This window comes from Cetorhinus maximus, chromosome 20, assembly GCF_964194155.1.
Source record: "Cetorhinus maximus chromosome 20, sCetMax3.hap1.1, whole genome shotgun sequence".
Classification (NCBI taxonomy): domain Eukaryota; kingdom Metazoa; phylum Chordata; class Chondrichthyes; order Lamniformes; family Cetorhinidae; genus Cetorhinus; species Cetorhinus maximus.
The window spans coordinates 42,284,721-42,428,899 of record NC_135898.1 but is presented as its reverse complement, the minus strand read 5'-3'; the positions used below and the strand labels follow the sequence as shown (position 1 = coordinate 42,428,899).

General features: G+C 41.3%; 1 protein-coding gene across 13 annotated transcripts; it reads left to right on the top strand.

Moving 5' to 3' along the window:
* Positions 1 to 23,058: 23,058 nt before the first annotated feature.
* On the top strand, positions 23,059 to 142,768 carry sgms1b (sphingomyelin synthase 1b). Of its 13 annotated transcripts, none has more exons than XM_078565929.1 (8): positions 23,059 to 23,162; positions 49,918 to 50,009; positions 71,221 to 71,292; positions 96,184 to 97,088; positions 102,370 to 102,487; positions 133,977 to 134,130; positions 138,121 to 138,287; positions 141,136 to 142,768. In XM_078565929.1, the coding sequence occupies exons 4-8, from the start codon at positions 96,466 to 96,468 to the stop codon at positions 141,319 to 141,321; spliced, it is 1,248 nt and encodes a 415-aa protein (XP_078422055.1). In that variant the 5' UTR covers positions 23,059 to 23,162; positions 49,918 to 50,009; positions 71,221 to 71,292; positions 96,184 to 96,465; the 3' UTR covers positions 141,322 to 142,768. The 13 variants fall into 13 exon arrangements, 12 of the variants coding, with proteins under 12 accessions (XP_078422055.1, XP_078422064.1, XP_078422061.1 ...); XM_078565933.1 differs by having other exon boundaries at positions 23,134 to 23,172; XM_078565932.1 differs by lacking the exon at positions 23,059 to 23,162 and adding an exon at positions 23,437 to 24,239.
* Positions 142,769 to 144,179: the final 1,411 nt, after the last annotated feature.

The following is a 144,179-nucleotide window of genomic DNA, read 5'->3' as shown; positions in this document are numbered from 1 at the left end:
GTTGAGGAACTAACTAGCGAGCAAGCTATCCCAGACTGGGTATTGTGCAATGAGAATGGATTAATTAACAATCTTGCTGTGCGGTGTCCCTTGGGGAAGAGCGACCATAAAATGATAGAATTGTTCACTAAGATGGAGAGTGAAGAAGTCGAATCTGAAACTAGGGTCCCTGAATCTAAATAAAGGGAACTATGAGGGTATGAGGCGCGATTAGCAATGATGGATTGGGAAACTTTACTAAAAGGGTTGACGGTAGATAGGTAATGGCTAATATTTAAAGAACGTATGCATGGATTACAACAATTATTCATTCCTGTCCATAGCAAAAATAAAACAGGAAAGGTGGCTCCACCATGAGTTACAAAAGAAATTAGGGATTGTATTAGATCTAAAGAGGAGACATACAAAATTGCCAGGAAAAGCAGCAAGCCTGAGGATTGGGAACAGTTTAGAATTCAGCAAAAGTGGACAAAAAGATTGATCAAGAAGTGGAAAATGGAGTATGAGGGTCAACTTGTAGGGAACATAAAAGCTGTCTGTAAAAGCTTCTATAAATATGTGAAGAGAAAAAGATTAGCAAAGCCAAATGTAGGTCCCTTACAGTCAGAAACAGGAGAAATTATAATGGGGAACAAAGAAATGGCAGAAGAATTGAACACATTTTGGTTCTGTCTTCACAAAAGAGGGCACAAATAATTTCCCAGAAATGTTAGGGAACTAAGGGTCTTGTGAGAGGGAGGAATTGAAGATAATCAGTATTAGTAAAAAAATGATGCTAGAGAAATTAATGAGGTTAAAGGCTGAAAAATCCCCAGGGCCTGATAACCTACAGAGTATGAAAGGACGTGGCCCTGGAAATATTGGATGCATTCGTGGTCATCTTCCAAAATTCTATAGACTCTGGAGCAGTTCCTACTGATTGGAGGGTGGCAAGTATAACCCCGCTATTTAAAAAGGGAGGGAGAGAAAAAAACAGAGAATTACAGTCCAATTAGCCTAACATCAGTAGTGGGGAAAATGCTAGTCTATTATAAAAGACATGGTAACAGAACACTTGGAAAGCGTTAACGGGATTAGACAAAGTCAGCCTGGGTTTATGAAAGGGAAATCATGCTTAACTAATCTCCTGGAGTTTTTTGAAGATGCAACTAGTAGAATAGGTAAGGGAGAACCAGTGGATGTGGGGTATTTGGATTTCACAAAGGCTTTTGATAAGGTCCCACATAAGAGGCTAGTGGGCAAAGTTAAAGCACATGGAATTAGGGGTAATATACTGGCATGGATTGAGAATTGGTTGACAGGCCAGAAACAGAGAATGGGAATAAGTGGGTCTTTTTCCAGATGGCAGGTGGTGACTCGTGTTGTACTGCAGGGATCAGTGCTTGGGCCCCAGCTATTCATGATATTTATAAATGACTTGGATGAGGAAACCAAATGCAATATTTCCAAGTTTGCTGACGGCACAAAACTGGGCGGAGTTGTGAGGAGGATGCAAGGAGGCTTCAGGGCGATTTAGACAAGTTGTGTGTGTGGGCAAACACGTATTTGTATAACGTGGATAAATATGAAGTTATACACTTCGGTGTGAAAAACAGAAAGGTAGAGTATTATTTAAGTGGTGATATATTGGGAAATGTGGATGTACAAAGGGATCTGGGTGTCCTTGTACACCAGTCAATGAAAGTAAACAGGGAGGTGCAGCAAGCAATTAGGAAGGCAAATGGTATGTTGGCCTTCATTGCAAGAGGATTTGAGTTCAGAAGTAGGAATGTCTTACTGCAGTTATACAGGGCCTAGGTGAGACCACACCTGGAGTATTGCATGCAGTTTTGGTTTCCCTACCTAAGAAAGGATATCCTTGCCATAGAGGGAGTGCAGCAAAGCTTCACTAGGCTGATACTGGGGATGGTAGGACTGTTGTATGAGGAGAGATTGGTTCGACGGGGCCTGTATTCACTAGAGTTTAGAAGAATGAGAGGGGATCTGATTGAAATATATAAAATTCTAACAGGGCTAGATGGACTAGATGCAGGGAGGATGTTTCCCCTGGTTGGGAAGTCTAGAACCAGGGACCACAGTCTCAGGGTACGGGGCAGGCCATTTAGGACTGAGATGAGGAAAAATTTCTTCACTCAGAGGGTGGTCAACCTGTGGAATTCTCTACCACAGAGGGCTGTGGAGGCCATTTCACTGAGTATATTTAAGAAAGAAATTGATAATTTTTTGGACATTAGGGGCATCAAGGGGTATGGAGAGAAAGTGGGAATATGGGGTTGAGATAGAGGATCAGCCATGATCTTATCAAATGGCGGAGCAGGCTAGAAGGGCTGAATGGCCTGCTCCTGCTCCTAGTTTCTATGGGCAGAATTTTCTGCCTACCGGGCTGCAGGCCTGACCCAATCTCCGGCGGGCGGGGGGCTGATGGCCCTGCCGGAGAAGCGGGCTCCGCCGCCATTTTACATGGGCGGGCCAATTAAGACCCGCCCAGCGTGACGTCCACTGGGAAGCACACATGCTCATGAGAGAGCACACATCTCCCTGAGGCTAAGTGCTGCCTCAGGGAGATCGCTGACAGTTTTAAAAACGTTAAAAATAGAGAAAAAAAAATCCTTAACATGTCCCCCTCATGTGTGTCACATGAGATGGAACATGTTCATAAATTACACTAAAATTTTATTAAACTTTTTAAATCCCTACGTGGAACCTCATCCCGCCGGTGGATGAGGTTTAATGTTTTTTCTAATTCCCGCCGGGGCTCCTGGCCTGCCCACCAACCTTAAGGTTGGACGGGCAGGTCCTTTAATTGTTTCAATGATCCTGTCAATGGCCTCAATTGGCCATTGACAGGTCGGCGGGCGGACAGCTGATTTTGCTGTGCCCCCGCCTTCCCAAAAATTTAAATGGGGCGGGATTATGTGGGGGGTTTCCCCCGACGTCATCCCGCGTCATTTTACACATCGGCAAGCAGGCCCCGCCCCCTGCTCACTGATAGCAAAATTCAGCCCTATGTTTCTATGCGTCTTACACCCTTCCCTCTCTGCACTCCTTCCTCCCCCGGACTCCGTCACCTCTCCGCACTCCTTTTCCCCACTGGACTCCTTCCCCTCTCCGCACTCCTTCCTCCCCCTGGACTCCCTCCCCTTCTCCACATTCCAACCCCCCTCCAAACGCCTTCCCTGACAACTTCCACCTGCCTTACACCTACCTCGCCAGTTGCCATTTCCTCCCCTGTTAACCCCTCCTCCCCCATACTCCTTCCTCCCCAACCTCACCCCCCACCACCATCATTCCCCCCTCCCAAACTCACTCACCGCCACCTTCATTCCCCCTAGCCTCACCCACCGACACCTTCATTCCCCCACTCTCAACCTCACTGCCCCAACGCCTTCATTCCCCCCCTCCCAACCTCACACACCGCCGACACCTCTTCCTCTCCCAGTCAATCCTAGACCTTCCTCTCCCACCCCCTCAACCATCATGGTTTTTGAGCATCAACAGTGACTATCCAAATTCTGTGAGCTGCTTCAATCCACCCAGCGTGCCATGGATGTTCTTCCAGGATCCCGTTGCCATCGGGCTCCGGCATCTTCTGCTCCACGGATGTCTGCCATGTGAGTAAGGCCCTGGCGGTAAGTCCCAACTTCTGCAGGTCACACTTGTCAAGACGAGTTTTGCACCAGCGTGTTTTCCCGCTGATGTGGGCAGACGATCCATTGAGGAGAATGAGTCCAACAGGCTGGCCTTATGATGATATGCTGATGTCTTACAATGAGGTTCCTGATGTCCGATGGTGGGTAATGTGGCCCACCACCGGTGGGCGGAGCAGACAATCGCAAACTGGTTTCACGACATTGTGAAACCAATTTTTGGCCTTCTTGGCATATTGTCAGCTCACGGCACTGAACATGCCCAACGCCACCAGGCCGGGGCCTATGTGTTTTTGAAACCAGCCCCAAGTTTTAATACATCATACACAGAATGAAAACAATGCTATTGACTTAATTATAACAAGTACAAAACCACAGGAGACAGAATTTCAAACTTAAATCCATCCAGTTTACATCTCCAAACTTGGAATTGCTGTTTACTAATGCAATTTGAACCATCTGAAGTCGCTAATAGTGCATTCACACAGCACCCTTGGTGCTGCTGTATTTCCATTTTGCAGTGACACTCAGGGCAATGGGGGTGAAATTAGTCTACATTAGTACCATGAAGCAGGGTTGGGGCAAATCGGCAGACCATTTTACACCACCCTCCATCTTGTTTCAATTGATTTAAATAGAGAAGTAAATCAAGCATGGTGTAAAAGAGCGGCCAATTCTTTATGACACCCTTTAATGCTGCCAGCATGGACTGATTTCATCCCCATTGTGTAACCAGGGTCAGTGGCAGATCAAGTAATCTTGACACCTGACTGTCTAATTCTGGAACTTGATGGTTTCAGACCAGAACTGCAGATAATGAACCCAGAATAAACACAGTGGTGTAAAGATTTTACTTTGGTTGCAGTCAGCGATTCCATCAGTGCTAGAGTGATGAATTTTACATCCCTGATGTGGGTATCACATTTCAGATTTGCAAATGAAAAATGAGCAATCGTTACTGTCGTTGAGCATGAGATCTCAAAACTCACATTTGCATGATGTCTGCATGTGGACTTTGACCTTTTTCTGCATTTGTTTGTAAAGTGGTAAGACAAAAAAGCATTTGTGAATCTCTTTTAATTGTAGTGTGTGCACTAACTTCCTCAGTTACTGCTTAATGTTTGTGTGCTAAAAAGGTGCCGAATATGGGTAAAAATGCACCTTGGAAACCTGAGTAACATTGCTTAGGGTGGGGGTCTATCATAGTGGTGACTTCCATCAATTGAGACAATCTCACCAGGCCAGGAGAAGAAAGCAAGTTGAGTCAAAGCAATGAGCATCTCCAACAGTGCAAGTCATTGGTAAGGCAAAGCAACAACAAGTCACATTCTAGATCGAGAGCAAGATTGTATCTCACTGATCTTGGTGTGTGAGTCAATATTCTCAGCAATCACTCTGATAAAATGAAAGTGCTGCACGTAACTGCCAGACAAAAACCTAGAAGCTGCTTGAAGATGGGGTGTGTCTGATAAATTTATGCCAGAACCCTAAACTTGGGGGGAAAGGGAAAGACTACAAAGTTTCACATTAAATGGTGATAGATGTTTGTAAATAAAATGTCCATTCAGTACATGAATGTATACTGGGCTGAATTTAATGCCCCTTGAAGCGGGTTTGGGGAGTGGGAGAGTGTGGAGTGGAGATCCTGTCACTTTCCCATCTCCCCCGATTAATCCAAGGTAGGAAGGCTTGTGGTGGCCTCCCAACCTGTAGGCCAATTGAAGCCTTTAAGTGGAGACTTAATGGTCACTAACAGCCTCATCCAGCCACCACTCATATTCCACCAGCAGTGGGCAGGGGACTAGCCATGCAGGGATGTTAAAGTCATTGTTCATACATTGAAGAAAGGATGAATCTCTATTCACAAGACTACGGATTACAGGCACAGACTCCTTTGTTCCTCCCCCACACCCAGTGTGAACTGCCATAATTCCCTAATCTTTCTCCAATTGGTGGTATCTGTTCTCAATTACAAACATAAAACATGAACTGCATTGCAGCATGCTTCCAACATTAACAGGGAGACCACCCAACGAATCCTGTTGCATTATCCCACACCCTTCTGTGGGGGGATGGGTGGATCCCTCGTTCAAAGGTACTCTGCCCAATCAAGAGACCTGATATCAGGAAGTGCCGGTGGTAGAGAAGAGAAGGGTGCGGGTGTGGGGTGTTCCCGCAGGAAGCCATTACCCTGCTCTTGCTGTTGGCACCTCTCCCCCCCATTACAGTTCGGTGCCCCCCCTTCCTTGGGATCCCCATCCCGCCCCTGTCCTGTCCCCAGAGGATGCATTGCCAATCCTCAAGGTAGGCTGCCATCCCCACTACTAAAGAGGCCGACAGCTCTCTATCCATCCCACAGTAGGTGTGTAGTGATTTTATGAACCCAGAAGAGCTGGGAATCCCAGCGGCAGAGCCCCCATGGCTAATTAGGTCCATCGGAAGTCCTGGACATCAAGTTGGCAGGCATGCCACCGGATTTTGCTGTTGAAAATGGGCCCCCTGCTTCCCACATTAAATTCTGCCCTTTGTGTGTAAGTCACTTTGTGCAAAAATTAATGGATGTGGCTGAGCAATGTCTTATAGCTAGCCAACATTTTACATTGGGCAACATTGTTTTAGCTGTGTAATGACCTTATCAGTGATATGTTCTGTCTAAACCATTTTTAATGGTCTGCACTGAGTGCTGTCTTGGGCTGCATTTGAGTGCTTCAGTTGGAATTAATTGGGTGAGGGAGTTTTAAGGGTTAATGTAATTTAAGGGCTAATTTCTATCTACAATCTAGTCTTTCTTTAATTAAGCAATTGACTAAAAGTTGCTCTTTTGGTTGGGAGAAGGTGAGCTAGTACTGGTTTAAACTAGAGTGGCAGGGGATGGGAACCTGAGTGGGGAGACACAAGAGAGGGAAACAAAGATAGAAATGAAAGGCAGGAAAGTAAAAAGCAAAAGTGGAAGGCAGAGGAAACAGGGGCTGTCAGCAAATAGGGCCATAGTACAAAAAAAATGTGTAAAAATGTTAAAAAGACATGTCTTAAAGGCACTGTATCTGAATGCATGGGTCATTCACAATAAGGTAGATGAATTAACAGCACAAATAGATGCAAACAGGTACAATATGATTGCAATTGCAGAGACATGGCCGCAGGGTGACCAAGGCTAGGAACTGAATATCCAAGAGTATTCGATATTTAGGAAGGACAGGCAAAAAGGAAATGGATATGGGGTGGAGTTGTTAGTTAAGGATGAAACCAGTGGAATTGTGAGAGAGGATATTGGCTCAGAAAATCTAGATGTAGAATCAGTCTGGTTGGAGCTAAGGAGCAACAAGGGGCAGAAAACATTAATCGGAGTTGTCCGTAGGCCTCCAAACAGTAGGGATAAGGTAGGGGACAGTATTAAACAGGAAATTAGAGATGAATGTAACAAGGGCGCTAAAGTAATCATGGGTGGCTTTAATCTACATATAGACTGGTTAAACCAAATTAACAATAAAACTGTGGCGGATGAATCCCTGGCAGTATGAGAGTTAACTTGCAAGGAACACCGAAGAGGACTTTAAAAGCTTCTATAAGTATGTAAGAAGAAAAATATTAGTGAAGACAAATGTAGGTCCCTTACAGTCCGAAACAGGAGAATTTACAATAGAGAACAAGGAAATGGCAGAGCAATTAAACAACTACTTTAGTTCTGTCTTCACAGAGGAAGACCCAAATAACTTCCCAGAAATGCTAGGGAACCAAGGGTCTAGTAAGAAGGAGGAATTGAAGGAAATTAGTATTACTAAAAAAACAGTGCTGGAGAAATTAATGGGACTGAAAGCCGATAAATCCCCAGGGCCTGATAACCTACATCCCAGGGTACTAAAGGAGGTGGCCATGGAAATAGTGGATGCATTGGTTGTCATCTTCCAAAATTCTGTAGATTCTGGAACAGTCCTGCAGATTGGAGGGTAGCAAATGTAACCCCACTATTTACAAAAGGAGGGAGGGAGAAAACAATGAATTATAGACCAGTTAGCCCAACATCTTAGGAAATATCAGTGGGATTAGACAATGTCAACATTGATTTATGAAAGGGAAATCATGTTTGACAAATCTACTGGAATTTTTTGAGGATGTAACTAACAGAATATATAAGGGCAAACCAGTGGATGTGGTGTATTTAGATTTTCTGAAAGCTTTTGATGAGGTACCTCATAAATTAAAGCACATGGGATTGGGAGCAATATATTGGCATGGGTTGAGAATTGGTTAGCAGACAGAAAACAGAGAGTAGGAATAAATGGGTCTTTTTCAGAATGGCAGGCAGAGACTAGTGGGGTATTGCAGGGATCAGTGCTTGAGCCCCAGCTATTCACAATATATATCAATGATTAAGAAAGGATATGCTTGCCTTAGAGGGAGTGCAGCGAAGGTTCACTGGACTGATTCCTGGGATGGCTGGATTGTCGTATGAGGAGAGATTGGGCCGACTAGGCCTGTATTCACTGGAGTTTAGAAGAATGAGAGGGGGTCTCATTGAAACATATAAAATTCTGACAGGGCTGGACAGACTGGATGCAGGGATGCTGTTTCCTCTGGCTGGGGATCTAGAACAAGGGGTCACAATCTCAGAATACAGGGTAGACCATTTAGGACTGAGATGAAGAGAACCTGTAGAACTCTCGACCACAGAGGGCTGTGGAGGCCAAGTCACTGAATGTATATAAGAAGGAAATAGATTTCTAGACTCTAAAGGCATCAAAGGGTATGGGGAGAGAGCGGAAGTATGGCATTGCGGTAGAGGATCAGCCATGACCATATTGAATGGTGGAGCAGGCTTGAAGGGCCGAATGACTTACTCCTGCTTCTATTTTCTATGTTTCTCCGTTTAAGTCAACAAAATGTAATAAAAATGAATTCAGATTGAACATTTGTGTCCAAGGTTTTACTTGTGATCTCAAAAAATGCTGACTTCTTTCCAACATTCTTTCCTTATATAAGTAATTTGATAACAGTTTATTGTAGTTGAACATCTTCATTGTGAATATTCCTGTCTTTTATTCTCTACTGCACTATATTCATATATTGAACCCTCTTGCTGTAGAAGCAGCCCCTTTGAAGACTGCCTTAATGCTTCTGTAAAGCAGCTTGGGACATTTTATTACTTTAAAGGTGCTATATCAGTACAAGTTGTTGTTGTTGCACTAAGTTAGCATCGACCAGGTTTAATAATTAATGTTAATCACAATAAAATGCTTATTAGAGAACATATGGCATGCCCACTGTATCTCCTGCCTATTTGGACAATAGAAAATATTATATTGTTGGACGAATTTATGAAGGATAAACAATTGTTTAGCATTTCTTTCCATAGAAAATAACTCTCAATGCAAACACTTGTGTTGTACTGCATAATCAATAATTTACTTTACGTAAAACTGAGTTTACTGTTCAAAAAGATTATGTAGTTCTTCCAGTTTCTCTTGGAAGATTCTTGAAAAGTCAATGTCTAGAGGAACATAGATGAGTGCTCCGAACAAAATTCTGTCACCCTCCAACACATGTTGCAGTCAGCAAACAGAACTAATGAATGGCTATAACGCCTGGCGTTTATTTATTGGATAAAAACATGTAAGGACTCCATCCCATTCTCTCAGTTCCTTCGCCTCCATCGCATCTGTTCTGATGACGCTACCTTCAAAAACAGTTCCTCTGACATGTCCTCCTTCTTCCTTAACCGAAGTTTTCCACCCACGGTCATTGACAGGGCCCTCAACCGTGTCCGGCCCATCTCCCGCGCATCCACCCTCACGCCTTCTCCTCCCTCCCAGAAACATGATAGGGTCCCCCTTGTCCTCACTTATCACCCCACCAGCCTCCGCATTCAAAGGACCATCCTCCGCCATTTCCGCCAACTCCAGCATGATGCCACCACCAAACACATCTTCCCTTCACCCCGCCTGGCGGCATTCCGTAGGGATCGTTGCCTCCGGGACACCCTGGTCCACTCCTCCATCACCCCCTACTCCTCAACCCCCACCTATGGCACCTCCCCATGCCCACGCAGAAGATGCAACACCTGCCCCTTCACTTCCTCTCTCCTCACCGTCCAAGGGCCCAAACACTCCTTTCAAGTGAAGCAGCATTTCACTTGCATTTCCCCTAACTTAGTCTACTGCATTCGTCGCTCCCAATGTGGTCTCCTCTACATTGGAGAGACCAAACGCAAACTGGGCGACCGCTTTGCAGAACACCTGCGGTCTGTCCGCAAGAAAGACCCAAACCTCCCTGTCGCTTGCCATTGTAACACTCCATCCTGCCCTCTTGCCCACATGTCTGTCCTTGGCTTGCTGCATTGTTCCAGTGAAGCCCAACGTAAACTGGAGGAACAGCACCTCATCTTCCGACTAGGCACTTTACAGCCTTCCGGACTGAATATTGAATTCAACAACTTTAGATCTTAAACTCCTTCCCCCCATCCCCACTCCGTTTCTTCCCCCTCCCTTTTGTTTTTTCCAATAATTTATATAGATTTTTCTTTTCCCACCTATTTCCATTATTTTTAAATCTACAACTAATACCTTGTCAGTCTTTCCACCCCACCCCCACTAGAGCTGTACCTTTAGTGTCCTGCCATCCATTCTTAATTAGCACATTTTCTTAGATAATATCACCACCTTCAACACCTCTTTGATCCTTTTGTCTGTGACATCTTTTGATTATCTGCTCCTATCACTGCTTGCTTGTCCCTATAACCACCCCCTCCTCAACTTCTCTCCCGCCCCCCCCCCCCCCCACCTTAAACCAGCTTATATTTCACCCCTCTCTTAACTATACTCAGTTCTGCTGAAGGGTCATGAGGACTCGAAACGTCAACTCTTTTCTTCTCCGCCGATGCTGCCAGACCTGCTGAGTTTTTCCAGGTAATTCTGTTTTTGTTTATTTATTGGATCCTGTTGCAATAGAAATAGCCCCTTTGAAGATTGCCTTTAGCAAGCAGCACCTGAGGAGACTAATATCTCTCTAAACAATAGATGCTGCCAATATCTCCTTTCAATGCCACTCACATGTTTCAACTTGTCTGATTTTAAAATCTGACAACAGTTGGAAATTAGATTTGTAGACTGATGAGTTCACATAAAATCACCTTGTCGAGGATCCTATGGTAACAAACAATGTGCTGTGCTTTGGCAGCCAGACAGGGATATAAAACAGTGAAAATACATTTGATTAGACACCCGCAATGAATCAGTTGACAAGGTGACTGTTGAATTCAATAGACAAGTGGCTCAAATGGATATTTAATCAACCTAACAGTGATGAGGTTATTCATGTAGTGGATTGGTCATTCGTGGGCTATCTTTGCGACTCATATGGACCCATCTGGCTGATACAATTTTCAATATGAAACTGGTCTAACTTCTTAAAAGCATAGAAAGAATCACTATTTCGTCACAATGCCTGCATAAACTGACTCCATTAAAAAGAACTACAATGCACCATCAGTATGGATTTGATAGAACATTGTTTAAAGTACCGCTTGACTTGTCATTCACCTTCAAGCTTAAGAACTGATTATTTTATCCCATGATTTCAGCACAGTCAATGATAATTTGATGGTCAAAGTAATCTTCACAAACAGAACAATAATTTGGTTTCAGAATTCCAACAGCGTGGCTAATTGGGTTCAACTCAATACTTTAACATTTCAGTGCAGCATTACAATGTCACCATTTAGCTGGTGTCAACATTTTTACCACATAACTGTAAAATTCAGTATGTGTTTCTCAAAGTTAGCCCTTAGCAGTTTACATCTCAAGGAAACAACCAACGATATAACAGAAAGCAATCATACCAGCCTGTTGAAAATAGTCGCCTTCCTGCTATTGGTATGATGGATGTGGACTCTTATCAGATAACAGTTAATCTGCTATATTTAAACAGTTCTGTCTTCCTTTGCAAGCCATTAGTTTCACTATTTGGTTAAGTCTTCAGGATATCATCTGCAGTCAGCCCTTTCATGGTTCAATGGCAATTTGCTTGTTCTCACTTCTGGCTATCACCTTGCATGTATTGTTACTGTGACATTACAAACTAGAAATTACTGGCAGGTGAACACTTCACACATTCACATGACATTTCTCTTCTAATTAGCTCCTTTAATAGAAACATTAACCCATTTATTTAAACAGGTTAAAACCTCCATTAGCATAGAGGACACGGTAATATTATTGTGTTAAAGTGTTCGTACACTAAAATGACAGTCAATTTTCAGTTTATTTTTCAACAGCCTTATGGTACTTGTTGATAATTCTGCATTTTATTAAAATGTTCTTCATACTTTCCAAATCCATGTACTTACATTGTAAAAAAATCTAAATGAAAATCCTTCCATTTAAATGCTGTAATTTATCAGGATTAAAGGATTACTTCAGGCAATCTGACCAGTCAACCTCACTCCATCAAGGTTAGAATTTCAATTACTACATATTAGTGGATTTGAACACAGCTAATTTTGTTGGTATAAAATCTTGAAACGGTGGTGCGAAGTTTATTTTTATATTGTTAAAACTCATTTTTACGTGTGGCATTTTCAATCAACATGTCCTTCAGTGATACTAGGGGAGTTTTATTTAGAATTGTTGGCTATGTGCAACTTCCATTTGTTGCTCCAGGCTATGGGACCTAGTTCCTGACACTCCCTGCTTTAAAGGTTAATGAAAACCACCAATAATATCGGGATAACTATTGTGATTTAGTGCTCCAAGTCTAGAGTTTTGCATAAAATGAGCGCATATTTGGAATTCAAGCACCAAGATTAGGGTGGCTGATTTGTGGTCCATGCAATTTTCCGTTATTTAAAATGAATGAAATCGTAGGATGTGATCATCAAAGCATAAATCCTGCAATACCATGTATAAACATGGAATTTTACTTATTCAATTTGTTTGAAGTTCACTGTTTAAATTTCCTGTGAGAAAAACAAGTTGTTGAACACAAAATAACCAGTGATGTTACATCCAATAATGAGTTTCATTCACTGGTACTTTAAACAACAAATTCTTTGTTCAGTTTTAGCTACTGCACCTCAGGAAGCATATGTTGGGCTTGGCAAGGATGCAGTGCAGATTCACCAGAATGTAACCACAGCTTGGAGGGTTAAATTATTAGGGCAGGTTGCATCACCTTAGCTTGTATTCCCCTCAGTAGAGAAGATTTGAGGGTGATGTGATTGACGTGTTTAAAATGTTAAAAGGATTTGATAAGATAGATACAGAGAAATTATTTCCTCTCATGGGGTTTCAACAATAAGGGGAAAATTAGAACCAAGCCAATAGGAGTGAAATCAATAAGAAGTTTTTCACACAAGGGTGGTAGAAATTTAGAACTCTCTCCTCTAAAATGTCTGTGGATGCTGGGGAACAATTGAAGTTATAAAAATTGAGATCGACAGGCTTTTTGTCAGTTAAGACTATCAAAGGAACAAAGAAGGAAAATGGAGTTGAGGTACTGATCAGCCATGATCTAATTGAATGGTGGATTTGGAGGCACTGATATCAGATGTGTCGAAGATGGAGAAACTGGAAAAGTAGAACTGAATCCTTACAGGGTGTAGGGTATGAGGAAGTGTAATTGAGGTAACTGTGCGAGTCAGTGGCTTATAATGAATATACATTGATTGTCGAAGAAGGGGAGTAAAGAGTCAGAGATAGACTCTGTGAAGATGAGAGAAGGATGGACATTGGAAGCAAAGTTGATGAAGTTAGCCAATTCAGGGTGAAATTAAAGGGCTGAATGGCCTTTTCCAATGTTCTTGGTTGCTTTAAGCCTATGAGTTTTTCAACAGAATAATAAGTCTACAATTCACACAAACTTAGTGACAACTTTATTACACTCAGTTTTTGAATTCCCCCATTTAACCCTAAACACTAGTTTATCTAGTTGCTGCTTAAAATCTAGATAAAAAGTCGTGAGAATTTTTTAATTGGAAGCTATTTAAGATCTAAAAGTTTAACAATGTAGACAGAATAGCTAGAAATACAGCTTAGAAGTATTTTTACATTGGACTGCATCAACTTGGCATTGAATGATACTGCTATGGTTTGTTAAAAGTTAAACCCAGCGAACATCTTTGACCTGCAATTTCCTCCAAGTAAACATTGGGAAGACCAAAGCATTGGCCCAGAATTTGCAGTTACGTGAAGGTAAAACTGTCAGCGTTTGCTCTCACTGAAGCGTAGATTTGACAGCAGCTTCTGGCATCTGCATTTTCACAGTTAAACTCACAAATCCAAAACTTACTGTCAATGATACCCTGCTCCTCCATGGGGTTCACTGTTTAGCCTTCGCAGATGACACAGAATCAGTGATTTGACGTGACCTTCAAACTTTTACTATTACACGATTCTCACTGTAAAGACCATTAAGTCTTGTTGAATAAGGTGGAACTGAGTTTTTATTCATATGGTGATGGTTTGCTATGGTTCACTCAAGGAATCTGAGGTTCTGTGGCAGCATGCAGTTCTACATGTTGTAGTGTGGGGCTATGGATAGTGATGGTAGGGGCTCCAACACTCTTTCCATCACATGGCTGAACAGAAATTTCTCCCACCCTTACCCCCTGCTGTTAGTGTGTGTTGGAAGGATTTGTCAGGTGATACTCAACCTTTTTGGCCACATTATGAATGCACATTCCTTAGCCATCAAGCCCTGGAGTGGGACTTAAACCCAGAGCTTTTGGCTTAGAGGCAGAGATGTTATCCTTTGCACCAAAAGGTCTGCTTTTAATGGTGTAATAAGTCATAATTTCTGATGATCAACCTCTCTGACCCTGAAAATACTAATTTTAGAAGTCTGGAATGTCATTCCCTCCATTCCATGATAAAATCCTATAGATTTTTAAAAAAATATTAATTATTATTTTTGAGAAAATATATTTATGATATTTCACTTCCACCTTAGTCCCAAGTATATCCCAATCTTTATTTCGTTCCCTGTGAAATGATTAAAATGTGAATGATAATCAGTGCTTTTTGCGTAATATGAGAATTCTTCAAAAATGAAAACAGAAAATGCTGGAAATACTCAGCAGGTCTTGCAGCATCTGTGCAAAGAGAAACAGAGTTAATGTTTCAGGTTGTGGTCTTCCATCAGAGCTGGGAAATGTTAAAAATGTAATAGTTTTTAAGGAGGTGAAATGGGGGAGGGTGGAAACAAAAACAAAAGGGAAGGGCTGTGATAGGGTGGAAGATGAGGGTCATTAAATGACAAAAGAGTTGGTTGTGCAGGCCCAAAGGGAGTAGTAATGGGACAAGTAAGGAAACAAATGATGGGTCCAGAGGAGGTATAAATAACAGGGTAATGAACAGCTGCCATCCAAAAGCAAAAAGAAAAAGGGTTAAGACTGAAACCTGCAAAGAAAAGGAGACAAAATGAAGACAGAGATTATGGTCTGAAATCATTGAACTCAGTTGTTGAACAGAGATTGTAAAGTGCCTAATCGAAAGATGAGGTTTGGTTCCTCTAGCTCATGTTGAGATTCACTGGAACACTGCAGTAGGCTGAGGAAAGAGATGTCAGCATGAGAGCAAGGTGGAGAATTAAACTGGCAAGCTATTGGAAACTCCGGTTCATGTTTGCGGACTCAACGGTGTTGCTCTGCAAAGCAGCCACCCGATCTGTGTTTGGTCTCCCCGATGTGAAAAATACCACATTGTGAGCAGCGAATACAATATATTAAATTGAAAAAAGTACATATGAATTGCTGCTTCACCTGGAAGGGTGGGGCTTTGGATGGCGAGAAGAATGGAGGTAAAAGGGCAGGTATTACATCTCCAGTGCCTACATGTAAGGGGGGGGGATATGAAGTGTTGGGGGTGATAGAGGAATGGACCAGGGTGATGCGGAAGGAACGGTCCCTTTGGAATGCTGAAAAGGGAGAGGAAAAGAAGATGTGTTTGGTGGTGGCATCACGCTGGAGGTGTTGGAAATGGTGGAGGATGATCTGTTGAATACAGAGGCTGGTGGGGGGGAAGGTGAGAACAAGGGAAATCTTATTGTCGTTCTGGGAGGGAAGGGAAGGTATGGGAGAGAAATGCAGGAAATATGTTGGACATGGTCATAGGTGTTAACCGTGTTGGGGGAAGGGGATCCTCAGTTGAGGAAAAAGGAAGACATATCAGAGGTGCTTATGTGGAAGATTGCATTATCAGATGTGTCGAAGATGGAGAAACTGGAAGAATAGAACTGAATCCTTACAGGGTGTAGGGTATGAGGAAGTGTAGTCGAGGTAACTGTACGAGTCAGTGGCTTATAATGAATATATGTTGATAGTCGAAGAAGGGAAGTAAAAAGTCAGAGATAGACCCTGTGAGGATGAGAGAAGGATGAACATTGGAAGCAAAGTTGATGAAGTTTGCCAATTCAGGGTGAGAGCAGGAAACGGCATTGATACATCAATGTACCGGAAAGAGAGTTCTCCTAAAGATTTTAGTTATCTATCCTCATAGTCTTTGGTTCAATGTTAATTTTTTTATCTTGATTTTCTCCAGTAAAGGTGCTACACAAATGCAAATGTTAATGTTGTAATGCTGTACTGTTGTCTTTCCAAAAGTGAATGATTTTTTCTTATGATGATTACTTGTACAATTACTATTCTCCTTGTTTTGAGAAGGGGCAAAATAAAGATTGCTTTAGTTCCAGTCTCAAATGTACTGCTTAGATACAAATGCAGAGTGGACTCGTAAAAATGCGGGTCTAATAATTTGCCATTGAGCTTCAACAAAGCACCTAGGTTGATACAAATAATTTCCACATAGCTTAAATAAAATTACAACTGAGTGATTTTAGTAAGGATGATTTGCACAGAGTAACAATATTATTTAAGCATCCCTTTATGTTTAAAGCTCGGCTGATCAACCCACTTCAGTTTCATTTAAGAGTTGTTTTATGCTACGTAAATCAATTAAGCAATGCCTGTTCAAATCATCAAATGATCGGTGGGATCTATGTATAGTTTACAGTTATCCTATATTACCTTTTAACATGAATAACCGGAGAATTAAGGCAATCTTCTGAGTATGTTATTTCATGGGAGCAGGATCCACACTGGTTGGATCACACAACAACAACTTGCATTTGTATATTGGTGATCATATGGGAGAGTCACTCAGGGCAGGTAACTATGAGAAAAAATGTAGGAGATAGGAGAAATTTGGGGCACCAAAAGCACAGTATTTTTTAAGGCTTTTCAGTATAACAGCATGATTTGAAAGAGTGGGATATAAGAGCTGAAAGATCATCCACTGAAGGACTGTGAGAGAGTGGGGAACGAATGGGAAACCAAGTGTTGGGACATTACAAAGATGCTTCAAACACAGAGAGGTGCAGCGGCGACAATGAAGACAAGGTCCCAGAAATCTGGGGGACAGGGAGTCAATGGAACTTCATTGTTGGAAATGGAAAGGGAAGGTACAATGTAATGTGGGAGAGGAAATGAGCCATAGCATTTGAGTTGGAGTTTGTAATGGACAGAAGAGAGGAAGCCAGTAAGGTGGACTTTCCAGAAGCTGATAACCATTAGGATGAAAGCACGGATTGTGGTACAGCAGCATACAAAGAGAGGTGAAGACATGAAGAGGCCTTGTTCCAGAGATTATCCATTTTCTAATTTGAGTCAAAACTATGGTGTCAGATTTTCCACATCCTTTCCTGTAACACAGCCATTTGTAGACTAATTTTATTCCTTCCATACGGGAGATGGTAGAGGCAAGACCTCCCTAACAACAGGCCTGGGTTTGGATCTCACTCCATAGAATCTTAGAATCGCAGAATGATGCAGCATAGAAGGAGGTTATTCTGCCCATCTTATCTATGCCAGTTTTTTGAAGGAGCTATCCAATTAACCACACTACCCTGTTCTTCCCTGCAAAACTTTCCCGCTCAAGTATTTATCCAATTTCCTTTCGAAAGTTATTATTGAGTTGTTTCTACTACCTTTTCAGGTAGCATATTGCAGATCATAACAACTCCCTGCAAAATGTTGTTTCCCCAAGTTATCTCTGGCTGTTTTGCCAATTACCTTAAATCTGTATACTCTAGTTACCAACTGGTTCAAGGAAACAATCTCATATAAGCACAAGGGCAAAGTACTGCGGATAATGAAAAACAGAAAGTGCTGGAAAAACTCAGCAGGTCTGGCAACATAAAGAAAAGAAGAAAAACTTGCATTTATATAGTGCCTTTCATGACCACAGGGCATCCCAAAGTGCTCTACAGCCAATTAAGTACTTTTTTGAAGTGTAGCCACTATTGTATGTAGGAAATGTGGCAACAATTTATGCACAGCAAGGCTCCACAAACAGCAATGAGATGATGACCATATAGGCCGGGATTTTTGGCGCCGTTGCGGGAGGCACCCACTGTGGGTGAGGCGGCGCTCCAGCCAGAAGTCCATTGACTTGCGGCGGGACTGGAAGATTGTGGCGGCGGGCAGGTCTGGAAAATCCCGCCCATAATCTGTTTTTAGTGATGTTGATTGAGGGATAAATGTTGACTAGGGGAAATTCCCTGCACTTCAAATAGTGCCAGAAGGCCGATTACATCCTCTTAAGAGGGCTTTATTTTATCGTCTCATCTGAAACATAGCATCTCTGACAGGACTGCATCCGACAGTCAAAATTGATCTTGTGTTCAGTTCTCTGGAGTGAAACTTGAGCCTACAGCCTTCTGACTCAGTGGCATGAATGCTACCAACTGAGCCATGGCTGACATAGGTTACTGAGGCCTCATTTTGCTGTTTCATGCAGCCAAAATTATTTTGGATTTTATAGCCTAGACTACATTGGTGAGAGATGCCAAAATAGAATGCAAGAATTCTGTATTTTTAACTTGCAAGGTTCACCACAACTGTTTAGTGTGCCTAAGTTATTGGCATTTACATTACATAAATTTAAAAAAGACTGACATTTCCATCATCTGTTGGCTTCTGCTTCAGGATCTCCTGCAACTCTTGAATCTGAAAGCCTGAGTTTTTACTTCCATGATGCTGCCACCATTGGTCCACAGGTGCCATTAGATCTGAATTGTGTAATTCTATCAACCGTTAATTGTTCCAAAATATTTCAGTTCTGATGCACAAGTTCCAGTATTCTGAGTGAATTATAGTTAACTCCATTAGTAGAAACAATAATCTGTTCACACAGAGCTTCATAAAGTTTCTGCTCAAAACATAAGTGCTTGCATGTTCCGTTAAAGCTAAAATAGGATTAAATCGAGTGGTAATTTCGTACTACACTCTTCTGGTCTGAATGATATAAGAGAGAAATAAATCCAAACTTTGCAACAAATTTATGGAATAAATTAAGTTAATTCATCCTTTAGATTCAAAATAAGGTCCTGGTTTATTCATGTTAATATATTGGTACATCATAGATTTATGGATGTGTACAACAGCAAAACTAGGTTTGTTGTCAACAGGTGCAATACAATGGTTTGGGACTGTATTTTACCCATAATCATTCTTAAATTCCCCAGTAAAGGGAGATTCAAGACAGCCACCACTGTTGAACAGGGTGTGTTACTGCCACACATACCATTGTTCGTCTACCCATACCTCTTAACCTGTCAGCGCTAAGTGCCTGTGAAGCTGGCATTGTCTGTTACTGCATTGGCTAACCCCGTTTGGCCGATTACTTTATTGGTGTTAGACATATTCTCAGAAAGATTTTATGCAGTTAGACCTCAGCCAATTCTGCTGCTGTTTAACATGAATATAAGCAAACCAAGCTGGGGACTTGCATGATACTAACAAATCCTGATTTGAGTACGTGCACACATTGATAGGTTGAATCCATGGACATACATACGAACATACGAATTAGGAGCAGGAGTAGGTCACTCAGCCCTTCGGGCCAGCTCCACCAGTCAATAAGATCATGGCTGATCTGAATGTAACCTCAACCCCACATTCCTGCTTACCCCCTGATTACCTTTCACTCCCTTGCTTATCAAGAATCTATCTAGCTCTGCCTTAAAGATATCCAAAGACTCTGCTCCCACCACCTTTTGAGGAAGAGAGTTCCAAAAACTCACAACACTCTGAGAGAAAAAGATTCTCCTCATCTCTGTCTTAAATGAGTGACCCTTTACTTTTAAACAGTGACCCCTAGTTCCAGATTCTCCCACAAAAGGAAAATCCTTTCCACATCCATCCTGTCAAGACCCCTCAGGATCTTAAAGTTTACAATTAAGTTGCCTCTTGCTCTTCTAAATTCCAGTGGATACAAGCCTAACCTGTCCACCCTTTCCTCATAAGACAACCCGCCCATTCCTGGTATTAGCTTAGTAAACCTTTTCTCAACTGGTTTTTACACATTTACATCTTTCTTTAAATAAGGATATCAGTACTGTACACAAAACTCCAGATGTGGTCTCACCAATGCCCTGTACAACTGAAGCATAACCTCCACACTTTTGTATTCAATTCCCCTCACAATAAATGATAACATTCTAATAGCTTTCCTAGTTACCTGCTGTACCTGTATGCTAACCTTTTGTGATTCATACACCAGGGCACCCAGATCCCTCTGAAGCTCAGAACTCTGCAATCTCTCACCATTTAGATAATAAGCTTCTTTTATATTCTTCCTGCCAAAATGAACAATTTCACATATGCCCACATTATACTCCATTTGCCAGATCTTTGCCCACTCACTTACCCTATCTATGTCACTTTGTAGCCTCCTTACATCCTCTTCAAGATTTATTTTCCTATGTATCTTTGTATCATCAGCAAATTTAGCAACCATTCCTTTGACCCCATCATCCAAGTCATTTACATAAATTGTAAAAAGTTGAGGCCCCAGCACTGATCCCTGTGGCACACCAGTTTTCACATCCTGCCAATCAGAAAAATACCCATTTATGCCTACTTTCTGCTTCCTGTTAGCTAGCCAATCTTCTATCCATGCCAATATGTTACCCCCTACGCCACGAGCTTTTATTTTCTGCAATAACCTTTGATGTGGCACTTTATCAAATGCCTTCTGGAAATCCAAGTACAGTACATCCACCAGTTCCCTTTTATCCACAGCACATGTGACTCCTTCAAAGAACACCAATAAATTGGTTAAACATGATTTCCCTTTTACAAAACCATGTTGACTCTGCCTGATTGCCTTGAATTTTTCTAACTGCCCTGCTATAACATCTTTAATAATAGCTTCTAACATTTTCCATATGACAGATATTAGGCTAACTAGCCTACAGTTTCCTGCTTTCTGTCTCCCTCCCTTTTTGAATAAAGGAGTTATATTTGCTATTTTCCAATCTAATACAACCTCCCCCGAATCTAGGGAATTTTGGAAAATTAAATCTAGTGCATCAACTATCTCACTAGTCAAATTTTTCAAGACCTTAGGGTGAAGTCCATCCAGACCCGAGGATTTGTCAGCCTGGAGCTCCAACAATTTGCTCAATACCACTTCCCTGGTGATTGTAATTTTCCCGAGTTCTTGCCTCCCTCCCATTTCCTGATTTACAGCTATTTCCGGGATGTTACTTGTGTCCTCTATAGTGAAGACCAAAGCAAAATACCTGTTTAATTTATCCACCATCTCGCTACTTTCCGTTATCAATTCCCCAGATGCACTCTCTACAGGACCAACGCTCACTTTGTTAACTCTTTTCTTATTTAAGTATCTATAGAAACTGTTACTATCCACCTTTATTTTACTGGCAAGTTTAGGGATCTGATGAGCTAATCGGGTCAAGTTTGGGAGCTACATGGTGCTTATAGGTAGGAGAGATTTTCTTAGATTGCTTGAGCACAGCAAATATTGGAAAATTGTGCAGGAAAATTGGCCACATGCATGTAAAGGAACTCAACTGATTTTCCTTCCATTAAAGAAAAGGAAGCCCAAAAGCACCTTTCACTATATAATCACAAAAACTGTACCCAGGCTGAAGATGACATCCACCAGGACCCTTGGATGTCCATGTGAATCAGCAATAGCTGTAACAATAGCAATAGCTCTGCTCTTTGATCAATCAATACTTTTGAGTTATACAACGTAAGTGTTCTATTTCCATGTTTATTTCTGGTTTCAGCTACTATGCAAGTGGCATTCATGTCCTGGAGTCAGTGTCAGCAACTTAGCATGGCACTGCAATGTGTGTCACCAGTTGGCCTCTGCCATTTGATGTCTCATGTTACACGTGTTCCTGGGATCAGTCATTCCATTTAGTGTGTCAGTGGAATCAGCCAGTGGAACCATGTCACTGGAACCAGCCTATGCCAATTGAGGTGCCAATGCCACAGGTGTATGCTAAAAGCTTTCCTTGGCAGTCCACGATGTTGTCCATCTCCACTGAGCTGGCATTTGCTACATTTGGATGGCTTGCATTTTGGTGGTCCAACAGTTGATTCTGCCAATGAAGGATCCATATGCTCATTGAATCGACACCCAGGCATATGTCCATAGCCAGGCACAATTGTTCACTGTGTCAGTGCCACGTGTCCCGAGATTAAGATACAGATGTTCAGTGTGTCAGTGCCACGTGTCCCTGGATTAAGATACAGATGTCCAATGTGTCAGTGCACTGTGTCCCTAGAGTGAGATACAGATGTTCAGTATGTCGGTGTCACATGTCCCAAGAGTAAGATACAGATGTTGTGTCAGTGCCATGTCTCCCTAGAGTAAGATACAGATGTTCAATGTGTCAGTGCCACATGTCCCTAGAGTAAGATACAGATGTTCAGTGTGTCAGTGTCACCTGTCCCTAGAGTAAGATACAGATGTTCAGTGTGTCAGTGCCACGTGTCCCTAGAGTAAGATGCAGGTGTTCAGTGTGTCAGTGCCACGTGTCCCTAGAGTAAGATGCAGGTGTTCAGTGTGTCAGTTACATGCCTGCATCTAGAGCTGGACTAAGCTGTTTGGTGTGTTAGTGACATGTATGCCCACAGAATCGCGACAACTACTCAATATGTTTATGCAACTATGCCCCCATTCATTGCAGGCATGTTCCTCGGATTGGTCACAGTTGTTTGGTTTACCAGCGCAGGGTTACAGGGAACCAGGCACAATTAAATCAATGTGGTGATGCTGTTTGGCTTGCCATATTCTTTGTATTTGGTAAAGGCACTTGCTATTGTGTCAGTGCCCGATAACCTTGTGTACTTGGCAGCTGCCAGCCGACTTGGTCCTGAGCGGATTGTGGGAAACAAGGAGGCAGGAAATCAGTGCCCAGAGCCAGAGCGATGGGCAGGAGGTCCTGGCAGTGTCTAAAGGTGGGTGGTATGACGTGGCGGCAACCAGAGGCGACAGGGCAGTAGGTAGGACCCTGTGGCGCCCAGAAGCAGGGAGGGAGAGCGGTGGGACCCTGCGCCCCAGGGGCGGGCGGTAGGACCCGGTGGCCCAGAGGCGGAGAGATGGGCGGGCGGTAGGACCCGGTGGCCCAGAGTTGGAGAGGAGGCAGCGCGCGGCCACCGACACAGTGTTCCAGCGCCGGCCCTGAGGCGGCGGCGGCGACTCTGAGGTGAGAGAATGTGTGTGTGAGGGAGGGGAGTCAGTCAGAGAGGGTCCACCTCACCGCTAATTGGCGCCCTACCCCCCTCACGCCCTCCGGGTTTCATCACCGGTTCGGTTACCCGCTCAGACCTGGATAGGCTGCGCAACAGGGTGAGTGGGGGAGGGGAATTCTGCCCCCAGCCCGGAGCCCGGCTTCAGACGGCGGAGAGATAAATCAATGCCAGCTCCCCGGCACGGCAGGCCCCGGGATGGCCGCCTGGCCTCGGCTGGGTGGGGGGAGAGGAGTGAGGGGGCCCGGGCTCCCGGCTCGGGCGGTGCCGCTGACAGGCAGGTGGGCGCGGCTACTCCCGGTCCCGTTACCGGCAGCCGGAAAGTTTGGGCCCCGCTCGGTGCCTTCGCCTCCAGCCCGGTTTTGATAGGCCCCTGGGGAGGTAACTGTTCCTCCAACTGTGGGAATGGCTGGAGGAGGGTCGGGGGAGAATTGGGGTAAAACCCTGGCGACAATGGAATGGCAGCAGCCCCCCCTCCTCCTCCCTCCCCGGGGCTAAGTTTCTGCGAAAGCTTTAACTTCGAGTTTCTCTTTCGGATCAAATCCTCGGCTGCTGCCTCGGAAAGAAGGCTTTTTCCAAGTGACAGACGCACTGAATCAAAGTAGAGGAGGGGCTGTGAACACAGTTAATTCACAACTAGAAGTGTTTGTGTGCGTGTGGATTTATTACAAGAGATCGTTCAAACTCAGCTGATCATATTCATCATCCCGGGAAGGTGTCTTTCTGGATGGGATCTTGCTGTGTGTGTGCAACGAGTTTGAGAGCTGCTCGCGCTCACTGAGAAAGAAGTCAGCTACCATACGCGTGTCTGCCTCTGACAGTCCACATCTCAATGTTATCACGAGTCAGAAGAGATGCACTGCTTAGAAATTAATTGGAAGATCAAGACCTTCATTTAAAAGTCGGGATGTATGTTAACTCGTGGATTTGAGAGTGTCGGTGTCAGCAGCTCTGATGCAATGCTTTGATTGTGCAACTGAAGATTTCTGCCAATGATATCAACTTTAACCGAGTCAAGACCCAGATACCACAGGGTACACTCTAATTAGTGAAGAGTGGTGTAGGCACAAATGTTGTGGTCAATTGATTTGTCGGTGTAATCATGCTGTGACTTTGGTCAGTGTATGCACGGTTTACATGACGAAAATGCTTGGATGCGTTGGCACTTTTGCTTCTTGCAGGTTATATTTTCTGCTCGTTGTAAACGAGGTATGTTTGCTTGTGCGGAAACAGGAGTTGCTGTTATAATGTGAACCATGACTGGGTGTGGTTCATTAAGGTTTTCTTATGGGCCCAACAGCTATTCATTTGGCCGTACTCTTACTATTACTCTATTACTCTTGAAATAGGCTGAGACTAGGGCTGCTTAAGAGAAATGCAGAAGAGATTAATATACAAACATGGAAGCTTTAAGTGTTAAGTTTCAAGTCTCATTCTGCACATGTTAAACTTTTAAAATTATTTCACAGTTTGATTGCCAGCTGTGGTTTGCCTTGCCACTTAACAGTGAAAATGGACAGTATTTTGGACTGTATGAAAAATATTTGGTTTTCATGCTTTAATTATGGTCACATAATCGGTTTCCTCTTTGTGGATGGGTCTTTTTGGATGGTGGTTATGATGGATGTAAGTTCCCTTTTTGAGGTCACTGCCTCCTGCCACCTTTACATGCATTGTGTTTCTGTGGGTGAAAGAAGGTGAAAGCTTGAAGACATCTGGAAGATTGTCAGCACTGGCAGTTTTGCTAGCCTGGCAGTGGAAACAGAAACAGGTTACTTGGTGACTAGAAAGTGTGAGGAGAAAATGGATTAAAAATGGATTAACAGAGGCTCAGTGCTGTAACATTTGATGATAAACTATGCAACCAGTGGCTAACCTGGTGTTCCTTGAGGAAGAATATGCATTTGACTAACAAGAAGTCACTGGTGGAATTATTTTTTTTCGTGTGATTTCATACAAAATTGATAGACTCTGCTTTGAAATTATGTTGCCCAATACACTATCTTTCTTGTGACTTTGTAATCGGAAATGTTATTGCACCATACATGTATGTTTGTGAGTGAAGCACTCCAGAAGTTCTGCGTGACTTCGACCCTTAGAAGCAGGTTTCATTGTAAGATTTTAGTCTTTCTTATCTGTAATGTGTACCTGTAACTGTTGAGTTTTCCAAAGATTTTTCTTCAGATGCAGTTTGCTTCTCAATTGAGTGTGTCATTTTTAGCATATCTCAGAAATGTTTGTGAAGCTATATTCTGTTAAACCTCTATTCACAGGACTGTCCGGCAGTTATGCAAAGATAAAAATGACAAGGGCTTCTGGTGGGGCGTCAGCTTTGCACAAAGTGTACAATTTCGGCATTATTTACATTTGGAAACTACAGGCTGATTGGAGCTTTTCACCCTCTCTGTGGCATGTGAAACATACTTCAACTTGTGCTTGAAGCCAATAAATTTGGGAAAAAAATTAAATAATGGCATAAGATCTGAGTACTTCACCCTCCTCATGCATTATAATGGACAGTTTAAGTACACTGTAGAAGCTGTGACTGTTAGCTAAGCTTATTTACTGTACACTTTTAGAAGTGTCTTTATATCCTGTTGCATTGTTGGTTGCTTTTGATGGGTTGCTAGGTCTCTACTAATACTGTTTGAGCGAAGTGTGTGCATGACTTGCATTGATGCCAGCATGCGATTATTTTCCCTCTTGCTCATTCTCCTCTCTAGCTGTAAACTGCCTGCAAGTTGGTACCAGTTAAGTAATTTTATAATCAGATTTCCATCCTATCCTCACATTTCTTTATCCTCTATAAACTTCAGCTCATCCAAATCTCAGATGCCTATGTCGATCCTACATCAAGTCCTACTCTCTCATTATCTCTATGTTCCCTTATTGGTGATTAGTCCGCCACACCTTTTATTTAAAATTCTCATACCCCTGTTCAAATATCTTCTTGGCCTTGTCCCTCCCTATCTCTAACTTTGTCCAGCTTTGAGACTGCCTCAGAACTGTGTTCCTCCAACTCTGGTTTCTTAGGCACCCCTACAGCCTTTGCCTTTAGATTGATGACTATGCCATCTGGATTTTAAATTCTGAAATTCATCCCTAAATTTTCCACTTCTTTCATTTACGATTTTCCAGAAAACCTGCTTCTGAACAGGCATTTAGTCACCCCTCTTAATATTTCCTCCTTTGTCTGAGTGACAATTTTTTGTTCCATTACACTTTTGTGAAGTACATTTGGGACATTTTTCTGTGTTAAAGGCACTATAAAAGTGCAAGCTATTGTGGTTTCGAGCAGGAAAATGGAGATATTACCATAATGAAGTCATATTTTGCTTTTATAATGCCCCAGTGAAGTGTCTTGGGATGTTTCAATATGTTAAATGCATTATTTAAATGCAAGTTGTTGTTGAATAACTTGTGAATCTAACCTGTGGTTATGAAACCATTGTAATAATTCTCAACCACCATTCTATAACCACCCTCTCTCCTTGCCTATTTGTCTTTGGCTGAACCAGACTGTTCAGGACTTGGCTTCCTGTTTGACCTTGAAGTGAGCTACTAACCCCATATCCTCCATACACGGCTGTCTACTTCCATCTCTGTAACATCGCCTGTCACCACCCCTACCTCAGCTCATCTGTTGTTGAAGCATAATCCATGCCTCTGTTTACTGTGACCATTCCAACGCTCTGCTGGCTGGCCTGCCACCTTGCACCCTCCATAAACTTGAGCTTGTCTAAAATGCAGCTGCCTGTATCCTAACTTTTACTAAGTCCTGTTTTACCCGTTGCTCTTTGCTTGCTGATTTATGCTGGTTACTGGTCTGGAAATGCCTGAATTTTTAAAAAATCATCTCTTCAACCTTGTTTTCTAGTTTTTCTATGGTCTCACCCCTCCCTATATCTGTAACCTCTGTCAACCCTACACCCTCCAAGATTTCGGCATTTTTCCAATTCTGGCTTCCTGCACATCTGGATTTTCATTGCGCCATCATTGGCTTAGGCACTAAACACTGGAATAACTCTGTAAACATCTCTGCCTCTCTTCTCCTTTAACTTAATACTTAAAACCTACCTCTTTGTCCTGTGCTAATAACGTCTTGTGGCCTGTGTCAGAATAACGCTGCTGTGAAGTGCCTTGATATCTTAGTATGTTAAATGTAAGTTGTTGTGATTCCTTAATGCTCAAACCTCAGACCCCAACATTCCTTTATTTAGCGAGCAATAATTTCAATAAGAAACCCTCAACTGCTTGTAAGACGGAGCTAATTATATATGTAATTTTTCTTTGCGTTGGAAGTAGTAGCTGTAGAATGTGGCACTGATAAGCCAAGTAAAAGTGCTTACAAATAGAAAGTAGGGCCATTTAATAGAGTTGTCGTTACTTTTCTCTGAAAGGTTGTCAGCTTCAGCTACCTTTTGTAACTTGTTACTCTGAAATGTTTAAATATAACCAGAGTCAATATTACGTTTTAAAATCTGAAATAAAACTTGGGTGAATGTCCTTAAAGTCTTTGACAGGAGATGTTTTATAGGAAGGTAGATTAAACACGGAAATAATAATCCCCTGCTTGTCTGGGATGAGGATCAGCCTTATCATTCTGTCCTTGGGACAGCATAACACTCATTTTAAACTCAGCCTATAATCTGGCCTCAGCAATTGAATCTGTTTGAGTGGAGTTTATTATACTGTTGGCTCTACTAATAGTGTTAGTTTCTTTTTTCTTAATGAACTGATTCATACAGAATACATTTAATAACTACTTGTGTGGATGTGGAATATTTTTAAAAAACTGAAATGGCAGTCAGAATCAACAGACAATATGGGAGTGACAACTGAGAGGATAGAACAGTAGCAACCCAGAAGATGAATGCACTGAATCATAGAAGGTGGGGATTTGGGTCACGAATTCACCAAATTAGCACAGCATGGCACCTATTATCCACAGTGGGCATTCCTCATGGTGCTTATAGTAATCCTACAGTGTTGTGGTTGGATTTCAGCTGAACTTGTCTTTCATTTGCCATAATTTTCATTTGTCTGCATGGATCAAAGTTTGATTATATATAGGAAAATTCTAATAAAAGTAGAAATTCAGTGGCCCTACTCAAATTGCTCTGTTTGTGCTAATAATTTGATGTGTTCCTGGAATAGGTAGAATTTGATTCAAAATTGCTTGGTTTTATTTTTGTATCTCTGCTGCATGACAATCCCTTAAATTAATCTGTGACCCAGTTGGAGCATTGTCTTTATTACTTACGCCTTAGCTTGGTTCTGTGCCATGTCAGTGTCAATAAAATATTCATGGTGGATAGTCCTGGCACTATAAATGCAAATCACAACTGGATGTTGATCTTCCTGTTAGTCCTCTGACCTTTCTGCTTGTGGACAATGATGTTGTGCACAGTTCGTTTATAAAATGTTCTTTTTGTAGTGGATATGTCTATAGAATTTTAATGTTCTCTCATGCCTGTAAACATAGCCCAGATTGTCCAGAAATTGAGATTCATTTCCACACCTTCCAGATAGCTTGTGTCTAATAGGCACCTAATATCTGAACAATGAATGAATTAATCCAAGCTAAGAGATTACTGTCAATAGAGGTTGGTGTCTCAGGCTGGGATTTAACTAGTGTGTCCACAGCAAGGTAGTTGGGAAATGACTTGAAACTGGTTTCACACTCCAGCTATGCTGTGAAGTTGAATTCCCAATTCGATTCTGAGTTATACTGCTACTTCTGCATTACATATAGCAGGTGTGTTGCTGTGGTGGGGTTGGTGGGATCACCACTTCAGAATTCTTTGGCTGCCAACTAAACAGGATTACGAAAACATATAGATATTAAACTCCTGAGAATTGATTTCAGAATGTTTGAACTAAAAATATACCTCCAAAAACATGAACATTTTTGAACAAATGGAAAGGCACTTTGATAGTTTTCAAGAAACAAATCACTTGAAGCCATGCTAAAATGATCAGATCTGCATTTATCAGCATTTTAATATAAACCCTTTACCCTGAACTGGGAATATGTATGCCAATATTTATTTATTTATTTTTTATTCATTAATGGGATGTGGGCATTTAAGAGTCAACCATATTGCTGTTGGTCTGGAGTCACAAGTAGGCCAGACTAGGTAAGGGCAGCAGATTTCCTTCCCTAAAGGACGTTAATGAACCAGATGAGTTACTACAATCAGCAATGGTTTCGTGGTCATCAGACTTTTAATTCCAGATTTTTATTGATTTCAAATTTCACATCTGCTGTTCACTTAATTTATGGACGACATTTATATAGCAGTTTATGTAATAAACTATCCTAAGGTGCTTTAAGGAATATAGTGGACATTGAACCGGTAGTAGTGGAGAAGCTGGTTTGGGTGACTTACGCCATGGTGATAGAAGTAAACTTCGGTTTGGGGAGAGCAAACTTTTGACAGGGAAAGGTTGTGAAGTGAAGAGGTTTGAGAATTCTTGAATGTTGGAAAGTTTCTTTTCTAATAGCGCAGCAAAAGAAGTGGGATCTACAGTCGCAATCAATCTATTCCTGCTCTGTCCAGAATGCGATTAAATGCTGCTTGTACTTTGCCTATTGGAGCTGCTCATTGTTGGTTATTTCGACTGGCTTGGAGCTGCTGCCTATTTGGACAAGCTCGCCATGATGACGGCTCTACCTTTCACACAATGTTAATAAATTTAAATATGTTTCAACCTTTGCCAAGATGTGGGTGAAGGAGGGGGAGTGGTACCCAGAAAAATATTGAAATCCAATGTAAATGTACAACAAGTCTGTGGGTAAGTGATGGATCCATAATTTACCTATCCCCCAGTTTGATGACTGGCAAAATCGAAATCCTGCTGCATAACGATACAGGGAGGGCTCCCTTTTTAATGCAATAGAACATTTTGACTCCATGCTCTTGGCACAGCTGCTAAGCCTTGTACCCCTGAGGATACTTGCATTCAGGAAGAGTCCTGTGCCGCCTTGGGACAGTACTTTTCCACAGGGAAAGTGAACACATTCTGGTTTGCAAACAGGTTCTGTTTTCTTCCTTTAAATGGGACTTGATTTGTGTTACCAGCATTGACTTGGAAGCATCTGTTGATGACCTCTGACTGCAACCTCCTATTGGTGAACCAGGCCATCCTTGTCCTTGATCCAGTTCTGTGTAACTTGTATTTGCATGGTTCTGCTCCTACCTGTCTCACTGCAACTAGAGCATCCCAAAGGTGGTTATGCTTTCCTTTTACATGCATTCACTGCTGAGGATTCATCCATGGCTTCATCTACATGCTACATCCCAAGGGATCTCATGCAGGTACAGAATAGTTTCCACCTGTAAGAGTGACAGCACTCCGATCTTCATACGTAATACTTCCCTTGATCCCAAACTCATCGCACAAACATTTCTGGGCACAATACCTTGAGAATTATATTGGCCTTGGAGGGGTTACATTGTAGATTTACCAGAATGACACCTGAACTCCAAGGGTTAAATTGTGAAGAGGGATTGCAAAGATTTTGGTTGTATTCCCTGGAATTTAGATGGTCAAAGGTGATTTGGTTAAAACTTTCAGTATATTAAGGGGAGTAGATTGAGAGAAACTAATTCCACTCATTGGGGAGTCTAGGACTCGGGCATAACCTATAAATTAGAGCAAGACCTATCGGAGTGAAATTAGGAAATTCTGTTATGCACAAAGGGTGGTACAAGTTTGGAATTCTCTTCCACAAACAGCAGTTGACGCTAGATTAATAGTTAATCTTAAATATGATAATAGAGATTTGTTAACCAGAGGTATTAAGGGATGTGGGGCAAAGCTGGGTATGTGGCGTTAGATTGCAGACGAACAATGATTTTGTTGGCTCTAAGCAGTGGCAATGACGAGTGGACTGCCGCTGTACTCGGATTTCCCCAACTCAATGCTGCTGCGCACTCCTTCTGGGGTCTTCTGATTCCGGCTGTCTCAGAAATGCGCAGCGCGGCATCCATCGGGGAACACTTTCGGAAGACAGGATGAGCCATCTTTTTTATATATGGCACCTAGCTGCTGTATACTAGGTTTAAAGGTCCAGTCTTTGAATGTTAGTGAATGAGTGAGTGCATAGCGTGGGTGGGTTGGGTGGATGGCTAGGTAATCGTGTGTTGAGGAGTAGTTGGATCTGGTCAGCGAGGTAGTTGGGTCAGATTGGGTGGTGGTCAGGATGGGGTGGGGCGGGGGAGGTAATCGGGTCTGGTCAGGGGGTGGGGGTAGTCAGGTCAGATCGGTGAGGGTGGTGGTAGTCCAGTCAGGTGGTGGTTTGGAGGGTTGAATGGGGAGTTGGTTGTGGAAGTACCCATGTGTGAGATGAGGTTTTAATCTGTCTAACGTTTCTTGGGTAACTGTCCGAAGCCCCTGACTCTAGCTCAGACTCAGAGACATTTGTGGAGGGACCCAGGGAACAGGGGAATTGCCTGTCAGAAATTTAAGCTTCCCTGGGCAATTCCCACATAAGTCCATAGGTTGAGACTTCCACGGGGTCCTGACACATGTCTTCAGTGCTATGTCTGGTCTCTGACGGTCCGGAGACGGAAGATTTGGCCCATTGAATGGTTAGACTTGTTCGATAGGCTGAATGGCCTACTTCTGTTTTTGTGCTTGTTGGTTTCATCGATTGAACATCAGGAAAACAGATGCCAAAATATTCAGACCTGCTATGAGCTCTACACATCACTTACTTAAACCTCCAACCACATGCTCAGGCTATGCTAAACTTTGGTGTTCTATTCAACCCAGCTCTGAAGCTCAAACCCCATGACCTGACGATGATCAAGATTGTTTTCTCTGATCTGCATAACATTGACTACTTGAGTCCCTACCTCAGCCCTGCCACTGCCAAAATTTTAATTTCTAGTTACCTTTAGGCTCACTTTCTCAACTGCTTTTCTTGGTCTTCTATTCTCCAATAAGCATCAGCTTGTCCAGAATACAGAAATGCGTGAATTGTCCTGCTATTCAAGTAATCATTTCTTGTTGATCAACAGCTTCTTGTCCCTCAGCACACTATATTCAAAACCCTTATCCTCACATGCCCCAACAATATTGCTCCAAGCTACTACTCCTACTTCAAATTCTGGCCTTCTGTGCATTCCTCCCTTTTGCTGTTATTGGTTGCATTGCCTTTAGCCAACTCAGACTTTCCTGGATCCCTCTCACCACCCTGCTTTTTTTCTCCATCTTTAAAATTCTGCTTAAACATCTTTTGGTCACTTCTGACAGAAAAAAGCATTTCTATTAAAAGCTTAGTTTTGTTGCTGGCTTTTTTAATTCTGTAATTGTACATAAGGATTAAGTCCCTGTTCACCATAGAAAAAACATTCCAGCTAATTTTTATTGCAGTTACTTTTTCCTGGAAATAAAAGCCAACTGAGATTGGGCCTGGCCACTTGCAAACATTTGTGTGATTTGCTAAAAGCTATGTTTAGTTGGTTTCTTTTGAATTTAATATCTTCTAAAAAAAAAGAGCAAGGTTCTGTGTGCCAGGATATTGTTTAGCCTGTTTTTTTTTAAACATTTGTCAAGGTATGAGATAGAACAACCAGTTGCTGAGATGATCTGAAGTTTCTTGAATCTGTAGTTTCCTGGGATACTATAAATCTTATCTACGTAACGTTGCAAATGTGCATTCTGTGGGACGTGGGGAACTGGTCAGCCTACAAGACTAGTCAGAAACATTGGAAGCCAAAATCAATTTGAGAAAAAGAGCAAAAGAAATTCAAGAATGTAACAATCTCTTGCAATTGTATTACTGTGTGTATTTTCTATTCTTTTAAATTTGTTACTCTTATGTCTTCTAAGAGTGTTTTTCCACCTTTTAAAGGTGTACATAAATACATCTTGTTAATTCTGAAGTAATCAAACGGTTAATTATGGCTCATATGCCCAGTCTGAATCTGTAATACATACATGTTTGAAGGAATCCTGGTCGACCAATGGAATGCAGGGATGGTGGCCAGAGAATGGAGAGAAAACCCATGCCATCTGTTTGACCTCTTGAACATTCCTTCTGTTCTCTGATCAGACTGGCAGCAGGTTGCAGGTTGTGGAGTTGGCTGGTTCAGGCTACTTAAAGTGTGCAGCTGAAGAATTTTGTGTTACAGTACAGCAGGGATACATAAATGTAAACTTGAAAAGTTAAAATTGAAGTTGTTTATGCAGTGTTGTCACGTGTGAACCTGTTTCCTTTGTAAGATTTATTTTCCTGCCCTGCTCTATTTCCATTGGAAACAAATACATGAACTGCAACAAAGGTGAGCGCAGCCTCTGACTTTGGTAAATTTGTTTCTTCATGGAAGATCTATTAATCTGCTTGTCAACATACCACAGGGTTTTATCGTAGTGAATTTGGAAGATACTTTGGGTAGAAAAACAAAGTATTACAGGGGTAATCTGAACTGATCCAAGACACTTAAGCACGAGTTGTTCATTAAAGCTGCAGTAATCTACTTCCTTTGTTGCAGACAATGATCCACTTAGAGCTTAATGAATCCAGCATACATCTGTTGCTATTAAACAAAGAGCAACCAACAAACTAAATGGAAATCCTTTGACAAATAAGAGTTGTGTAATGGAAAACAATTCAGTCGTGCTCTGCCTCACTTTCAATAAGAAACCAGAAATGTGAAAACTTAGGTGGTGCAAAGCTGTCAGCCAATGTATCTTGGATAAAAGCAAAAAACTGCAGATGCTGGAAATCTAAAACAAAAACAAAAATACCTGGAAAAGCTCAGCAGGTCTGGCAGCATCTGCGGAGAGGAGCGCAGTTAACGTTTCGAGTCCGAATGACCCTTCAACAGAACTAAGTAAAAATAGAAGAGAGGTGAAATATAAACTGGTTTAAGGAGGGGGTGGGACAAGTAGAGCTGGATAGAGGGCCAGTGATAGCTGGAGATAACCAAAAGATGTCAGACAAAAGGACAAAGAGGTGTTGAAGGTGGTGATATTATCTAAGGAATGTGCTAATTAAGGGTAGAAAGCAGGACAAGCAAGGTACAGATAGCCCTAGTGGGGGTGGGGTGGGTGAAGGAATCAAAAAAGGCTAAAAGGTAGAGATAAAACAATGGATGGAAATACATTTAAAAATAATGGAAGTAGGTGGGAAAAGAACAATCTATATAAATTATTGGAAAAAAAAGGGGGGGTGGGAATCGGAAAGGGGGTGGGGATGGAGGAGAGAGAGTTCATGAACTAAAATTGTTGAACTCAATATTCAGTCCAGAAGGCTGTAAAGTGCCTAGTTGGAACATGAGGTGCTGTTCCTCCAGTTTGCGTTGAGCTTCACTGGAACAATGCAGCAAGCCCTATGTTCCAATACTTGGAGTGGGAAAGGAAGGAAGGTAGGAGTGATGGAAGGAAAAGTTGTCCACTGAAGTAGTGGAAGGGGAAAAATGCTGACTTTTATTTACACCAGGTATTTTATTCACAGGTGAAATATAACAGAGTTGATGGGCAGATAAATACTAGCTGGCCCACCAAGTTTGCTACAAACTGGTGGATGGCTGGCGCATCGTAACTGGACACTGCCCTAATCCCTGTAGCCGTGTAATGTCTTTAAAACAATTTTCACATTAAAGAAAAAGGGAAAAATCTGGGGCTAAAAAGGGAAGAGTATTCTGGAAAATACTTCACTGATTTTCCTCCCTCTGCACTCTCCCCTGCCTCCCAACCCGACACTCGAAGCGAATCCAAGAGATTGCCTGGACAGTGTGTTTCTTTGAAAGCCACTTTACAAAAGGTGAAATAGAAAGGTGTAAGCAGGTGTTGCATTTGGACCAATGGTGGGATTCTTTCCACTGATTCAGAAGGTTATAGATTCCAATCCTACTTCAGATACTTGAATTTGGAATGCAGACTGACTCTGCAGTGCGATACTGAAGGACTGCTGCATTGTCAGAGGTGCCATCTTTCAGATGCAATATTAAAATGAAGCCCTGCTGATTAACATGAAACATCTGTGGATGCTATTTGATGAAGAGCAGGCAAATTCTCCGGGTGCCCTGCGAGTGTTTATCCCTCTACCAACATCTCTAAAATAGATTATCTGATCATAGATAAATAGATTATCTGGTTTCTTCCTGAAACAGGAACATAAGAAATAGGAGCAGGAGTAAGCCACTCATTCTTGAAACCTGCTCTGCCATTTAATAATGGCTGATCTGATTGTGGCATTAATTACTCTTTCCTGCCTACCCCCAAATCCCTTGACTCCTTTGTCAATCAGAAATCTGTCTAATTCGGCCTTGAACACATTCAGTGACTCAGCCGCCTCTGCTTGTTGGGGAAGGGAATTCCAAACAATAAGGATCCTCTGAGGGAAGAAATTCCTCTTCCTCTTCCTCTTAAATGGGAGACTCCTAAACTGTGCCCCCTTGTTCCAGATTCCCTCAGAAGAGGAAATATCCTTTCAGCATCTACCCTGTCAACCCCCCCTCAGAATTTTGTATATTTAATACAATCTTCTCTTATTCTTGTAAGCACCAATGAATATAGGCCCAACCTGCTTAAACTCTCCTCGTAAGACAAAGCCTTCATCCCAGGAATCAGTCTAGTGAACCTTCTCTGAACTGCTTCCAATGCAAGTATGTCTTCCTTAAATAAGGTGACCAAAACTGTACACAGTACTCTAGGTGTGATCTCACCAGTGCCTTGCACAATTTTAACAAGACATGCCTACTTTTATAAAAGCAAAATACAACGGATGCTGGAAATCTAGAACAAAAACAAAAGTACCTGGAAAAACTCAGCAGGTCTGACAGCATCTGCAGAGAGGAATACAGTTAACATTTCGAGTCCGAATGACTCTTCATCAGACTCAAAACATTAACTGTATTCCTCTCCGCAGATGCTGTCAGACCTGCTGAGTTTTTCCAGGTATTTATGCCTATTTTTATAATCCATCCCCCTTGCAATAAAGGCCAAAATTTGCCTTCCTAATTACTTGTTGTACCTGCATGCTGCTTTTTTATGATCATACCTATGGATAGTTCTCCAAATTGTGGCAAAAGTCCCAGATGTTAGTGAGGAAAACTTGAGTGTCAGCTGGACTGGGTGTCCAAATACAATGTCTAGTGTGATGCCGGGTGGTATATCTGGTTTTATTCTTCTACTTTTTAATAGCGGTTTAATACAACTGAATGGCTTGTTAGGCTATTTCAGAGGACAGTTAAGAGTCAACCTTATTGCTATGGGTTGCAGACAGCAAGTTTCTATATTCTGAAATTCCAATTTCTATTGTCCTTCTGGATCTTGTTGACAAGTCCTGGGTTGGGAGAGGATCATGTGAGAAATTGGAAAATTACTAAACAAATGAGACGGATGGGGTAATGCTAGGAAGAAAAGGAGCATTTATCTTTCAATTGATTGGGACTATGCAAGGAAAATAACAAAATATATATTGTAGCAAAGGGTAATTACTGAAATTCTGACTAAATTTTGCCCGATAGTCTCAGAGAATGACATAGACTCTGAAGTACAAATGTATTGAGTGGGGAAGAAGGGGACATGTAGGAACAGGAGTTGACCATTTAGCCCCTTGAGCCTGTTTGCCATTCATTGTGATCATGGCTAATATGTGACCTAACTCCTTATCGATCTTTCCAAACCCCCTTGGACAGCACCTTCCAAACCTGTGACCTCTACTACCTAGAAAGACAAACGCCATCACCTGCAGGTTCCTCTCCAATTCACGCATCATCCTGACTTGGAACTGTATCGCCATTACTTCACTGTTGCTGGGTCAGAATCCTGGAACTTCTTTGCAAACAGCAATGTGAATGTACTTACACCACATGGACTGCAGCTGTTCAAGAACATGGTTCACCACCACCTTCAGTTTGGGATGGGTAACAAATGCTGGCCTTGCCTTGTCTTCTGACACGTTCATTGATTATTTCCAGCATTTTCCCTTTTTATATTGAATGTTGGTGTTCAAAGGAATTTGGATGTCCTTGTACAGGAAACAAAGAAAATCATATTGCTGTCCTTTGATTGTCGTAGGGTTAAATTCCTAGAACTTAATACCTGGTTCAAGCAGGCAGCTCACCACTACCTTCTTGAGAGCAATTAGGGATGGGCAGTAAATTCTGGCTTTGCTTGCAACGGCCGCATCCTGTGGAAAAATAAATTTCAAAAACAGAACAAAGTTAGCATGCAGGTACAGTAAGCAATCAGGAAGGCAAAAGGTATGTCAACCTTGATTGCAAGGGGTTTGTAGTGTAAGAGTAAGGAAGTCTTCAATCGTAGACGGATTTGGTGAGTCCACACCTGGAGTACTGTGTATGGGTTTGGTCTCTTACCTAAGGAAGGATGTAATTGCTTTGAGAGGTTGGGGTTGAAGGAGAGTGCAATGAAAGTTCACTAGATAGATTCCTGGGATAAAAAATGACGTGATCTCATTGAAGCATACAATAAGAACTTGGGCAGGGCAGATGCTGCAAAGCTGTTTTTCCTGGCTAGGGAGTCTAGAATTAGAGGCTATAGTCTTGAGATAACGGAATAGCTGTTTTGGTGTGAGATAAGAAATTTCCTCATTTAGGGTTGTCAGTCTTTGGAATTCTGTACACCAGAGGCTTATGGATTCTCAGTCGTTGTATATTCAAGGCTGAGACCATAGATTGTTAGAATCTGAAGGAATCGAGGGATATGGGGATTAGGTGAAAAAGTGGATTTGCAGTTGAGCATCAGTAGTGATCTTATCTGGAAGGACTGTATGGTCTACTCCTATTTCTTGTGTTCTTGGCTTTGTAGTATAGGAAACTTTGACTGAACCCAGAATATAATCTTCAGAAACAAAGGCTTCAAACCCAAATAAGCAAAAATCCTTAGCAGACACTGGGGATTTGTGTGATCGAATCTCTGGGATTCCATTCACTTTTAGCTGGACTGTTTCACCTTCTGGCCTCCATGTCTATGCTGTTTGTGCATATATTTTCTCTATCTGCCTCTCCTGTGGATACAGAACAGTGTGCACTATCAGATTCTGTAATGTACTATGATACCTCATTCAGCTCCCATTTGCACAGGATCGTTGTGGCTGAACATCTCTGTTGCATGCCTTAGGAGATGTCCTGTCCAAATATGTTTGGTTGGTAGATTTTCTAAAGCATAGTCATATGCTGGGCATGTTTCCATATTCAGTAGGTGTATGAAAGATTGATGTTCGAAGAAAACTAATTATTAATAATCTGACTCTTTGCTGCTGGATTATTTAATGACTAGCAACTTTGGATCAGAATTTCGGAACTATGTTGGAGTTGACTGGACCTGCAGACCACACACACAGGCTGAACTAATGTTCAATTTTTAAAATGTTACCCTGTAGTTTTTCCTGCAGGATGTTTCCCACTTATGGACCTTATTTAAATATAATGTTGAATACAGCGAGTCTGATTTGCAGGCAAGTCAAATTTAATCTGTATGAAAATCAACAATTTACCTGCCTTGCTTCTACTTCGTTGCTAGGGTGGCCTGGCTTGTAAATTGTTGACATGGGGTTTCATTGCTGCCTTTTTCTTTATCTCTGTCCATGTTTGTCTTGTGTTCTCCATTAAATTTTGTGGAAAGGTTGCATAAAATTGATTTGTATATCATTGAGGGTGGTCTGATCAAAATGTCAAAAAATTGTTTGGGGTAGAGAGGAGAGAGAAAAAGAGAGAAACTTTGCTCAGTTGGTGACACTCTCACCTCTGACCCAGAAGATTGTGGACTCAAGTTCAACTTAGCACTTGAGCATAAAAATTCTAATGCACTACTGAGGGAGTGTTGTACTGTTGGAATGAGGCGTTAAACCAAGGTCTCATATGCGCTTTCAGGTGGATATGGAAGGCCCCATGGCATTATCGGTCCAATGTCTCAAAAGCAGCACTCTCAGGAGCGAGTCTGTGCCAGATTTCTCATCTTGCTGGTTTTTGGGTTGGGCAGATCGGGCTGGGCCAGGTCAGATGGGGTCATGGGTTGCTTGGACCACTCAAGCGCAGGAATAAATTGGCGCGCAAAGCTGATAACTAGCTTGGTGCGCCACCATGCTAATGCAGCACCTAGCCAAGCAAGCCAGTAAATTATTTTACCCATTTAATAAGAATTAAAATTCATGCATGGCAGCTTATTAAAATGCCTAGTTTTTGAACATCTCTGGTTTCTGGGCAGCCAGATTTGAGACACTGTACCTGCATTAAGAGGAGCAGGAAATGTGGCATTTATCCTTCACTCACCATCACAATAAACAAATTATCTAGTCATTATCACATTGCTGTTTGTGGGAGCTTGCTGTGCTCAAAATTGCTGCATTTCCTACATTCCAACAGTGACTACATTTCAAAAGTACCTTGTTGGCTGTAAACGCTTTGAGATGTCTGGTGGTCCTGAAAGGCACTATATCCATGCAGGTTTCTAAATATTAGAGGTGAGTCATTCAGGAGACTTCTTCACACACAGGATAGTAGAAATTTAGAACTTTTACGCAAAACGCTGTGGTACTAGGACAATTGAAATGTTGGAGACAGATCAATAGATTCCCGAAGGATGTTGAGGAATATGGAGCTGAGGCTGGAGTTGAGGTAGAGACCGGCCATGTTCTATTCTCTACTCCTGTTCTTTTGTGTCTGTCAAGGAAACAAAGGGTTGTTGTTAGGGGCCATGACTTTCCCATCATCCATTGCCTGAGTGAAAGATCTCTTCATTCTATGGTCCCATTATTGTAAAGACAGTTTTAATTTTGCTATACTGTAAATGATGGAATACCATTTCTCTATATTGCTCTCTCTGGCTGGATGCAAAAGTGGGGAACAAAGTAGTGCTGAAACCCAGTAATGGCAGCTGACTTGCCATACAGTGCTGGCCTGCTTGTGATTAACCTTTTGCCTATGGAGCTGGATTGCTATGATGGCAGTAGATTATATAGAATGAACAGCACTGAAACAGGCCATTTGGGCTAACTGGTCCACACCAGTGTTTATGCTCCATATGAGCCAGTACGTAAACTTTTGATTCAAGAAGAACAGTGTAATTTGATTTTCAATGTGAAATAACAGTGGCGACAGAAAGTAATTTACCTTTATGTAAATGTTAAATCGCTTTCTGTATACTTTGTGAAATGCTGATGTTTTGTGATATTTGTAAATGCAATGTATGGTATTACAGAACAGATCAATGAATGAGCCCATGGTATTAAGTACTTTATAATCTATCTAGCTGCTTTTTTGGTGTCAAGACAATGGCCACAGTGACTAATTGAGAAAGCATAGTTTGATAAATTATTAATTGATTTAATTACAGAATTTGTATTGCTACTGTAGGATGCAATGAGTAAATGAAAATCTTTTTGAAGTTCAGTAAGTGACAACATTCTTCTGCTGCTTTGTGTGACTGACTGATTAACTCTTGTGCTACAATTAGTTTGAAGCCAGATCCAGTTATGTCATTTGATGATTAAAGTGGCATTTTTTTTTCACTGTTTTCTGCTTTTGAAATATTTCCCCTCAGTTATATCACAGTTCCTTGCCTCTGATTTCAGTTTCCTTGCTTTTTTTTGTTGGGGCCATTTGCTTTAGCCAGGAGTGTGAGATGGATTCATGTCCCATGGCATCTCAAGGATAAGACTAGTGTTCTTTTGCATGACAAATCTTATGCTTTTCATGGACTACTGTAGCTTTAGCCTGGCAAGCAGCAGGGATTGGAGAAAGGAGACGCTGGCAATGCCTGAATCTTTCTCTGATCCCTGGTTCAGCTGAGTTACTTGCCCTATATTTGATTGAGCTGTTTCCAGCTTTCCTGTGAACAGGTATAATATATTAGATCAAGGGTGTATTTTAGCCATTTCTGTTTTCTAGGAAATTTTGGCTTTTCCGAGGATGATTGCATAAGATCTGACTTTTCAATGACAGAATCATCACCCCTACCAATAAACAGCATGTTTCTAATGGGTTATATTGGAACTTGCCATTTTCTTTTCTCTTGTCCCCTTCCCTTCACCCTCTGTTTCAGTGTCCTATTAGCAGTCTTGTAAAGTCTTTCCTCTTTTTCCTCCTAAACAAACCTTAATAATTTTCTTAATGCTCATCTTAAATGAGGAGAGGGAAGTGGGGGCTTTGAGGTGGAGAATTCTAAAGCATGAGACTAAAGTGGTGATGAATCTTGTAGCCAATGGTGAGGTGATGCATGAGAGGCTAGAGTCAGAGGAATGGAGAATTTTGAGAGTTGTAGGACTGGAGGTGGTTTTGGTGAGCAAGAGGGGCATGACCACAAAGGACTTTAAACATAAGGGTTATAATTCAGAATCATAGAATCTCAGAATTGTTACAGTGCAGAAGGAGGCCATTGGACCCATTGTGTCTACACCGGCTGTCTGAGCAATTCACCTCGTGCCATTCCCTTGTCTTCTCCCCGTAACGCTGCACATTCTTCTTTTTCAGATAACAGTCTAATTCTCTTTTGAATGCATCAATTGAATCTGCCTCCACCACACTCTCAGGCAGTGCATTCCAGTCCTTAACCACTTGCTGTGTGAAATGTTTTTCCTTATGTCACTTTTGCTTCTTTTGCCAATTACTTTAAACCTGTGCCCTCTTATTCTCGACCCTTTCATGAGTAGGAACAGTTTCTCCCTATCTACTCTGTCCAGACTCCTCATGCTTTTGAACCCCAAATCTCTCAGCCCCTGCCATCTCCAAGGAGAATTGGATGTTTTGGGGAATCAGAAGCCGATGTAAATCAGCAAAGACTGAGATAATGGATTAGTGTGATTTGATGTGGGATAGGCAACAACAGTTTTTAAGGAGCTGAACTTTATGCCAGACTGTGGACACTAGGCTGGCGTGGAGAGCATTTGGATTTTCTGTAGGTTTCAAAGACAAAAGCGGCAGATTGGTGAGACAAAGGCAGATATTGTGGAGTTGGAAGTAAATGATATTTGAGATGGAGATGTTATAGGATTGGAAACTTGGTTTGATCAAAGAAGGTGCCAAAGTTGCAAATGGTCTGGTTCAGCTTGATACAGTGACTGGAGAGGGGGGAATAGTTTTGGTGGCATGGGTATTGAGTTTATGGCAGGGTCCAAACATGATGGCTTTGATCTTGATAATATTTAGTTGGAAGAAATTGTGGTCATCCAAGACTAGTGCTAGTAATGCAGTCTAATAACACAAGGCAGTGGAGGGGTCAAAACAGATGATGGATTGGTCGAAGTTGCCAGCATATGTGGGGAAGTCAATCCTTTGTCTGCCAATGGTTATCATGTTAGATGGAGAGAGAGAATATGCTAAAAAGAGATCCTTGGGTTTGGGAGAGGTGCTCCTGAGGCAGGAAGAGCTGTCATTGTTGGAAATGCTATGGATGCAATTCAGTAGGTAAGAATGGAACCGCATGTGGGCAGTCTTTTTGAGCCGGACAGCAGAAAAAAGATGTTTGAGGAGGATGGTGTGGTCAATAGTGTTAATGGGTCCAGAATTGTTAAGGAAGAACAATATGGCAATCACCATCACAAATATGCCTGTGCTTTTAGATGGAGATGTTTTGGTGCTGTGGTAGAGTAGAAAACTGAGTTTCAAATGGGAATTTGCAGGAAAGATGGCCATCAATTTGAGAGGTGCCAATTTTTCCAGTAATTGGGAGATGAAAGAGAGATTGGAGATGGCGTGCAAGTCTGCAAGGATAAAAGGTTTAAGGGTGGATTTTATTGAGCGAGTTGATAGTGGTTATGAAAGTATTGGTACAGTTCCTGAAGAGAGGGAATAGTTTACTTTTTCAGTGAGCATGGAGGCCAGGGATGGAAGGCTGTCACTAGTTTTGTGGGAATGGAACAAGATAAACTTGGACTGGGTACGAAGAGAGAGGAGACCGAAAGAGAGCACAAGTGAGAGCAAGGCTAGGGCAGTGGGTAGCTTGTGGGAGAGGTTTGGCTTGGTTGATTGAGATGAGGGAATGAAGAAGGAAGAAAATTCATGGTCTCAAGGTTAGCGACAAATGCAAGAGCTCAACTTTTTTTTTGGAATCTTATTACAAGGGAAAGGGTGGGGTATTTTGGAGACGTTCGGTGCAAAGAAGCTGGTGGTCGTCTTTCCTCTGCAGGAGGCCTCTGAAGTCCTGGGTGACTTTGGCAGATGAGAGGGTAGCCTGATGGTGTTCATCCCCAGTCCCTCTGATGGATGGCTTAACCAGTTGTATATTTGTGACTCCCCCTCCTGTCTCCACTGTTTTGAGGAAGTGAAGATGAAGATTATATGAGGCGATGACCAGGAGAGAGAGTAAAGATTTTGCTGGGGGTAAAGAGTATCGAGAATGGAGGTGAGAGTTGTTCTGCAAATCAGCAGCTGCAAAACCATGTTGGTAAATGGAAGGCGAAAGGCAAGACGTTCAGAAGTTTGAAATGAAGTTGTAAATGACATAGAAACATTTTTTTTTGAAAGGACACTTGTGGAGGAAAATGGGACTGCAAAGGTGATGTAAGGAAGTGATTGGTATTGTCCTTGTCAGTGATTGAAAGCATGGGAAGTGGAGAGGCCTTGGAAGATGACAAGGCTGAGGATAGTAGAGTTTATATGGATGTGAGGAGGTTAGGAGAGCAGTGAATTAAGAGGAGAGAGGAAGGAAAGCAGAGAGGAAGATGGAAATGACCAAGATTGAGGAAAGGAGGGAGGATGTTGGTGAGAATGTTCTTATGGCGGAGGGGGGCAGTAGAGAACTAAATTTTTGAAAGAGAACAAGGTTGGAATGCTTAGAAGGGGCAAAGGCTCCAGAGCAGTGCATTGGAGGGAGAAAGTGACGAGGTTATTTGCAGGGAATATGGAGGAGTGGTAATTAATAAATCCTTTGGCAGAGCTCAAATGGGTAAAGTTGGATGTATTGACAAGAAGATTGTCAAGGATGGCCCCAGCAGCCATGTTAGATAGTAAGGTCTGCCAAAGAAGATTGGCCATTGGGATTGTTGCGCATAAGAATGAAGTGACAGGTGTAATATTAATAAACATCCCAAGAAGTTCAAAAGGCATTGTACAACCTATATTAATGACTTGGATTCAGGGATAGAAGGTACTATAGCTAAATTTGCAGATGACACCAAAATAGGTGGGAAAGTAAGTGGCAATGAAGAAATAAGAAATTTACAAATGGATATGTACAGGTTAGGTGAATGGGCCAAAATTTGGCAGATGGAGTTTAACGTGGATAAGTGTGACGTTATCCATTTTGGTCGGAAGAATAAAAAGGCAACTTATTATTTAAATGGAGCGAAACTTCAGAATGCTTCAGTGCAGAGGGATCTGGGTGTCCTCGTGCATGAATCGCTGAAAGCTAGTATGCAGGTACAGCAGGTAATAAGGAAGGCAAATGGAATTTTGGCATTTTTTGCTAAAGGAATAGAGTATAAAAATAGGGAATTGTTGCAACTGTATAAGGCTTTGGTGAGACAATACCTGGAGTGCTGTGCACAGTTTTGGCCCCCTTACTTGAAGAAGGATGTAGTTGCATTGGAGGCAGTTCAGAGGGGGTTCATTAGATTGATTCCAGAGATGCGGGGCTTGTCTTATGAGAAGAGATTGAGCAGTTTAGGCCTATACTCGCTAGAGTTTAGAAGGATGAGAGGAGATCTAATTGAGGTATATAAGATGCTAAAGAGGATGGACAAAGTAGATATGGAGCGGATGTTTCCCCCTGTGGGGCATTCTAGAACGAGAGACCATAGTTTTAGGCTAAGGGGTGGCAGATTTAAATCAGAGATGAAGAGGAATTACTTTTCTCAAAGGGTCGTGAATCTGTGGAATTCACTACCTCAGAGTGCAATGGATGCCGGGTTGCTGAATAAATTTGAGGAGAGAGACAGATTTTTAATTAGTAACGGGTTGAAAAGTTGTGGGGAGAGGGCAGGAAATTGGAGTTGAGGCCGAAATTAGATCAGCCATGATCGTAATGAATGGCGGGGCAGGCTCGAGGGGCTGAATTGCCTACTCCTGCTCCGAGTTCTTATGTGAACTTCTTAAATGTGACTTTGCTGTATTGTATTTGGTATGAAACCCGTGATGTTGAGATACAGTTTTGCATCTCGTTGTCTTAATATGCTTGGGAGTTCAGTTGCTTGATTCCAAAGTTGTGATTATTCTCATCAACATGCATCATAGAATACTTAGTATTGATGCTTTGATTGAAACTGGAGGAACTTTTGTTGTGTCTTGTAATGAACTCAGCATTCAAATAAGCTCCTGAGGATATTTTACTGTACAGGGCCACAAATAGTAGAATTTCACTTTTATTACATAGGTTTCTGGGATTTTGCTAACAGTATTTTGGCAATGGAATTTCACAGTTGTGCCTGTGAGAACCATAACACTCTATACCAAGCTACGTCATGGGTTGTGTGCTGCAAATTTAGATTATGTGGGTCACAAGTTCTTTGGATATTTGTAATAACTAATGCTGTTGCCAAATTTAGAATTAGTAGTAGTGTTGTTACTTGATACGGTAAATGCTTTGCCCTGGTGGAACCTGATTAAGCTGGTAACACATTTTCATTGGCCTCAACATTTTGTTTTCAGTGTTAGGAATCCTTAAAGAAGGGAACAAGTATGTGTGCCCTTAAATGCTGCAAGGGCCTATTGAAATCATAGAATGGGCATGTGGTCCCATGTTCGTTCTCTGCAAGAGTAATTCTTCTAGTCCCATTCCCCTGCCTTTTCCCTGTAGCCCTGCAAATTTTTTCCTTTCGTTTAATTATCTAATCCTCTTTTGAAGGCTTTGATCAAATCTACCTCCACTACACTTTCAGGCACTGTCTTCCACATTCTGACTGCTTGCTGCATAAAAATGTTTTTCTTCATGTTGCCACTACTTGTTTTGCCACCCAACCACCTTTCAACCTGTGTCCTGTGGTTCTCGATCCTTCTACCTACAGGAGCAGTTTCTCCTGATGATTTTGAATACCTCTATCAAGTCTCTTAATCTTCTCTTCAATGAGAATAGTCCTGGCTCCTCCAGTGTATTCACGTAACTGAAGTTCCTTATTCTTGGTTCAATTTGTTGCAGGAAACATTAAAAAGTTCCAAAGGCAGAGGAAATAAACTGGTGACAAGAAATAAGTACATTCTGTGGAGAATGTATGAAACCTGTTAAATTGTTTAAAATGTCAGTGGTGCTATATTCAGAATATTGGTAATTTCAAAAATGAAAATCCTATTGGAAGCTAAAATCAGTGTTTTCTTTCTAATATCTATTCCTTGATGTACCAAGACTGTAACCTTGCGGGTGTAATCTGTCAGTGTTGAATGGGGTTGAATATAATATTTTCTATTAGATCATAATACTGGTGTTCATGGCTGTAGCTTCTAAGTGTTGAAAGAAATACAATATTTTCTCAAACACACTTTGAATGTAAAGTGGGCTTGTGTATTAAATTAAAATTAAATGTTTAAGTAACTTTCAGAATTTATTTCACCGATGATTGGCAATTCTGTAGGCAGCAGGTGGTTTTAATTTTGGATGATACAAATTAATTGCTATGCTCCTGTGCATTTACACCTGCCCTGTTTCAATCAGCATCAAGTTCTCTTCCGTTCTTCTTGGGATTAAAATTGTTTGATAACAGAAGCTGCACATAGTGAATTTTAAAAAGGGTACCACAGATTTAACTACTTTCATTGTTTAGGATGTATCATATTTCATTACTGGTGTTTTTCTTGATTATCAAAACCTTTGAAGGTGGACAGATATCTAAAAAATATATATATAGTTTTACTAATCATGTGGTGAACTGAATATTTCACTGCCATTATTTTGAAACAGTGGAAACTGTGCTGGGGTCAATAGACACTTCTGTACCAGTGGAAAGTGGTTTAGAGTGTGTACTGATGCAAAAAAAAGGCAGTATAATTTGGGAGGGAGCCAACAATTAGACTCTTACTGCACTGTGGCAAGTAATGTGCTGGACCGTTTAGGAGGTTTTGGTGTTGCACCAGATGGAGTATAACTCCAATCTATATATGAAATGAGGTGAAAAGCTGGGTGATCTGGCGTTGTCTAAATTTGATGTTTAACATTAATATGTGTGAAAATTGATGTTTCTGCCTCCCCTCCTTTTTAATTTCTGACTGACTGTCAAATTACACAGTAATACCTCCAATCTCAAAGGTGTCTTGTTCACACACAATCATGTTAGGCCATGTAACATAAGATATACAGCACAGAACCAGGCTATTTGGCCCAACGGTTTATGCTGCACTCTCCTATCTTTCGTCCTCTAAATCTACCAGCATAACCTTCTATTCCATTCTCCCTCATATGCTTGTCTAACTTTCCCTGAATTGCTTCTATCCCTGTGGTTGTGAGTTCCACATTTACACCAGTCTGAGTAAAGAAGTTTCTTCTGAATTCCCTATTGGATTTTTTGTTGATAATCTCTAGTTATGTTCTTCCCCGTGTGTAGAATCATTCCTTCCGTGTCTACTCTATCAAAACCTTTGATCATTTTTAAGATCTCTGCTATGTCACCCCCTAGCCTTTTTGGAAGAGAAGAGAGACCCAGCTTGTCAACCTTTTCCTGATACGTATACCCAGACATACCTGGTATCCTCCTTGTAAATCTTCTCTGCACTCTTTTAAGTGCCCCCATATCCTTTTTATAATATGGGGATCAAATTACTCTGTGTGGCCTAATCAGGGTTCAATACAGGTTTAGCCTAACTTCCCTATTTTTCATTTCTATCCCACTAGAAATAAAGCAAACTGCTTGGTTTGCTTTTATCCATAGCCTTCCTATTCTGTAGTGATTAGTGTATTTGTATCCTGAGATCGCTTTGTTCCTCTTCCCACCTAAATTTGCACCTTCCAAGTGATTACTGACCTCCCTATTCGTCCTACCAAAATGAATGACTACACATTTATCTTTGTTAAACTTCATTTGCCAATTACTTGCCCATTCTGCAAGTTTATTAATGTCTTCCCAATAATTTTTTGCAGCCCTCCTCAGTATTAACTAGCCACCCCATTTTGATGTCATCCACAAATTTAGAAATGTGTGTGTTTTGATTCCAAAATCCAAATTGTTAATGTAAATGGTGAACAACAATGGTCCCAGAACTGATCCTTGTGGAACACCACTTACCACCTTCTGGCACTCTGAATAACTACCCTTTATTCTGACTCTCTACTTTGTCTTGAAGCTAGTGTGATGGAATCTGAGGTTTCAAAGCTTGTATTTTTTGAGACAGACCCAAATTGAAAAGGAAAACTGAGAAAGGGAGCTCGCTCTCCCAGTTTCTAAGGAAACTAAGACTGAAACTAAGAATGGAATCTAAAACTTCTGGAGCGACTAAAACTGGGTGAAACCTATAAAAGGACATGGTCATCAGCACTCATGATGATTCCGGTGGTGCAGTACAGGCAGGCCGGAGAAGACAGGCTAGATCCAGAAGCTGAGAATAGACAAATATGCAGTTGCTGGAGCTGTTTCTGCTACTTGAAGATAACATTGGTGAATCTGCACTATCCAGACCATCATAAGCAAAGTTGAGGGGGCTCTGCAGTTGTGTGCCATTTTTGGTGAAGACCATACCTGTGGAACTCGGTTGTGCACTGTTGCCGGCTAGGGATCTGGGTAAATTCTAGAAGAGGAAGAGCTGGAATTCTTCATGAGGAAGACAGTTTAAAAGGACTTTATGGCTGAGATTGATGAGATATATGCTGAGTGGACTGCAGAGCCAGTTCGTAAGATTGGTCTTAGTTGTATCTGCCAAGAAGTCCATTGGCCTATCTAGCTAACCTTTCCAAACTGTCCACCAGTTTCCTTAATATGATTTTAGAATAAATAATGCTATATCCCCCTAACTAATCAATGTATTTATTACTTCTTGAAGCCTTTCATGGTTTTCAATACCAACTCTTCAGCTTCTAGGAATTCCCTCCATAAAGAAATTCCTCCTTCCTTTCTGTCTTTTAATCCTATTCCCTGCTCTTAAGATGCTGTTTCCTACCTCTTTGATGAACTTATGGTCACCTTGTGTAGCTCTGTCAGATTTTGTTTGATGACCCTGTAAGACGTTGGGAAGTTTTACTATATTAAAGACACTAGATAAATGTGCAATGTAGAATTAACAGGGTCACCTGTTGATATTTTCATATCTGTTCTATATGAATTGGATAGATTATTTCACCCTCAGCAGCAGATGATTTTTTTAGTTGTGAATTTTCACCTGATATTTTCACACATCTGAGAAGCTAGGAAGGTTTAGAAGCTATTCTTAAAGACATTACAGCAGGGCACTTAGAAAAATTCAAGGCAATCAGGCAGAGTCAGCATTGTTTTTTGAAAGGGAAATCATGTTTAACCAATTTATTGGAGTTCTTTGAAGGAGTAACATGTGCTGTGGTAAAGGGGAACCGATAGATTTGCTGTACTTAGATTTCCAGAAGGCATTTGATAAAGTGCCACATCAGAGGTTATTGAACAAAATAAAAGCTCATGGTGTAGGGGGTAAAATATTGGCATGGATAGAATATTGGCTAGCTAACAGGAAGCAGGGAGTAGCCATAAATGGGTATTTTTATGGTTGACAGGATGTAATGAGTCGTGTGCCACAGGGAAACAAAATAGAGGAAGCATTTTGGTGGTATTGTAATCTGAATTTGAATTATCAGTCAACATGTCTCTGAAATGATTGAAACTCAAATCCTATCTTAATTTTATTGTAGGTTTGCCAATACTTTTGCTGGATTCAAGTTGCACTTCATGAATGAAACTTTTCTACAATGGTACCAAATTTCAATTATATACACTGCCCCAGGTATGAAATCAATATTTTCTGCTTTAAAAACAGGGTTTACGGGGTACTAGATTTTTGGGCTTGGATTTTGTGGTCAGCGACACTGCTCACTGCTGATCTTCTAATAAAGCTGTCCACGAAGGTTTAGCAGCCTCTAAAGTAGTGTTGTCGTCTTTTTTGATGTAACTTTGAATTTGTTGCTATCAGTGGCATCTGGCAGCAGGTAGCAGGCAGGTGATCAGATTGAAGAATTCTCGCACACAGCAATGCAGGAAGCGAAAACAGGCTTGATAATTCATCTTGAATCATTTTGCGGAAAGAAAAATAAAGATGAGGATGTACACATGGAATTAAGGTGGAAGCTGAAATATCAAACTTTAAAAACCAAATTAAAAATTATGATTTCTAAAAGCAATGGTGAATGCTGACAGTTTTGTCATCATTAACAGTGGCAACTTCTAGGTCAATATGTCAGTGGCCAAAATGCTTAAGATAAAGCTTGTGTTTCTCCCCCTTTTCCACTCTTCCTCCCACCCTTCCCACCATTCTCTTCCCCTGTTCCACCTTCCTATTTTGCCCATGATCTACCCTAGTCTGCCCTAACTACGCTACCCCTCTTGCTTGCTCCAGTTGTTAGGGCAGATGATGTACTTTTTTTCAAAAAAAATTGTTTTACATCAGCCCTGTGTAAAAAGTAAATGTCAGCTTGTGAAGTCTGGTATAGAAAACTTTATTTCATGTTGTGTGGATTTATTGAAACATTTCATAGCCAATGCATTACTTTTGAAGTGCAGTCACATTGGTTTTGTAAGCATATGTAGTTACCAGTTTGTGCATAAGATGATGGGGTGCTCATTGAGGGAACAAAAGGAATATTGGCGTGGGACTTGAACCCACAGCCTACTTTCTTGAAGTGAATGTGGTAACATGAACCATACTGCCATTGGTAGCTGCAGTACAGGTTCCAGCTAAACAATGTCTATCTTATCCTGTCTAATGCCAGCTGGAACTCTTCTGTCTAGGAGAGAGCTCTTCTTATATGTGCTTAAATAAGTGCACAATCTGTTGCCAGTGGTTACAATTTTAGTATTTACTGTGTGTGGAAGAATACGCTCTCAACATCTAAATTGTATTTGGGGATTATTAACTATTATATAGGGAATACAGGATAATTTTTGAAGTTTTATCTAGCTCGCAAGAGAGTAAATCTTCAGAATACACATTCTGGGGATGCATACGAGATCCAGTCAAAACAAGATGATATTTCTCATTTGCGTCTATCTGAGATAGTGAAGTTCATTAATACATCCAGAAAGGAAATTGTATGTAACATGTTGGAATGGCTTCAGTTGAGCACAGCAGGGTTCGCTTACACCTAAGTAGGTAATAGCTAGTTGAATTGACAGCTCAATTTACCAATCACCAGGCACAGAATGCTGGGGGCGTGTAGCAGCTGTCCCTTTGATTTGCTGCCCTGCTGACAGCTGGAGCGAACCAATGAAAAGTGAGAACCAAGAAAGAGTTCCCCAGTTAGGCGTATTGCTAACCATTTTTAGAGGAGCTACTCATCAAAAATGTATATTTATTTCCCTAACAGTGTGACATGTTTAAGTCAAGAGCATTACAAGATCAATTAAATCTAACTAAACACTACTCTGCTCATTTACATGCCACATGTAAAATAAATTGATCTGTTGTTCTACAAATTGCCTCATGTCATGTAATGTGTTCATTCTTTCACTTTTTGGAATACATGATTTCTGTGTGGCAGTATCCAGTTTCAGAACCAGGGATTTTCATTATTACAACCCTTGGATCATATGAGTTGATATCTTGTGATTAAAAGTAAACTCCTGCTTGTAAGGAAGAGGGGTCCATTTACAGGAGAAATTTGTAACTGTGCTCAAGGAACCACTGAGCATTTTTAATATCACAGCTGCAAGCAGTTATATTGAAACATCAGTGTAATAATAGCCCATAATTTTATCACAGTCTATAGGTTTATGGGGAAGGGAAGGTGTAGAGAGAGAGAGCCGGAGATTGAACTCCTGTGTCATTAGTTTCAGTCAACAGGAGGTTGATCTTATTGACCCCCTCCATGCATGCTTTGCTGCTCTGACATTGAACTTCTGCTTGACCCGTGTTTCCTTCATTTAATTATTTGTGGCTCCTCCTTTAACCATTACGCTCCTATATTTCTGGATCTCCTTTCTCCAGTTTGCTTTTCACCTCACTCCTGCATTTTAAAAACTGCTTCCAATATGCCATTTTGCCTTGTCATTCATTCTCCCTCCTAATCCTTTTATTTTTTGCACTTTTTTCTTTTTTCTCTTTTGCTCAGCGCGCACTATTTTGCTGCCCTGCTGTTAAATGCTTTGAGGCAAATACCTGCCTGCAAAGAAAACTATAAAAATCTATATTGCTGCTCTTGGTAACTAGCACAAATTAATAAGGCTATTCCAAAACACACATTTTTACCATCACTATTTAAGTTAAAATAAAAATTATTTTTTTTCTACTATACACGGAATCCTAATTTCCATGGTGGTTCTCTGGTGGTAAGTTGGCAGAATCCTGAAGAAGATATGGCATGAGATTGGGAGCACCCTGTTGAAACTTGAGGCCATTGTGAATTGTCATGGTTGTGCACCAAAGTTAGCTTTTGAGTTATGTTCTTCGAATTAGGATTCCTTCTATAGTAGAGGAAAAAAAATATTTTAACTTAAATAGTGATAGTAAAAATGTGTGTTTTGGAATAGCCTTATTAATTTGTGCTGACTTCAGTAGAAGTTTTGGTGGTCAAAATCTACATCTGTTATGAATTGTAGATTTTCATTTGTTACGAGCTGAAATTTTCAGTTGCAGCAGTTGATTTTTATTCAAACTAAATATTCTCTTTTGAAGAGGTACTAAGTTACCCAGTCTTGATTTCCTGAAACTCTAATTTGCATTTGTTTATAACCTGTTCTCCCAGCCCTATAGGTTTTGTTTTTGTGTGTTGCAAGAAATGTCGAAAGGCATTAGTTTCAGAATTACTCATCTCCAGATCACAAGGAAGTGTGGCAATTTTGTTAGATTGTCCTTTGCTGAGAACTGGAAATAAATAGAAGTAAAGCTTCTCAGACTAAGTAGGAAAGATCAATTTTCCTATCTAAGAAGCCAAGTTCTGTTGAGATATTCAATTGTACAAACAATCATGAAGTCGTAGTAAAAGGCTTACTACCGCTTTCTTATTAGAATGATGCCTTGAAGCCATTGGGGATAGGCAATAAATGTGCCTTGCTGATGTTGCCCGTATCCTGAGATCAAAAGTTATTTTCTTTAAAAATGCTTTTTTTAACCTTCATTTTGAGTATTTCCTGTAATCTTTCCCTTTTCCTAAAAAAGATAACAGTCATATAAAAGCTGTAGGTGTATATCATCCTATAGTATATTTTTCTGTTCTTATTTTCCTTGCATCAAATTGTTTCTGCTGTTCACTGCACAAAATGGGCAATCATTAACATAACATGGCAAAATATGAAGAATATCAAATGTCTGGCAGCAATTCAGTCAAATATTCAGTTGAATACCCCTTGTACTTGCTTCCAGACAATTATTACACAGTATTTACTTGAGAATAACATTATTATAATGGCTAATGTGACAAAAATGCAAATTCTTGCATGTTTCTGTCTTGTTTTCTATATGAACAACATAGTCATATCATCTCAAATTTATTTTGAGGTGCACTTGCTAATAATGCGTAAAGCCAAAAAAAAACAGCTGCCTGCCACTTGTTTTGTTTGCCCAACATCCCTATTCTTGCTGACCTCTACTGGTATCCCATCAACCGGCACATTGAATTTTCAAACCTTTAAAGCTCTCTCTGGCCTCGCTCCATTCTACCTCTCTAGTGTTTCCCAGTCTTGAATCCCCACACCCATAATCTGTTCCTCTGATTCCAGCACATTTTCTGCCTCTTCCTTTGTTTGCACTAACATTGGTTGGGAAAATTTCAGATGTTTTAGTCAGACTCGGGAATTCTCTTCTGAAACATCTCTGCTTCTTTCACCTTTTTAAAACTTCAGCTGAGCATTCTAATTTCTTTTTCTATTTCTGTTTTCATTAAGCTTTTGGAATGTCTGTCATGTTAAAGATGCTTTGTAAACAAAAGTGTAGTTACGTTTGTTGTATTTTTCTCATATTAATGTTTCCCTTTGTCATTGCGTATAAAAGCTGAAAAATTACTTTAGTATCCAGACCAGTTTAATCACCAAAAAAATGCTCTACTTTGAAATCTCTAGTATCATACGAGTGTTTATTTTCATTCTTGTATTTCTAACCTAATGTCCTTTAGTGAAGGAAATCTGCTGACCTACCTGACCTGGCCTGCATGTGACTCCAGATCCACATAATGTGGTTGACTCTTATCTCCCTCTGAAATGGCCTAGCAAGCCGCTTGGTTGTATCTGACAGCTATAGAAATGTTTTAAAAAGGAATAAGGCCAGATGGACCACACAGTAACAATCTAAGTACTGGAAACAACCATGGCACATCAAGCCCAGTCGATCCTTCAAAGCCTTCCTTACTAACATCTAGGGGCTTGTGCCAATACTGGGAAAACTGCCCCACAGACCAGTCATGCACACTGAACCACCTTACAGCCAGTGTCCCAGATGCATTCATCACCAACCCTGGATATATCCTGTTCTACTGGTAGGCCAGATCCAGCAGAGATGGCATGACAGTGCTATACAGCCAGGAGGCAGTTGCCCTTGGAGTCCTTAACATTGATTCCGGATCCCACAAAGCCTCATGGCATCAGGCCAAACATGGGAAAGGAAATGGATGATGAACTAGTACTCCTCCATGTTAATCATGACTTGGCAGAAGCACTCAGGGTATCAGTGGCACAGAATGTACACTGCATGGGGGACTTCAATGCCCATGATCACGACTGACCGAGCTGGCTGAGTCCTAAAAATCATACCTGCCATACTGAGTCTGCAGCAAGTGGTGAGAGAAACAAATGAGGAAAAAACCTACATGACTTCACCCTCACAATCCACCTCTTCAATGACAGTATTGGTAGGAATACCACTGCACAGTCCTTGTGGAGATGAAGTCCAGTCTTCACACTGAGGATACTGTCCATTGTGTTGTGTGACACTACCACCATGCTAAATGGGCTAGATTCAAAACAGGTCTAGCAACTCAAAACTGAGGCGCTGTGGGCCGTCAGCAGAATTGTATTCAACCACCACCTGTAACTTCTGTAACCACCATCTGCACCCATGCCTTAGTACTTCTGCCACTGAAACATTTGTATGTGCTTTTGCCATCTATAAACTGTATTTTCTTCTAGTGTCCCCTCACACTCAATCTTTCACAAATTCCACTTTCCAAAAGTTGCTCATGTTTTATGTGTCAATGTGTGTAGGTATTTTTTTTAAATTGCCATCAGATTTATATCTAAGTTCATCCACACCTTCATTACTCCAGACTCTACTATTCCAGTGCTGTCCTGACCGGCTGCTGCACTTGTGGCTGTGTAGGCCCTAAGCTATGGAGTTCGCTCCCTAAACCTCCCTGCTTCTCAATCTCTCTTATCTTTTTAAGACACTCCTTAACACCTGCACCTACCTTTTTGATCACTAGTCTCTTGATCACCAGTCCTAATTTATCCTTATGCGACTCAATGTCAAATTTTATTTAGTTATGCTCCTCTGAAATGCTTTGGGCTGCTTTTACTTTGGTAAAGGTACTATGTAAACACAAGTTCTTTCCATCCATCTGTAGATCTGGTACATGGAGAAATTCTTGCTACACATCCTGCAGCTAGAAATTATCATTATTTTTGGCTAAGTCTGTAAATGACTACACTGGTCAGCAGATTCTTGTAATAAATAAAGCATTACATTCAGTAATGAACATTCTCTATCGTATTTTTTTGTGAAGTGATGTTCTGCAATGTCTTACTTGTTTGGTTTCTTTTTGATTGTAACTGACTTATTGAATTGAAATCTGCCCATCAAATGCAGTGAGGTGTAACAATCGTGGAGATCCATTAGATATTCCTTGGTGGATAATGCCATCATTTTATGAAGATTAACACTAAAACCAAAGCTGTCATCCTGGAACATTTGAGTGTACTACTTTAGTATGAAGTTTAAGTTACTGGCAAACCTATTACAGCAATTAAGCTTTATTTTCTGAAAAGTTATTCCAAAGGATTGCTGAAATTTAGTTTTCAAATTTGTACATAGACTGTATCCAGCCAGCCCTTGCTATGTATTCCTGGTAATTCAAAGTTGGTTTTTGCACTGAAAGCTTTAAATTAGCAATAAAATTATCGAAATTACACAATGTAAATAATGACAAGTGCAAAAAATTGGTGCTTAACTCTCTTTAAATTAAGAAGAGTGACTGCAGCTTATCCTTAGTAAAAGGCTTAGAGCAGTAGATCTTTATGGGATAACATGCATTTATTAATGAGTAAATAAAGACTAACTTTTCATCGCAAATTTCATGCCTCAAAGAGGCAATATAGGGTGGTGTGGGGTGTGATGGTGGCGACAGAGGCTGGTCTGGGAACTGTATGAAATGTCACACTTGTGGAGTGTTTTTCTGAGTGTGGGAGTGAAGCATGTTGTTGAACCTAATAATAAAGCAGTGAGCTATTGAATGAATGCATATAGTACTCAAACTAAGACCTAACAAATATCTTGTGCAGATTGCCCACCCTCTCTTCACATTTGAATTCACTGTTCCTACACTAATATAACATTAACCCTATTCCCCTTATTGTTCTATCAATTCTTCAAAGATCTATGTATTTGCACTAGTAGATGCTTCTATACAGTTTGAAGCAGTCACCTCAGTCAAAGTTGACACTGAGCAAACCCTATTACCTACTTAAATTTATCAAGACTGAAATTTATCATTTAGATTGATATTTCAGTATACAGGTGAAAGAGTGCTATGGTGTTGGCAGTTCCATTTTTAGATAGAATACTGGACCGAGGTCCTGCCGGGGCAATATTTATACCTCAAACCAACAGGACTAAAACTGTCTAATTCATCATTTACTTCACTGTTGTGTGTTACCCGACATTACAACAGTAACTTCAATTCAAAAGTTATTTTTCGGCTGTAAGATACTTGGGAACATCTGAGATACTGAAAGGAGCTATATAAAAGCCAGCTATTTTTCTTGCTTTGTGCAAATTGGTTGCCACGTCTGCCTGTATAGCAACAGTAATTGCTTTAAAGAGTAAGTCTTTGGCCATAAATAGCCTTGTGGACACATTGAATGGTGATTTAAGCGCAAATTCTTTCTGTAAGTTGCAATCTATGACCTAGCCTGTTTGAGTCAGTTTATTTACTTAAGCATCATTAACATTGCTTTTCACTAATGGCAACTGCTAAATTCCTGGATTCTTTTGGGTGGTGAGTTATTTTAATAAAAAATATTGTACTGAATACTAGGAGGAGAAATTCTGAAATCAGCTATTAGTATCACATGCATTTTACGTGACATTAGCACACACTCCTGTACGTGCCTTTCTGGGTTTAATAATATGCACACAAATCTTTGGAGCAGGAAACGAGAGACTGCAATTTGGATTTTTATTGAACATGAGTTGATCACTTCTAAGCACTACTGTGAGGACTTCATTCTTCGTACTGCAGCAAAAATCAGTCTTTCATTTCTAGTTGGGTATGGAGCAAGGGCAGCAGCATATTGTCAGTTAGCACAGTTAACCCCTGCAGACTAAAAAGACTGAAGTAATTAATCAAAGGCTGAATTAATTTGTCCATCGAGGCATTACTTACTTAAAATATGATTGCAGATTTGTGCATACTTTCCAGTAATTTTTATTACCCCCTCATAATAATGTTAGGTAGATGGCTGGAGTTACAATGGTAAGCATAGGATTGTTAGTTTTTTTAAAATTAAATGTAATAATTGATAGCTTGATGGTGATCCATAAAAAAGCGGTGTTCTTTGGATGTGTAATTAATTGTGGGTTGTTCAGCATGGCTCTAGATTTTAGTTCCTTACTACTTATGGTGAGTTTTAGCAGTAGTCAAAATCAGAATAGTTTTATTTACTGATTTTCTTTGAATTTACCTGAATTTTTAAGGAACTCAATTTCAATCCCAGAAAATGTTGGAAATAGCAGCCCAGGCAGCAACTGTGGAGAGAGAAACAGAGTTAATGTTTCAGGTTGATGACCTTTCATCAGATGCTGCATGACCTGCCGAGTATTTCCAGCATTTCTGTTCTTATTTCAGATTCCCAGCATCCACAGTATTCTGCTTGCCAATTTTAACCGTACTGATTTTTAAAAAAATCTGGAAAACACTTAGGGGATTTCTTTTGGTTAGTAGTAATAATTTTAGATTTAATGAAATTATAAATTATTTGCATTGATTTTTTTTTTGTAGTCAGATATTGAGTTAACTTCCTAGTTTTAGATAATTTCTGATTTTGAAAAGTTGTTGCTTCACATATTGCAGCATGTTATGTGTTTTTATGCAATAATAAAAATACAAATTTAACAGTTTTCATTATGTCCAAATTTTCATTGCATATTGCATGAACCTACTTATCACTAAGGCCCCTTGGATTGACTTATACAAACATACGAAATAGAAGCAGAAGTTGGCCTTTCGGCCCCTCAAGCCTGCTCTGCCATTCAACAGATCATGGCTGATCTGTTTGTATTTCTAATGCCACATTCCCATCTACCCCTGATAACCTTAGATTCTTGTTAGGCAAGGGAATCAATCTGCCTCTGCCTTAAAGATATTCATTGATCCCACCACCACTGCCTTCTAGTGTAAATTGATTTGAGGCCTTGACTAAAATAGATGAATGTATCAAGCAATCCAGTGATGTCATTTCAAGGACGTGCAAGAGGCTGATATACATGGAATCTCCTGGCCTTTTTAAAAGTGAGTCTGGGCAAGTTTTTGACTAGTAGGAGTATAAAAGGATACAGACTTGTTAATGAAACAAAGGGAAGGTAGAATGAAATATATGTTCAACATTGAAGTAGATTCTAGATGGAGTAACCTGAATTGGCCAAATAGTCTTTTCCTATTCTTGCTCATAATTGATAATGAGGAGATGAGAAATTTCTTCACCCAGAGAGCAGTGAGCCTGTGGAATTCGCTACCACAGAAAGGAATTGAGGCTAAAACATTGTATGTTTTCAAGAAGGAGTTAGATATAGCTCTTGGGGCGAAAAGGATCAAAGGATACGGGGAGAAAGCGGGAGCAGGCTATTGAGTTGGGTGATCAGCCATGATCATAATGAATGGTGGAGCAGGCTCGAAGGGCCGAATGGCCTACTCCTATTTTCTATGTTTCTATAAGTCCATGTAGGAAGAGGGTTCACTTTTAAAATTGAAAAGATGATATTTTGGCTTAACATTTCCAAGTACCACCTACTTGATTATCATCAGCCTGAAAGGAGAGGAAGTGAGAATGCTGCAACACTTGTACATGTCCTCCCAAGGATAATGATGCTCTATGCAATTGTGCAACCGAAACCAACTACAAATCCTGTGACTGGTCTTGTAATTGTATTTGGTTCGAGAATTGTATGCAATTAGCTACTGCAGGGCATAGCATCTATATGATGACCATCCCTGTACATTCATTGTGATTTTAATTTTTTCTAAGTCTGTATTCAAAATTTTGTTTCAGAGGAAGTGCTCTTCCCCATAGATATGAGGCAGTGTCAGTCTAAATCAGAGATTTAGATGAGTCTGCCCTACTTACTTCCCTAAAGCACTGTTTAACATCACATGTCCCAATACATTTCACATAGGAAAAAAGGATGACAAATTAGTTTTAAAAAAATGATGGTCAGAAAAATAGTTTACAAAAGGAGGCTTTTAAAGACATGGCGGGTAGGACCTAGAGGTGGCTGAAAGTTCTGTCACCAAGGAAAAGTTGCTGGGAAAGGTGCCAATGGTGAAGCAATTAAAATCAGACATGCTCATGAAGCCAAAATTAGAGGAGTGCAGATAGCTCAATGTTTTGGGGCTGGAAGAGATTACAGAGATAAGGAGAGGCAAAACCATTGAGGGATATGACTGGAAGCTAGTGTACTTCCTTGAGCACAGAGGCAATGTGTGAACAGGGCATAGTATGAGTTAGGGCACAGTTTGGCAGCAGATTTTTTTGAATGAGCTCAAGCCTATGGAGGGTAGAATGGAGGAGGCTGGATAGGAGGGTGTTTGAATAATCAAATCTAGAATAACTAAGGCATAGATGAGGGTCTAGCAGCTGAGGTGGGTGGAGTCTAAGCAATGTTATGGAGGTGGTCTTCGTGATGGTGCAGTTATGTGGTCGGAAGTTCATCAGGATAAACAGAACACCATGCTGCCAGTCTTCCACATTAAGGAATGGAAACTGTGCTCGGGGAATGGAGTTTGTGGCAGGGAACAGAGGCAGTGGCTTCAGTCTTCCCACTACGGAGTTAGAGGAAAATCTTTGCTCATTCAAAAGTGGAAACATTTATATATTTTTTTCTAAGTAGATTTATATCTCTCTAAAGAGAGGTCTTGCATTTCCAAAAAAATCTTTCCCATCTTCAGGACATTCCAAAGCACCCTATAGCCAATGAAGTGCAGTTACTATTTTTGTAAACAGGCACAACGGCCACTTTTGGGTCAACAAAGTCTCTCAAGCAACAAAATGAATTAATCTGTTTTTAGTGGCATGTTGTTGAGGAGTGAATATTGTCCAGAATAGTTTTTTGAAAAAGGGGCAAGGTGAGCCAATAGTTCACTCAAATATTTCACTATCTCTTTGGTTGCTATCTCCACTAAGTTCAAGATTTAATACTAGAAATAGATTTATAATACACGAAAGCCTTTGTATTGATTGCACATAGAAGCATAAATAGGCTATTCAGTCATATACGGCACAGAAGGAGACCATTCGGCCCATCAAGTTTGTGCTGGCTCCCCACAGAGCAATCCAGTCAGTCCCACTCCCCTGCTAGGTCCCCATAGCCCTGCAAGGTTATTTCCTTCAAGTACCCATCCAATTTCCTTTCTAAATCGTTGTTTCACTTCCACCAGCCTCGTCTGTTCTACCATTCAATCAGACCTGCAAATTACACTTTCATCCGCCTTTAAACCATACCCATTAAATCTAGTGTTTTTTTTAGTTCAAGGGGTAGGAGAGTTCCAAATTCCTCCAACCCTTTGTGTGTGGGGAGGGAGAAATGCCTCCTGATTTCAGTGCTGAATGCCTTAGCTCTTATTTTAAGGTTGTTCTATCACCAGAGGAAATACATATACTTGTGTAAAACTCAAATTTTTGAGATCAGTTTTTTATTAGACCAAAGGTCATGGGCTCGACTTTGACGTGGGTAATGCGTGCTTGATTTGGGTCCAAGTGAAATCCAAAAATAGACCGTCACAATAGAATAAAGTAAAAATAAAACAATGCTAAAGAATTTATATTAATTTTCTAACATGTATTTATTTAATATTTCAAATTGTATACATCCATATTAATTATTGACCTTGATTTATGCCATGACATTACAAGCATTTCATCCAATACAATATAAATATATACTATAACAAATTAACTACAACAATTCATGTTGAAATCCTTCAAAATCACTGATCACCATCTGAATTGCCAAACAATTCACCCCAGTACCCTGGTTGTACAACATCATCCTTGCCTTCATCATCGCTAGTATCAGTGACTTGGACATCAGCATTCAATAAATAATTGTCCTTAGTACCGTTGAGTGCATTTGATATTCCAGGTTTTAGAAGTGGTTATTTTGACTATGTTGGGATCAAGTACATTCCACGTGTGACCCATTGACACAATGTTGCTAGTGAGGGTGCTCGCATATCTCTGCCATTAATGTTTTTCATCATCTACCATCCAATTGATTGACATCTTTTGGATACTGTCCTTGAGAGGTTTATTTATGCGTACATCCAAGGGCTGAACAATGCTCTAAGACTGATGGGATTAGCTGCCACATTGGTGGTGGCTGATCTCATCACAGATTACATTGTCAACGAGGTGGGATTTGAACATGTGCCAGATGAACGAACCTTTTTCGTTCTGTCGACCTCCTGATGTTGAATTCCACTCTCCTTTGTTCTATTTCTTGCCACAGCCTTCATTCATCCAGCATTTCTCATGAGCATGGACGACAACGCCTTTGAGATTTCTCTTTAGGGAGAGTTTTGCGCTTAAATATCACTATTGATTTTAATTTGTACCACCCACCACCATACAAGATGGAATCACTGTGACCATGTCTTCTCATATCCAGTCAAAAGGACAACTTTTTTTTCACCAATCTTGGTAACGGTTTTGTTTGCTGGCATGTTGAAGTTCATCGGTATTCCATTCGTATTTCCAACACAGATGAATCAGTACACATTGTTCTCTGGATGTCGAATGACAAAATGGTGGAATTGATTATATTATCGAGTTCATGTGGCAGATGCTGTGAAATCTTTGTTTCCTGACGGAGAACTCGGTTTTGCCTTTTCATGAATCATGTGCACATGGACTGTCCTCGAATCCGAAATACTTTCTTCACTTTTCTGAAGGCATAGTGCTGGATGGCTCCACAGGTGATAACATGACCATTTTGTTGATGCTCACTAACTGTCCTGCCACATTGTTTTTCCAGGTGAGGCCACTTGCTATGTCTTCCTCTGGCGCATTCATTCTTCAGCATCTTTTCTAGTTTATTGGATATCTTTAGACGAAGAAAATTCCTAACTTTAGATGTATTTTTGAGAAGAATGTCTTGGCAACACTAATTGCTGTGGCAGAGGTATTTGAAGGAAAGATGCAATTTCTTGGTTTACCAGTTTCCTTATGCTGGGAAGATAAACCAAGTTCAGCAGTAAAAACCTGTTGCTCCATTTTTGTGTAGAAATGTATTTGTTACTTGATTTTAAAAATCTGTCTGAAGTGTGCAAGAAAGACTTCTTTTTTTCAGGAATTGATTTAATTTAAAAAAAAAGTTGCCTCCTCTCTGAGGAGATCTTTTGCACACATCATTCCAAAGCTTTTCAGTGGAACCGAGCAACCATTCTGTGCTACCCCCAATCCTTAGGTAACCTCTGACTCACCAAGAGCTATATTACAGGAGATGTTAGCAATATTTAGCTCTTTTATAACTAAATTATAGCAGTGGAATAATATCCTTTAACTTTATCCAGTTTCTTCCTTTTTTCTGTCTCTGTGTCTCTCTCTCTCTCCCTCCCCCTCTGCAGAATGGTTGTTTAGTAATGAGGGCATTTTAACAGTCACATTCGTAGAAACGAACTATGATTATATGAATTCGAATATCTATGAAATAAACATTGGGCTTCCTTCAGTTTATTGAAGTACATAAACCTAATAACCATTCACTATCATTAGATTTTGTGGCAATCATAACCTCAAAGTCAAACTATCTTGTACTTAGAATGGTAGAGTATTGAACACATCCATTTTAGTGCAGAAAATGTACAGAGTATTATAAAGGGGCTGACCTTGCAGTAAGAGCAAGGGCACAAAATACAATTGAAAGAAAATCAGGGTAGGTGAAGGAAAAAAAGACCATTCAAGCCTGTCTGATAGTTTTGAAATACAACGAAAGATAGAACAAAGCATGACCATTTTTCAGGTTTTCTCAAAATTGAAAATTTATTGTTTTAATATGTTCTAGTGAGTTGCTATTTACTCGTTACTGTGTTAGTTTGCTGGCTTATAATTAACTTATGCCTGTCAGTGTTCTTTATTTGTACATGCGTGAGCATCCATGTTACTTAACCTTGGCATTTTACATATTTTAAAAAAAAGGTTGTTTACTCTCTCCTCCACTGAGAATTAATTTAATTTCCTTAGGCTGTCTCTCTAGCTCGGCACTGTAAAACCTGGTATCGTCTTTGCCTGTCCAGCTGTCCTTTAAGTTGCTTCTAGATATTGTCTGAAAATATGTTGACAACCGTTAATTGCAAAAAATATACTGTACAGTTTTACTAAGTGAATGTCAGTCTTCCAGAAATTGCTAAAATATACACCCAATGCTTGAACAGTGATAACAATTCAAAAGTACTTTTTTACACTTTGGGATATCCTGAAATACAAGTTATATAAATGGAAGTTCTGTTTTCTACTGTTGCAACTTAACCCTTATTATACTTTAACTGATTATACTAACTAGACATTGCAAATATATATTTCCATGCACCTTCAGTTTGTAATAAAAGTTGCTATTTAGTTCAAGCAATGTCAATGCAATAAGAATGGATCTGGACGGAATAAATTGGAGTCAAAGATTGGCAGGAAAAATGGTAGCTCAACAATGATCTATCTTCAAAGAGAGAGTTTTAGCACAGTCCAAGTATACCTGTATTTCTTCGAAATGGAAAGATTGGGCAAACCAATCCAGAGCTTCCTGGATGATAAAACACGGAAATTATGATGAAGAAGCAGTATGCTTATGACAGATGTCAGGTAGGGAATACATTAGAGAACCAGGTTGAATATAGAAGGTCCAAAGGGGAGATAAAGCAAATAAGAGAAGCAAAGAAGTATGAAAAGAGACTGGCAGCCAACATAAGAGGGAATCACAAAATCATCAATAGGCATATAAATCGTAAAATGAGTAGGAGGACCCATTAGGGACCATAAAGGGGATTTACACATGGAAGTAGTCCATGTCCAAATGCAGCAAGACCTGGACAACATCCAGGCTTGGGTTGACAAGCAGCAAGTAACATTCACGCCACACAAGTGTCAGGCAATGACCATCTCCAACAAGAGAGAATCCAACCATTGCCCCTTGATGTTCAGTGGCATCACCATCACTGAATCCCCCACTATCAACATCCTGGGGGTTACCATTGACCAGAAACTGAACTGGACTAGCCATATAAATACTGTGGCTACAAGAACAGGTCAGAGGCTAGGAATCGTGCGATGAGTAACTCCCCTCTGGACTACCCATAGCCTGTCCACCATCTACAAGGCACAAGTCAGGAGTGTGGTGGAATACTCACCACTTCCCTGGATGAGTGCAGCTCCCACAATACTCAAGAAGCTGGACACCATCCAGGACAAAGCAGCCTGCTTGATTGGCACCACAACCACAAACATTCACTCCCTCCGCACCGACGCACAGTAGCAGCAGTGTGTACCATGTACAAGATGCACTGCAGGAACTCACAAAGGCTCCTTAGCACCTTTCAAACCCACGACCACTACCACCTAGAAGGAGAAGGGCAGCAGATAGATGGGAACACCACCACCTGGAGGTTCCCCTCCAAGTAACTCACCATCCTGACTTGGAAATATATCGCTATTCCTTCACTGTCACTGGGTCAAAATCCTGGAACTCCCTTTCCAACAGCACTGTGGGTGTATCTACACCAAATGGACTGCAGCGGTTCAAGAAGGCAGCTCATCACCACCACCTCAAGGGCAACGAGTGATAGACACAGAAATGCTGGCCCAGTCAGCAAAGCCCACATCCCGTGAATGAATTAAAAAAAAAAGGTAGAAGACATAATTTGAGTTATTAAATGAATACTTTGCATGTATTTACCAGGAAGAAAATGTTACCCAAGCCATGGTGATAGAGGAGGTAATTCAGATACTGGAAAGGTTTAAAATTGAAAAGGAGGTGGTATTGGGTAGGTTGTCTGTACTTAAAAGTTGATAAGGCCAGAAGAGGTGCATGCAAGGATACTGAGGGAATTGAAATTTTTTCACCCAGAGGGTGGTGGGAGTCTAGAACTCACTGCCTGAAATGGTGGTTGAATCAGAAACTCGTAACATTTAATAAGTATTTAGATATTCACTTGCATTGCCATAGCCTCCAGGGCTATGGGCCAAGTGCTGGAAAAAGGGATTAGAGTAGTCAGATCTTTGTTGACCGGCGTGAACATGATGGGCTTAATGGCCTCCTGTGCTGTAAATGTTTGAGTCTATGAGAGTTGAAATGGCAGAGGCATTGGCCATAATTTTTCAGTCTTCCTTAGACTCAGGGATGATGCCTGAGGACTGAAGAATTGCGAATGTTCAAAAAAGAGTGTAAAGATATAAGGCCCAGCAACTACAGGCCAGTCAGTTTAACTTCGGTAGTAGAAAGCTTCTACAAACAAATCCTGGACAACGTTAATAGTCACGTGGACAAATGTGGAGTAATTAAGGAAAGCCAACTATTATTTCTTAAGGGAAAATTGAGTTTAATTAACTTGCTGGGCTTTTTGAAGTGGTAACAATGAGGGTTATTGAGAGAAATGCTGTTAATTTGGTGGTGTACGTGGACTTCCAAAAGATATTTGATACAGTGTCATACAACAGACTTGAGAAGTTATAGCTCATGGAATAAAAGAGCTAGTAGCAACATGGGCACAAAATTGGCTGAGTGACAGGAAACAGTAGTGGTTAATTCAGGCCAGAGGAAGGTTTGCAGTGGAGTTCCCTAGAGGACATTGTTGGGACCCTTAATTTTCTTGATGTATATTAATGACCTAGACCTTGGTGTACGGGGCACAACTTCAAAATTTGCAGATGATGCAAAACTTGGAAGCTTTGTGAACTGAGGAGGATAGTGTAGAACTTCAAAAGGACGTAGGTTGGTGGAATGGGCAGACAGGTGGCAGATGAAGTTCAATGTGGAGAAATATGAAGTGATGCATTTTGGTAGGAAGAACATGGACAGACAATATAAAATAAATGGTACAATTTTAAAGGGAGGTGGCAGGACAATTTGAGAGAGCAGTTAATAAAACATACTGTATCCTAGGTTCTATTAATAGAGGCATACAGTACAAGAGCAAGGAAGGTTATGTTGAACTTGTATAAGACACTAGTTCGGCCTCAGCTGGAGTATTGCGTCCAGTTCTTAGCACAGCACTTTAGGAAGGATGCAAAGGCATTGAACAGAGTGCAGAAAAGATTCATGAGAATGGTTCCAGGGATGAGGAACTTCAGTTATGGAGATAGACTGGAGAAGTTGGGACTGTTTTCCTCGGGGCAACGGAGGCTATGAAGAGATTTGATAAAGGTATTCAAAATCGTGAGGGGCCTAGACAGTGTAGATGCGGTGAAACTGTTCCCACTTGTGTGAGGATTGAGAAAAAGAAGGTGCAGATTCAAAGTAGTTGGCAAAAGAAGCAAAAGCGATATGAGGAAAAACTTTTCGCGCAGTGAATGGTTATGGTCTAGAATGCATTGCCTGAGAGTATGGTGGAGGCGGGTTCAATTGAAGCATTCAAAATGGAATCAGACCGTTATCCCAGCACCCCGTCCACACCCTGCAGCGTTACAGGGAGAAGGCCAGCACCCCGTCCACACCCTGCAGCGTTACAGGGAGAAGGCCAGCACCCCGTCCACACCCTGCAGCGTTACAGGGAGAAGGCCAGCACCCCGTCCACACCCTGCAGCGTTACAGGGAGAAGGCCAGCACCCCGTCCACACCCTGCAGCGTTACAGGGAGAAGGCAGAGAATGGCACTAAATGAATTGCTCTTTTGGAAAGTTGGTGCAGACACGATGGGCTGAATGGCCGCCTCCTGCACTGGAAAAATTGTGCATTCCATTTCTCCACATTAAATATAGTTAAAATTGGGGGAGGGGAAGTAGATGAAGACGTAATGAAAATATAGTCCCTGGACTGAGAAAGTTAAGGGAAGGGAAGACAACGGCTTGTACATGCTTAATACATGGACATTTAAATAAGTGACCAATGAAACCAGAAATGACTTTGTCACTGGATAGATATATTAAGAAGCTAAGGGGAAATTATCGTGGGTTTGTGGCATGTTCTTTTTGAGGAACTTTTGGTTTTGAGCATTCTATGGATGCAAAGTATTTTGGTTTTAGTAAGATTCTTGATATTAAACTTAAAATTAATTAGAAGGCACATGGGGAATTGAAAGCAAGCTTCTGAATTGAAAGTTTGTTAAACCAGTGAAAGCAAAGTTGAAGTAAATTGCATCAACAATGCAAGGAATCACTAGTGGGCTGTCACAGCAATCAGTGCTGGGGTAACACTTATTACAAGGTATTGTGGTCAGTTGTAGCTGGGAGGGGAACCAAACCTGAAGCTGTAGATGATACTTAGGGCAGGACAAGATGATCAATGAGGAAGGGAAAGACCAATTAATAAATGACTAGGATAGTTTGGAAGGTGGATTGATGAATGTTAGTTACACTTCATGTGAACCAATCAAAGGTAATGAGTGTATAAACTAACTAAGAGTTTTTGTGGGTACTTGTGGGTGGACCAAGTGTGTTGCACAGTAGTATTATGGAAAGTTAATTCGATCTTGAATGTATAGGGGGCTCTGTGATGAATTTCTGACCACAATCACATCATCAACAAGACTGCCTACTTCCAGCTCCGTAATGTCACCCAACTCTTGTTTGTGATTCACTTCCTCTGCTACTGAAACCTTCATCCATGAGTTTGTTACCTCTAGAATTGAATACTTCAGTGCACTTCTGGCTGGGCTGCAGTGTTCTACTGTCCTGTAAACTTGGGCATTAGAGTTTTGGATGACTTTGTATTCTAACTCTCACCAAGTCTTGTTCACCCATCACTCCTGTGCTTGCTGACCTACATTGGCCCCTGGATAAGTAATTCCTCACTTTTAAAAATTCTCATCCTTGTTTTCAAACCCCTTTGTGGCCTTGTCTCTTCCTATCTCCAGTCTCTTCCTGCCCTATGACCATCTAATATCTGCATTCCTCTAATTCTGGCCTGTTGAGCGCCCTAAGCCCTGGAACTCCCTCCCTAAACCACTACTTCCCTTTCCTTCTTTAAGGCATCTCTTAAAGCCTACTTTTTTGATTAAGCTTTTTTACACCTGCCCTAATTTCTTGTGGCCTGGTTCCAATTTTTTGGGAATTCAGTGTTAGTCAAAAACTGGAAGAAGGAGCAATCCACCCTGAAGAAGGTACCCAAGACCAAGTACGGCATGAGACTGGGGACCAGCCGCTGGCCTGACCTTGAGCAGCATGTATTGGAATGAGTCCTCAGTGTCAGAATGGTTACAGAATCACAGAATTACAGAATTGTTACAGTGTAGAAGGAGGCCACTTGGCCCATCCATGTCTGCACCAGCTCTGAGCATTTTAACTTGTCACCAGAAATGCAGTGTGCATATATATGCACTTAAGTGGGCCAAATCAAACTGAGTCCAGCAAAGATTTCACAGCAACTGCAAGTTGATGTAGTTGCTTTATAAAATGAAAATGTCTAATGTTGCAACAGAAGACCAAGATCACGATGAGACTACAAGAGACCTTTATGCCAAAATTACCAGCTTCCAGTGATTCATCATCAGGCAGTGGCAAAAACGCAAGTTGCTGATGTGACATAATGAGTACATGGACGAAACACCCATGAATTTTCATATGTCCAGCAACCAAATTGTGGTGTGGAAAGGTTCAAAAAGCAGTTATAGTGAAAACCACAGGACATAAGATTCGTGGTGCTTGCCTGCATGGCCAGTGAAACTAAATGAAAGCCTGTGGTAATTTTGAAACTTAGACCATGTCAAAAATCAAGTTCTGTGCATGTCCATGACAACAGTTGCAAGGATGAGGATGGCCAGAAGTTGTGGATGTGTAGAATAGATGTCTTGGTAACCTAGGCAAAGAACGCAGCTTATTTAATGGGACATGCTCATATCCAGTATCATTGATGAGATTAAGAGGCACCTGGGTTCTAACACCCAAATTGCAGCTATACAGGGGCTCTAACGTTCATACTTAAACCTTTGGATGTGTGCCTCAACAAGCCATTCAATAATCATGTTTGCGCTGAATGGAATAGGTGGATGGTTGATGGAGAAAAAATGTTCACAAAGAGTGGAAATGTATATGCTGCTCCACTCGATGTTTTGTATGGTTTTGCCATCAAATTGTGGGATGCTATTAATGCACAAGCTGGAAGAAACACAACCTCAAGATTAAGAGCAGGAAATTGCATGCACAGCTTGGATGTAATGGCCTAGCCTTTCTGATTGCACTACCATCACTCCTTCCACCATCGAGGAACAGTGGCAGCAGTGTGTACCATCTGCAAGATGCACTGCAGGAACTCACCAAGGCTTCTTAGGTCACACCTTTCAAACCCACGACCACTACCATCTAGGAGGACAAGGGCAGCAACTAGATGGGAACACCACCACCTGGAAGATCCCCCCCAAGCCACTCACCATCCTGATTTGGAAATATATCGCTGTTCCTTCACTGTCACTGGTCAAAATCATGGAACTCCCTAACAGCACTGTGGATGTACCTACACCACCTGGACTGCAGCTGTTCAAGAAGGCAGTTCACCACCATTTTCTAGAGGGCAATTAAGAATGGGCAATAAATGCTGGCCTAGCCAGTGATGCCCACATCCCGTAAATAAATTTAAAAAATTATTAGATTACTGCCTATTATTTGAAATGCAGGCTAATGGCTTTTTGCAGACAATGGTCTGCCAGGAAGGCTGTAGAGGCAGTTTGTGTAGGAAAAATACTACTGGATAATTGAAAAGATGTGTTAGCTGAGAATATTGACCTTTGGGATCAGCCAGAAGAACCGCAGTCCTTTTTATCCCTGAAATTTGTTGTTTTCAACACCCAGTGCATGTTGCAGTGTGACTTTGATGCTAAAATATAAACTATATCTGAGTTGAAAGGAACAATTTGTATTTATCACGCACTCTTCAAGATCTCAGGATGTCCCAAAGGATTTCACAATCTTGAAGTATAGTCACTGTAGCAACACAAGGGAATGCAAGAAGCCATTTGTGTACATCAAAATCTAACCTTCATTTATATGCTCATAAAGTACGGGAAAAAATGTGAAATATGTTTTTAAATTCAAAGATTCACTTTGAACCCATGTTAAGAGTTAACAGGGATACAACTCTAGACTAGTTTATTATTAACCACCTCTGTTAATAAATAAACCTTTCTGCGAGGATGTCAGAGATTTCTGATTTGTTATAATGCAGAGTTTAAGTTGGCTAAAGATAACATTTGCATCAGTGCAAATGAATAAGAGGTAAGGGAAAGTATTTTTATGCCATAGGATTTTTAGACTTGCAGAAGATATAACTTATAAAGATATAACTTTTCCCATTATCTATAAAATTCTGTTGTATGAAAGACACTGTCTTGGCTTAATTGCATGTGTTCAGTTCATGTACTGAATGATTTGAAAAACTTTGTTTTACAGAACCCTCTCTCTTGAGCCTTAATCCACTGTGGTTTCACGTTAAGCTTGGGAAAAAAAAACCCTGTCAAGTTGGTAGGTTGAAATACTTTATCTGTAATCACACAAATTTCCTTCTGCTTTTCTTAGTTCAGTAAGAATGCAGGGACCAAAAGATCACCTTTCCAGTTAACAGAAGTGAATATTTTATTGGCTATTAACTCTCGCTGGTTTCCAATTAGACTTAAAGTTTAAAGTTAATGCACCCATTGTCTTAACTTCTGTCTCATACATTAAAATAAACTGCACTGTTATTGATATATCCTGGCATAAGACAGTGGCTTTCAACTGTTAATGCATTGACTGATTATGGATTATTTTATTGGGTCTTCATGTCTGACCTTTTGTTAAGTTAGATATATTGGGCTGGTTTTAATTCTGTAAGTGAAGGGTTTTCAGTGGGTAAGCACAGAGTTTTGAAAAACCCTGAATATGAACTTTGTTTTATTTCAATTTAGAGGTAAAGTACAAGTAGTCTTCCAATAAAATATATGCTTGTATTTCCATTACACGCAATTTGACCTTTTGCTTGTTCATGTGATCTGTTCACTCTGCTTGTTTCTCCATATCATTGCAGTTGTAGTTTTTCTTAGAAATAAATCGCAAGATTTTATTTTTCACTGAGGATAATTAAGATGCATACCCAGTAGGTGTGAGCTGCATCTCTCCTTTCCTCTCATATGAGATGCCTCTTGCTTTGAATACTTCCATGAGGATATGGAATGAGGTTTGTGACTCTGTCTCAAAGTAGAATTTATTACTACCAGTTGAAGTGCTATACCATGAACAAACAGAATCAATAGGTCCTGTGGTTATCTTCACACTTGATCCATTTGGCTGTATGGTTTTGATTAAGTTAATAAACCATTGTGTCCTGTGGAAAAAAATGTATTACTAAGTTAAAATGAATCTTTTATTGCAGTCTATTTTCCACAGTTGAAGTGCAGTTCATTTTATTTAGAGAATTCGGGAGGCTTAGAACCCTTTAAGCAAACCATATTGAACACTAAAATCTAAAACTAAAACTTTGTTAGTCTTTCCACCCCACCCCCACTAGAGCTGTACCTTGAGTATCCTGTCTTCCATTCTTAATTAGCACTTTTCTTAGACAATATCATCACCTTCAACCAACCTTTGATCCTTTTGTCTGTGACATCTTTTGATTATCTGCTCCTATCACTGCTTGCTTATCTCCACAATCACCACACCCTCAACTTCTCTCTCCCCCCGCCCCCCCCACCTTAGACCAGCTTATATTTCACCTTTCTCCTAACTATACTCAGTTCTGCCGAAGGGTCATGAAGACTCGAAACGTTAACTGATTTCTTCTCCATCGATGCTGCCAGACCTGCTGAGTTTTTCCAGGTAATTCTGTTTTTATATTGAACACTACATGACTGAATTACAAGCCAAAAACTCTGTTATGGCCAATATAAAATCACTGTCAAGAATAACAATCAAATTCTAAATAGCAAGTCCATTGACATAGCACATTAATTAGTAGCGGCACGTAACCCATACTCTAGCGTAATAGGTTTATTATCCAAAGTGAAAATTCCGAGCACAGGATTGTTAAACTAACTAGATTGTCAGTTGACCTTGATCTATAACCTGCCAATCACTAAATCTGGCATCTTCATTTAATGCATATGTTACTTTTTAAACATATTCACTATAAATAATTTAAAGCCCACAGTTGTTTTGGCCTGTGACATTTGTTTTGTGGATTGGTTCATTTGTCAAAAATGTTTTGACTCCCAATTGTATGAAAGAGGCTTTGGCTTTATTTTTTTCCTCAAGTTTAACAATAATTCAGGGCAAAGTTGATGGTCACTTGGGCAAATGCAGGTTAATTAAGGAAAGCCAACACAGATTCGTCAAGGGCAAAATTATGTTCATCTAACTTGCTGGAGTTTTGGAAGAAGTAACGGAGTGGGATAATGAGGGTAATGCTGCTGTTTTGGTGTACATGGACTTCCAGATAGCTTTTGCTACAGTGCAGCACAACAGACTTGTGAGCAAAATTATAGCCCATGGAGTAAAAGGAACAGTAGTAATATGAATATGAAATTGGCTGAGTGACGGGAAACAAGAGTAATAGTTAATAGATGTTTTTCAGACTGGAAAGTAGTGGAGCTCCCAGGGGTTGGTGTTGGGACCTTTGCTGTTCCTGATATATATTAATGACCTAAATTTTGGTGTACAGGGCACAATTTCAAAATTTGCAGATGATACAAAAGCTGGAGTTATTGTTAACTATGAGGTGGATAGTGTAAAACTTCAAAAGGACATAAACAATTTGGAATGAGCAGAGGAGTGGCAGATGAAGTTTGATGCACAGAAGTGCGAAGTGATTCATTTTGATGGGAGGAACAAGGAGGGGCAACGTAAAGGGTCCAATTCTAAAGGCGGCTCCATAGCAGAGGGACCTGGGTGTATATATGCGTAAGCCATTGAAGGTAGCAGGACAGGTTGAGAGAACTGTTAATAAAGTATACAGTATTGTACACTTTATTAATAGGGGCATAGAGTACATAAGGGGAGGTGATGGCGTAGTGGTATTGTCGCTAGACTAATAATCCAGAGACCCAGGGTAATGCTCTGGGACCTGTGTTTGAATCCCACCATGGCACATGGTGGAATTTGAATTCAATAAAAACCTGTTTGTCTAATGATGACCATGAAACCATTGCCGATTGTTGTAAAAACCCACCCGATTCACTAATGTCTTTTAGGGAAGGAAATCTGCTGTTCTTACCTGGTCTAGCCCACATGTGACTCCAGACCCACAGCAATGTGGTTGACTCTTAACTGCCCTCTGAACAAGGGCAATTAAGGTTGGGCAATAAATGTTGGCCTAGCCAGCGATTCCTACATCCTATGAACGAATAAAAAAAAAACATGAGCAAGGAAGTTATGTTAAACTTGTATAAGTGAGTTGAGCCTCAACTGGAGTATTGCATCCAGTTCTGGGCACCACACTTTAGGAAACAAATGAAGGCATTAGAGAGAGTAGTTCCAGAGATGAGGAACTTCAGTTATATTGGAGAAGTTGGGACTGTTTACCATGGAGAAGTGAAGATTGAGAGGAGATTTGATGGAGGTACTCAAAATCGTGAGGGCTCGGGACAGCTCAGGAGAGAGAAAAACTGTTCCCACTAATGGAAGGATCAAGAACAAGAAGAAGCGATGGAGACATGAGGAGAAACTTCATCTTGCAGGGATTGGTTAAGGCCTGGAATGCTCTGCCTGATAGTGTGGTGGCAGCAGGTTCAATCAAGGCATTCAGGAGGGGAATTGGATTGTTTGAAATGGAAGAATATGCAAGGTTATGGGGAGAAGGTGGATGAATGGTACTAGGTGAATTGCTCATTTGGAGAGCCAGCATTGACGTGATGGACTGAATGGCCTGCTTCTGTGCGGTAATAATTCTGTGATGTTATTCCAATTGAGGTGTTTGATTAAGTGCCACATGATAGGATTGTCAGTAAAGTTGAGGCCCATGGAATAAAAGGGACAGTGGCAGCATGGGTACAAAGTTGGCTGAATGACAGAATACAGAGTGTAGTGGTAATAGTTAGTTTTAAGACTGGAGAAAGGTAAGTAGCGATGTTCCCCAGTCATTATTCGAACCACTGCTTTTCTTGATGTATATTAATGACTTAGACTTGACCGCACATGGCACAATTTCAAAATTTGCAAGTATTGTGAACTATAAGGAAAGTGATGAATTTCAAGAAGATAGAGATAGGGTGGTAGACAGATATATGGCAAATGAAATTTAATGCAGAAAAACATGAAGTAATACATAGAGGAAAAGCAATATAAAGTAATTCTAAAGAGCTCGCAGGAACAAAGAGACCTGGGGGTATTCATGCACAAATTGGTGAAGGTTGCGGTACAGGTTGAGAAGATGTGTGAAAAGATATGCGGGGTCCTGGGCTTCATAAATTGAGGCATAGAGTACAAAAGCAAGGAAGTTATAATGAAACTGTTTCGGCCTCAACTGGAATAGTGTGTCCAATTTTGGGCACTTAAGGTAGGGTGTGATGGCTTTAGAGAGGGTACAAAAAAGATTTACGAGAATGTTTCCTATAATGAGGAATTTGCGTTACGAGGATAGGTTGGAGAATCTGGGATCGTTTTCCTTGGAGAAGAGAATGTTGGGAGGAGATTTGTTAGAGGTGTTCAAAATCATGAGGGGTCTTGACAGAGCAGATCAAAACTGTTCTTTTTGGTTGGGTGGTGTTGAGAAGTAGAGGACACAGATTTAAGGTGATTGGCAAAGCAACCAGCAGCGATGAAAGAAAATCTGTTTTTAAATGTAACAAGTGTTTAAGGTCCAAAATGCACTCTCTGAGAGTGGGCTGGGGGCAGATTCTTTCAAATGGACTGGCTAGCTGCTTCCTGTGCTGTAACCATTCCATGATTCTAAAGTAAGCAAATGTGTATTTGCTGGAGGATTCTTAGTCTACATCAAACAGCATGATAGGCTTGTGCACTGCTTGGGGTCAGAGTGGTTGGACATTTATGTTCATCTTGAGCCTTTTTATTCTTTCCATTTGATGATCATTCCAATTTATCGTTATTTGGCTCCAATAAGTTAATTCAGGATTGGTTTCTTTCTTAAAGCCTTGACAAGTTGCAGCCTCCTAAAACATTTCACTGCTGGCTGTGCGCCACATCTTTTTGTGTACAGTATCAACTTGTTCTTCCCTACTTTCACCTGTTCCCATCCAGGCCATCACTTGCCCTCCATTCAGTTTTGAAATACTAGTGCCGCTTGTTTAACGGCCACCATTTTTCCATAATGTAGTTTGCTTGGGTACCTTTATGTAACACTGCAGCAGTAATGTACTTAAGAATTGTGTTTTGTTTGAATTGAAGAGGTTAATTCTTTGAGTGGACTTGTTGAGATAATGGCTGAAGTGCTGAGTGTTTCTGCAGCTACAGTACAGGGCTTCTGAGTGAAAAGTTTTTTTTATTGCTTAATGGGCTTTGCACTGATAAAACTTGATGCTGACTGTGCCATTGAAAATATTGTCCAATGTTAATTCTCAGATCAATTGTGTCAAGTGGCTGCTCTATTGAAAAATATGTTTACACGTTAACTTCATATACATTGGCCTTTATTAAGAAGTAAAAGCAAACAATAGAAAGCTTGGTGCTGATTTTTTTTTATTAATATTGTGGTGGAGTGTTAAGATAAATATATGTACTCTTGAATTAATTTCATGCTTTTTGGCAGCAGGGGTGCTCTGGCAGTGAATCCCAATGATTTATTTTCCTGTTATAGCATTGTGAATAAAGGCAGATTACTTGATTTTTTCCAGAACTTTACTGCTGAAGGCCATTTTGTGAGTAGACTTGTGGAAAAGTAAGACCCATTCAGCTAAGGGGGCTCTAGAATTGTCCACTTGGGCTGCTGATGACAACAGATTGCGATTGAATATGAAATTGGCATCACAGCTTATGTATTGTGCTGCTGGTGAACTTGTAAAGTTTAATGAATATGAATTTTTTATCCTATGATGTCTACTTCCTACGTTGTGCTTGTACTAATCTACTAAATAAAATTCTGTTCTCTAACTGGTCAAATACAATTTCTGGTAATATGACTGAAAACCCCTTCAAATTATCATTGAATTTTATGGGTGTCTTGCAATTCATTGGGATGCCATTATTGCTCTTTTGCATTGGTGGGAAGCAGTTTTTAAGGGTTATTATGGGAGTATAACTCTGGAGTTTGGTTGGAGAGCTAACTCTTGAAATCTGAAATTAGAAGATGTGAGATCTGATGTCTCACTGATGCCTGGCTTTCTACCAAATTCATTGCAACTCCAGCCTGCTCCAAAGCTGCTTTTTAAAGTATCCAAGCAGTTGAATGTGACCTTCAAACACTGAGAGAAACTTCAGTCTGACTCATGCTCTCCTAACATGTTTTAAAAAAAGAATAGCAAAAGTCAAATGACTGCAGAAGCTGGAAATCTGAAATAAAAACAGAAAACACTGGAAATGTTCGGCATGTCAGGCATCATCCATGGAAAGAAGCAGAGTTGACGTTTTCAGGTTGATCTTTCCTCAGAACTGCGAGGCAAGATGGGAATTTTTAACTGTTTCTCACTATTTGATCAGCTTGACCTGCTGAATGTTTCCAGCATTTTCTGTTCTTACTAAAAAAAGAACACGTAGTGAGGCACAACTTGGAGTAAGTCATCTTTGGGGGTATATCTTTGGTCTCCCTTAACTGATAGAATGTCTAAAATCATTCATATATATATATATATATATATATATATATATTACATATTAAGCTCCCTTGCTTTAAAAAGCACAACCAAGACTATTAATGTAGAACAGACTTGAGGGTGAATGTTGGTAATGCTTATATATAAAGATGCCTCTTTTTGTTAGAAATTTGCAGAAGACCTGTTTTTCATAAATTAATGTGCCTCCCAGGAATTGTTGAAATGTGCATCTGTAGTGAGATTTATGAAAGTAATTTCAGGGCCAGCAATTAAAGAGAGAGCATCTGCAATATTGATGCTTTAGCTCTTCCCAAGTTTGTAATAAAGCATGTTTGTTAACCCGCACAATTGTTAAGCGCACAATTTCTTTTGGAGGAAATGAATGACAACAGTGATAAATCTGATTAGATGATGATTACCCCACTGGTTCTTGTAAATACACTAATGGGCTAACGTGAGTATGCTCTTTGGGAGAGGAGAACCTCTTGGGAAGCATAAAATAACATGACAAGATATGCACTGCCCTCCACAGCTCTCAGACCCGGTTGGAGGTTTGCAAAAAAGCACGTGGCTTAGAAAAGCAATGATGCATGAATGTTATTGTGAAGTAGCAGTGTGAATTGGTAAGATATATGTAAGATATGTGTTTGACATGGATGTAACAAGCCAGACACTAGAGGTATTTATTTAAGAAAAATCATGACATTGAGTTTTGCAAAATTATACATGGCATGAAGTGAAAAACCCATTAGTGAAGGAAGAACATTTGAATAGCAAGTCACTAAAGGGTTGTGTTTCATTCTTCCTGTCTGGTGTAAATGGGGTGATAGCAGTCTGAAAATGGCATTTAGACACTTACTGCCCTGTTTACACTGGCACTTTGGGTAAGATCCTGAGCTGAGTGGCCAAAACATCTACAGCTTTTAAGCAGGAGGCTGCATGATATATGTAACTTGGGTGTCTTATAGATATAGGACATTAATTGCAATTTTGAAGGATAAATGAATGAGACATGCACTTAAAAATGGCTTGGGCCTCATGCTGGCAGCAATGGGTGAGTGGCGGATATGCTCTACCCACCTGTTTTCTGCCTCAAGTTTCTGGCGCTTCTGTAGTATTTCTATTTTTGGAGGGGAGGATAGAGGGAGAAGGTTTTTTTAAGTTTTCATGTTTTTGCAAAAAAGTTGAAAGCAACATCAGATTGGTTGCACACGAGATTGTCTGTCTGTGTTCCAGCAATGACTGCAATTCAAGAAGTACTTCATTTGCTGTAAAGCGCTTTGGGATGCCCTGAGGCTGTGAAAGGTGCATCATAAATACGAGTCTTTTTATCGAAAGATGCCTGCCATTCTGCTTTACCAGTATCCTGATGATAACCCTGATGGCTACTGTTCTGATCTGATTTCACCTTAATAAAATTTTAAGCAAGTTTGAACACTGAAACTGCCACCAAGATTGAGCAAAGGTGCAAAGAGATTTGTACAATATAGGTTAACAATGTGGCTAGATGTGAAGAAATACCTCCTTTTAACAAGAAAACAGATTTAAGTGTATAAACTATTACCAGTTATGCCAATTAACAGAAAAACATTGTGATCATTTGACAGTTGATACATGTTTTAATGTATGAACCCAGAACATTGCATAAAATAACTTATTGCAACACGCCCAGCATTAGCTGTCCTGTCTGGCACGTCCTGCTGCTTTTTGAATAGGATTGCTTTTAACTTGGCTTCCTCGGGTGGAGATAGTTCTAGTCCACATTAGTGTCAGTACTGATTCAGCTGTGCTTTATTTCCACTTACAAACTTCTCAGTTAGAAGGGCATGTTTCTCTTTGTTGATGTGAATTACTAATATGCAGACGTGACTTAGAAGCCAAAAGGCAAGTGATCTTCGGCATTTTAGGACCAATTTTCCTTTTACTGACTGTTTAATAATTTTTAAAAATTCCTTTCTATTTAAGATCATTTAACAACTCTAATTTTGAGTTAATTTTGCAAAAACTGAGATCTATCTTTGGTTTAAGCTTTACTTTGTTCAAAAGAGCCAGACAGCTACAACTTGTATTTTAGAGTGTGTTGCTCCTATCTTGATTAATCATACTAGATCATCATTGAAAGATATATTTTAAAAAGAGAACAGTTGCAAAGCTTAATTATCCACTCAAAACAAGTTGGGCATGCAAACTAGGCCAGATGCCAGTTTTGATGTGTTGGGGTTAAATACTGATAAAACGCCCTAAAAAAGAGAATGTTTTAATGGCAAATAAAACATTAAATCGGGAAGAAAACATACTTAAATGCACGTCCTTAGTTGACCCAAAAGTATGTAACTAGTCATTTTTAGCAGTGCTTCACATGTTAATCTTTCTGCTGGGCATTCTGGTGAAAATGTCCTTTAGCTTGGGAAGCCAAGAAAACAATATGGGTTGTTAAAAGTGCCTCAGCTACTGAATCCCTGTTTCTTGCGGAGGCAGTGGAGATGGGATTCTATTTTTCAAATATTTTAAGTGAGATTCTGTACAAGGGGCACACATAAGATCGTCCATCCACTGACCTTAAGTAGAGGGTTGCTCATTGTGAGATGTTGCACACTGAAGAGTGAGAAAAGGTTATCGATTGACCTTTTATGGCTTGAACCAAATGCAGGAAAGAAAGGAAATCTTTAAAATTAAATGGGTGGATGCAAGTCATCAACTGTCAGATTGTTTTACAAAAAGAAATGTCTGTACAAAGGAATTGTTAGGGGCCCTAGAGGAGGGTCACCTCATTATTATATTGTTTTGTACGCAATAGCAGAGGAGTGTTGATCTAAAATGTTTTGAAATTTTTGTTGTGTATTATTTAAAGGAAGAAGGAAATCTGATAATTGATTATTATTCCTATTTAACTGTATGCAGGCGATGGGCATTAACTGTGCATTTACTTGAGCCCACTAGGGGTCTACTGAGCATAGGCTGAAACTGGTAGTTGGATTAGGAGGCATATGCTTGTAATGTGTAACTCTAAATAAATATAAAAGTATGTAAATATTGGCTCTAGTTCCATCCTTCACCAACTGGCTTTTTGGAACAGAACTGTGGCCAGCATTGTGGTTCAGCTGAACATTTTCTAAGTGTCTGTGTGTTGCTGCAGCTAAAAGGCAAGCCTTGGTGTCTTGGAATGGGTCAATTTGTAGTAGTAGGAGGCTGCATTGAAACGAAACAGCTCAGTGCATATTTAAGACAGCAGCTATGTAATTTCATTGACTATATTATGGTATAGCTTCAGTTGCATTATTTCCCAAAATCCACAAAATAGCTGGAGCAAATCCATGTGGGAATGAGAAAGTGCAGGGGCAATTTGCTAGAGTGGTTCCAGGATTGAAGGAATTTAGCTATAACGCTGGGTGGGAGAGGCTGGGGTTGTTCTCCTTGGAGCAGAGGAGGTTCATGGGAGATTTCATGAAGGTGTGCAAGATTAGGGCAGGTTTAGACAAAACAGACCAAGGAAAACTGTTTCTAGTAACTGTACAAAGACTAGTGGACACATTTAAGGTTTCAGGTTGAAGGCAAGAACTACAAGGGGGATGTGAGGAATTTATTTTAACGCACTGATTGGTAAAGACGGAGCTCACGGTTTGAAAGGATGCTGGATGAGGCTGGTGGAAGCAGAGAGAATCAATCATTTCAAAGGGGAATTTGATGGGCACTTGAGGGTAATATACCTGTAGGGCTATAGGGATAGAGTGAGGGAAGAGGACTGACTGGATTGTCCTGCAGAGAGCCAAATGGTCGTCTTCTGTGCTCCGGATAGTCTGACTGCAAGTGATGTGTGCATGGTAGGTTTTTCTGAAGCTTAGTATGCATGTCCAAACTGTTCCACTCGTGTCTCATGCACGAGTATAGAAATGCCTGTGTTGCATCATGAGGATGCAGGAAATCAGATTGTGGTCATGCCCTTTAGGGGTATAAGTGAAGTGGTTGTGCTTAATGCATGATGTCATCCAAATAAGTGAAGTGTATTCAGGATCTGTCTTGCAAATGGTATTGCAATATTTACAACTGGTTGGCCCCTTGTTGACAAAACAGCTAAAAAAAATTTTTTCAAGTGTTTGGAAATAAAAGTTTCTTACTGATTTGGTTAAAATGAATCCAACTTTAGAGAAGCTTATCCAGTTGGAGTCAGGAAAATGAACAAAATCCTAAGTGACAATGGCATGATGAGGAAGTGTTGCAGGAAATGAGCACCTTTGCAGTATTTTCAATCTCAAGGATCTCTGGGTTTGCACACAATCAGATGATAACATTGAATGTTAGGCCATGTAACATAGGATTGCATAGGATATATGGTGCAGAAACAGTCAATTTAGCTCAACCAGCTCAATGTGGGGCAGGGTACAGTGCCCCCATTCCCTCCCTCCCTTCCCCCATCTTTCCCGACAGACACTCACTGAAGAACACCACCCCCGCCCCCCCCCCCTCCCCCCATTCCCACGGCATGGAATTCCGCTCAGGTATGATAAAGTTCACCTCCAAGCATGGACTCTTGCTGGGGTACAGTTCGACCTTCATCCCAAAATGGACTCTTGCTAGGGTGCAGTCTCTCTGCCACTTCTGTGCCTGTGGCAGAAACACTTTTTTTTTTTGTAAAAATATACTTTATTCATAAATTATCTTCAATCACATTCAAAACCATTTCAAAAACAACATTACAAGGGTACAATCCAGGTTAAACTTTTACAAAATGTATCACCAGGTGCATCAGTACAAACAATATTACAGTCATTTACAGCCTTTCATTTTGATCTGTACAGCCCGAGGGGCTCTAAACAGCTCCCAGTCTCTCGGTGCGCTGTGGTAGAAAGGTCTTAGACAGCGGCCCTTCCCCATTGCGCCTTTGCGGCAGCTGCCCCAAGCTTTAGTGCGTCCCTCAGCACGTAGTCCTGGACTTTGGATTGTGCCAGTCCGCAACAATCGGTCGGGGACAACTCTTTGTGCTGGAAGACCAACAAGTTTCGGGCAGACCAAAGCGCCTCTTTCACCGAGTTGATGATCCTCCAGCTGCAGTTGATGTTTGTCTCGGTGTGTGTCCCTGGGAACAGCCCGTAGAGCACAGAGTCCTGTGTCACAGAACTGCTCGGGATGAACCTCGACAGCAACCACTGCATCTCTCTCCAGACTTTCTTTGCAAAGGCACAATCCACAAGGAGGTGAACAACGGTCTCTTCCCCACCACAGCCACCTCGAGGGCAACGTGCAGAGGGGGTGAGCCTCCTGGCGTGTAGGAAGGATCTGACGGGGAGGGCCTTTCTCACCACCAGCCAAGCTACGTCTTGGTGCTTGTTGGAAAGTTCTGGCGATGAGGCATTCTGCCAAATGACTTTGACAGTCTGCTCGGGGAACCATCCCACAGGGTCCACCCTCTCCTTTTCCCTCAGGGCCTCTAGGACGTTACGTGCTGACCACTGCCTGATGGACTTGTGGTCAAAGGTGTTTTTCTGCATAAATTTTTCCACCAGGGACAGGTGGTACGGCACGGTCCAACTACTTGGAGCGTTCCGCGGCAGCGTGGCCAGACCCATCCTTCGCAACACCGGGGACAGGTAGAACCTCAGCACGTAGTGACACTTGGTGTTTGCGTACTGAGGGTCTACGCACCGCTTGATGCAGCCACACACAAAGGTGGCCATCAGTATGAGGGCGATGTTGGGCACGTTTTTTCCCCCTTTATCTAGAGGCTTGTACATCGCGTCCCTGCGGACACGATCCATTTTCGACCTCCAGATAAAGCGGAAGATGGCTCGAGTGATCGCCATCGCGCAGGAGTCTGGAATGGGCCAGACCTGCGCCACGTACAGCAACAGCGAGAGTACCTCACACCTGATGACCAGGTTCTTTCCCGCAATGGAGAGGGAGCGTCGCTCCCACATGCCCAGTTTCCTTTTCACCATAGCCACTCGCTCCTTCCAGTTTCTAACGCATGCCCCGGTCCCTCCGAACCATATCCCCAGCACCTTCAGGCCGTCAGCCCTGACAGTGAAGGGGACAAAGGATCGGTCAGCCCAGTTCCCAAAGAACATGGCCTCGCTCTTCCCACGAGTTACCTTGGCTCCCGAGGCCAGTTCGAACTGGTCGCAGATGTGCATCAGTCTGCGCACCGACAGCGGATCCGAGCAGAAGACGGCGACGTCGTCCATGTACAGGGAGGCTTTTACCTGAGTGCCTCCACTGCCTGGGATCGTCACTCCTCTTATGCCCGGATCCTTCCTGATGGACTCGGCAAAGGGTTCTATGCAACACACGAAAAGGACAGGCGAGAGAGGACAGCCCTGCCTGACTCCAGATTTAATCGGAAAGCTATCTGTTTCCCACCCATTGATTGAGACTGCGCTACTGATGTTAGTGTAGAGCAGTTGGATCCAATTTCGAATTCCCTCCCCAAACCCCATTTTGGAGAGCACATCCCCCATGTAGGTGTGCGATATTCTGTCAAAGGCCTTCTCCTGATCCAAGCTGATGAGGCAGGTATCCACACCCCTGTCCTGTACATAGGCAATCGTATCCCTGAGCAGCGCCAGGCTGTCAGAGATCTTCCTGCCTGGCACAGAGCAGGTCTGGTCAGGGTGAATCACCAATTCCAGAGCGGATTTGACCCGGTTGGCGATGACCTTGGACAGAATTTTATAGTCCACATTCAACAGTGAAATGGGTCGCCAATTTCTAATTTCCTCCCTTTCCCCCTTGTGCTTGTAGATGAGGGTGATGATGCCTTTCCTCATGGATTCTGACATACTACCGGCCAGGAGCATACTCTCGTACACTCCTAGCAGGTCTGGGCCGATCAAGTCCCACAGAGCCGAATACAACTCCGCCGGCAAGCCGTCGCTTCCGGGGGTTTTACTCTTCTCGAAGGACTCGAGGGCCTTAGTCAGTTCATCAGGAGTTAGCGGTTTGTCCAGGCTCTCCCGCGTACTGTCGTCTAAGACCTCCATGATAGAGGACAGGAAGGACTGGGAGGCCGTGCTGTCCGTGGGCTTCACGTCATACAATCCGGCATAAAAGGATTTGCTGATCCTCAGAATGTCGGACCGTGATGACTTTACTGAGCCGTCTTCTTCCTTCAGGCTGCTGATCACAGAGCGCTCTCTGTGTACCTTTTGGAAGAAGAAACGTGAGCACGTCTCATCCTGCTCCACGGAGCGGACTCTGGAACGGAAGATGATCTTGGAGGCCTCCGAGGCAAAGTGCGAGGCTTGCTGGCCCTTCACCTCTTGGAGCTCCTCCTTGACATCGACCCCCATCGACTGCAGCCGGAGCAGGTTCTGCATCTTTTTCTGGAGTCGGGACATTTCCCTCTGTTCCTTTCTAGCTTTCTGGGTGCCTTTGAGGATGAAAAACCTCTTGATGCTTCCCTTGATCGCTTCCCACCAGTGTGTCAGGGACTCAAAGAGGGGTTTCACGGTTCTCCAACCTTTGTAATCCCTCTTGAGCTCCTCAATGTTCTCTGGGGTCAGCAGTTGCACATTTAGCTTCCATGTCCCCCTGCCCACCCTCAGGTCCTTCTCCAAGTGGCAGTCCGCCAGTAGGAGGCAGTGGTCAGAGAAGAACACCGGCTTGACCTCGGTGGATCTGACTGTGAATGCACGGGACACAAACAGGAAGTCTATCCTGGAACGAATGGACCCGTCTGGCCGCGACCAGGTGTATCTACGCTGCGCTCCGTCTGCAGGGTTGCTGAAGACGTCGTGCAGCTTGGCATCCTTAACTGTTTCCATCAGGGATCTGGACGTAGCGTCCAATCTGCTGCCGGCCCTGCCGGATCGTCCAGCCGCATCGATGATGCAGTTGAAGTCACCGCCCAGAATGACCGGCCTGGAGGTCGCCAGCAGCAGTGGGAGCTGCTGAAAAACCTCCAGCCGCTCAGCCCCTTGTGCCGGGCCATACACGTTAATTAACCGGAGTGGAGCGTTCTTGTACATTACGTCTGCTACGAGGAGTCGCCCGCCCACCACCTCCTTGACCTCGGAGACGGTGAAGTTGCCTCCCCGCAGCAGAATACCCAGGCCGGAGGAACGAGAGTCGTTTCCGCCCGACCAGATCGATGGCCCGTGGGACCACCATCGTGACCATTGCCTGTAGGAGCTGAGGTGCGGTATCGCACACTCCTGCAGAAACAACAGGTCAGCTTTGACCTTGGCTAGGTAGTCCAAGGTCGCAACACATCGCGTAGTAGATTTAATGCTACGCACATTTATGGATACAATCTTTAAACCCATTTTAAAGCATTTATTCTCCTACCAAACCCACTGTCTCTGAGAGTCCCAGACCTTTAGTCTGCTCCTTCATACCCGTAGTGAGCTCAAATTCCTTCACTTTGGATGGGCTGAGGTAGATCTCCTTGGCCGTGTTCTGCTCCGGTGGCATCTGGAGGTTCACGTAGAGAGTGGGTTTTGAGATGACCTTTGCTGGAGAAGCTTCTCCAAAACTCACCCCCTCGGGGGTGTTGCTGTTCCCGGCTTCCTGGAGCTGGGGTGCGATGATTGCCTCACTGCTCCCAGATTCCAGGGGCTGTGGTGCACTGACCTCCTCAGGTTGCAGGCAAAGTTGGGGTGCGCTGGTCTCCTTGTTGTCTCCAATTTTCTGGAGCTCGGGTGTCTCATCCTCCAACGCCCTGGAGCTTTGCCGCCTCTTCTGTCGGTGCCGCCCTGGCACTTCATCATCCGAAGAGCTGCTGCCCTTGTCATCCGTGTCGGATGGGAGACGCCTCTTGCCGCTTCTCTGGGAAACGCCTTTGCTTCTTCTTCGCTCCCTCTTACTTTTCTTGTTCTTCACCGTCCGCCACTCCCCCTGCTGCTTTTCCACTGCTGCCTCCTCCTCCATTGATTCGCTGTCCTGAGGACTGGGAGGTTCAGGGGGTAGTGCTGTTGATTGGCTCTCTGTTGCCTCAATCTCTTTCTCCACCTTGTCTCTCTCTGTGTCCTCCTTTGTCCCGTTGAGCTCCCTGGGGGCCTTGGTGGTTGGAGTGACACGAAACATTTCTTCTGCTTCCCCCTGGTCGGCTTTGGCTGTGAGAAACACTTGTTGCGGTGCAATTTCCCCTTCTCCCTTCCTCACACCGTCCCCCGGCGTGAACTCTCGCAGGGCTACAGTTACCCACCCCTCTTCTTGGCGAAGATTTTCGCACGAGTATTCCCACCCTGGCACGGATTCTTGCTGAGGCACAGTTACTCCTTGACATGGACTCCTGTGAATTGCAGCCCCAATTGCCCACTGGCACGGACTTTTACCTGTGCTGCAATTCCAGATGTCTGCTGCTGTGAATGGCCATCCTTCATGTGTTAGCCTGTAGATATCTATTACCCAGACAATCTTAGCAACACAGCCAACCCAGTCTGGACCTTCCCGTGTACATGCACCTTGCATCTGGGGATAATGTGTTGGAATGTTGCCAATTTTTTTCCCATTGCCACGGCACCCCGCCCCCCCACCGCCCCAACGTCAAACCAGTATGCCACTGTCCCTTTTGTTTACAAGTCTATTATGTGGTACTTTGTCAAATATCTTTTGAAGATCCACATTTACAATATCAACTGCACTACCCTTGTCACCCTGCTGTTACTTTACCAAAGCACTCAGTTAAAAGAACTCAATCGTGACACGAGGCTAGAATTAAGTATACATATGCAAGAATTACAAGGGATGCTAGTGGTTTGATGGAGTGCATGCTTTTTATTTGTTTGTTGGAGCAGCAACAGCACCACCTCTGGGACAAGTAAGAGCAGCAGGTACTACCGTTAATAGCATTGCTAATCAACTGGGAGCATGAAATTTGGTAAAATTTCAAGAATTTCAATGGAGATAAATCGCCGATTATAAAACAGGGTAGGAGGCATTTTCATTATTGATTTGTGGTAAGCGAATTTCACTATCCATTTTATTAGAGCAAAGATCAATATACTCACTAGTACATGGACCTTATTTAAAAGCTGTGCATTTGATGCCAGAAGTTACAGTCTAAACATGAATAACCTACAAAACAAAATATATTGCGTGCAGAATTTAAGCAAAACTCTTTTTTGGGTTAGGTTTCTCAATAATCTAAAGAAATATTCAAATATATAGCTTGAGTATTGATGAAAAAAGACATGCTGTTGGAGCTTTTTGTCTTGCACTCAGGACAGACTCAAGAACACCAAATTCCAAGGGGAGCATCAGTTTGTACTTCACTGTGAGGGAAAATACTAAACTGAGGGAAAATAGGGTGATTGGTTGAGGTGTTGCCACCAGGGAATAGTTATACCCAAGATTTTGTTTAAATTTAGAAGAGACGAGTGGACTCTGATTTGTCGAAATGTTGCCATGGAGAATGCACCAGGGAACAGGCCCAGCTGCTTTTTTTTAATTGAGAAAGGTGCAATGCCTGGACACATTCCTTCTGTTTGCAGAGGACAGGGCCCCGCATTTGTCCTGATGAGAGCAAGGCGGAAAAGCTTCAACAGTGTGCCTTTTCTTTTTCAGCAATATCCATAGGATAATGAAGCACAGAAGGAAGCCATTCACCCTTACTGGGTGCTGGCTTTTTGGTAGAGCTATCCAATTAACCCCACTCTTCTCCTTTCCCCAAATACCTATAATTTTCTTCCCTTCAAGTAATAACTCAATTCTCTTGAATGTTACTATAGATTATGCATTCATCACCCTTTCAGACAATACATTTTGGATTACAGCACATGGCTGTGCTGATATTTGTAAAAAAGTAGCCTGTGATTCTTTTGCCAGTCAACTTTAAAATTGTGTCCTCTGGTTACTGATCCTTCTATCATTGGAAGGGAGTGAGAGGGTGGGGCAGGGGGAGTGAGAGGACAGGGCGGGGGGGAGCAGAAAGCAAATCTGCAGGAAAATCAGATGTGCAAGAATTATGGAGTGGTGATGTTGGGGGACTTTGATACTTTGATTATTTAAATATCGAATGGGATAATGTTAGCGTAAAGGGTAAGGAGGGTGAAGAATTTCTGAACTGTGTTCAGGAGAACTTCTTTGATCAATATGTTCTTGGCCTAACTAGAAAGGAGGCATTGCTGGCTATTATGCTGGGGAATGAGGTAGACCAAGTGTCTGTGAGGAAATACTTGGGTAAAAGTGATCATCGTATCATAAGGTTTAAACGAGTAATGCAGAAGAACAAGGAATAATCTAAAGTAGAAGATATAAATTGGAAGATGCCTAATTTCAATACGATGAGGTGGGATCTAGCCAGGGTAAAAGACAATCAAAGACTGACAGGAAAAACTGTAACTGAATAATGGGTGATATTTAAGAGGTGGTTCAGGTTATGTAAATTCCCATAAGGGTGAAAGATAGGGGAACCAAAACAGGCATTCTTGGATGACGAGGGAGATGCACGAGATGATGATCTAGCATTGACAAATGATGAGCATACTATTTTGATCTAATTGATTCTTGGCTTGAATTTGGTTGAGTTAATATATTAGAGTATTTCCATTTGGTATTTGTGCTATCTTATCAAACTAAAGAAATGAAGAGGGCATTCCCTCCAATCCTGCAACTTCCACATAGACCAGTTGAAGAGGAGAAATTACAATAACCCCGGTCACATGGTGACCAGAGAGACTCAGGCTTCCTTTAACCGGTTTTATTCAAGCATATGCAAGGGAGCCGCAATCATTCTTGAAAATGACCCAGCTCCCAGATTGATTACATTTCATTACTTTTGTACTTTTTCTTATCGCAATACATTTGAGTATATTTGAATATATCCAATCGGTAACCGACACACAGGTCCCATGTTAAAACTTTCCTATTGAGTACATAAACATGTGATTCTGCTAACCAATTATTCTAAAGGGTGTATACATAATTATATTATCCAATCAAAATTAAAACACGTACGCGAAACCTTAGTTCTCACAACTCAAGACTGCAGGTGTTTCATCAAAGACCCCTCTGTCCATTGTATGTTTTCCCATATCTAAGCTAAAACCATTTGCCCTTTCCCTATCTGAGAGAGGAGTATACCTAAGCTAATTTCGTTATGTTTTATCTCCAGTCCAGCTCTCAAGGCTTCAACGCACCATTTTACCACTTGAATGGTTCTGCTTGTGCCTAGATATTAGCTCATCTCTTGAAACTTTGTAAATCATATAAAACTCAAAGCCCCTTTGTGTGCAATATCCACCTGCCTACCTTCAGCTGTCAATAGGTTTAGCATCCATGTCTGCCTGGAGATTTTAGGGTGTTTCAGTAAATTCTTAGTGTTATCTTTTAGCATTTTTAATTTTCCCCTAACAGAAGGAAACCCTGAAAAAAACAACACAGATACAGAATGTAAGGTGATTATGTGACCTCATCACCTAATAAAGGAGTTAGTGAGTAATAAATAAGTAGCCCCTGAAAATCAAAAAGTAGCCCTTGAAAATCTATTTTGATCCCTGCAGTGGATATTATCTATATGGGTCCAGCTTTGCTGCAACCCATACTGAATTTTAATATAATCCCAGCCATATCAGAACAAGGCACCTGTAACGCAAAGTAGCTAAGCTAAGTCTCCTACTATTATCTGAAATAAGCATATCACAAAAAGCTTCAATGTCAATTGTCACTTCACCATTACTGACAGCAAAATGCTAACGTTGCTTGTGACTAGGTTTTCTTCAGTCAATCACGCAATTCATCAACGGCCCCTTTGGTGAGACAAGCTCCTCTCACAAGCAGCTACTCAACAAAGAGAAAGTAACTGTCACTTGCAGTAACCATGTGGCCACTGTCTTCCTCCTCCTTCGACCCAAGGCCTCCCTACCATCCTTTGCTGCTGCTCGTCGTCTTCACATCCAAAGTGAGACTTGCAATGCATTCATGGTGCTTTGCGAAGCAATTGAGTCGATCATTTCGATATCTCCAGCTCTGCCCCCATGCTGCACCAATGCTGATTCCCTCCTTTGCCACCCCATTACCATAACCATGGGCATCATTAATTCTTTATGAATGGAAAGACAAGAATGAAGACATTTGCTAGTCCTTTATTAACTGCAGCTCAGTTAGATCTAAACAAAGAAAATCACTAACACTGAGCTTGTGTGTTCATACGTGTTACTATATGCAGGTAGCACTGTTTATGGGTATAAAACTGCCAACATTATAGCTAATAAAACATTACCAGAACTTGATGTACATTCGGCATGTGCTTATTCTGAGTAAAAGGAATTTTACCTTGTTCTGGTGTATTAGGAAAGAGGCCTGAGGAGTATGGTGAAGGTTTATGTGGGTGGAGTTAGATTCAAAAGGAAAGAACATAATGGTTTTTCAATTTTCATCCTCATCTTCCAGAAGTGCAGTTATTTCCACTGCAAGTTCAGAGGAGGAAAACAAACCAAACCAAGTATTCCTCACCACAGGAGGGTTGAGTATAATGAGTTCCAGAGACTTTATGCCTCCTTTTGAAAGATTTAAATTCATATTTGTTAATTTGTTAAAATATCAGGCAAACCATTTCACCAGTTAGTGGCAAAGAAGGACACTTTCCCAATACTTCTGCAAATGTAACTTTTCAACAATCAGTCTAAACAAATTCCTTTGACTGCCTGATGGTATTTAATTGTCAGTAAATTTAAACCACTTGGTTCTGCAGCCCTAATGCTCAATAGCACATGTTTTAATCGCAACAATAGTTGCATTCTAATTTGGATAAACAACAAAGTTGTCACTCTTATAATAACCTATCCCTGGTTCAGTCTCCAAGGAACTAAAGTGCAGCTTTATCAAACATTTTGCAATACATTATATTTTTCAAATGTAATTTCTACAGTACAATAAAAGGATTGACACCATTCAACGTATATCAGATAAGTTGGTTTCTGAGGCAGGACTACCAGTAGCTTTGCAAATAATTACTATATGTAATATGTTTTAGTGGTCTTCAGCAAAAGTAGATATTCTTATCAAATCTAGAACTCCTTCACATTTATTACAACTTTTTTGGAAGATCACACTTTTAGTTTTCATCATTTCCATTGAAGTGGAACAAGAAAATGAAGTAATGTAGCATCAGTGAAATGTAATCAAATGTAGGAAAAGTTTAAGATTGACTACTATTTATACTGTCTTAGTCTCTCCTCAATGCTTCCCCCTTGAGTCATGGAGCATGCTGTGACAGGCCAAAGTATTCTTGTAAAACAAAAACAGAATTACCTGGAAAAACTCAGCAGGTCTGGCAGCATCGGTGGAGAAGAAATCAGTTAACGTTTCGAGTCTTCATGACCCTTTGGCAGAACTGAAGCATAGTTAGGAGAAAGGTGAAATATAAGGTGGTGGGGGGAGAGAGAAGTTGAGGGTGTGGTGATTGTGGAGATAAGCTATCTGCTCCTATCACTGCTTGCTTATCTCCACAATCACCACACCCTCAACCTCAGCTTATCTCCACAATCACCACACCCTCAACTTCTCTCTCCCCCCGCCCCCCCACCTTAAACCAGCTTATATTTCACCTTTCTCCTAACTATGCTTCAGTTCTGCCAAAGGGTCATGAAGACTCGAAACGTTAACTGATTTCTTCTCCACCGATGCTGCCAGACCTGCTGAGTTTTTCCAGGTAATTCTGTTTTTGTTTTGGATTTCCAGCATCCGCAGTAGCTTTTAGCTTTTGGTTTTTATCAAAGTATTCTTGTGTTCAATTCTCAATTAATTGCAGACTCAATTCCTCTGACTATCTAGGGATTGGAGAGGTGTCAAGTGGGAAATAACCATCTCCTCCTCCTCCCTTTTGCTGCTTTGTCAATACTAGTGGGTAAATGGTGTCCCATTGTTACGGGTGTTGTTGTGTTCAGCATCTCTCCAGTACCTCACTTGGAGAATAAAATTTTGCAAGGACACTGAAAGAATTCCACTTTTTGCAGCTTTTTCATAGAACAGTGCAGGAGTTAAAACAGAGAATAAAAGCTACAGTACTGTGACCATTAATTTAAGCGAAACACTCCCGCGTTAGACAGATCATTTCTTAGAGATGTAAAGAGAACATGTTAATTGTATAAATTAAGGTTAAGTATACACGAGTGGAGGGAGAGGCACTAGTCATTGGAATATTACTTGTGCACATATGAAGAGACACTTTGGTACAGTTGAGGTCTCCCAGGACCAATTATTAATCTCTTCCCCAAAATGTTACCTTAATTTAAGTTTTATTTTTGTTAGTGCCTCTTTAAGGGCCCATTAGCTAATTAATTTGTTTTAATTATACTCCAGTATAATGAGACACTTATTGACACTGGTGGTGGGTTGTGGGGTTAGGGGCTATACATTTGTCATGTTTCACTTTCTGAATAAATCTAAAACTGAGTAAAGCTTGACTTCTAGTCTTCCTTTGCCAACTGGCTGTCAGAAGCTTACATCTGAATTGTGCTATAATGAGCAAGTTTAGATGTCAACAGTGTTAGGAGACAGAACTCTCGAGGCTGCCTGCGCCCATTGCATTATTAGTTATCAATAAGATAACGGATAGATGGTTAGGAACAGGGCTGAAAGCACAGCTAAATTCTAAATGGACAATGGAAGAGAATTTGCCAATGATGAATTTACAGGTGTGTGTGAACATTTGAATATTGTAGCAATGCACACAGCAACAGAAAGTCCTTTTTTAACAATGGGACATGTGAGAGAAATCATGCTGTGATTGACAAAATGCTTCAAAAAGTCTTAGCTGACCAACTGAAATGTAAATTGACAACTACTCTAGCATGGGCAGTACATGTGAAAAACACTTCAGATGGTTGAGGGCTGCAGCCCCTATCAATTAGTTTATGGCAGGAATCTGAAGCTATCTTCAATAATGTGGGAGCATCTCCAGGCTTTGGAGGGGACTACCATTAGCTCCATTTTTGCAGAACATTTGAATGCCATGTACGCAAGGAGGAGAGCATTTATTAAGGCAGAGGTTTCAGAAAAAAATCAGGAGAGCTTTTGAGTTATCGAATCAGGCCATCAGAAATGAATTTTAAGCCCGGGGACATGGCGCATTTTAAAAGAGAAAGACAGAAAGAATGGAGAGGCCCAGGAAAAGTTACAGGCACTGATGGCAAAACGATAATCTTGCAACATGGTAAACAAAATGTGAGTACATTCCACATGGTTTACTGGCACTGATTACACAATTGATGGAACCTGAACAGATGATGGAAACTGAAGGTACACCATGTACCTTGCATACATACATGCCAGACCCATACAAGCAGCAGATTGTGGGAGATAACATGCTAACAAAGTAAACCAAGTGATAGTGAAGATCAGGATAGGGCAATTTATTACCAAGATCAACTACCAAAAGTTGGAACTCAGGTGGTATATATATCAGAAGGGGCTAGTGAGTGGAGGGAATCCACCCTAGTAGGAATGGCAGGAAATGCCACACGGAAATGCAAAAACTGATGGAATGTACAAGACAAGGGGCAGACTATCAGATCTATGGATTGGTAGAAGGAAGTCAAAATGTGGAAAGCCAGTGAATGTAGTGTAAGTTCAGGCAGTGGGCCTAATGGTGATCACAGCCTAAGGAAAAGATCAAGAACTTGTGAAAGGAAGTCTAGTCGCTGGAGGGACAGGTCAAGTAGCAGTAGTCCAGATAGGGACAGGAGATCTAGTAGGGCACATAGTTTAACAAGAGCAAGGACCAAAGAACAGGTGAGGAGTGACACAAGAAGTGACACATTAAGGCTTACGGAGTTTTTAAGTATATAGGGTTGGCCATTAGCCAGACGAAGTTGAGAATAACCCTGACTCAACAGTCTTACCGAGAGAATGTTAATAGGGTCCCAATCGGCTGGATTCTCACAAAAGGAAGACCCTACAATGAAGGATGAGCGATCAATTAAGAAGTTTAATTGGGCAAATAAAACTCGTTATGCACACAAACTAGACCGGCCACATGCTATGATGAATTGAATTGAGCACCATGCTGAAATATGCTGCTATTGGGGAAGTGCTGAATGCAAATAAGACATTAAAGGAATTAAGTTTAGAAGAATGTACGAGCAGATTTCCAGACCTTGGTGACCCAGAAGGGATGAAATTAGTCGTTTTAGGTAACATCTCGCATGCTAACCTTCCCGGTGGTTATTCGAGTACATCAGGGTTCATTATATTTTAAGTGGGAAGAAACGCTAAATGTTGTCCATTACCATGGAAATTAAAGAAAATAGAGAGAAGTTAAAAGCACCTTTGCTGTGGAGACATTTGTGCTGGTAGAAGTGACAGATATGGCTATGTATTTATCAAGTATTTTAAAGGAGCTCCTATAATAAGGGGTAACTGGGGAAAAATGTGCCTACAGAGTGCTACATAGGTAACCATTCGCTCTGGGACAAGGTCCATTCGACAAAGAGTGTCATGGAAAAGAGGTTGAGGATTGATCTCCTGAGTATAAAAGAGATGTTGTAAAGGAATGAGATTTGAAAACTAAAATGGGTTGCCCAAGTCACCAATTGTTGGATTGTTTCACAAAAAAAAACTGCTTGTCCAAAGAAATTGTTGGATATCCTCAAAGTGGGATTTTGTTATAATGGAGTAGGAGAATATGGAAATTTTCATGTTGCAACCTTATTAGAATGCTTTTGTGTTTTCAAGACGGGCGGAATATTGAGTATGTTAAAGATTGATTGTATAAATAAGATAACGTGTATTATCATTTTGTATTTCTTATGAATACCTTTAGTATGCATATCAATTAATTTAAAGAAAAGAGGGAAATCTGTCAGTATCTAATAAATACCCAGAAGTTTAAGGTACTAAGGTGAATAGGCGTTTGGGTATTGATTAGTTAATTAGAGTCGGGTGTATATATAAAGAAGAGTCAGCCAGCACAGGGGATGGTGGGTTAGAGTGGAGAAGTGTGGCAAACCATAAACAGCCTCTACCAAAGCATCATAGTCTGTGTCTTCACAATCAGGCTGTAGAGTGCATTGACACTCATGAATGCCTGCATGTATTGTACACAAGTGAGTTTGTGGTAAAACATACAGAAGACCCCATTTTCTAGTAAAGCAGTTTGTATGATGCAATATGAAACTCAGCAGCCTGCTTTGAATTGTAAAATGCACAATAAAGAGTAGGATATGAAACTCAGCAGCCTGCTTTGAATTGTAAAATGCACAATAAAGAGTAGGAGGGTGAAAGTTGATTTTTAAAATAAGGTGCTTAAAATGGGTGGGGCACGTGTTATGGTCAATAACACGGTCATGGGGTTTTGAGGACATTTTAATTGCTTTTAGCACTTGATATCATTACTATTCATCTTTGTTCACTGCTTGTGTAAATTTAATTAAATTCAGCACACAGTTCAATCTGGAATAGAATATATAGGTCTGTTCATGTATGTGGGAAACTTCAAAGTGAAGTTTCTTTAAAGGTCTTTAATGTATAGTTACATTTCCCTTCAGAATTCAGCAGAGTTATTTTTTGTTTACCTTCACTGGAAAGCCCTAACACTGAGCAGACACACCTGTGGTGGCTTCAATTTATATTTAAACTTAAATGATAGAGGTATGAAATTAGTTTTCTGATTTCATTTTGGTGCTAATGTTTTGCTTGTTTTTGTCTTTTTTACAGAAAGGCTCTTTACTTCTACACTTCTAATTTGTTTCTTCTTCTTCTCTTTCCCCCCGCCCCCCCAACACCCTCCAAACCCCCCAAATAGGTTCACTTCCCACCTCACATAATGGAAATGAATTGCACCTGAAACATGAAAGCAATGAGGATGCCATGATGTGCTAACTGAGAAAACCAAATCATCAGATAAGCTTCATGTGCCAAACTGGATTCTTGAAAAACAAATTTTGTTAATGTTCTCCAGACAGAATGAACAAGCCATGGAAAGAACGTTTTTTTTTTACCTGGGAAGGGTCAAATAACGGTTTTGGAGATGCTGCTGCCAACTAGTGCCCGCTTTTGGCTCATCTGAAGTTTGTTTATTACTGAAATGGAGGTGGTGGAATGGTCATCCAAAGATGTGCTAGCCTGGCTGACCGAGCATGGCATGCAGGAGTACACCGATGCATTTCAGAATAAGCTTGATGGCCAGGGCTTATTAAAACTGTCTCGGGAAGATTTCCAAAGACCACCTCTATCTCTGGTTGCATCAGACAATGGTCAGCAACTGCTAGAAAAAATAGAAACACTAAAAATGGAGCATCACATTGAAGTGCACAAGAATGGTCATGCCAATGGTCATCTTAACATGGGTCCTATGAATGCTGGCAGCGAGAATGACATCCATAATAAAACCAAAAGAACTGGCTTGGCAAATGGTTACCGAAAAGAAATGGTTCAAATCCCCATGCCAGAACTGGAGCAATTTCCATCCTCTCTGGAATGGTGGAAGACTGGTGTGGCTTTCCTTTATGCACTTTCCTGTTTTCTACTTACCACAGTGATGATCTCAGTTGTCCACGAACGTGTGCCTCCCAAAGAGGAGCAGCCGCCTTTACCGGACAAATTTTTTGACTATTTTAACAGGGTGGAGTGGGCCTTCTCCATCTGTGAGATTAATGGCATGATACTTGTAGGATTATGGCTGGTTCAGTGGGTGCTAATGAAATACAAGTAAGTAAAATAAGTGATGAATTAGATTTCCTTTTTGAAGTCTCATCTCATCAAATGTTTCTTGCAAGCATATGAATTACTGAAATTACGTCAGTTTTTCTCGATTTTTCCTTTATAAAAAAAATTGTTCTCTGTCAGTAAGCTAGAACAAATCAGAGAATCGAATATTACTTTCTGGTTTTACGCTTTAAGGCAAAGAATCATTGTTGTGTGACGTTAGAAAATTGTAATTTTGATTTACTGCCTTCTGTGAAGATACCTGACCTCCTGTATTATAATAGACTAACCTAATTGAATTTGTTCTCATTAGAGAATATAATATTGGAAATGTGGAAGCCAGGAATGAAATAAATTTAATTTGGGATATTATACTTTACAAGTGACTGTATTACTTTGTCACATTTCATTTTGACTGTGGAACAGGGGTGCAAGACATCTTTTGAGAAGGTGGTCTCCTATCACTTTGGCTTGATATTGCATAGCTGCAGTGCAGTGGGCAGGCAGCCTGCTGGACCTCTTGGCTGCTTTGTAAACTTAGGCAGAATATTGGATAGAGGAAGCAACCATTTTCAAAAATGACCAGTTATAATGGAGCCAGCATGTGCATATAGGCATGCACAAAAATTTAATCTATTGGTGAGTTTTGGAGCTCATAATATGACCTGGGTAATCATAGCTGTGAATTTTCTGCACTCATTTTCATTCTTGGCAATTATGGTCTAATGCTGCAGTTACAATGCCAGTATTTCTAAGGCTAGTACATTTACTTAAGCATTATAATTTAATTGCATGGGAGAGGGAATAGAGTGTAAAATTTGCAAGCCTCACAACAGAATTGATAATATGGAATAAGATGGCATGGAAGTGAATTGGTGCTGTTTTGATTACAGAGGAGTTGGATTACAGAAGGGACTGCAGGCATAGGAATAAATATAGAGTTAAATCATATATATGAAGAATTATAGTTCCAGCACTAATGGGACTTAAGCCTCTGAGATGAATACTGGATTGTAATGTTGTCTGGGATTTGAGCTGACCTTTGGGGTCAGGTTAGACGGGAAATTCTGTTTTCTCTTAGAAATTTTACCTTGGGTAATTTACTCTTCAATTAAATTAAGAGTTGATGAATTCTTAACCCTGTCTCATTACAGACTTGGGGGAAGTGAGTTTTACTCCATAGAATATCTTTCTAGTTCTATTTGTAGATTGTACACTTAAAGCTATAGTATAGTAGTATTTGCTTATATGACATTCTATGTTTGTTGTAACCAGAATAGTAGTTTCCTGGGATAGAGGTGGAAGGGTTGTTGAATTTCCTTGGGGGTCAGATGTGAACAGAAGTTTTAAAAAAAATGCTTTTGGAGGCACGTATGAAAAAGGACATTAAACCCAGCCTAATATCCTATCAAAGGTTTCAGTTTCATTTTCTTTATGCTTTGAGTTTTGAATGTGATTTTAAGGATGGGCAAATTAAGGGTTTCGCTGACATTTGAATGAACCAGTACATTCGGTAGTATGATATTGAGTAGCACAGACCAAGAAAATCCCAGTTTTAGTCCTTAACCTGTGCTGAGTTAATTGTTAATTGCTGAGAAATGCCCTCTCTGAAGAAGTATGGTTCTGTTCTCCGACAGGATTTCCGCCTGTCTCTTCTGCCCTGCTCACCTTCATTGCTTTCCATTTCTCTCCTGGTGTTTGACAAGGTGTTTACTAAAACCCGCTTTCACAGCCATATCTCCTTTCTCAGTGACTGTCTCCGTCTCCGACTCACCCCACGTGGATTTCAACTGAAATTCCATCCCTCTTGTTTCGAACCCACCCAGGATTGCAGGTATCTCCGGGACATAAAACGTTTCTCGGACTGCTGTTCCCGTCGCATTCTGAGATCCACACTCAGTGCCATGCGCCGCCATATGAACACACTCGACCTCTCCCTCCAGCAGCACCGCCGCACCCTTTTTCAAAGCTGCGCGTGCCCCCAGTTTCATTTTATTCTTCGCCTCATCCGTCGCCTCAACAAGAAACTTTTTCTCTTTCTCTCAAGTGCTAAGGAACGCAAGCTCCAACAACTCATCGACACCAACACCCATCTGGGACCCTCCACCCCTGCTTGTCCCTCCGTCCCCACCCCATCTTCCAATCCCAGCCCCAGCCGCATATTCACTATACCTCCTGACCTTCCCCTCTCCGATGCTGAACGTTCAGTGCTCAGCAAAGGACTTAGTTTCATACCCTTACGCCCTCATCTCAATGAATTTCGGGCTCGGCATGATGCTGAACTCTTCTTCCGCCGTCTTCGTCTCCGTGCTCACTTCTTTGGGCAGGAGTCCTCTCCCCGTTCAACGGATCCTTTTACCCACCTCCAATATTCTCCCTCCACTTGGACCCCTCCCTCTGGATTCTTACCTTCTCTTGATCTTTTCATTGAGAACTGTCGGCGTGACATTAGCCCTCTCAATTTCTCTGCTCCTCTCACCCATTCTAATCTGTCTCTCTCTGAACTCTCTGCACTCCGTTCTCTCAGGTCCAACCCCAACATTGTCATCAAACCCGCTGACAAGGGTGGTACTGTTGTTGTCTGGCACATTGACCTCTACCTCGCGGAGGCTGAGCGTCAACTCGCAGACACTTCCTCCTACCTCTCCCTGGACCATGACCCTACCACAGAACATCAAGCCATTGTTTCCAGGACTGTCACTGACCTCATCTCCTCTGGAGATCTTCCTCCCACAGCTTCCAACTTGATAGTCGCCCAACCTCGGACGGCCCGCTTCTACCTCCTACCCAAAATCCACAAACAGAACTGTCCTGGCAGACCGATCGTGTCAGCCTGTTCCTGCCCCACGGAACTCATTTCTCGTTATCTTGACTCCCTTCTCTCTCCCCTTGTCCAGTCCCTTCCCACCTACATCCGTGATTCCTCTGACACCTTACATCACATCAACAATTTCCAGTTCCCTGGCCCCAACCGCTTCCTCTTCACCATGGATGTCCAATCCCTCTACACCTCCAACCCCCACCAGGATGGTCTGAGGGCCCTTAGCTTCTTCCTTGAACAGAGGCCCCAACAATCCCCATCCACCAGTACTCTCCTCCGTCTGGCTGAACTTGTTCTCACACTGAACAATTTCTCCTTTAACGCCTCTCACTTCCTCCAAATAAAAGGTGTGGCTATGGGTACCCGCATGGGCCCTAGCTATGCCTGTCTCTTTATGGGGTATGTGGAACATTCCTTGTTCCAGTCTTACTCCGGCCCCCTCCCACAACTCTTTCTCCGGTACATTGATGATTACTTCGGTGCTGCTTCATGCTCTCGTCGGGACCTGGAAAAATTTATTAATTTTGCTTCCAATCTCCACCCCTCCATCATTTTCACATGGTCCATCTCTGACACTTCTCTTCCCTTCCTTGACCTCTCTGTCTCAATTTCTGATGATAGACTGTCCACCAATATCCATTACAAGCCTACCGACTCCCACAGCTACCTCGACTACAGCTCCTCACACCCCACTTCCTGTAAGGACTCCATCCCATTCTCTCAGTTCCTTCACCTCCGTCGCATCTGTTCTGATGACGCTACCTTCAAAAACAGCTCCTCTGACATGTCCTCCTTCTTCCTTAACCGAGGTTTTCCACCCACGGTCGTTGACAGGGCCCTCAACCGTGTCCGGCCCATATCCCGCGCATCCTCCCTCACGCCTTCTCCTCCTTCCCAGAAACATGATAGGGTCCCCCTTGTCCTCACTTATCACTCCACCAGCCTCCGCATTCAAAGGATCATCCTCCGCCATTTCCGCCAACTCCAGCATGATGCCACCACCAAACACATCTTCCCTTCACCCCCCCTGACGGTATTCCGTAGGGATCGTTCCCTCCGGGACACCCTGGTCCACTCCTCCATCACCCCCTACTCCTCAACCCCCACCTATGGCACCTCCCCATGCCCACGCAGAAGATGCAACACCTGCCCCTTCACTTCCTCTCTCCTCACCGTCCAAGGGCCCAAACACTCCTTTCAAGTGAAGCAGCATTTCACTTGCATTTCCCCTAACTTAGTCTACTGCATTCGTTGCTCCCAATGCGGTCTCCTCTACATTGGAGAGACCAAACGCAAACTGGGCGACCGCTTTGCAGAACACCTGCGGTCTGTCCGCAAGAAAGACCCAAACCTCCCTGTCGCTTGCCATTTTAACACTCCACCCTGTTCTCTTGCCCACATGTCTGTCCTTGGCTTGCTGCATTGTTCCAGTGAAGCCCAACGCAAACTGGAGGAACAGCACCTCATCTTCCGACTAGGCACTTTACAGCCTTCTGGGCTGAATATTGAATTCAACAACTTTAGATCTTAAACTCCCCCTCCCCCCCATCCCCACCCCGTTTCTCCCCCCTCCCTTTTTGTTCAATAATTTATATAGATTCTTCTTTTCCCACCTATTTCCATTATTTTTAAATCTAAAACTAAAACACCCCACCCCCACTAGAGCTGTACCTTGAGTGTCCTGTCTTCCATTCTTAATTAGCACTTTTCTTAGACAAATATCACCACCTTCAATAGCTCTTTGATCCTTTTGTCTGTGACATCTTTTGATTATCTGCTCCTATCACTGCTTGCTTATCTCCACAATCACCACACCCTCAACTTCTCTCTCCCCCCGCCCCCCCACCTTATATCTCACCTTTCTCCTAACTATGCTTCAGTTCTGCCGAAGGGTCGTGAAGACTCGAAACGTTAACTGATTTCTTCTCCACCGATGCTGCCAGACCTGCTGAGTTTTTCCAGGTAATTCTGTTTTTGTTTTGGAATTCCAGCATCCGCAGTAGCTTTTAGCTTTTTGTTTTTATCTCTGAGTTAATTGTTCTGAGCCAGAGCTGTGTCACAATTGTCTCTGTTAGGGAAAGGGAAATTCAGCTGGAGACACTATTCATGATCATCGTCCAGTAATGCTTCATACCCTGCTTCCTGCAAAATAGGCAGATAGACTCCTGCTGAGGACAGGTTCAGCTTGGCTGTGTAAGGCCTTGTGTAAGTCGCCAGTGCATACCTGTGGAGTTCCATCCTATCCTAGGTTCCTCTCTTCCAGAGAGAAGATATAAAAGATTTTTTTTTAAAAACCAGTCTTAGACTAGAGCATATGAAAACCTTTTCATATTTGAAGTGGCTTGGAAACAATTTAAATAATTTTATTTAGGCTGCCTTATTTGATTGCACCTGCGGTATATTGGTTTGAAATTTTAATAGTTCTTTTTCCCCTTCCTCCCTCCCCCACCCTCTCCATATCAGATCTATTGTGGGCAGGAGATTCTTCTTCATAGTTGGCACGCTTTACCTGTACAGATGCATTACAATGTATGTAACAACACTTCCAGTGCCTGGCATGCACTTCAGCTGTTCTCCAAAGGTAAGTTTTGATTATGACTCCACAGTAAAGGATAACTAAATTAAAAGTTCTAAACCCCCAAAGGTGTAGAACTAAGTCTTTTACTGGTAACATTAAGTGGAAAATAGCACAACCTCTTTTTCTAATTTCACAAAAGATTTTTTTTTTTTTTGCTATGTTCTAAAGAAATTTGTAGCTGCAGTATATGTATTTAAGTCTGTTCGGCATTCTAAATAGAGATTAAATTATCTTAGGGAGGTTTTGCAAAATGCTAACTAGTTGTTACAAATAAATGCATGCAAATTATACATTACGGTGAATATACATTACGGAGAACAAAATTCATGGGTGGTCAGGTTTACTCGTACAGTACCTAATTAAAGTAGAACATAGACAGTGGAAAGATTATGTAAAATTATTTAATCATTCATGGTATGAGCGCTTCACTGGCTAGGCCACCATTTATTGCCCATCCCTAATTACCCTTGATAAGATGGTAAGCCACAGCCGCCTGGAACAGCTGCTGTCGATTTGGTATCAGTGCACCCACAGTGCTGTTAGATAGGGAGTTCCTGGATTGTGACCCAGTGACAATGAATTAACACAGATATATTTCCAAATCAAGATGGCATGTGACTTGGAGCGGAATTGCGCCTGCTGCACTTGTCTTTCTAGCTGGTAGAAGCTGTGGGTTTCAGGTACTATTGAAGAAGCCTTGGTGAGTTGTTACAATGCTTCTTGTAAGATGGTGCATATTGCAGTCACAGTATGCCAGTGATGGAGAGAATGAATATTTAAGCTGGTGGTTGGAGTGCCAATGAAGTGGGCTGATTTGTCATGTTTGGCGTTTAGGTTTTTGACTGTTGGAATTGTACTCATCCAGGCAAGTGGAGAGTTTTCCATCACTCTCCTGGCCTGTGCCTTGTAGGTGGTGGAGATGCTTTGAGGAACCTGGTAGTGAGAATTCCCAGCCTCTGACCTGTCCTTATAGCCACAGTACTTATTTGGCTAATCTAGTTAATCTTCTGGTCATTAGTAGTCCCCAGGATGATGTTGGGGGAATTCAGCAATGGTAATGCTGTTGCATATCATGGAGAGGTACCTAGAATCAGGCTTGTTGGAGATGGCCATCTCCTGGCACTTGTGTGGCATGATGTAACTTACCATTTAACAGCCAAGCCTGAAAGTTGTCGAGGTCTTGCTGTATGTGGGTATGGACTGCTTCATCTGAGGAGCTATGAATGAAACTGGGCACCGTGAAGTTATCAGTTAACATCATCACTTCTCTCCTTATGATAACGGGAAGTTCATTGATGAGACAGCTGAAGATGGTTGGGCTTAGGGCAGTGCCGTGAGATACAATGTTCTGGCGCTGAGGTGATTGGCCTTTAACAACCGCAACCTCTTTTGTGCTAGGTATGATTCCAACCAGTAGAGTTTGATTCCCACTGACTTCAATTTTACCAGGGCTCCTTGATGTTATACTTGACCATGTACTGGATTGATGTCAAGGGTAGTCACTGTTACCTTACCTCTGGAATTCAGCTCTTTATCCATGTTTGGACTGAGGCTCTAATGAGGTCTGGAGACTGGAGTATTTTTTTTCTTTGTTTTTTCTCTTTTCCCTGAGTGGAGTATTGGTGAGCAGGTTATTGCTAAATAAGTGCTACTTGATAGCACTTCCAACTATGCCTTCCATCATTTTGCAGATGAATGAGATGATGAATGGACTAATTGGGCGGTAATTTGTCAGGTTGGCTTTGCCTTGATTTTTGTGGACACAACATACCTGGTCAAGTTTCCACTTCAATTTCAATATAAGAAATGCACGTCATAACTTTTTTATCCATAGGAATTCAACCAAGGAAATTTAATATGTGACTCTAGCACTTGAAGGATATAATGAATTTAAAGAACAGACCAAAATAGACCTGTTTAAGCACGTGACTTAATTGGAAGATTCTTCAATTTTTTGTTTAGTTCAAAGGCTTTTTGAGCACCATTTGGTTTATAAGTTAAGTCTGAATGTTTTGAGTCCTTTGTGTTGGTGGATTGTTGCATGGAACAGAAGTTTTTTTTTATACCTCTGTTCTAGGGATGTGGAGTCGCTGGCAAAGCCAGCATTTATTGCCCTTGAGAAGTTGGTTGTGAACAACCTTCTCAAACCCTTGCAGTCCATTGGTGTAGGTACACAGTGCTGCTGTGAGTGGCAGAATTCAATTTTCCTATTTTAGAAGTGATTATGTTTATAGACTTTCTGATTGAAAAAATTCTTTCGACTTATCAACAGTCACAGATTGCAACTCTTTTGAGTACAATCACAGTTCTTGGTTTCTGGGAGTGGGACATGAACCCACAACCTTCTGATTCAAAGGCGAGGGTGCTATGGACTGAGCCACAGCTGACACCTCAATTTTCTTTCGAGTTATCAACAGATCGCATGTAACTCTTTCGAGTACATTCACAGTTCTTGGTTTTTCCGGGAGTGGGACATTAACCCACAACCTTCTGATTCAAAGGCGAGGGTGCTATGAACTGAGCCACAGCTGACACCTCTACTTTCTGATTGAAACTCTTTCCAGTTACCAACAGTCACAGATTGCAACTCTTTCGAGTACAATCACAGTTCTTGGTTTCCAGGAGTGGGACATGAACCCACAACCCTCTGATTCAAAGGCGAGGGTGCTATGAACTGAGCCACAGCTGACACCTCTACTTTCTGATTGAAGGAGAATTTGAGGAGGGCCAGCTTCTAACGAGGCTGCTCCCTGGTACTAATTCAGTGCCTATAGCCTTTGTTACTCTGCATGCTCCCAGCTGGTCTTTCTAAATAAAAACCATGCAAATGTTAAATTGCTAGGATTAAACAGGAGGAGTATCAGTCCTATTTATACCAACTTTGAGTAAATTGAACGTTTGTAGGTTCTATCACTCTTGACCACATACCAAGAACCAGTGAGTTAATGAAATATTTCTCAAATTCCAGTAGGGCAGAGAGCAGCTAACTTGTAAATTTATAGAAAGGTGACAATTCTCAGTTAAACTCACAGAAAGGACAGGGATAGGTAAGTTATACATTCTCAGTTACAAGTAGATTATGTTACAGTTTGTTGCACTAGATACCCAGTGCTAGCTCATAAATCTAAAAATATAATTTGTGGAGAGAAAAATAGATAATGTTTCAGGTCTGTGACCTTATGTTAACCTGAAATGTTAACACTCTTTTTCTCCACCAATACTGCTAGACTTATTCTTTACTGCATTTTCTGTTTTTATTTCAGATTTCCAGTATTCACAGTACTCCTGTGAGATAGAATTTGTACAGTAACTTTGTTTTTGTTTTCCAAAATTGAGCCTGCTCATCTTATTGTAGAATATACCCCCAGGCTGGTTAAAGTTCAAGATTATCTTGGTCATGTGGAAGATGAAAAAATAGTTCTGAACTCTGTTGCTGTGAATCATTTAATCACAAGAATACCTTGTGAGCATTTGAAGTTCTGTGATGTGTGACAGATACCCATACTTTTGCATGCTGTTTTTGGAGAGCTTCAACTAATTCCCTTTATTTCATTGGTTGATGGGATGTTGAGCGTAGGTGGCGTGGCCATCATTTATTGCCCTTGAGAAGATGGTGTTGAGCTGCCTTCTTGAACTATTGCAGTTCATGCGTAGACACATTCACTGCACAGTTAGGAAGGATCCAGTGACAGTGAAGGAACAGATAGCTGTAGAGTTCCAAGCCAGGGTGGTGTGTGACTTGGAGGGGAACTTGGCAGGTGTTGGTGTTCCCAATAGTCTGCTGCCCTCATCCTTCTAGGTGGTAGACGTCACAGGTTTGAAAGGTGCTGCTGAAGCAGACTTGATGAGTTGCTGCAGTGCATTTTGTAGATGATATGCACTGCAGCCGCTGTGTGCCGGTGGTGGAGGGAGTGAATGTTTAAGGTGGTGGACGGAGTGCCAGTCAAGTGGGCTGCTTTGTCTTGGGTGTTCACGTAGTATCATTTACAGCACAAAAAGGACATTCAACCTAAATAGTCTGTGCCAGTGTTGATTTTCCACATGAACCTCATCCCACTCTTCATGTCACCCCTTCAACATATATTTCTATTTCTTTGTGGTAATCTAGCATCCCATTAAGTACATCAATGCTGTGCACCTCAGCCACTCCCTTTGGTAGCAAGTTCCACATTTATCACTCTCTGGATAAAGATGTTTCTCCTGAATTCCCTATTGGGTTTATTAGTGACTATCTTATATTTATGGCCCTTAGTTCTAGTGTCTGCTCCACATTGAAGAATTTTCTTTGTGCTCACCCTATCATACCCTTTCATTACCTTAAAGGACTCTACCAGGTCACCTCTAAGCCTTTCCTTTTCTAGAGAAAATAACCCTAGCATGTTCAATCTTTTCTGAGAGTTGTAACCTCCCATTCTGATATCACTCTAGTAAATCTTTTTTTACACCCCCCCCAATGCCTTTATATATTAAGCAGTTCTTTATTAACTACTAAAGCTCTAGCAACTTCACATCTATGTTATTTCCTCAAGTATAAGCAACATAGCAGAAATATCATTAATGAAACACAGGGATAAGGCATCATTTACAACAACAATTTATATTTATATGCCGTCTTTAATGTAATAAAACATCCCAAGGTGCTTCACAGGAGCATTCACAGAATCGCAGTGCAGAAGAGGCCCTTCGGCCCATCGAGTCTGCACCGACACGTGAGAAACACCTGACCTACCTACCTAATCCTGTTTACCAGCACTTGGCCCATAGCCTTAAATGTTATGACGTGCCAAGTGCTCATTCAGGTGTGAGGTAACCCGCCTCCACCACCCTCCCAGGCAGTGCATTCCAGACTGTCACCACCCTCTGGGTAAAAAAGTTTTTCCTCACATCCCCCCTAAACCTCCTGCCCCTCACCTTGAACTTATGCCCCCTTGTGACTGGCCCTTCAACTAAGGGGAACAGCTGCTCCCTATCCACCCTGTCCATGCCCCTCATAATCTTGTACACCTCGATCAGGTCGCCCCTCAGTCTTCTGTGCTCCAACGAAAACATTATAAAATAAAACATGACACTGAGCCGCATTAGGCCAAATGAATAAAAACTTGGCCAAGGTTTTGTGTTTTAAAGGAAGAAAGTGATGTAGAGAGGTGGAGAGAGGTAGGATGGGAATTCTAGAGCTTGGGGCATAGGCAGCTGAAGAAATGGCCACCAATAGTGGAGCGATTAAAACAGGGAATGCTTAAGAGGCTGGAATGAGATGAACACCGACATCTCGGAGGGTTATGGGGCTGGAGAATAATGCAGAGGTAAGGAGGGGTGAGACCATGAAGGGATTTGAAAACTAGGCTGAGAATTTTGAAATCAAGGCGTTGCTTGATCAGAAGCCAACGTGGATCAGTGGGCACAGCAGTAATGAGGGGAATGGGACTTAGTCCGAGTTAAGACATGGACAGAAGAGTTTTGGATGACCTCAACTTTACAGAGGGTAGAATGTGGAAGACCGGCCAGGATTGCATTGGAATAGTGAAGTCTATAGGTAACAAATGAATAATCATTTATAAGAACAGCTACAATGAGGGAAAGTCCCATCTTTTCTCCCAAGTTCAAACCAGGAAGGACAAATGTTAAGGATTCCCCATTTCAAAATTCTGGGAATTCATTAGTTCAGGTCTCAAACTACACCAAGTTTCTATGCAAAATAGAGCCAGTGGTGTGTTTAAAATGTAGTAGTAAAATTCTAAGCACATTACATTTCCCCACCATATATTGAGTTGACTTGAGCTTCCTGAGTCTTGTTGGAGTTCCACTCAACCAAGCAAGTGGAGAGTATGCCATCACACTCCTGCCTTGTACCTTGTAGATGGTGGATGGGCTTTGGGGAGTCAGGAGGTATGTTACTCACCACAACATTCACAGCCTCTGACCTGTTCTTGTAGCCAAGATATCTAAATGGCTGGTCTAGTTAACTTTTTCTGGTCAATGGGGGATTCGAAAATGATAATGCTGTTGAATATCAAGGGGAGGTGGTTAGATTCTTGCTTGTTGGAGACGGTCGTTGCTTGGGGTGATGTGTGGCGTGATGTTATTTGCCACTTAGCCCAAGCCTGAATGTTGCCCAGGTCTTGATGCATGCTGGTGTGAACTGCTTTAGTGTCTGAGGAGTTGTGAATAGTACTCATTCACCACTCTAATCATCAGTGAACTTTCTCACTTCTCTCCTTTTTAATGGAGGGAAGGTCATTGATGAAACAGATGTAGATGGTTGGGCCTAGGACACTAATCTGAGGAGCTCCTGCAGCGATATCCTGGGGCTCAGATGATTGGCCTGCAACAACCGCAACCATCTTCCTTTGTGCTAGGTATGACTCTAACCATTGAAGAGTTTTCCCCCTTATATCCATTGACTCCAGTTTTGCGAGGGCTTCTTGATGCCACATTCAGTCAAATGCTGCCTTGATGTCAAGGTCAGTCGCTCTCACCTCACTTCTGGAGTTAGCTTTTTTTGTCCGTGTTTAGACCAAGGCTGTAATGAGGTCTGGAGCCAAGTAGTCCTGGTGGAATCCAAACCAAGCATCGGTGAACAGGTTATCACTGGGTGGTAGCAGTGTTGACGAAAGCTACCAATACTTTGCTGATGGTCGAGAGTAGACTGATGGGGCGGTAATAGACCGGATCAGATTTGTCCTGCTCTTTGTGGACAGGACATAACTGGGCAATTTTCCACATAATGCCAGAGTTATGGCTGTACTGGAACAGCTTGGTTAGGGGTGAGCTTAGTTCTGGAGCCACCGGGTTGTTGTCAGGGCCAATAATCTTTGCTTTACCTAGTGCATTCATCCATTTCTTGATATCATGTAGAGTGAATCAAATTGGCTGAAGACTAGAATCTGAGATGCTGGGCACCTCAGGAGGAGGCTAAATGCATCATCCAATCAACATTTCTGTCTGAAGATGGTTGCAAAACATTTCAGCTTCATCTTTTGTACTGATGTGCTGGGCCGCCACCATTGAGATGGGAATATTTATGCAGCCACCTCCTCTGATTAGCTGTTTAATTGTCCACCACCATTCACGACTGGATATGGCAGTTCTGCACAGCTTTGACCTGATTCATTGGTTGTGGGGATCGCTTAGCCTTGTCTATTGCTTGCTGCTTCCTCTGTTTAGCATACATGTAGTTTTGTATTGTAACATCATCAGGTTGGCATTTAATGTTTAGGTATGCCTGGTGCTGCTCCAGGCATTCTCTCCTGCAGTTCTCATTGAATACAGGTTGGTTCCCTGCATGATGGTAATGGTCAAGTGAGGAACATGCCAGGCCACGAGGTTACAGATTGTGATTGAAGATAATTCTGCTGCTGATGGCCCACAGCGCATTCATGGATGCTCAGTTTTGAGCTGTTAGATCTGTTCCGAATCTATCCCTATTAGCACAGTGGTCGTGCCATACAACACAATGGATGATATCCTCAGTGTGAAGGCTCATCTTTGCAAGGACTGTAAGGTGGTCATGCCCACCGGTTGATGAATCTGCAGCAGGTAGATCGGTGAGGGTGAGGTCAAATGCTGCAGTTTTCTGACCACTTGGTATAAGCCCAGTGTTGCACCTAACATTTGCTGTGTTTTTTCACTGAAAAGATGATGATAGAGTGCCAGGCCATTGTAAATTACTGTGAACCAAATCATGGGATTAGAATGCAGCTGCAGCATTGATATACAGTGTAGTTTACAAAAACAAATTGTGTTTTAATAGTTTATAAATTATTTACAAATAAAAGCATAACAAATTTGAGCAATAGTAGACCAAATGGCCTCTTGAGCCTGCTCTTCCATTTGATACAATCATGGTTGATTTTCTGTTCAACTCCACTTTTATGCCCATTCCTCAAACCCCTTGATCCCCTGAGAGTTCAAAAATCTATCTCTCAAACATCCATAACTCCCTGGGGTAGAGAATTCCAAAGATTCGCAATCCCTTAATCTGAAGTTGTGACCTAGTGTTCTAGATTCCCCAGCTGGAGGAAGCAGCACCTCAGACGTTGCCCTGTCATGCCCCTTCAGAATCTTGTTTGTTTCAATGAGATTGCCCCTCTTCTAAACTCAGTGAAGAGATGAAGGCGTATCTTGTGAAGAAAGGTTGAACAGGTTGGGCCTAAACCCATTGGAATTTAGAAGAATGAGAGGTGATCTTATTGAAATGTATAAGATCCTGAGGGGACTTGATAGTGTGGATACCAGGAGGATGTTTTCTCTTGTGGGAGTGACTATAACAAGGGACACAATTTAAGAATGAGATCCATCCTTTAAGATAGAGATAAGATTTTTTTCTTTCAGGGTCGTTAGTATGTGGAATTCACTTCTCCAGAAAGAAGTGGAGGCTGTATCATTGAATTTATTCAAGGTTACATTAGATAGATTTTTGATAGACAAGGGAGTCAAGGGTTATGGGGGACAGACAGGAAAGTGGAGTTGAGACCACAACCAGATCAGCCATGATCTTATTGAATGGTGAAACATGCTCAAAGGGCCAAATGGCTTACTCCTGCTCTTTTATGTCCTATGTTCTGATGTTCGAGAGAGTATAAGCACAGTTTACTTAGCTTCACATCATAAGACATCCCTCATACCAGGAACCAATCTTTGCTCTACCACCTCCCTGGCAAGTATATCTTTCCTTGGACAATGAGACCAAATCTGCGCACACTACTGCAGGGTAGTCTCACCAATGCCCTATACAATTACCGCAAGACGTCCTTGTTCTTGTATTCCAGTCTCCTTGCACTAAAAGCCAACATGCCATTTGTCTTTCTAATTGCATGCTAACTTTGGTGTACATGTACAAGGAACACACAGTTTCTCTGAACATCAACATTTAAAAGTTTCATGCCTTTGAAGAAATATTCTGCGTATTTATTCTTAGTACTAGAGTGAATAACCTCACACTTCGCCACAGTGTATTCCATCTGCCACCTTGTTGCCCACTCATTATTTGCCTATATCTTTGTGTCGTCCTCATAGCTTACATTCCCACCTAGCTTTGTATCATCAACAGACTTGGATAGATTACTCTATCTCTTTGTCTAAGTCTTGAATGTAAATTGTAAATGTTTGAGGCCATTGCATTCGTTGATCCTTGCGACACTCCCCTTGTTTAATGAAAATGCCCCATGTGTCTCTACCCTCTGCTTCCTGTCAATTAACTAATCGTCCACCCAGCTAAGTATTATCCCAAACTCCATGAACCCTTATCATGCATATTAACTTTTTGTGTGACACCTTACCGAATGCCTTTTGGAAATCAAAGAATACTGTATCTTCTGGCTCCCCTGTATCCATCCAATTAGTTACATCCCCAAAAAGCTCTAATATATTTGCCAAATATGATTTTTCTTTTATAAAGCCATGTTGACTTTGTCTGATCATTGTGATTTTCTAAGAGCATTGTTAAGACATCCTTAATAGATTCCAGTATTTTTCCAATAGCTGATAGCCTAACTGGCCTGTAGCTTCCTGTTTTCCCAGTTTCCCCCTTGAATAGCAGCATTAGATTTGTCAGCTTCCAGTTCACTGGGCCTGTTTGAGAATTTCGGAATTTTTGGAAAATCATAGTCAGTGCATCTACTATCACTACAGCTGCCTCTTGTAGAACCCGAGGATTAAGACCATTAGGTCCTGGGGATTTGTTGGCTACTAGACCCTGAAGTTTGTTTACTTTTTCCCTGCTGCCATTAATTACCTTCGGTTCTTCGCTCTTATTAGCCCATGGTTACCCTCTATTTCTGGTATGTAATTTGTGTCTTCCACTGTGAGGACGGTTGCAAAATATTTTTTATACAGACACTGCTGTTTCTTCACTCCCTGTCTTAATTTTTCCTCTCTGCCTTTAAGGGACCTTATCTTAGCTACTCTCCTATTTATATACCTATAAAAGCTCTTCAAATTTGTTTTTATACTCCTGGCTACTCTCATTGGATTTGTTTCCCCCTTTTTATCAACTTTGGTCTTCCTTTGCTATTTCCTGAAACTCTCCCAATCCTCAGGCTTATTCCTATCTCTCCAACATTATAAGCATCTTTTAATCTCATACTACCTTTAACTTTTCGAGTAAGCCATGGATAGATTTTTCTCATTGAGTTTGATTTTTTGTTTCCCAATAGAACGATTCTTTGTTGAACATTTTGAAACATTACTTTAAAGTTTCCCACTGTTCATTTTATACCATACCTTTTAGCCTATTTACCCAATCAACCTTGGCCAACTCTCCCCTCATCACTGTTTAATTGTCTTTGTGTAAGATTCTTTTGTTGGAATTGAGTATGTTGCTCTCAAACTTAATCTGTATATGTCTCAAATGTATTGCGATCAACTGCCCTCTGTATGGCCTGGCAAGCTAGTCATTTCAAGGGCAATTAGGGAAGGGCAATAAATCCCATAATGCATTACCTTTGTTACAAGCACCAATTACTTCTTTCTTAATGCTTTGTCCAGCAACATAACTACTGGCTGTGGAGGGAGGGGGAGGCGATAAACTAATCCCACCAATGTTTTCTGACCCATGTTATCCTTAATCTCTATCCACACTTCCTGATCTTTTAAGCCAAGAATTTTTCTTACTACTCTCTTTGTCATCCTTTATTATCAGGGCTTCTCCTTCTTTTTCATTCTGACTGTCTTTTTGAAATGTTGTGTACTTTGTAATATTTATCTCCCAATTTTGGCCGCCTTGTAACCATGTCTCTATAATGGCAATTTTATCTAAACTGTTGATCTCTATTCGTGCCGCTGTTTTGTCTATCTTGTTACGAATACTTTGTGCATTCAAATAAAGGGCCTTTAACTTTTTTTAAGCACTGTTCTTTGCGTGGACCTTATTTGCTCATGCACGATTACCATTAAACTCTGCCCCACTCTGCTTGTCTTTACCTAAATTGCTACACTGTTCTATTGCCTCGACTTTTCACTTTGTAGATTTCTGAATCTTCTTTCACCAACCTCACTTTCTCCTCTTTTAGATTAAAACCCTGTGCACAGCCCTGGTTATATGATTCGCCAGGACATGAACCTCTGGTGGGTTTAAGTGAAGCCCAAATCAATGGAACAGCTCCCTGTTTCCCTCAGTACTGGTTCCAGTGCCCCATCACTTGAAACTCTTTCTTCCCACGTCACTCTTTGAACCATGGGTTTAATTATTAACCTGCTTGACCCTACTCCAATTGGTGTGTAGTTCAGGTAACAATCCAGAGATTGCTACTTCGGAGGTTCTGCCTTTTACTTTGGGTCCAAACTCCTCGCTGTTGCAGCAGAGCATCGTTTTTTTCTTCGTTCTACCTATGTCATTGGTTTTAGGTGGACCACAACAACTGGATCCTCCCCCTCCCACTCCAAGTTAATCTCCAGCTGTGAGGGCATGTCTTTAACCCTGGAACTGGAAAGACAGCATAACCTTCAGAACACTTGGTCACAGCTGCAGAGAACAGCATCCATTTCCTTGACTACACTGCCCCTGATCATTACCACATTGCTTTTCACTTCCCCAAATGACCTGTCCTCCACCACGGTGCCGTGGTCAGTTTGCCCACCCACCTTGCAGTCCTTGTTCATATCCACACAGGTAGCAAGTACCTCATATCTGTTGGCCCAAGCCAAGGGATGAGGCCTTTCCATCACGACACATTGGATCTCCCCCGCCCCACCACCCAACTCCCGTACCTACCTGACTCCAGTCTACACCCCTCACCTTCTGCCCCTGATAATTGACCAACTCTAAAGTTCTAATTAAACTAAGTGACTGCCTCCTGGGTTAAAGTAACTCCGGGTAACTCTCCTCCTCCCTGATGTCCTGCAACATCTCCAGCTCAGAACCCAGCTCATTAGCTTTGAGCTGAAGTTGCCCAAGCTGCAGGTATTTACCACAGATGTGGCTGCCCAGGATTGCAAGGCACTCCACAACCTCCTAAATATTACACTTGCGCCACATCACCTGCCTTGCCATGTCTGCCTAAATTTATTAATTTATTTATTTGATTAGTCAATTGGTCACTAACTTAGGAAACTACAACTTGCTATTATTTTCCAATCTTAAAGACAAAGGCAAAGCACTCACCAGCTGCTGGAGGTAAAGTAAAAAGAATAAATTGTAGCTCTCCTCCCCTCTGCACCGAATTCCCACTAGCACCAAATTCCCAACCTTGGCACTCTTTACAAAATTTTGCCCAACGCTGTCAAGTAATGTGATTCTTAATATTTTCATGCTCAGATTATGTGATTGTTAATATTCTTTTCAAATTATTAAATCAGCAACCTTATGTGTTTGACAGTATATACAATCTTATGTCTTGCCTTTTTTAAAAGTCCATAATGCAGATGATGATAGGGAGGGAAGGTGCTAATGAGGAGACAGGAAGAAAGCGCAGTAGGGATTTAAGAGTATTGGGCAAGAGTCTTTGTATCTTGAGGGCATATTCAGGGCTTGTAAGTGTAGCAGTAGTAGGAGGTTGGCAGTCCCATGGGAGAGCACTGAGATGTCATGTGGGAGCATCAGGGAAGGTGTTGCTGGGTGTGGAATAACTGGGAAGACAGTCTTGAAAGTCCAGAAGAGTGGAAAGGAGTTGTAGGGCCTTGAGTACTAAACAAACTGGAAACTGGCTTTGGAAGTTCTTTTAAAGTCCTTAGTGAATTTATACTGTATTAGTACAAATGGAACACAATTGGAGATGCCATGATAGCAGTTCTGTTTTGAGAGATGGGTAGCAGTGAAGGAGGGACTGGGTATTGGACATACCTGTTGAAATTTAACAGCAAGGAGTGGTGTTAAACTAAGTGACTGCCTCCTGGGGCAAAGTGTCCAGACAACACTCCTTCTCCCTGTTGTCCTGCAACATCTCCAAGCTCAGAATCCAGCTCATCAGCTTTGAGCTGAAGTTGCTCGAGTACTGTAGGTTAGCATTCATAAATTCCTGTCCACCTCAGTTTTACAGAAGGCTGCTTGAAGTGCTTATTGTAGTTATCCTGTCCTTTTAGGAATTTCATCTTTGCCTCCCCAACCACATTCAGGAAAATCCCATAGTTTAAAGCATAGCAATGACTTAACTTGAAGCTACTACTTGGCCAGAGTGGGAAGATGGCTTTTGGGATTTCATTGATTCTGTGGGCAGGAGAAAGTCTGAGTGGTCAGGTTAGGTGTGACCTTTGGCAGCAGAAGGGGTAACATGTGTAGGGCTAGGAGACAGTTTTTGCAGGCCTCAAGCAGATAGTGCCATGCTGAATGTTATCCCATGAATACCTGCCTTAGGGCCAGAATAGGGGAGAACCCTATGGATGCTAAGTGGGTATACAAGTACAGGCAAGTTTAAGGGTAATGGAAACAATGATTTGAAATGAATGTGACCCTAGAAGTAAATACTTGATGTAAAAATCTCAGTAAACTGTAATCTATATGTTAAAAATATTATGTTGGATGTCCACTTCTTGCCTGCAAGCCTTGCATCCTGTTGTAACAATTTCTGGCCATGTTTTTCTAACATTTCCCTTTTTTGTAAATTACTACAACCATGACAATGTAACTGTAGGCTCTAGCCAGTAGGTGACTCTATGGGAAGAGATTCTGAAGTATGTTACCCATCTTGTTCTCCATGTTTTATATTCGTAACTTAATTGGCCAATGATTATGTCACAAACTCTCTGCTAGTATATTAAACACATTGTTCAGTCACCAATTATTACATATGTATGTAATATTTGGCAGAGGGAACTGTGCAATCAGAGTTTAATTGCTTTTCTGGGATGCAAGTCAGAAACCAGGATGAAAGTGCATTTTTTTGTGGCATTGGTCAGGTAATTTTTCAAATCAATAGTTACAGATACCCTGTATATATATATATATATATATATATATATATATCTATCTATCTCTATCTCTATCTCTATCTCTCTCTCTATATATAAAAAAGTGTTGAGATGCGTGTTGGTGGGGTGGGGTTTCTATGGAGAGGGGATGGAGTTTCTCTGCACTCCAGATGACAGGATTTCTACTTTTCTGAAAAAGGCTAACCAATCATCCATGTTCGCAGCAAGTAAGTACAGGGTCTGTATATCAGTATTACAACACAATGTTCTGCTTTTAGTGTCATTGGGTATTTTGTTAAGGTTAAACATCTATTTGATAAGTAAACATTGGTTGTGTTCATACATAGTTAATCAGGAAGCTGCAAACATTGTGATTCAGGTATTTTCTGTTGCTGGAGAGTTTATATATTACAAATTATTTTAATATTGTTTTCCTTCACTTATATTCTTTCAAGTGAGACATAGAAATTTGAAGTATGTGACATCTGAAGTGTGTGCATGTTTTTAGAATTGCGGAAGATTTTTGTCAAGCTGCTTAGAAATAAATTTGCCTTTGGGGTGATGGAAAAGTGTAACATGTGAAATTTGATGTGATGGACAGAGGGGAGGATGGTGGCACAGTGGTATTGTCACCAGATGAGTAATCCAGAGACCCAAGGTCATCCTCTGGGGACCCAGGTTCAAAACACACGAGGGCAGGCTTGAATTCAATAAAAATCTGGAATGAAAAGTCGAATGATGACCAATGAGAACATTGTCGATTGTCGGAAAAGTCCATCTGGTTCACTCATGTCCATTTGGGAAGGAAACCTACTATCCTTACCTGGACATGTGACTCCAGACCCACAGCAATGTGGTTGACTCTTACCTGCCCTCTGAAATGGCCCAGCAAGTAACTCAGTTGTATCAAACCGGTAAAATGTCTAAAAGGAATGAAACCGGATGGACCACCCATTGGCCTAGGCAGTGGAAACAACTGCAAACTCAGTCCTGTCGACCCTGTAAGATCCTCCTCACTAATATCTGAGGGCTTGTGCCAGAATTGGGAGAGCTGCCTCACAGACTAGGCAAACAGCAGCCTGGCATAATCATACTCACAGAATTATACCTTACAGATAAACTCCCAGATATCACCAACCCTCAATATGCCCTCTCCAGCAGAGGTGGCGATATAGTGGTATACAGTCGGGAGGGATTTGCCCTGGAGCCCTCAACATTGACTCCAGACCACATGAGGTATCATGGCATCAGGCCAAACATGGGCAAGGATCACTTCTGCTGATTACCACGTACTGTTCCCACCTAAACTGATTAATTAGTACTCCTCCATATTGAACACCACTTGGAGGAAGCACCAAGGGTGGCATAATGTACTCTGGGTGGGGACTTCACTGTCCATCACCAAATGGCTCGGTAGCACCAGTACCGAGTACGTACCGAGCTGGCTGAGTCCTGAAGGACACAGCTGGGTCTGCAGCAGGTGGTGAGGGAACAAAGATAGACTTGACCTCATCCTCACCAACTTGCCTAGCACAGTTGCATCTGTTCGTGATAGTATTGGTAAGAGTGACCACCGCACAGTCCTTGTGGCAACGAAGTCCCGCCTTCATGTTGAAAATACCCTCCATCGTGTTGTGTGGCACTACCACCGTGGGCTAAGTGGGATGGATTTCAAACAGATTTAGCAACTCAAAACTGGGCATCCATGAAGTGCCGTGGGCCATCAGCAGCAGATTTGTACTTAACCACAATCTGTAACTGCATGGCCCGGCCTATCCCCCCATCTACCATTACCAGCAAGCCTGAGTAGCAACCCTTGCTCAATGAAGCGTGCAGGAGGGCATGCCAGGAGCAGCACCAGGCATACCTAAAAATGAGGTGTCAACCTAGTGAAGCTCGAACAAAGGTCTGCTTGCATTCCAAACAGCATAAGCAGCAAGTGATAGAACGAAGCGATTCCACAAGCAACAGATCAGACCTAAGCTCTGCAGTCCTGCCACATCCAGTCATGAATGGTGGTGGACAATTAAACAACTCACTGGAGGAGGAGGCTCCACAACTATCCTTATCCTAAATGATGGGGGAGTCCAACACATCGGTGCAAAAGACAAGGCTGAAGCATTTGCAACAACCTTCAGCCAGAGGCGCCAAGTTTATCATCCTCTTGGCCCCCTACGGAGGTGCCCAGCATCACAGAATCCAGCCTTCAGCCGATTCGATTCACTCCACGTGATATCAAGAAATGGCTGAAGGCACTGGATACTACAAAGGCTATGGGTCCTGAGAGTATTCCAGCAATAGTACTGAAGACTTGTGCTCTAGAACTTGTTGTGCCCCTAGCCAAGATGTTCAGTTCAGCTACGACACTGGCATCTAACCGGCAATTTGGAAAATTGCCCAGGTATGTCCTGTACACAAAAGCAGGACAAATCCAACCTGGCAGTTTACCACCCCATCACCCTGTCTACTCTCGATCATCAGTAAAGTAATGGAAGGGTCATCAACAGTGCCATTAAGCGACACTTGCCTAGCAATAACTTGCTCACTGATGCTCAATTTGGGTTCAGCCAGGGCCACTCAGCTCCTGACTTCATTACAGCCTTGGTTCAAACATGGGCAGAAGAACTGAACTCCAGAGGTGAGGTGAGGGTGACTACCCTTGACATCAGGGCCGCATTTGACCGAGTGTGGTGTCAAGGAGCCTTAGCAAAACTGGAGTCAATGGGAATTGGGGAAAACTCTGGTTGGAGTCATACCTGGCACAAAGGAAGATGGTTGTGTTTGTTGGAGGTCAATTGTCTCAGTTCCAGGACATCACTGCAGGAGTTCCTCAGGATAGTGTCCTAGGCCCAACCATCTTCAGCTGCTTCATCAATGACTTTCCTTCCATCATAAGGTCAGAAGTGACCATGTTCGCTGATGATTGCACAAAGTTCACCATTCGTGACTCCTCAGATACTGAAATAGTCTATGTCCAAATGCAGCAAGACCTGGACAATGTCCATGCTTGGGCTGACAAGTGGCAAGTAACATGCGTGCCACACAAGTGCCAGGCAATGACCATCTCCAACAAAAGAGAATCTAACCTTTGTCCTTGACGTTCAATGGCATTACCATTGCCAAATCTCCTACTATCAACATCCTGGGGGTTACCATTGACCAGAAACTGAACTGCAGTAGCCATACAAATACTGTGACTACAAGAGCAGGTCAGAGGCTTGGAATCCTGCGGTGAGTAACTCACCCCTTGATTTCTCAAAGCCTGTCCACCATCTACAAGGCACAAGTCAGGAGTGTGATGGAATGCTCCCCACCTGCCTGGACAAGTGCAGCTGAAACTATACTCAAGAAGCTTGACAACATGCTCAAACAATGCTTACCAGTTAACTTCTGTCACGATCACTACTGCATTCTCTATGGCAACTCCTCTACCAATCAGAGTCTACTTGGCAAGCAATCAGCACCCTCTTCTCATACAGGATAAATTGTTGTTTTCCCCTTATAGTGGTATTCTCGAGAATTGCCCTGATGAGTGCAAGACGAAAAACTTCTAAATATTTTGTTTTTCAGCTATACCCTTGCTTAACTTCTCTGAACTTGGTCCATTCTCCAACATGCAGACATTTGCTGCTCTTAGTTAAAGCCTCTTATGCTTTCCATTTGTTTGTAACTATGCATTTATTAACAGATAAATGTTTGTGTTGGTGAATTTCATATTTCATGCATTGCTTTCTGCCTTTGTTGTATTATCTCGACCTCTAACTGAATAGAAATAATTGCATATTTCTAGGAGGCAAAAACAGGAAAGAATACTTCTCAAGCTTGATGCTCTTCTGTGTTGTTGCTCAATGACTCGATTCTCTTTAGTTTATTGTTGCTTGGATATCTAAAAGTTTCCTGTGACAGAATCCCAAAAGTTGAGGGCACTGAAATTCTCTGCTGCTCGTAAAGAATGACAGATTGCCTGAAGAAGAGTCATACGGACTCAAAACGTTAACTCTGTTTCTATCTCCATAGATGCTGCCAGACCTGCTGAGTTTTTCCAGCATTTTCTTTTTTTATTTAAGAATGACATTGTTGTCCCTGCAGGTTGTGTGGCTGCAATGGCATACCTCAGTCACAGCTCCCTGGTGGACCACCACCACCTCCAACACTGTTCCTCTGTCTACCCTAGCTAGCTTGACTGTTTCAGTAAACCAACTGCTTGGGCAGTAACTATTAAAGATTGCATTGTCTTCTGCAGTCTTGCGCTGCCCTCTGCTCCTGCTCCATCATAATAATGTGCCACTGACTATTGCACCAGTGCCCATGTGCAGAGAATTCTGCTTTTATTTGCTGAATCTTCCCCAACTTTGAAGACTCATGAGCTCAAGGCCTGGATTTCAGTAAAATTTTCACTTTTCTGACCTTCATAGAGACCTAGAACTTCTAAAGAGAAATTCAAACTTTCAGCTACAATCTCTCATTCTTTTTTTTAAAAAAAACTTTTACTGTATCAAATGTCTATAAAGAAAGCACCATTGACTTTATACTTTAAATTGTAGAAATAAACAGTTTCTTGTTGCTCATCACTATCCCCAAGATTACAAGTCTCATTGCAAACAGTTCACATCTGTTCTCCGCTTCTTGTGGGTTGCCTCCTTTCTACTTTTAACTGGGTGACCTCTAATCCCAGAACTGACTCTCACTGTGAGGATTACGCTATAGATTTCTTCCTCTAGCTCCACGCTAGGCAAATCTTCCAGCCCCTCTCAACTCCTCATGAGCTCTGTCTTCTAACTGAGCGCATGGTCCCACCAACATTCTGTGTAGTGAATGATTGATTCAGCCTTTTTTCTTTAAGGTGCAGGCCTGGCTACTTCTATTTTTTCCTTCCTCTCTACCTCCCAGTTGGATGCAGATTACAGTCTAAAGTCTAAATTGCAACCCAGCCTGTCTGTGATATTCATGGGTTTATAGGGAAACTGTAATCTGATCTCAAAATGGCTTCCCACTACCCTCTCCTCCATGGCAACGGGAAATAGATTGGCTTTGTACCCAAGTAGAAATGCTAATCTGTTATCACTGATCACAATACTCTTTTCATCTTAGAAGTAAAGGGATAGTTTACAATAGCACTGTTTACAACACACTCACTTTTCCGGAATTGCTTCATTCAATTCAGGGTCGCAGGGAGTCAATTTAATAATTATAAAATCTTTGGGAAACTTAGGGTCTATACATTGTATACTGGTATCCGCTAGCATGGTCTCCAAGCATAAATATCTTGCACCACCTCCTTAATATTACGATCTGAGCCTTTTGATCTCCATCAATTAAGCCACCCAGGCTTACTGTCAGGCAGACTCCAGCACAGGTCACATAACCCCATTCGTTTATCCTAAATTTAAAGACAGTCCAAAACTATAATAGCACTCTTTTAAACCAAAATATATAATCCCTAAAACCTAATCCTATAAACCTCAATTGGAACATAACGTAAGAAATAGGAACAGGAGTAAACCATTCGGCCCCTCGAGTCTGCTCCGCCATTCAGTAAGATCATGGCTGATCATCTTGTCTTTCGATTTCCACATTCCCATTTACTCCCGGTAACCTTTGATTCCCTTGCCTAACAAGCATCTATCTACTTCTACCTTAAAAATATTCAATGACCCCACCTCCACCCCCTTCTGAGGGAGTGTTCCAAAGTGTCTCAACCCTCTGAGAGAAAAAAATTCTCCTCATCTCTGTCCTAAAAGGGCGACCCCTAATTTTAAAACAGCGCCCCCTAGTTCTGGACTCACCCACATGAGGAGGAAACATCCTTTCGACATCCATCTTGTCAAAGCTGTTCAGGATCTTGTATACTTCAATCAAATCACCCCTCACTCTTCTAAACTCCAGTGGAAACAAGCCCAGTCTCTCCAACCTTTCCTCAAAAGACAACCCACTCATTCCAGGTATCAATCTAGTAAACTCCCTCTGAACCGCCTCAAATGGATTTACATCCTTCCTTAAATAAGGAGACCAAAACTGCACACAGTATTTGAGATGCGGTCTCACCAATGCCCTGTAAAACTGAAGCATAACATCCTTACTTTTATTTTCAATCCCTCTCGTAATAAATGAAAGCATTCAATTAGCCTTCTTAATTACTTGCTGTGTCTGCATACTAACTTACTGTGACTCATGTACTAGAACATCTAGATCCCTCTGCACTTCAGAATTATGCAGCCATTCTCCATTTAAGTAATACTCTGCTTTTTTTGTCCTTCCTGCCAAAGTGAACAACATTTTCCCACATTAAACTCCATTTGCCAGACCTTTGCCCACTCACTCAACCTATGTATATCCATCTGCAACCTCCTCATGTCCTCTTCACAACATACGTTCCTACCTATCTTTGTGTCATCTGCAAATTTAGCTACCATATCTTCACTCCCCTCGTCTAAGTCATTGATGTAAAGCGTAAAAAGTTGAGGCCCCAGCACAGAGCCCTGTGGGACCTCACTCATCACATCCTGCTAAACTGACAAAGACCCATTTATGCATACTCTGTTTTTTGCCAGCCAGCCAATCTTCTATCCATGCTAATATGTTACCCCCAGACCATGCGCTTTTATTTTCCATAATAACTTTTAATGTCGCACCTTAGCAAATGCCATTTGGAAATCCAAGTACAGTATGTCTACAGGCTCCCCTTTATCCACTGTGCACATTACTCCTTCAAAAAAAAACTCCAATAAATTGGATAAACATGATTTTTCTTTCACAAAACTCTTCCCGATTGCCTTGAACTCTTCTAAGTGCCCAGCTATAACCTCCTTAATGATCGATTCTAACAACGTTGCCCACAACAGATGTTAAGCTAACTGGCCTATAGTTTCCTGTTTTCTGCCTCCCTTCTTGAATAGAGGGATTATATTTGCTACTTTCCAGTCTGATGGAATCTTTCCAGAATCTAGCAAGTTTGGGAAAATTACCACCATCCCATCGACTACCACATTAGCCATCTCTTTTAAGACCCTAGGATATAGTCCATCGGGACCCGGAGACTTGCCAGCCTGCAGTTCTATCAATTTACTCGGTATCATTTCCCTAGTGATTTCAATTTCACCAAGTTCCTCTCTTCCTTTGCTTTCACCTCCTGATTTGCAGCTATTACTGGAATGTTTTTTTGTATCCTCTATAGTGAACGCAGAACCAAAGTATTTGTTCATATCTTCTGCCATTTCCTTATGATCTACTATTAACTCCCACTGTCACTCTCATTTTCAGTTTGAGAGTAGGTACCGAATGCTTTCAGTTTGTTAACTTGTAAAGATGTTAACCAGCAAAAGAAAAATTCACTCATGTTTTGGATGAGTGGGAACTCTCACATTGGTAATAAACACAAATAGTCCGTTGCTAATTTCAACTAGCATTATGTTACTCTTTAGTTTTTTTTCGCAAAAACAATTGGGTGATAACATGGACCCAAATTGTGTATTTTTTAGGTATCTTCAAAATACAGTAGGTCTAATCTTGCTGATGGGTACCATACTGACCTTTCAGCTGTAATCGGGAATTCTGTCTCGACTTGCATAGAGAGCTTAGTGTTCCCAAATACTTTCTACTTGTCAAAGTAGAAAATTTGTCAATGAACTTTAAAGCTGTAACTTGTTCAGTGCTTCATTTTCAAAACAAATGTACTCCAATGCATAGAGCCTATTGACAGATTAAATGTGTCCATGAACCTAGTTCACAGGTGTGGTTGTTGGCCTAGTTTGTTGGTCACATTTGTTCACTAATTACCTGTTGCCTTTTGTAAAATTCCATGAGCTTGCAGCTTATTGGAGTTTTGAAGGTTTGTTCCAGCAATTTGCTTAATTAGTTAAACAGCTATCAATTACTTTTAAACCTGACATATTCTGAAAATTTAATCTGTTTCTCATGATTTTTAAAATCTTGAAAAGCAATTCAGTATTTTAAATACTGACTAAAGGAAAAGGGTGTTTATGGCACTAAATGTTTTGTGCGAACAATTTTGCGTAAACTGTTTAACATAGGGACATGAGAGCAGGAGCAGGCCATTCAGGCTCTCAAGCCTGTTCTACTTGCTGTTAGCTTGTGGCTGACGTGTACCTCAACTGCATTTACCCATATTTTCTCCCTATCCCTTGACATCCTTACCTAGCAAAAACCTGTCTATCTCAGTCTGAAAAGATTTTAATTAACTTAGCATCCACAGTGTTTTGGAAGAGTTCCAGGTTTCCCCTACCCTTTGTCTGAACAAATGCTTCTCGAATTCACTTCTTCCCCTTTGTATTCTACTGAGCTATTTCTGCTTTATGGTGAGTAAAAAATACATAGGAATCTCCTCGTTAATAAATGCAGTGTTGTGCATTTAAATTAAAGTTATTTCGTAGCTGCCCAAATATGTTGAATCTCTTTTGAAGTTGATTATATAAACATGCTTTGCTACTTGAAGTTGAATAGGTATAGTGCGTGTTCTTTTTGTCGGTTGTGCTCCAAACTGGGTAACTCATTGAACGCCAGCTGCCTCTGTCGGAGGCACGTGTTGGTCATCAGCTCTGTGCTTTGAATTAAAAACAAAGTCCTGGAAAAGCTCAGCAGGTCTAGCAGCATGTGTGGAGAAACAAGTTAATATTTTGAGCCCAATATTACTCCTCTTCCAAACAGAAGAAAGGTCAGAGTGTGATGGGTGTTATGCTGTTGAAAAAATGGGGATGGTCAGGTAGAACAAAAAGGAAGGTCCGGGATAGATAAGAGGGCAGCGGAAATTAAATGACAAAGATGTCATGGAGCCTCTGGCAAAGGGAGTGATAATGATAGTATTAAAGAAACAAGGGATTGGTCCAGACTAGGTGTAAATAACAGAATAAAGGTCACTGTCCACCAATATTCATCACAAGCCTACCGACTCCCACAGCTACCTCAACTACAGCTCCTCACACCCCGCTTCCTGTAAGGACTCCATTCCATTCTCTCAGTTCCTTCACCTCCGTCGCATTTGTTCTGATGATGCCACTTTCAAAAACAGTTCCTCTGACATGTCTTCCTTCTTCCTTAACCAAGGTTTTCCACCCACGGTGGTTGACAGGGCCCTCAACCATGTCTCCCGCACATCCGCCCTCACACCTTCCTCTCCCTCACAGAGCCATTATAGGGTCCCCCTTGTCCTCACTTATCACTCCACCAGCCTCCGCATTCAAAGGATCATCCTCCGCCATTTCCGCCAACTCCAGCATGATGCCACCACCAAATACACCTTCACCCCCCCCCCCGGGCGGCATTCCGCAGGGACCATTCCCTCCGGGACACCCTGGTCTGCTCTTCCATCACCCCTACACCTCAACCCCCTCCCATGGCACCTTCCCATGCAACGGCAGAAGGTGCAACACCTGCCCCTTTACTACCCCCCTCCTCACAGTCCAAGGGCCCAAACACTCCTTTCAAGTGAAGCAGCATTTCACTTGCGCTTCCCTCAATTTAGTCTACTGCATTCACTGCTCCCAATGTGGTTTCCTCTACATTGGAGAGACCAAACGCAGACTGGGTAACCGCTTTGCAGAACACCTTCGGTCTGTCCGCAAGCATGACCCAGACCTCCCTGTCGCTTGCCATTTGAACACACCACCCTGCTCTCATACCCACATGTCCGTCCTTGGCCTGCTGCAATGTTCCAGTGAAGCTCAACGCAAACTGGAGGAACAGCACCTCATCTTCTGACTAGGCACTTTACAACCTTCTGGACTGAATATTGAGTTCAACAATTTTAGGTCATGAGCTCTCTCCTCCGTCCCCACCCCCTTTCCGATCCCCCTTTTTTCCAATAATTTATATAGATTTTTCTTTTCCCACCTATTTCCATTATTTTTAAATGTATTTCCATCCATTGTTTTATCTCTACCTTTTAGCCTATTTCAGTCCCTTCCCCCCACCCCACCCCCACTAGGGCTATCTGTCCCTTGCTGGTCCTGCTTTCTACCCTTAATGTCACCATTAGCACATTTTTTAGATAATATCACCACCGTCAACACCTTTTTGCCCTTTTGTCTATTACATCTTTTGGCAGTCTCCACCTATCACTAGCCCTCTATCCAGCTCCATCTGCCCCACCACCGCCGTGCGCCCCCCCAAACCAGCTTATAGTTCACCTCTCTTCATATGGACTCGAAACATTAACTGTATTCACCTCCGCAGATGCTGTCAGACCTGAGTTTTTCCAGGTATTTTTGTTTTTGTTTCGGATTTGCAGCATCCGCAGTTTTTTGCTTTTATCAGAATAAAGGTCAGTTTTGACTGAAAGAAAAATATCAGAATATGTTAACAGCACAATAAAGGTTAGTGCTGCCTGAAAGCAAAAACATGCTTTGAAAGCATGGAAATCAATTAATGGGGCAAATTTCAGCCAACCAGAAGCCATTTTTTCAATAAGATAAAGGCAAAAACTGTGGATGCTGGAAAGCTGAAACAAAAACAAAAAATGCTGGAAAAGCTGAGCAGGCCTGACAGCATCTGTGGAGAGAAAGACAGAGTTAACATTTCGAGCCCATATGACTTCTTCAGAGCCAATTCAAAATTTCAAATTTAATTCCACCTCAAATGGATGGCGATCCATACGAACCTCAGAAAATAATTTGTTCAGTTGAAAAAGTTAGTTAAAAATAACTAGGTTATGTTTCTTAGAAATAAAAAAAGAGACTGGGGACAAAGATTTAGAGGGAAAAGCATCAATAATTTATAATTAGTACCATCCCCCAACAGTTAAAAGTGGCCACATTTAAAATGTGCAGTCACTTGGATCAACCACAAAGGGATAACCATTATTGATTTGCATCATCTTCAGTTGCAAAGTTTCCGGTCATACACTCTTATGTGCTCCATTTATTTTGGGTAGAAATAGCTGTGCTCATTCACTGGTTCACAATTTGCAATCTTGATTATAGCATTCCTATACCCTTGTGAATTACATAAATTTTCATTGTCATGAACAATAAAATGTCTTGAATTGTTGCTTAAATTCCTGGATTAAAGGCATTTCCAGTGGGTTAGCCAAACAGTTCAACAGTTTGCATGATATCTAATCACCTTTCATGAGGGTGAGCTCCATCAGATCAACTGCAGCCTGACACATTGCTGTCTGTTTCCTGTTGAGGTGATTTTTTTTTAGGATGAAGTTAACTCCCAGTGATCTGTAACATTGGGCATTGGATCTTTCTCATCAAATTTAAATTCCAAATTCAGTTACCCAAACCCTGCTTTCACTGGGGATTGCCTGTGTTTGTGTGTGTGCACCTGGGGATGTTGTTTTCTGAGAGTTCTGAGGAATGGGGACAGAAGGTTGTGTCCCTCAGACTGGAAATGTAGAGCAAGGAAACAAACTATAAATAAAACATAATTGGTGGGGGCTTTCTTGTTTGAAACACAAAATCAAAATTATAAAATCATAGAAGGGTTACAGCATAGGAGGAGGCCATTCCATTCAGCCTGTCTTGTCCATGCTGGTTCTTTTGCAAGAGCAGTTCAGCTGATCCCATTTCCCCATCTTTTCTCTACAGCTCTGCATTTTTTTTTCTTCAGATAGTTATTCAATTCTCTCTGGAAAATCACAATTGAATCTGCCAGCACCATGCTGTCAAGCAGTGCATTCCAGATCCTAACTACTCACCGAGTATAAAGGTTTTTCCTCATGTTGCCCTTGATTCTCTGTGTCCTCTGCTTCTCGCCCCTTCCATCAATGGAAGCTGTTTCTCCCTGTCTAACCTGTCCAGTTTCCCTCATGATTTTGACCACCTCTATCAAATCTCCTCTCAACATTCTCTTCCCTTAAGGAGACCAACCGCAGCTTCCCCAATCTATTCACGTAAGAAGTCCCTCATCCCTTGAATCATTGTCATAAATCTTTCCTGCATCCTCTCTGTTGCTTTTGCATCCTTCCTAAAGTGTGGTGCCCATTATTGGACGCAGTACTCCAGTTGAGGCTGAACCAGTATTTTATAAGGATTCACTATATAACTTCTTTACTTATTTACTTGCGCCTGTATTTATAAAGCCCAGGATCTCGTATACCTTACTAAAGGCTTTCTCAATCTGCCCTGCCACCTTCAATAATTTGTGCACATATACCCCCAGATCTCTCTGCTCCTGCACCCCTTTTAGAATTGAATCCTTTACATTGCCCCACCTTATTTCTCTTATCAAACTGCATCACTTCACAGTTCTCTGCATTAAATTTCATTTGCCACTTATTTCCTACCCACCTCCATTCCACCATCCTATCTGTTACTATCCCCTTCAGTCATAATACTTCCATGTTTAGTGCCATTCGCATAATTTGAAATTGTGCCCTGACACCCAAATCTAGGTCATTAACATAGATCAAGAAAAGGCATGGCCCTAGTACCAAACCCTGGAGAACCCCGCAGTATCATTTCCTCCAGTCCAAAAATACAACCATTCACCTGTATTGTTTCCTGTCATTCAGCCAACTTTGTGTGCATGCATCCTCTGTCCTTTTTATTCCATGGGCTTTAACTTTGCCAACAAGCCCATTACGTGACATTTTGTCACATGCCTTTGCAAGCCCATTTCCACCACCTCATCTGCATTACCGCATTGACCCCCTCTACTCTCTCTTCAAGAATCTCAATCAAGTTAGCTAAACATGATCTGCCCTTAAATCCATACTTGTTTTCCTTAATTAATCCACATTTGTCCAGGTGACTGTTAATATTATCTGGGATTATTTTAACTACCAAGGTTAAATTGACTGTAGCTGGAACCCCAGCACTTATGCTTCTGGAAACCTCACTAGTTAATAGTCTAGCAACCTGAAAATGAATCATTCATTCCTGCTTTTTTTTTCTGTCCTTCAACCAATCCTCAATCTGTGCTATTACCACCAATCATTGTGAGCCCCTGTCTTGAACAGTAACCTTTTTTTGTGGCACCTTATCAAATGCCATTTGAAAATTCAAATTTACTATATCTGTTGATTCCCTTTTAGCTACCCTGCCAGTTACATCCTCAAAAAAACCAATAGATCTCTTTTTCACTGTAGTTTATAATCAGTGACTGCAATCCATATTATTTTCTTTGCAGTTTTAAATTTACTCACTTATTTGACATTTGAGTTTGCAGTAGAGGGAATTAATTAACTCAGTGAGAATTTAACTCCATTAACAAGGAAATTCTACTTTATACCTGATCCATTTATCGGCTAACTATCTTGGGAGAGACACATCCGTATTAACCAGATGTAGATGTAGTAGAATTTTTTTCGTGCATTTGCTCATTCCATTTGTGGACAAAATGGACTGAGGAGACTACGTTACAGAGGGAAAGTTACAGGGGCAAAATTTTGGGCAAAATGTGAGCTTGGTTTAATGTCAGTTGAGTTCTTGTATTCCCAGAGGTGTGGAAGTTCTATTGCAGAATGCTAATGAGATGGATTCCTGAGGACTCACCTGGAACAACTGAAAATCCTCTAGAGAGATTTTTATTAACTGCCAATGGATTTAGAATCATAGAAATTTGCAGCACCAAATGAGGCCTTTTGGCCCATGTCTGTGCTGGCTGAAAATCCCTACCCGGCTTAATCCCAGTTTCCTGTTCTTGACCTTGTAGGTTACAGCATTAAAGTGTAGGTATTTGCTCATGGATTAAAAATAGAGAGAATAATTCAGTGTATAAATAAATCATCCTGACTCCACTACTACCCTACTGAACTGCATAAATACACGTTGCTTGCTGCTCACTCACCCCTGTAATAAATGGTATATTGTGTATATTTACCGCACCCTTTGGCCCCCCCGCCCCGCTCCTGAACACAAGAGGTTTGGGCATCTTACCGCCGACGAGGTATTTGGGATGCTGTGAAAGGACGCAGTTTGTCACTCTGTCCTCTCAGGGACTCCATCTTCCCTGGGCGAGTAGGTGGTGTTGCTGCAACTCTGCTGTTCCTCATGGCCTCTCCAGTGTGCTCCGCCATCTTGAACTCTTTGCTCCTTTAGGGGGCCTGATGTATTTCCGTGGGATGAGCGTGCATATGCATGGCCTTAGACTGTGAGAGCGCACATTGTGAAAACAGGAGAAACCACTCACCCTCCCACTGCTCACGCTCCTCCAATCAAAGACTGTTTCTCTCCTTCACTAGTGAGCCTATCAGTGGGAAAGAAACGGAGTGATTGGAGGAGCAGCTACTTGCAGAATCTTTCATTAAATCTACCTGTAATTTAAACTCTCTCTTCGTGGGCTGCAAACAGAGTCATAGGGGGCTGAGTTGTGGGCCGCGGGCCATGGGTTGGACCAGTCTGGTTTTCATCCACCTTATAAGGCAGATAGGGCATTAACACCTTAATAAAGATGGTAGTGTTAACAGTGCAGCACTCCCTCAGCACTGAACTAAAGTGTCAGCCTAGGATAAGTGCTCAAATTCCTTGAATGGGCTTGCACTCACAACATTCTGAATCCTGAGCCAAGCTGAAGAACTAAAAAGCTATAAATTGATGACAGGGTGAGTGATAATATGCACTTAAGTAGTTTTCGAAAACATTTTCATTTACTTAGCACTGCTAAGCAGGCCCAGATGCCACTGGCCATAGCTAAGGAATAAGAGGGCAAGGTCAGGGATGCTCCCTGTAGCAGAAAATCTTGACCTACCAAAGATGTTCCCAGACTTAACACCTGTTTGTTATACTCTACCAACAATCTTTCTTGTGAAATAAACCATTACAAGAGGCTGGTGATGCCCATTTTCATGAAGTTGTTCAATTTTTAGAACAGGGATAAAAACATAATAAGGAATGCCATCATTCCTATCATTGGAAAGGCACCCCTGAGCATTATATGAAACGAAGAATGAAATGCGCAAAGAAAATAATTAATACAATGGAGTAGAGAAATGGGGCTAAGAGAGCAGTTAGAGTCTGTGCCAGATTTTTGAATGCAGGAACAATGGTGACAAAAAGCAGTTCCAGGTTGAGGGTGTGGTAGCTGAAAGAGTGGCCACCAGTTATGGAGCGAAGAGGCTAGGGAACAACGGGCAGGCCATCATCCAAGGAGTAAGCGTGCAAGTGGAGCTAAGGCCGAAGGAAGTTGCTAAGATGAGTTTGGGCAAGGTCATTGAGGCACTTCAAAGTTAATGTCAACGTTTTGAAATTGATTTGTAGGTTCCACATGATGCTAACCTGAACTAGTATAGCAGAATGTGAGACTTTGGTTGCAAGCAGTGACAGAGTGCATAATGGCATTCTTTTCTCTGAGTCAGGAGGCTATTGGTTACAGTCCCAATCCAGAGATTTAAGCACATAATGTAAGCTGACACTTCCAAGTGCTGTGGGAATGTTGCAAACGTGGTGAGGTGTTTTATAGATGAGGCGCGAAAAGGTGGATAGAAGATCGAATAGCACTAATTGCAGAAGAAGTCATTTTACTAACACACATCCCTCAACCAACACCACCAAAACAGATTGTCTAGTCATTTGGTTGCTGTTTGAGATTTTACGTGCAAATTGGTTGTTGATTTTTTTGTAAAGTCCAACAGTGATTACACTTCAAAAGCATTTCAGTAGTTGTGAAGTGCTTTGGTACATCTTGATTAGATGAAAGACATTACATAGATGCAAATTTAACATTCTTTGAGTGGTAGTTGATGCAGATGGAAGTGGGGAAGTTAGCTGGAAAGCATTTAAGAAATCGGGCTTCCTGTAATCAGTGTGGGGTTTAGAACCTTGGTGACCATGGGGGAGATTTGGGACTGACATGGGAAATGTTTTAATAGTGGAAAAGGTGGTGTTGATAAAGAAGGTAAGGGTTAGGAAAGTCAGCTCAGAATTGAGTAGTATGGCTAGGTTCTGCACCACTAGGCTTGACCTGAGGTATTAAAAACAGTGTGAGAACCAACAGCGAACCAAAATGATGGCTTCACTTTTACCTATATTAAGTTCAAGACTTGATGTTCAGCAACCATTCTTGGAAGTGAGGGGCAATTTAGCAAGGTAAAGCTGTGTGTCATCAGCACAAATAAAGAATTTGATTATATCCATTTGAGAGCGTTGAAAATTGAACACCCTTAATGGCACCAACTTAGCAGCTAGTGAGCTTGCTCAAAAGCAGGACCAACAGAATAGCCACATTTTTGGCCAGTGCAAGTATTTAAAAGCATCACACGCATTTGAAAGGTTATATGATCACTATTGTCAGTTGGATTCCTAGAAAGTGATGGTAAGATGCAATGAAATGAGATTGCACAAAGGGAACATCCATTTTAACATAGATGATCATGGAATTGGAGTCATGCTGAGGCCTTGCGTTTCCTTTTAGTTTGTTCTTTGAATGGCTGGTAAGGCTGTACTTATTGGCAGCCACCCCTGTTGCCCCGAGAAAGGGTTGTTGGCCGCCTTGAGTTTGTTTTCACAATTATGCGACTTGTTGGGCAATTTTAGAGGGCATAAGGAGTTAATCACATAAACCAGATCAGGCTTCCTTCCCTGAAGGACATTCAGCAGCATCCATGGTCATTTTTCTTATTCTGGAGCTAGTTTACAAATTGCCCAATTTATGGAAGTCCGTTTTGGTGGCGGGATTTAAACTCCATCTTTTGAGTTGCTTGTTAAAGCACAACACTACATATTTCCTTTATTCCAGCACCATGCAAAGGGCAACATTGCAGGGACCACTTCTTTCACATTCTACTTTACAGCGAGAAATGGAGCAAAAGTTAAGATCTAGTTGAGGGCTTTAATCCAACCGATCTGTCATTGTACCAAGGGCTTACCCTTTATATTTCATATGAATATCTGTACCCTGATTGAATTGCTGATTGTTTATTAAATATATGCTGAACACAAAGTTGGATTTTCCCTCCATTAAGAGGTGTACGTTTAAGAAATCAAACCTATTTTTGGTGATGTAACATCAGTTGCACTGATCTACCCAAACATTTGATCCTGACATTCCTTTCATTTTCACCAATGATTTTTGTAATTTAAGTTTCTTGGTCTCAGTCCCAGCAACATTAGCAATACTCAAAATCACTTGGTGCCAAGCGTCACATAAATATAAAAATTAGATTGATTTAAATAGTTTAGATGTTTCAGGTCCCAATACATCTGAAGAGCATGTGAAAGCTGTTAGAAAATACATGAGCACATTGTCTTTTTAACCTGTACTGTGTTGCAGTCTGTAAATTGAACAAAAATCAGTTGATTTATTCTAGCAAAAATCATGTCATATGTTCTGTTGAGACCAGCAACTGAAAAGATCAAACACTGCAAGGAAACTGCCTTTTGAGATGGTTTTTGAGATTTACTATAGCACACCTGGTCACATGCTGAGCCAACCTGTTTGAGGATAAACAAAATGGAGAACCTGCTACTGGGGAAGGATAAAGCTGAAGCAGACAGTTAACTTCTGCATAATCATAAACACTTAATGGTCCAGGAGTTGTTCATCATCCCAGAGAGTGTCCCTTTAAACACTCCAACTGTGTATTTCATCGGAGCGAAGTTGCTGTGCAGAGTGAAAATAGTTTGTTTTGGTTCAGAGCAGCCTTTTGCAAGAACCATGATACTTCACATTTTCCATGTTTAACATTATGATTAGTCCTAGTAATTTTATTTCAGTTTGATTTAAGACGTTGTTTTTCTTTCTCATTTTGCAGCTGTTTGGAGATGTGGAAGCACAGATTAGGAGAATTATGAAGATGATAGCTGGAGGTGGGCTATCAATCACAGGAGCGCACACCATGTGTGGAGACTACCTGTACAGTGGCCACACTGTTATGCTAACACTCACCTACTTATTTATCAAAGAGTGTAAGTTTCCTCCTTTTTAAAAATTTATGTTGACTATTTTTCTTTTCAAATTTTGAGCATATTTGTACTTTATCAAGATGCAGTTCACTGACCCTTCATGCCAAGCTAAGGGGCAGCAAAGTAATGGCTTTAAGGTACTGAAGGGTCACAGAATCGTAGATTCAAGTGGTTGTGACTCGTGTTTGCTGATAACTGACCTAGATCCCAGGTGTGCTGAAATAAGGGAGGCTGTATATCCTGTACTCAGTGACAATGGGGAGCATTTCTTGATATTGCAGTTTGGATTCAGTGCAAACTTTCTCCAAGTATGTGTAACAGTACAAGGTCTTGGTCTCTGGAGACTGCAAATAGGTTTATGCTGATATTGATTTAGCTACTTGCTACCTTCTGCACATTGAACAAGTTAGATGCATCTCAGTGTGGAATAGGTTCTCCCCTGAACATTTCAAAGGAGATCATTGGCATACTAATGCTACAAAATCTATAATGTGCCACAAATTCTAATTTGGGGGAAAGAATGATTCCTATTGCCCCAGCCCCAGTGTTCCATTTACTGCAGTTTATTCTTGTCTTAATGAACTTTGCAACTTAGTGCCAGATATGCCGAATTTGAAGGTGGTCTAATAGTGTAGATTGAGTGTCAGTGGGTTCTACATTCAGACCACACCATTTAAATTCATGTAAGTTGCCCAAGAGGTTTATAATTTGAGTGCAAATTAGGCTGAGGAACCTCATCGTTTGTCGAATATTCTGCCGCATTGTTTTTTGCCATTCCTAACATTTCAAATGTTTTGCCATTTTTGTGTCTTGTGCATTTTTTTATATAAGGTACCTCAATCATGCTACTTTTTTATTAATTGGATAATTTTATGGTTCCTCTTCAAACATTTCCATCGCTGGTTGTTCCCCAGCACCAAGAATAATTTAATGTGACCGTAGATATAAAAGACATTTGAAATCTTTTGTTTTCATTGAAATAGTATTTTAGTAATATTGCAGATAATTTCATTTTTTCAAAAATAGTTTTTTAAAAAAAGCTCGTCAATTCAATGTTGATTTGATAGCAGAACTCTAAATACTCATACTACACGAGTATCCATGTAGCATAGCAACGCAGTAATGTGTAGATTAATTTATGATGTTGAAAAATGAACCTCAATATTATCCTTTATTGGTGCTCCTTGTGTTTTTAAACCATTAATTTTCTCCAAGCAAATTTTCATTAACTTCATTTTTGACAGTGAGGTTCCATTTTGAGATTCTGGTTCACCTGTCCTGTAAGTTATGCAAACTTTCCTTTATTTTACTAATTGTCATGTATTTTGTGGAAATACATGTATGAGAATCTACCAGATAAGTGAAGAGATTATTTTAAACCAATAGCTGAGTATATAATATACAAACTGATATAATGTAGACATGCACAAGTGTAAAAAAGAATCCCAACTTTGATCCTGCTCTGCGTGGAAACGGTTCATTCAGAAGAGGCAGTATTGAGAGCAATACAGTTAGCCTCTGCTCAGGTTAGAATGGAGAAAAAACAGCCAAAGCTTCCACTCTCTTTTTAAACTGTGACCATTCTTGGATGGAGCATATGTGGATGTTGGAGTTGGAGGACAGTTTGATTTAGCCAACCTGTTAGGCTGTTCAACTATATCAAGATTATTCAACATTCACTGCCTAGGAATCCATAGGGAGAGTGGTCTCGGACCAAAGGATCAGAGTGACAACTGTGCCTCATTCTGCTCTCCATATTTTCTCTCCTCGTCCTGCTTTTTTTTTTCTCTCCTCCTTCTGCACTTGTTCCTCTTAATTATTGTGACTTTCTTGCTGACCCACTTGTTTTTCCCTTTCTCTCACTGCTAACCAAACTTCATCTCCCACTATCTTGCCTTTCTTCTATTCCTCTGTTGATGTTCCATTCCTCCTCTTGAACCAGTCAGTTACCTTTTTCCTCTGAAGTACATTGCTGCCCAGGTGCTGGTTGTTACAAGCATGAAGAAAAGGGAAAGATTCAAGGTAGTAGCAGATGAGATTGGTCAATTATTTATTGTAGACTTTCAATACCTTGGAACATTTTATTGGTAATTTTTGAAATGGGAAAACTAGAGTAATAAAAATTTCATTTCTCAGTACCTTTTTATATTGAATATCTCAAAGCACTTCACACGATTATGTACTTTTTGAAGTACATTGTGTGGGAAATGCAGCCTCTGTTCTGCAACTGCAAAATGGCGCACACAATGCAATTAAAGACCAGCCAGTCTGTATTTTTGTTATTGATTGAAAAAGTAATGTTGGCATCATGGGATTTTCAAAGTCCACCTGAACATTTCAGTTAACAGAAGGACAGCACCTCGAACAATGTAGTAATCACTGGACTACCAGCCTAGATTGAGTTCAAATCCTCGTTTATTGTTTATGTAGGAGCAAGTGTAGCACTATGAACTGAGCCAAGCTTGATGCAAATGATGGACAGGCGATGAAGAATGGTGAAGCCTTGGGATACATGAGAAGGGACTCTGCTGCATAGGCAAACTGTCAAAGGAGTTCTCCTCCCCAGAGAGCAGTGAATATATTCAGGACTGAGTTAGGTAGATTTTTTGATCGACAAAGGAGCCTTTTGAGGGTTGAGGGGTCACAGCAAAGTGGAGTTGAGGCCACAATCAGATCAGCCATCTTTTTGAATGGCAGAGCAGGCTCAAGGGACTATTCCTCTTTCTTATGATCTTATGAGTTGTAGTGACTATTTTGGTATTGGTAGAAATGGGACTTTGAGAGCCAAATTGTGGAAGTAGACAAATAGTAGAACAAAGAGTTGAGTGAGCATTAGTGCTGAATGTGGTAGAGAGGTGAAGATTGTCAGGGATACAAGCATAGTTACATAGGATGGCATTGGCAACTTTAACTAGATCAGCCTCTGTTGTGGGTGCATTAGAAACCAGATTGAACTGATTTATTACAAATCCACTGGGGAGTAAGTGAGAGAAAAGTCTTCTGTAATTGTTAGTAATGGAAAAAAAGATTTTGGAAAGGGAGAAGTGAAGAATTAATATATTTGAAGTGAATACTGGAAATAACCATTGGAAGCAAGATAAAGCAATTACTGACATAGTTTTGGAAAAAAATGTACAAAGTGCTTCCATCTTAATCTTTCTAAAGTCACAGGAGGATAGGATGAATCCTATATCTTAAAAGATCTGTTTATTCCTGTATCAATAAGGTATATAAAATTGTCAGTCATGTAATGGTTTGGTTCAGTAAATTTGTAATACAGCAATAGGCAAAATGCGGGCTGCCTTTATGCTGGTGTGAAACACTGATAATTATTACAAATTGGCTCCCTAAATTTCAAACTATCAGTGAGAAACACCACCAATGAGTAGTCCCACTAGAGATCCTTAAAATAATTATGTTTACAAAATCAGCTTGCTGCAATAAGGTGGTGATGAGAGAAGCACGGTTATAAAAGTGAAAAGTAATAAGATATTGGTGACACCTGATGCATTGTTTCAGTATAAATAGTTACATTGTGAACTGACATTTTTATGTAATCTTCAAGTTTTATGAATCTACGGTTTAAATGGCTGTAATGTATATAGTTGGATCAATAATTGCTAATTAAATTTATTCTTATTCTGTACTAGGGTGCAAATTTTCCATAGGCATCTGGCCTTTTGAGCATCCCTGATTTTAATGGCTCCATCATTGGTGGCTGTGACTTTGGCTGCCAGAGCTCTCCAAGTTCTGGAATTCCCTCTCTAAATCTCTGTCTCTACCATGCTTTTCTCTTTTCTTGGACCAAACTTGGGTTATCTACCTTAATATCTTCCTCTGTGGCTTTGTGATATATTTTGTTTTTTAATTCCCCTATGAAGTGCCTTGGGACAATATTTTACATTAAAGGCACTATGTAAATACAAGTTATTATATTTCAGACCACCAACATTATAGTAAATGGTAAGTTTCCATTTTGTTTTTTCTTTCCAGATTCCCCAAAGCGATGGTGGTGGTATCACTGGTCTTGCTGGATTCTCAGTATTGTTGGGGTTTTCTGCATTCTTCTCGCACATGACCACTACACTGTGGATGTAGTGGTAGCATATTATATCACTACACGCCTTTTTTGGTGGTACCATACCATGGCCAACCAACAGGTAAGTTTCTGCATGTGGAATCAATATATTGATAGCTTAGTTTATTCTTGGAATGTTTAAATAAAAGCTTAGCCTTGTATGTATATAAAACAAATTGTTCTTTTTGAAATGCTAATCTGTGTGGGTCAATCAAGGCTGATTCAGGCTCCATCCCAGCTCTGGCTAAATTGAATTATACAGATCTCTGAGAATCCATGGGATGGTCTGCTTTGTTTATACTGTCAGATATAAGCTGAATGGACCCAAAATTGAAACGGTCCTGGTTTTGAACTTGTAGTATAAATGCTGTGCATCTGGTATAAGATGTCTTACGTTTCAGCCAAGAATCCTTTAATTGAAAATAAAATTCTATTACCAACATATAACATGCATGATCAGTCACCTTAGCTCCCACAGTGGGAAATTTTGATTTTTAATGTGTGCTGACTCTTCCACATGCTGCTACCACTGCACACACGGAGGGGAAGTGGGAGAGTGAGAGCCAGAGAGAAGAGAGTATGACCTGGAGGGATGTGAATAGCAGTGGAGAGTCCAGAATAGAGCGGCATCCAGTCCAGGAGCAGGTGAGCCTGCTCTCCCTGTAGTCTACCATATCATTTAGTGCAGTGATTCACAATTAAGATGGCATTTGCCTTTCAACCTCCCTTAATAACCTAAGCTTTTAGTATATTACAAGATTATGTATAGTAAGATGTCTCTGGTGGAAAATTAAAATATGTAGCCACTCGATGTTGGCCAGAATTTGAAGATTGTGTTTGATGTAGAGTGAGAATGTGCTGGATTGTTCTTTCAGTGGATGACCCTAATTACCTCGCCATAACAACTGTATGTTTGAGGACTATCGTCCATTTAGTCTTTTTCCTTTTGAACTATTTGTGCTGAACTTACAATGTAAAGGGTTAATAATTTTAAAGTTAAATTAAGGCTTGTCAGTTTCCTTTTATATGTAAAGAAATATTGTAAATTCCTGTTGCTCTTCCCTTTGCCTCTCACCTTTTGGGAGAAAAACACCACTTCAGCTGGGTTGAAATGCCACTCCATCTATCTGCACAAAAGTATGTCACTACATTTCATCTCTGCAAAATGTCCTAGTTGTGATTGAGAATGCAGCCTGTTGGGGCACAGGAGATATTTGGAAAATCAAAATGAAGATGAGAATATTGGCTTGTTCCATGAGGATTTGAATGTCAGCTTGTTTCACAAAGATTTGAGTGTTGGTTCATTGTTATCCAAAAGTTACTGATTTGGTGCGTTGAGTAGGTTTAGGCAATTGGATTCCTCCTTCTGTGTGGCTCTTTTGTCCACCATAAACTCTATTGCTACCATGTTTTCATTGACATACGCTGGGAAGTGGTTCTGAAGGTGTTTATGGCACTCCAGTTCTTTGTCAAGTTAGCCATCCTTCAGGTTTCAGTATAGCGAGAGTGTTGGAGTGTTGTAGGTTCATAGTTCCAGCTCGAGTTTAGGGCACAGGAACCCGTTACTTCCCTGACACAAATATAGACCAAATGGCACAGTCCTAGAGAGTATGCAGGGACAGGGGGACCTGGGATTCATGTGCATAGATCTATAAAGGTGGCAGATATATTGGGAGAGTAATTAGCCAAGCTTGTGGGATTCTGAGCTTCATAATGGTAATGAGTACAAAGCAGGGAAGTTATACTGAACTGTTATAAAGCTCTGGTTAGACCACAACAAGAGTACTGCATCCAGTTCTGGTCACACTTTAGAAAGGCTGTGAAGGTCCTTGAGATGGCGCAGAGAAAATTTATTAGAATTATTCCAGGTTGAGAGAATTTAGCTACAAGGCTGGAGAAGCTGGGGCTGGTTCTCCTTGGAGCAAAAGAAATTGAGGGGAGATCTGGTAGATGTGTACAAGAATATGACAGATTTGGTTAACGTTGACAAAGAAAAGCTGTTCTGTTAGCTTAAGATACAAGCACTGGGGACACAGATTTAAGGTTTTTGGGCAAGAGATACAGGGAAGGATGTGGAGAAGAACCTTTTGACACAGCAAGTGATAATGGCCTGGAACTCATTGCCTACCAGGGTGGTGGAACGATTTCAAAAGGAAATTGGATGGTAACTTGAGGGAAATAATCTTGCAAGGCCACAGGGTTAGAACCAGGGGATGGTATAATGGTATTAACTTGATTAATCTACAGAGAGCTGGCATGGTGGTTCATGGCAGACCCAATGGTCCTAATAGTTGCCTCCTGTGCCATAATGACTCTACCTAAGAGGATGGTTCCAACACTGGTCCTCCTTCAATTGCTGTAAAAGCACCTGGAGCTCTGTGGATAATTTTTTTTTTTAACAAAGCCCGGAACATCTATTATCTTCCATAATGTCTCCCCTCTTGCTTTCCTCCACCACCTCACGCCCCCAGCCTTAGACAATGGAAATTGACATGATCGAGAGTCCCAAAAACTTCAACCTTGCATGTACGTGTATATCTAATGGCACTTTAGGTGTAGGAATGAAAAGTAGTTTAAGTAAACATGATCTGATTTTAGTGACCAAGGAGATAAAATTAAAGTTTAAAAGAAATGTAATTCAGATGTCCCATGCTTAAACTTCCTCACACAAATATTCTGGCGCGTGAGCAAGAAGATGGTTAACTGGGTGTAAAATATTAGAAGCTCTAGTATATCGTTGGGAGAATGTACTTGATATAAAAAGTTCCTGCAGTAAGAAAATTGGAAACCACTTGCCCAGTATAAAACAATTTTGTTGGCTTGCTGCATTCTCTTCGTATGTATAACTCCTGAATTATACTAATGTATTTACTTTTTGTAAATTGCTCAAGTATGACCTAATTAACATATTTATATTCCTTTCCTTTAAGGTATTAAAGGAACCTTCCAAGACTAATTTTCTATCCCAAGTGTGGTGGTATAAATTCTTTCGTTTTTTGGAAAGCAACGTTCAAGGCATTGTACCTCGTACATATCATTTGCCACTTTCCTGGTCATCCATATCACAGTTCTTTGGGAGAAAAGTTAAATACAGCAGATTAGTAACTGATACATAACACCAGACTATCTAAGGAACTGTGCAAAGTGCTGAAAATTCCTCTTGAGCTGATGCCATAGTGAACTTTCTGCTAATTCATGTCCTGCAACATTCACTTTTACTGAAGTGTTCCAATTAACTGGTCAGCACTGTGATCTTTCCAAAGGACTATGTAGAACAAAAACGATTGACATGCACTGTATAATCTTTTGTTAATTGTCTTTTTGTCTTTGGTATATGCCATAAACACAAAATCACGTTCAATTGTATTTGATATTAACTGCATCGGTGGCAATTGTGTCCTGTCTGCTAGTGTTTTCTTTAGCATATGTCTGCAAAGATGTCTGGGATAAATTGTATTTTTTTCAATCAGAAATTCATCTTTAATAATCCTTGCCCCAAAGACTGGGCTTAAAAGCCATTTTCTTAGAAATGTTTAGATATTAAAGATGGTTGATGAATAAGGATTGGGGTCTGTTTGCAAACAAACTCTCTGCATTTTGGAACCAATGTGGCAAAAGAAACTTTAAGTGCAAAAATGTTTTATAGCAATCATTCTTGTTATTTATGTTAAATGAATGTGGCAGTGCAAAAAAAATCTACACAACAGTTTTTCAAGTATTTAAAAATGAGGTCTGCGTATAATGGTGGACTCCAAGATTTACATGATAGCAAGAATGAAATCAGCACTGGGTGGAAATTTTGACTGATATTGTTTGTTTTCTAGTGCCTTTTCTTGTCCTGATTGTATGGTCAGTAGGTGGTCTCAGATGTAGTATATGAAAACTCAAAAAGCCTATATGTATATTACCTTGAATATTGAGTTAATAATTAACTGTTGCAGAATTGCAAAATGTAAGCTCAACAGTGAGCATTCAGTTTTGTAGTTAACGTTTGTGCACACTTTGTCTTGAATACTTTGAGATATGGGGTGCAAAATATAAGAAAATGGTAATATTCAATTCACTAACTATGGGCATGTCCTGTTAGATATATTACTGTACAGGTAAATTATTTTATTATATAAATGGGAAGTACAGCACTGCAAATCTAACTGTTGTATTTCAACTTCCTTTTTACAGATTTTGCATTTTTCTTAAATATCAAGTCATAACATGAAGGCAAAAAAAACTGAATTTATGTGCAGAGGTTAATGTACTAGCAAAGTATCCATGCTCCTCTGTCCCATTAGTTGGTAAATCAGCTACAGAGATACTCTATTTCTATAAATTTTATTATATTTGTGCAAATAATGCATGTAGTCTCACCCAAATCAAAAGTCAAGTGAAAATGAAGTCTCTATTTGCCAATGTGAGAAATAGTTTTTTATTGCAAATTATATGATCTCCATTCTGTATTTTATGTGAAAGAAAGTTCTTTTCTGTAGTTTTGTGTATACACAAGGTGATATTTGTATTGTAAAACAATTATGGTGAAGGATGGAAAATAAAAAGCTTTAAATGTAAGCATTTTTTTTGTTGGAAGTGTTGTTAATGCACCTTTGGGAATAATTTCAAAATGTGTTTCTGGATTCTTTTTAAATTGTGATCCTCTTACTGAATTCTTTCTGCCTTGCTATTAGTTATGTTTAATTTTCCTAACTGGGCCTTACTTTCACATGACCTTCAATGAGGAAAGGAAGAGGGAGTAAACAGGCCTGACTCTGAACACATGCATGATTATTGACTGCTTTTTCATTGCCAACTCATTTTGGCAACTGTAAACTTTATCTAACCGCTCATGGTATTTAAGTTGGTTTTTCCCTCCCACATTCTGTTGGAAAATGAGGAATTATGATGGGGGTTTGGGATTTCCTCCACAAGCATCAGCCTACCTACTCAAATATTTATAGTTTCTCTTTCTCTTTGTCACTCTTACCCAATGTGCCAGCTGTGGGTTAATGCACTCACCTCTGAGTGAGAAGAATGAGGGTTCAAGCCCTATTCCAGACATGTGCACAAAATCTAGGCTGACATTCCAGTGCAGTACTGAGGCAGTGCCATACTGTCAGATGATATCTTGCGGATGAGATGTTAAACTGAGACACTGCCTGCCTCTTAGATTAATGTAAAAGATCCCATGGCACTATTTCAAAGAGGAGCAAGTGAGTTACCCCTGGCGTCCTAGCCAATATTTAGTACTCAATAGTTATCATAAAAACAGATTATCTGGTCATTATCATATTACTATTTGTAGAAGTTTGCTGTGCACAAATAGGCTGCCCCTTCCTACATTACAATAAAGTACTTAATTGGATGTAAAGTTTTTTGGAACACCCTCAGATCATGAAAGGCATTGTGTAAATCCAAGTATTTCTTGTTCATGCATTCATTTACATGTGTGCTCTCATTTCCTCTTGCAGTGTACATGGCCCATGTTCATGTTTTTATTTTCCCTTTCTGTCTCGAGGAAAATTGTATCTCTGTAGGTGCAAATAATGAGGGTTATGGGTCCCAATTTTAACTCTGTGCAAGTGGGTGGATTCTGAATGAGTTAAAATCTCACCCACTATCACATTTATTTAAAGACTTCATTTTAATTTTTATAACAGCTGGTTGACTTTTTGTTAAGGCTTTAAGCATAACTTACTTTTTTTTTGTTCATGGGATGTGGGCATCGCTGGTTGGGCCTGCATTTATTGCCCATCCCTAATCTTGTACTCTTGAAAATATTTGACTTTTTCCAAAGTGCTATTAAAAGGAATAATAAGACAAAAAATTACTCTTACAGTGCCAAAATCACTAAATATATTTGTTTGTTGCATTTTGTGGTGAGATTTATATGTTTGTGTACTTTCTTCTAATGCCTAATTGTTTTAATGAATGATTTCCACAGCACTACTTATTATTTTACAAATGCATTTTTGAGTGTGGCTCA

Coding starts and splice junctions, on each gene's coding strand:
- sgms1b (XM_078565938.1), top strand. CDS start 96,466: ATGGAGGTGGTGGAATGGTCATCCAAAGATGTGCTAGCCTGGCTGACC. Junction 97,089..102,369: donor TGGGTGCTAATGAAATACAA/GTAAGTAAAATA, acceptor TCTCCATATCAG/ATCTATTGTGGGCAGGAGAT. Junction 102,488..133,976: donor ACTTCAGCTGTTCTCCAAAG/GTAAGTTTTGAT, acceptor CTCATTTTGCAG/CTGTTTGGAGATGTGGAAGC.